This window comes from Arvicola amphibius, chromosome 4 (assembly GCF_903992535.2).
Source record: "Arvicola amphibius chromosome 4, mArvAmp1.2, whole genome shotgun sequence".
NCBI lineage: Eukaryota > Metazoa > Chordata > Mammalia > Rodentia > Cricetidae > Arvicola > Arvicola amphibius.
Genome location: NC_052050.1, coordinates 121,689,040 through 121,833,218, shown reverse-complemented (window position 1 = coordinate 121,833,218; position 144,179 = coordinate 121,689,040). Strand labels below are relative to the sequence as shown.

Below are 144,179 nucleotides of genomic sequence, written 5' to 3'. Positions count from 1 at the left end.
ACTGAAAGGGGAGGGGAGAAAAGGGGAGAGGAGCAAAGAAAAATGTAGCACTCAATAAAAATCATTTTTTAAAAAAGGATCATCAGTAGAGAACACTGTTAAAACCCTAGGCATGCTTTCTCTAAAAACCCATGGCACAGAACTTTTCCAGGGATGTGGTGCCAAGGTACAAATGATAACAATTCATGTCTTCATACTAATAAGCACCATCAGAACTTGACTTGTCAAAGCAAGACATGCTTCTATGAGCAGCCATGTTTTAGGAGAAGTTTGTTTATAAAACTAAATCATTAATGGTGGGATTGAAATAAAACTACTTGAAAGAAAAAAGGGGGATTGGAAATCTCTGCTACTAATATAGTCTGATATCCATTCTTTCAAGACACAGAGTATCAGAAGAGATCAGTTCTCCAGTCTGCAGAGGGTTTCCTTCTGTCATCTTGCAAATCTAAACGGCAGTTTTATCTTCCAATATGGAAGAATAAACACACACTTTTCAGGCCCCTCTCCCCAGATCATTTTCTAAATCACAAAGTTCGTGTCCAAGTTTGTTCTGGCCTCACTCAAAATCCCCTTTTGCTTTCTTCCTTCTTTTCCTACCTGTCCTTATAAATAAATTCTCAGTCCTTTCTCAATATTCATACCACACCATGAATATTTCTTTAGATTATATCATGTATGTTCTTAGGTAGACACACTGGCCAACATGAATATTTCTACATTATTATTAAAAGGATTTTTCAAACTTACATTAAACCTGAAGTTGATGGTGTAGGTAATATTCATGTCTTTGGGTCTAAACACTTATGAACTTATACTTAGCTATTCTTAGGCTTATAAAAATTATTTTGATGTTTAGGGTATATGTAAAAAACCTGCCAGGTTTAAGACTTTTTCTAGATTGATGCATTTGATCATGAGAATGAAACTAATTGTGTTACCTGTAAATAATACTGCAAGTCATACTATTTTGGATTTTGAACACATTACGTACTTTTATATATGTTTTCTTAGGTTTTATAATGGCCGTTTTCGGTGCTTTGCTCACTTGGATACTTTGGTAATTCTAGCACATCCGAGAGAGTTTGGATATCCCCCACACCTACTTGCATTCAGGCAAGTCCCAGCCAGTCATTAGTGGAGAGGGATTATCCCTCCACAGCTGCAGGAGACAGTTTCACCGGGCACTAAGACCAGAGAGCCTTGGGCTCCCAGTGCAGGTGCCTTCCTCATCCTTTGAGATTCTTGCCTGCTTTAAGATAGCTGCTTCAAGGGTCAGGGAGAGCTGAAAGAACTTTCATGGGGCACAATTTTTATACATGTCTTTTACCTGGAGATTTTCCATAAGCCAGCTCAGGACCTCTCTGCTTGGTATGCAATACAGAAATAACTGGGTAAGTCTCACAAATTGAATTGAGCTGACCATGGATTTGGAGTTACTGCCTTCCCCACTGAGTTAAAGCCAAATAGAGTTGCCTCCCTGGGCTAGGCTTTGATCAGTTGTAGGGTACTTCCCTCTCCCTGACTTAAAAATACATCCAGTCTCCAGCACTGGTTTTATTTAATGTTCTTGTTCACTTCACTGGAAATGCTTTTGCTCGGGCACCTGCTGGCTGTGAAAGTGATTAGGATTTCATGGGACCGGAGCATTTCATTTCTAGTAAGCCACACCACGGCCCATAAATTAATATAGGATTATGCTTCAGCATCTACTCCGCAGGCTTGTTTTGAACTGAGAAGAAAAGGCAATTGAAGGATGAAGAAGGAGGAAAGAAATGATGAGATGAAACGTGAACGCTGTTACAAACCTGACAGTATGTATTAGCATAAGCACATTCTCTCTGGAAGGAACTGAGCAACTTCTCCCATTGTATAGTTGTCCTTTGTAAGTACTGATAAGGGTCATTCTGTCCACTCAAAACGGGACTCATCTTCCACATGAAAAAATCTTACCCTTTGTCAGAATGTATACAGGTAACCTTAAGTGTCTCTGAAAGCCAGTTCAGCAACTGGAGTCACAATCCCAGCTGATCTCAGCATTATAGTCATTCTCACTAAGGTGTCAGAAGCATGAACAAAGGGGTCTCAGATCCTCCAAGTCCATGCTCCCAAAGCCAAGTGCTAGCAAGTGACCGTGGTCAATGTCAAGAAAAGTAAGAGATTCACACCCGATATTCATAGAGATATACTCTGCCTTAGTTCTAATACTTCCAAATAAAATAAATAATGTTGTAACTAGCAAACTATTGAGCCATGAGTCAATATAGCACACTGCCCGATTCTACACAGGCTGCAAGTTAAGACTAGATTCTTCAAAATTAAATTGTTGAAAAGGTAAAAGCAACAATATTTCCTATACAAGAAAATTATCTGAAATTCCTATTTTAACTTTATGTATATGCTGACAGCTGCTTTAGTTCGATGAAGGAAGAATGAAGCAGTTGAAACAAAGATCTCTAGTGGTGTGTGTGTGTGTGTCGTTTCTCAATTTCTGATTTTAGGCAAATGTTTGATCATTATACAACAGAAACATAGTAATAATGGATGTTAAAAGACAATTCTAAATTTGCTAGTGAAAAATGTAAGAATGCATTTAATATGGTAGTTACTTCTTATAGTTAAGAATCAAAATGAAACTAGCAACTGAAGAAATTTAGCTCTAAACCTACTGGGTTTTTTTGTTTTATTCATTCAAGCAAAATTATATTTCAGGTGATAGAAAAATGTAGATTTCTAGATAGATCAAGCACTGTATCAGGTAACTTTGCTAAATAAAACCAGATAAAGGTGCTAGTGTTTTGAAATTGGTAATCAATGGGGAAGATGGACAGTAATGAAGCAATCCCACAATGCAATTTGTGATGGGCATAAAATACCCATGATAAAAATTCATTTATTAATGCCAAAATGGTCTTACAACTAAGTAAGTGATTAGTTGGCAAGATGTGACATGTTGTGAATTAAACTGTAATAATTCGTGTCTTGGAGGTTTTCCACAAGCGTAATAGCAGGATGCCGCCTTGACAGTTGGCAGGATCCAGCCTATGAAACAGGGAATTTGAAATGTCCATGTAAAAATCTCTATCTAAATCTCTCACTAACTAAATAACATTTTAGTACCAAAGTAGAAAATAAATAAGAGAGAGAAAATTTAGCATTCTTTTTTATTTATCAACAGTTATGAATGAACTTTAATTCTATATCCCTTTTAACTTAGCAGGTATCAAGCGCTACATAATGTGATCAAGAAAAATGAGGGGCATTCCTGCTGCCTAGCAGCTGGTCACCAACTCGCACTTACCACATCACTGCAGTTCTGCCACCTTTGACCTTCCAGATAAATTTCGCCATAAAAGAGCCACCAACCTAATGGATATTTAGAGATTTTCCTCCCACGAAAAAACAATGCCACCCCCAACTTTTGGACTAGCATGTCAATGAGTTAGACAAGTTTATTAACTTAATACAAAGCTCTTGCTACAGAGAGAACAAAAGACAGTTTATTCTGAGTCAAATTCAAATGATAGTGGTGAAGGAATATGCATTCGGGTTACTCTGAATGACAACTTCTATTGTGGAAGAGTTTGCGTTGAACTTTCATAGTCACAGGACAAAAGAAATTCATAAATAATGCACTGATTAAGCATACTGATGGGGACTCTCGAGTGAGCAGGTTACAGCATGGTGGGGAAATCTCATCAGCAGAATTCTTTTCATAGCATCCTGGCTTTGGGTTTTTGGGTGCCTAGGGTTCTGCTCTGCCATGTATTATGTACTGACATCACAGTCACAAAGACAGTGTGATACAAGTTGGTAACAAATGACTATTGAGGGGACTAACAAAAGACCATGTAGTTTTGACTATCAGCCTACAACATTCCATTTTTTCATAATAATGAAGTTCTAGTCATTCAGTCAAAGGATGCTTCAGAAAAGGTGTGACTTTCCCAGAAAACGTAGGTTTATATGTCAGTGTTCTTTAGCCAGAAACAGCCTGACAAGAGAAATGGAGGAAGCGGGGACAGCAGAGGCCAAAAAGATAAAAACAACAAGAGACAGGGAAGGGAGAATGTAAGGGAGATAAGAAGCAGGAAGGGAGGGAGAGAGGAAGGAAGAGTTAACTTTGTGGGAATTATTTTTGAATGTCAAGACGCTATCTAAAGACATTTATTGACATTGAATAGATAGGAATAAGGCATTTATCATATTATAGATTGATACATAGATAGATAGATAGATAGATGATAGATAGATAGATAGATAGATAGATAGATAGATAGATAGATAGATAGATAGATTTTTCTCTTCCAACCAGGATAATCTGTTTATAGTCAGTATGGATGTTTTCATTCAGTATTTTAGAGTCATTGTTACAAGGTAAAAGAAAAATGAGGTTATTATTATGAATAACATTATGGTTGTGTTGAGTTACCTGGGTCTGTTTGCTTTCTTATTAATTTTGTGGGTAGGTGATACTCTCCAACTGTTACATGGAATCCCTGTATTTATTTGTACCTTGAATGACTTGCCCAGAAACTCTGTTAAGCAAAATGCTAGTTTTCTACTTTAACCCTTCTGCAGTATCTTTGCTTGTATTTGGGGGCAAAGAACTTCTCATTTTTTAAAGAAAATCTTAGAACTTCTATTCCAATTAACTCAGAGAGCACCCTAAGCTACTGAATACCGGATATGGCAACTTCTTACAGCTTTGTGAAGAGATTTGCCACCTTTTTGTTTGGGTTGCTGACTCAGGAATTTGACATTCTACTGTTGTGTTTTTAAAAGTATTTGCTGTGCCTTCATTTCTTCCCCCTCTCTGACAGTTGAAGCGGAAACGTATATTAACTTTCTTGATTCCAATTATCTTTCCTATAGTCTATTGCTGATACGCTCTTGTGTCAGGTAAGCTATGTGAAGAAAAAGAAAATGTCATCTGGCTAATGTGATGGCGTTTGAGGGAAGGTGTGCAAGGTATTTCTTGTCATTGGTAACTCTCCAAGAGTTTTTTAAGTTACCTTTAAAAGGCAAGTAGAATTCTTTTGAAATATTTGAATTGGATATTTATTTTTTTCTGCCAAATTTACTGAAAGATTACCATGCAAATGCCAACATTTGTTTTTAGAAAAGATGTCAATTGAAGAAGAAGGGTGTTTGCCTTGACTTCAGTTTATATTTGAGGGTTTTATCGAAAGTGTTCTGTATAGCATGATAGGTCTTCTCTTTTGTTTACTTGTCATTTCAGTTCTTAAGACAGTAAGTCCTGTCTCAGGAAGATAAGGTTCTGACTACTGCAGAAGAAAGAGAGGCAAGGCAATAGATGATAGGATGATATCTGGTAAACATGGAGACTATGTGTGTGTCACCTGTTTGATTTTGTGTTTCCAGATGTTAAAAGGTCTTTAGTGTGCCGAGCCACCACCTTTTAATTGAGCACAAGTGTTAGGGGTTTCTGGATAGCTTATGAAGTTGAATTTTCTTTTCTTAAATTTCATTCTTTTGTTTAATAAACATTCATTATTATTTTTAAGTGTTTGGCTCTTCCATGGCCCTATTCAATCATCTGCATGCTGTTGTTCAACATATTGAGCAAATTAGGTTACATTTAAAATGTTATCCTTTTTAGATTCTTGTTTGAAAATTGCATACATGCATTAGCCATTGATGATTTTGAGGAAATTCACATCCCCCAAGCTTTGTGGATGGGTGACCAAACTGCTTACGGGGGGGGGGGGGGGGCAATTAAAAAGGAAATTTGAAGATTTTTTTTTTAATCTAGACAGAAAGCAGCAGCTGGAAGTTAGGTTTGAGTTCTTTGTCTTGAACATTACATCACCATGTCTTTGGATGATGTTGCAATATAATGGGAAAAGAAAACTACTTAAGAAGTTCTGTTTTTAGAGGTTGGGCTTTCTCAATTGCTCCACAGGGAAACTAATGTCATTATTTCTGAAGTCTCACAGGGACCACAACTATGCTAGGGAGATTGAAGACTGTTTCTTAATGATTACAGTCAAAAATAAAAATTTTCAGCAGTAAACTGGTTAATTCTTTTTTCTCTTTATTTGGCAGAAGAATTCTTGTAAATTTAAATAATGCTTGATGCCAAGTCGCATTCAGCTGATGACCAGCATTTCAGTGTAAATGCCACACTCTCAGTGAGAGTTCCTGCCTTGCCTTCCTCTTAGAATTTATTTGGCCTATAACAATTAAATAGAGATGAATCAGCTCCTTTAGTTCTCAATTTCCTCTAGTTTAGTAATTGAGTGTTGCCAGAATAAGAAAGCTCCTCTAATCATTCTCAAGATGTCTTCCCATTCGCCAGCCAGTCTCCTCAGCCTAATGAGCAATCAACACAACACTTAGTGGCCATGCGGAGGCTACATAGCAATTTTATTGCTCTAGGTTTAGTGAACAAAAAAAAGGGAGATCATGTTGATTGAGTGGAAAGAGGAAAGAAAAAAAGAAAAAGAACGGACAGCAGAACTTCAAATTAAGAAAAAGAAATGAGAAGACATAGCATGAATGAAAGGAAAAGGAAAGGACTCTTGCAGAAAATACAAAAAGTTTCCATCAGCAAGGCTTTCGATAGGTGTTGTAGATATGGCCCCTATACACACTTCAGTCTACTTCACACGCTTTGAATAACTGAGTTTGATCTGCAAGGTGATTTTAGAGAACCCCATGAAATGGAAACAGGAAGTTATCTACAGGGAGATGAATGAAACCTCAAACTTGCAAATGCATAACTCCTTCCCAGGTCAACTCCTATGCTAACAGTACTTAACAAGTTCCTGTTTTTCCCTTCAGGAAATCTGAATATCCCCAAAATGTGAATTGAGCAAGATTAGAAATCATAGGAAGGAAGGCAAATGCAAATACAGTTCTCATTAAAAAATAATGTCTTTTTTTTTTTTTTTTTTTTTTTTTTTTTTTTTTTTTTTTTTTAATGGGAACAGCTGACAGAGTAACCCAAGCATTCAGTCTCCACAGAAATATTGAATGGAATGGTGTGGAGATTCAGAAGGACAGACTACAGACTGTTGATGTGACACAGTGGTCAACAGCAGTTACTACTTAATGAGTTACAGAGTCTGGATACCAGCATTCATGTCATGAGGCTCGCAAGCCCTAGAACTCCAGCCACGAGGGACCCCAGGATGTCTTCTGGCCTCAGCAGGCACCTCCACGCACATGTGCCCGTATGCTCGCAAAGGCACACACACACACACACACACACACACACACACACCACTTTTTTAGTAAAAGATTCTTGAAAATGCAAATGAATCCACCCACTGAGATGGTGGGGCTGATCTAATGGGAGCTCACCTAGGCCAGCTGGACTGGGACTGAAAAAGCATGGGATAAAACCGGACTCTCTGAACATGGCAGACAATGAGGGCTGCTGAGAAGCCAAGGACAATGGCACTGGGTTTTGATCCTACTGCATGTACCGGCTTTGGGGGGAGGGAGGGGCGCTAGTCTGTTTGGATGCTCACCTTCCTAGACCTGGATGGAGAGGGGAGGACCTTGGACTTCCCACAGGGCAGGGAACCCTTACTGCTCTTTGGACTGGAGAGGGAGGGGAAGAGAAATGGGAGACAGGAAGGAGACGGAAATTTTTAATAAAAAAAAAATAATAAAAGAGTCTGTAACTTAATGTGATCCAAATAATCTAGTACTTGATGTGACTAAAATTTTACAGAACCCAGTCCAATCATCAAATAGAAGTTTTGTTTCCTTTCTGAAACTGGCCTTTGTGAAATTCATATTTGCTTTTCAAAAGGGAGACTCATGGAGCTGGAGAGACGACTTTACTTCTCTTCTAGAGGACCTAGTTTCTAATCCCAGCATCCAAATGGTGGTTCACAAGTATCTGGAACTCCAGTTCCAGGGTATGCAATATCTTTTATTGGCCTCTGTGAGCACTAAGCACACACATAATACAGTTCCATACATGCAGGGAAAACACACACATACAATAAAAACTAAATTAAAATGTGAGACTCAGAAGGCCTTTATTCTCTCTGCAGATATCATTATTTCATGTGCAACTATTAAACCAAAATGAGAATGATATGTGTTATGTGCCATTTATAACCAGCCTACTTTATTCGTTACTTGTATGTTCCTCTTAATGCACTTTATTTAATAAGGAGCAAAATATTTTCAAGATTCATGGTTGCATTAAGGATTTATCAAAAATAAAAATAATAATACATTTGGAAATGTTACACAGTTTCTACATCCATATACTACACTGTCAATTAAAAATATTTGGTAAATAGGGTCTGAGGCAATAGGTCGGTAAGTGAAAGGGTTTGCTATGCATAAAGACCTGTTTACTACAGCATAACTATGAAATAGAGGAGCGTTAGGACCATGAGAGTCCAGGGCATCTGCTCTGGGTCCTATGTAATCTGTGACTCCATAAAAGGGTATATATTTCTCTGGTCAGAGAGGGACAACTTCCCAGCTTGAGTGGCCTTTCAGATGACCAAACATTATTCAAGGGACTCTCAAGCCTCCTCCTCCTTACACAGAAAAAGAAATAAAAATAAATGTGCATATATAGTTCCTCAAAAATACATTCTGAAGCATGCTCTTTTCATCTCTGAAGAAGCCTTAGTAAATATCAATGATTTAAAAGCACACTTCAATGCCACATAAAGGACCTTACTTGCTAGTAATAGCTCATTTACAACTTGAAGAAAACCATCTGAAATAAAACGTGCGAATATAGCTTTTAAGATATCTTAGCCACTGCAACTTGATAGTATTGATGTTACAAAGTTCTGGCATTAATGATATTTACCACAGTAGCCCAGCATGAAAGCATCAAGGTCACTTCCCCAATCTCCTTTCACTGTGTAGCTCTCCAAAAGCATAAATATGACTGTGTAGAAGCTGCTCACAGTGGTCTCATCATAAATCCAGAATGATGAACGCCTTTCAGACAGTCCTAAGCATCCACAATGGGCTCTAATAATATTGAGGGAAATTTTTTATTATGAATACAAATTACCCCTAAAACTCGCAATACATCATGCTGAGTAATATCACAATAAGAATGAGAAAGAATTGAAGCTTTAAATAGGCACATACTTTTATGTACTTTGACCAGAATTTTTTTTTTATTTCCACTCCTTCATTCAATCTAGCCATAAATATTGTCAGGGAAAATGAAAAAAAAATACCTGAAATATTTATTTGAAAACTTGATTTGTAAAAATAAAATAAAACAATATCTAATCTCTATTATAAGATGTTAATGGTAAATTTCTAATTTATATCTAGAATAATGATAATGTTCCACCTGGGCTGATTTGAAAAGAACTTTTGATGTGTACTCTTATCATGTTAACTTTATTAGCAACTTCCAATAATAAATATGTATACTTAGGCAGAGGAACCAAGATGTCAGAATGGCACTTTAGTTAGCAAAAATTTATGAATGGATAAAATCACAAGAACTTTGGCTGCTTGGAAATCATATGTTAGTCTTACCAACTCCTTAATATTTATCTAAATAAATCCTGGACCACTGTTCTTATTAGAAGTATGTTATAAAAATGTAAGCCGGGCGGTGGTGGCGCATGCCTTTAATCCCAGCACTCGGGAGGCAGAGGCAGGCGGATCTCTGTGAGTTCGAGGCCAGCCTGGTCTACAAGAGCTAGGTCCAGGACAGGCTCTAAAAAAGCTGCAGAGAAACCCTGTCTCGAAAAACCAAAAAAAAAAAAAAAAAATGTACCCTAAACTTAAAAGCTCTTGGTGTTATTTGATTCAAGCCTTTCCGGATTGAGATTATTAGGAGTTCACAGAGAGGTGATTCTTCCTGGGGTCTCTCATGCCATTGGTCCAGATGTTGAGAGGGCATGTACTTGTCTGGGGGTCAGCTGGGCTGGATGCACGCATGACAGCATCACTCATGGTTAAGTGAAAATGGTCTAGTGTTTCAGAACTCAGCTAGGCTCCACTCTGGGGGCCTTCCTACAAATGGCTTCCCAACTATGGTATCATAGGGCATCAAAGTATCAGAATTTTTATCTATATATTTATTTTAATAAGGTCTATTTCACCTTAAAGAGAATGTCTCAGGAGAGCACACTCTTTTAGAGTCGAGTTTATGTAATAGAATACAGTTTGTGTGTTGTTATTTCAGGGTATAAGCTAGTCAGGAGGCCGAAAGCAGGGCGGCGGGAATGCAGCCCACAGCACACTACAGAATGGCGCCCAACGTGGATAACTGAATCCACAGAAAGCCTGAGAAAGCTTGGGAAAGAATAGAGTAACGCATGATTTCTCGGTAGCAGCAATTTCTCGGGTTTGGCTTTGCTTGCTAGAGCAGAGCTCTCATCTAAGAGAGGCCTTCCTGACTCAGCTTTAGCTGCAAAACCCTGCAGCTCTTTTAAGAGGTCCTGCCACGAAACACTTAAAAGGTGTTGATGAAAATAATGCATGTTTTTCAGTTTTCAGCTGTAGCAGGAAAAAAGTTGTGGCTGTTTTAAAATGCCAGGCTTTTTGGGCTGTCCTGCCAGGGCAAACTCTGACTCTTTCAAGCAGGCGGTCCCTAACTAGGAGCTTTTGACTGTTGTTTAACACTGTTGCAGCTTGCTCGCTGGCAAGTACCTTGAAACGCCACAGAGTTGTGGTGATAAACATGGCTACAGCCTGTACCTCTGCCATGAGGCTGGATAGCTAAGGAATGGGCTGGATCTAGCTGTCAAAGTCACGGCTTTAGTCCTACCGATATTGTTTGGTAAATTAAAGACTCATGTGGTCACAAAAAGAGAGATATACAGTAAAAGAAAGAGTCAAAGTCGAAGAAAACATCTAAATGGTTTACAATGTGTTAAAAATATATGCAGGCTAAAGGTTAAAGTTCTTAAAGTAAAAAAGAAAAAGAAAAAAGGAAGTAGTTTGTTGTGGTGGTACACACCTTTAATCCCAACACTTGTGAGGCAGAGGTAGATTGACCTCTGTGACTTCAAGGTGTGGCAGGACACACCTTTAATCCGAATGCCTGGGAGGCAGAGACAGACAGATCTCTGTGAGTTCAAGGTATGGTAGCATAGACCTTTAATCCCAGCACTGGGGAGGCAGAGACAGACGGATTTCTGAGAGTTCAAGGACAGCCTGGTCTACAGAGTTATTCCAGGACAAAGATATACAGAGAACCTGTCTCAAAAAAATAAAAGTAAAAATAAACGAAATAGAGGTTAAAATAAAGCCGTACAAAGATGGAAAATACACAAAGAATCTTGATGCTGTATACTATTATGCTTTCTTTGAATTGTTTGAATGCTGAGGAAGGAGCAACAGCTGCTAAAAGATATTTATTTACAAATGCTGCTGAACTAATCCAAGAAAGATATCTTGAAAATACCTTGACTTTAGAATTTGGATCTAAGGATACGATACTTTGGAAAAGAGTTTCTTCTTTTGTTTTTACAGAAAATGAGACCCTATGGATTGCATCTATCCCAATATGGTATGATAGACCACGGCCTCCTGAAAGGTTGCTGTGAACAACTTCAGAAAATTACTTCGCTCAACTGATGACTGAGATGAACCTGGCACACAGGTTACACCATGAAAGATCTGATTAACAGCGTCCCCATTCAGCAGGAAGCAGTTTGGAGAGAAATAACTGCGCCCATGTTCCCAAATATTGTTTATAAGTGTTCTTTTACATTTAAAGGGGGATATGATATAGATATGAGTAATTTGCATTGGTATGGATTTTAAGGTCAATTTTGTTATATGTATATGTATTTCTGATATTGATTAAGGTATTTTGATTGTGTAGTTCATTTTAAAAACTAATGTATAGTTAGGAAATATAAGTTGTTACTGGATAATCATCAATAATAGTAAAGCTTATAGTTATGTTAGTTAGATTTTCTTGATATATAGAGATATATTTAAGTTATATAAGCATTCTTCATATCTTTCAAAGACTACAGGTTATCACATTTTAGATGTTTTAATAACTTAGGGCTTTTCATGACAATGAGACATGTCTGCTCTTGGCAGCACAAGCTACTTCAAGAGGATTATGGGCATCGAAGAGGCTACTTATGGAGTTTGATAGTCATTTTGGCAAGAAACTGCTCTTGCCTGGACTATTGGCATAAACTGGACACAAAGAACCCTCAGAGAGGACTGCTGAACTTGCCTAAAAGTGAGATGATCTTTCGGGGTTCCTGATTCATGAAAGAGTCTGTGAGACATTCTGCAGGACACAGCAGAAAGTGACTGAACTGCCTTTGAAATTTCCTGCTTCGTGGAAATGTCTGCTGGAAACTATGGACCTTAAGGCTGAAGATGGATGCCCCAATGGTACAAAAGAACTTTGGGTGACTGTCCAGGTAGCAAGATGTCTCTGTGATTTCTAGAGTTTTGGAAGTAGCTTACTTCTTGTTCACCTAGGTAATATTATATCCTTCTGGAGTCTTTGATGGAGTTGAAGAATAGATAGATAGTTATAGTTTTCCTTTGTTATGATAAAAGATAAAATGGATATAAATATTGTAACTGTAATTCTTACTTGATAACTGTTGTGTTATATGTAATTTTACTATGTTAAAGTGAAAGCTTTTCTTTTTTGTTTAAACAGAAAAAGGGGAAATGATGTAGGTGTGTCTTCTATCTATCTGATGATTTCATTGGATAATTAATAAAGAAACTGCCTGGCCCATCTGATAGACCGGCCCTTAGGTGGGTGGAGTAGACAGAACAGGAAGAAGGAAGTGAGGTAGATGGCTCAGTCAGATGCCACGCCTCTCTTAAGTTAGACAGACTGCTGTGCCTCTCCTCAGAGAGATGCCAGATGCAATGAAGCTCCAGCCCAAGATGGACGTACGCTAGAATCTACCTGGTAAGGCACCACTTTGTGGTGCTGCACAGATTATTAGATATGGGTTAATCAAGATGTGAGTAAGAGGCTGGAAATAATGGGCCAGGCAGTATTTAATAGAATACAGTTTGTGTGTTGTTATTTCAGGGTATAAGCTAGTCAGGAGGCCGAAAGCAGGGCGGCGGGAATGCAGCCCACAGCACACTACAAAGAAGAAGAAGAAGAAGAGAAGAAGAAGAAGAAGAAGAAGAAGAAGAAGAAGAAGAAGAAAGAAGAAGGAAAAGAAGAAGAAGAAGAAGAAGAAGAAGAAGAAAGAAAACAGAAGTGAAAAGATGATCGCTGCATTTACTGAGGAAAGTGAGTCCAGCACTTTTCTGTGAAGGGAACCTGTTCTCCTGTAAGTCACAAAAATAGTGGAATCAACTTCTGTGAACCCTATCAAGCTCGTCTTTCTGGCATGTCAGTAGCTCTTTCTCAAACTGAAATAGAGAAAGCATAATTTAACTGAACTTGAAATGTTTCCTCTACCAATCGGTACTGTAAAGTGAAGGAATTACTTGTCTTCTACATTCTGCAATCAGAATGCCGTGTGTATACAGTATGTCATTTCATGTATCAACCTTTTCTATTTATTTTTTTGATTGTGCATATTGCATTTGTGTGTCTGTCTTCTGTCTCTATGTGGTTATATGTACATGAATGCAGGTGCCACAGAGACCTTGTCATCAGATTCCCTGGAGCTGGAGTTACAGGCTATTTTGAACTCTTTGTCATAAGTGCTGGGAACCAGACTTGGGTCCTCTGAAAGGCAATACATTCCCTTAGGCCGTGAATAATCTCTCCAATCCCTCTGTTATCTCTGAAATGCATTCGGGATACTTAGACACAATCGACAGGAAAAGCTATGTTTACATTTAAGGTATGCAATTTGGTTCTATATGATAGTTTGCATTTGTATTTTGTGTTAAATTTTTGGAGGGTTTCACCAGTTGGCTTCTTTTGATTCCTACAACAACTCTGTAAGGTACACACACTCAGTATTTGTTACTCGTATTTCCTGATAATGCAATGAAATTTGTACAGGCAGCATGACTTGCCCACAAAACAGACAAAGGGAACCTGGGCCTTGCTCACGCAATGATCTTCGCATCTTGTTTTGAACCGAGGAAAGGCTAATAAAGCAACACAAAGTAGCAGTAGGTCCGGTGGTTTGGCAAGAGTAGGCTTGACCTCTTTAAAAATCCGGGTGATGTGAAGAATCAAAGGTGTTCTTCAAAAAGCATGTGCCAGTAAAAATGGAAAGGGAATGTATCGGAACAGGGTCTGAGGAGCACAGGAACTGGCTGCAGTGTGCTCTCCCTGACTCAGTAGTCCTTACTTTGTAGCCTATCATGGCCAGAGCAGGCTACACCTTGCTTTGCTTGCCTGTGAATCTGCTTCATAAACGTCTTTCCTTACTTCTCTTTATCTTCGTGCGTTTTGCTACATGAAGATTTCGAGACAGAAATAGGCTGATCCCCCAATATAGATGTAAATAGCTGTAAGGTACACAAGTGGAAGATAACAAATAAACAGAAATAGCTGTGACAGTTGGAGCATTGGGAGAGGTTTTCTTGTTTTCGTAATGCCAACATATTGTGTTTTCAGGTTTAAAATAAACCTGAATTTTCTCAAAGTGTAGCTATAGGGGCAATGATGTTATACTAACTTATGCTTCCCCTTACGGGACTCCTTGTCAGTTTTTCTCTGTTTTGCGGTAGTTCTCTCAATGTAATCATTTACAAACAGATGATGGGGAAATATATTTTGTGTTGCTCTAAATTAGATTTTTGTTGTCAGAGACCACACACTTGAATGTGCTAAGGAACCTTAGTTACTTAAAAATAAACTATGTTATACTCAAAGACCCATTCTCACTGTTTAGTGAGAAATTTAATCTTAGTCTGTTGAGGGTCCAATATTCTGGAGTCCTCAAAGTCCCTTGTCCTTGAAGAAGCCCTCCCAAAGCTGAACGTGTAAGGACAGTCACCCCTGTCACCAGTCTACCAGTATGTCTCAAATGTCTTGGGTTCCAGGTTTCCTTTATCCCCTGGCATTCAACTCTGTGCCTTCTGTGCCACTCATAGCTGTCGAGAAGACTGAGAGCTCCGTCTGTCAGTAATTTTTCTGTCAGTCAGTCACTGGGCAACCCATCCTTCTGGGCATTGTGGCCACAGACACCTGGCAGCCGCTAGTCTGTATCATCAAAAAGTTATGCATCTATATAAAGACATGGAAAATTTAAGAAACTTTGGTTGATCAAGTGCTGGTTAAGGCACTGGGTTCAAGAAACTTTGCAGCATCAAGAGTTAGCTGGAAACAGGAACCCTTGCAAAAGTGCAGACCAACTGTCCCTAGTATCTACCCCCCTGTCAACACCCAGCTTTGTGGTCTAGACAGGAGCAGAAATAACTGCCTGGGGAAAGGATAGGGGGGCATGCACGGAAGCAGAAGTAGTCCATACCCTGTACTCAGCAAAACCAACCTCCTTGACTCTAAGTAAACCTGGCTTGTGGTTTTTGCCTATATATGTCAACCCTGATGAGGAACGGGAGCTCTCCACACTGCACTGCGAAGCATGTAATGGGGAACTCCCAGCTAGCTGGCAAAAGAAATAAACCTTGCTTTTGCATTTTGGACTTGATTGGATTCCGGTGGTCTCTCTGGGGGTCTCAGCTTGGACACAACACTAGGATGTATTTCATGCCTCAGCTCTTCCAAAGCCTCAAGTATGAAACCCCCCAAATAGAATATTTAAATGATCTCAGAAGCATTATATCTAAATTCACTTGCTCGGATGAAGATCTTAACCAGATTAATGGCTCCTCTTATTATGGAGAAAAAGTTCTTAGAAGAAGAAAAGTGGTCTCAGACATAAACCCTGAGAAGCCAAAATGAAAGCTAGAGAGGGTACTATGTCGTTAATACTGACTGTCCACTCCAAAAGGTCTAGATCAGCAAACTCAAGGGAGTGTCTACAAGGAATTTTCATGGTTGGGTTAATTATCAAGGTTGGTAGAAAGAGGCACCTGTTGGAAGCAGCACTACAAGTGCTAAACAGGCTGGATTCCACAGGATGCTAGCTGACTACTAGCTTTCGTCTCTTTCTACTTTGTAGGGATGGAACCTGCTGCCGTGTGACCATGTCTGTGACCATCTGTGACCATGTCATCCCTAGTATGATGGACTGTATTTTTTAACTATGGGCCAAAATACACCATTCCCTCCTTCAGCTGCTTTTACTGAGTGTTCTGTTGCTGCAGTAAGAAAAGTACTGCATACGTGTAGAGACAGATGGCCTAGTAGTGGACAACGGGAAGGCTACAAATACTACCCAGCTAGACACAGATGTATGTACAGTTCTGATCTACAGGCTTTCTTTTAGACTGTCACGTTCTAAGTTTCTGTTTCTCTACAGTTTTCTTGTAACAGAGACCCTGAAGTATTTCTCTCTTTTGTGGGTCTTTCAACCAGCGACTGCCCCTAACTCCATCTCCTTGGTTTTATATTCACGATCCATTATCCCCTAGCCCATCATTGTACTACGGAGCATCTTGTTTCCCTTACGTTATAACCTCACCCCACTCAGAAGACTGACTGCATATAAACTCATACAATCCCTTCCCTGTATAGTTGCTTCCCTGTCACTTACTAAAGCAATGATATTGGCAATGCAGACCGTACACTACCTTTAGGTCTCACTAAAACTCCTAACTATTGTCTGAAAATTATTTGAATGATTCTAGCACATTCCAGTGCCTTCTTTTTATAAATCCATATAGTATTTCTGGGAAATTTGTACTTAATAATTATCTATGTTTTATTGAAGTTTCACTAAAAGAACTGATAATGTAATTTTTCATAATCCTTCCTAAGATTATTTCTATTTGTTTATATTTAGATAAAGTGAAAAGCTGTTTAGTTCAAATAGGTAATGTATTTCAATATATCTTTGAAACCATTTCAGACCGTTGTAGAGCAAGTTATCCAAACAGATCACAAGAGTGGCCTAAGAGCAAAGGGGAAACAAACTGAAAACATACCTGCTTGCTTGTGCTTCACCCCACGTCTGTAGGAAGCTCTATGTGGGTAGAGGTTTGGTGTAATTTTGTCTCCTAAACATTTTCAACTACCGCTTCACCATTCTCTCAGCCTCATTTTCAACAACCATGAGTGTTTATGGAAGGCACTTCCACGGTGACAATAGTCCACTGTTATAAAGACAAGTTTTATATATATTATGGTCTATGATCTCAAACTCAGAAAACATATGACCAACTTCTGATTATGGAATTTTTTACATGCATCTCACAATGAAATGGCATGCTTGTTTAGAATCTGTGACTGAAAGAATACAATAGAAGCCCATGCAATATTCATTCTAGGATTGAGGTGGACGATAAATAAAGCTCCCAGATGGGGAAGGAGAAAGCTGTTTTAATATACCCTACCTTCCAGCTAGTGAGTCCACATCAATAACAAAAGGAGTTGTGGAACAAAGCTATATATAATGGAAGGAGTGGAGGACTTACCAATGTGCAGATCTGTAATAACACAAATCGGAGCTATAAGTGTGCCACGGCACTATGGGAGAGATACAGAAAAGTATCCAATTCACTTAAAAAGAACTTTCACCACGGGGGAAAAACATCTAAAACCTCTAAAGCCTTCAGAGCTAGCAAGGGCAAAAACTGGGTGCTAGGCCTCATTTGTCTACATTCTGTTCTTCATAGCCTACTTTTCTGACCGGCAGCTCCCACTGCCTTTCACCCACGCATTACAAAAGCTCTGATACTTCCAGTTTTGTCTTCAGTGTTTAAATCATCCTTTCACCCAAGCCGAGCTTTCTGATCTGTAACAATGGCAGAATCTTCATTGCCTGTAGTTTCCACACAGTGTGTCAGAAGGGAAGGGTTTCGGGGAAGGACTAGTAGACAAGTCAGGAAAGGAGTGCTGAGAGCGTGACATGACACTCTCTGAAACAGAACTCTGAAGAAGTACAAGCTAAGAAGAGAGATGACAGAGCCAGTAATGACAGAAGAAATGGAAATGAATGAGGAACATGCCATGATCTTGAAAGAGATGATTCATGGGAAAATTTTAAAGGTCTGAGAGAAATGATAGTTTAATAGGGTGGATATAAAAACTAGAAAATCCCACAATGGGGTGGATATAAAACTAGAAAATCCTACTCTGTGAAATGGCAAGTGTAAAAACTATAAATTGGTGCAAGCTGGACTTGGATGTGCTTGCAGATTGTCTTATATATTACTATTTGGGGAAGTCTCTAGTATTTGAAACATACTTTAATTTTTTTGAGATTAATTGCTTGAGTACATTTATTTATTCTTTTATGAAAGTAGACTTGGAGATAGGATTAGAGACAATCAATTATAAATTATAAAAAAATTAAGAATTTCATTCCATGAAGAAAGATATCTCTTAAATCTATCTATGATTTGACTACTTACTAGTTTGGCCAATCATTTATTCTTTCTCAACCTGAAGTTGGTGTCTGTAAAATGGGAGAAGTGATAACTCAAAGTAGGATCTGAAAATGAGAAAGATGTATATGTATGCAATAGTGTTGGAATATGGTACTTGAGAAAATGTTACAAATATATGAATCTTCCCTATAACTTTGAAATAATTAAGAAATGCAAGAAAGCAGGAGCAGGGGAAAGGAAAGGGATCGGAAGAAACAGAAATATTATTCCAAAAGCAATACCCTTTAAGAGTCCTGGCTGACGGATGATTTGAGTCTGGTACAAACTGGCAGTAGACAAATTAAGAAGATGAAAGAAGGAGAAGGAAGAAGGAGGAGGAAGACATACACATTCATTAATGTTAAAGCACATGGAGTTATACAATGTGAAAATCCAAGGAAGGGTCAGAATCATTATAGCTCAACTGTTCTTTTTATAGGAGTGGCGATGCTGTAGGCAAGGTTGTTTAAGTGAAGTAAAAATGAGTTGTGGAGGCTGTGCATGGGTCAGAAGAACAGATGATGATAGCCTGAGACAATGTTCACCCGAGCTCTGAGCCTGCTGTTGACTATAGTCTTTCTATTTGCAAATCAATTTTCTAGATAGTTCAGTCTATAAAAACATATATAAAAGCCCATGTGATCCTTCACTGGGTGGGAAGAGTAGAGGACAGGACTAAGAACAGGAGTGAGGACCGAGGAGGTCTTACTTCCCCAGGTCTTAAAAGTCTCACATACTGATAAATAAAACAATGTGTTTGAATTAACAATAAGAACAACAAGAAGAACACAATGATAGCTCAAAAACTAATTAAGATATTACCAAAGCAATATGTTTGAATTAACAATAACAACAAGGAGAAGAACACAATGATATTTTAAAAAACAAATTCAGATATTACCAACAGCTAAATATCAGGCCTGACCCCTCATTCTGTGTCCAAAAGCATCTAGAGAATTAATTCAGCTCTGTTTAAGGGAAAAATTCAATGCTTCATGGTCAATAAGGCTACAAAGCTGTTCCCCGTGGCAACTTGAAAGACAGCTATGGATGGAAGGCCAGTAAAGCTTGAGACATTTATTTCCAGGCATTTCCTTTGCCTGCCTGAAATTTCCCCTCATGTCATCAATCTCTTGATATACTCTTAGAAAAATCATTATCCTCTTCTTCTCACCTGGAGGAATTCTCTTCTCTTTCAGACCTGAAGCAGCAGTTGATCTTTGGTGTTATAGCAGACAGTTTGACAGTAGCTTAGAAAGACAATGTCTATGAAAGGAGAGCAGTACCCCGACTCCTGTCTTGGGTTCTTTCGTTCAAATGTTATTTTCCCAATAGTTTTATCGTCGAGACTAGTTTTATCAAATAAGCTAGGGGCTAGAGCATTGTGGCCCATAACAAGAGACAAGACTTTTTAGTTTTTTTTTGTTTTGTTTTGTTCTTCAACTTGTCTAGTGTTATTACTAACCCGATATCCTTAGCTTTATTTCATTTTAAGGGAAAAAGAGTACCCCCATGTGAAAATGCTACTATAAAAAAATAGGCTATCCTTTAAAATTTTTAAAGATTTCCACAGAAAATAAGTCTTTATGTTTATAATAGTGTTAACCATTTTTTATGACCTAGTTTTTATTGGCAGCTTCTTATTTACAGAGAGCAGTGAAGTAGCATGTATCAAGAAGTTACGCTTTGTTCATGGGATGCCACGGTTTTCCAATAGTAAATCCAGAGCTTAGCAAATTGTATTATGATGAAATTTAAGAAATTGCAATCTTTAATCATTTCTTTATGCTCATTAGCAAATATATACAGGGTGTTTTCTTCCTGTATAGCAGGTTTGTGTAGTAATCAATAATAATTTTTAAAGACCAAATACAATAAATCCCCAATAAACCCAAATGGCTTAAAGGCAAAGTACTGATAAGTTTAGGAAACATTTTAAAATGTGTCCATTGTCAGTAAATAAGAAAAAAACTATGTAAATCAATATTTATAATCTTTTGATTTTTTTTCTTTCTTTTTCCTTTCCTTCTTTTATTTTTTCTTTCCTTTGGGGGCAGCTTGAAGCAGTATCAGACTGCCCACACTGGCCTTGAAGTCATTATGTAGCCAAAATGACTTTGATCTGCTGGTTTTCCTGCCTCGCATCCCAAATGCTGGGAACACAAGCAACAAAGTCATGTGCCACCATGCCTAACTTGATTGCTTTTCTAACAACAAAGGAATATAAAAACACATTTAAAAACCTAAGAATATATTGGTCTTTCAGTAGAAAACAGTGAAATTCCATTTCTGAGCTCCCCAGTTAATTGCACAATCTAGCTGACAGTTTATTGACCTTTTTCTTTTATCCCCTCTTCACTGAAAGGAAAAAATGATTCAAATAGTTGAAAAGGAATCATGGCTAAGAACTCTTCACATATCCAAAAACCTCAGAAAAGTTAGAACAAAACAAAGAGGTAGAGGATACAAGTCTGTAAACAGATTCAAATATATAAAAACCGGACCAGTTCCTGTCAACTTTGATGCTGATAATAATGCCAGAAACATCTGGAAAGCTTTGTACAAAATATTGATGCCTAGAGTAGTCTTTGATGACCCACATCTGTAATCCCAGCTCTCAGCACGCTAACAATGGAGAACCAAAGCTGGAGTCCAGTCCAACATATACAAAAAAAAAAAAAAAAAAAAAAAAAAAAAAAAAAAAAAATTGCCTTAAATGAACATCGCCATCCATAAAATTAATAATACCTGTTCCCTACTTTTAGTGGATCTGATTTAATTGATGCAGATTTAAGCATGGGTATCAAATGTTCTCGAGGCTCTTTTAATTTTAATACAATGTTAAGAATCCTCAGTGGCAGGCAGGCACTTTAAGTGTGAAATACTAGGCCTTGGGATAGATGTGGGGGTCCAGAAAGAGTGTCACATTGTCCGTGAATTCAAAATTCAGTTTATGATGAAAATAAGGTTCATTGGCTTCTTCCCTGTGTTGATATTGGTAATAATGGTATAAAAACAGCAACAGTTAAATTGCAGTGCATTAACACAAATCAAGACAGTGACATGAAATGAAGATGTCTACCATGTACTTTCTATAATAACAGATATACTTGAGGTTAAAACAAAAAAGAAGCAGGTTTCTCTAAAAGAAACAGTGAGGAAAGAGAAAACACTATTAATTTTGTTAAATATCAACTCTTGACTATATATCTTTTTAATATTCCATGACAAAATGGGAATTATACACAAAGTACATCTGCTGTGTACTGAAGTATAATGTCTTGAGGAAAAACATTTGTGGTGGTTGCAAGCTAAAATTAGCCTGTGTTTTCACAAAACAACAATTTAATTTAAAACAGTAACAACTGCAGTTATATAGATTTGTGTGCTCGGCAGACTTTTTATTGAAAATGATTGAAGTAAACCTAATACTTCAAGGAAAGCGTCAGTTGTATTCTAAATGGTATAATTTGAATTTTCATGTGATAATTAAATCTTTTGAAAACATAGCCTACAAAACTGTGAAATTTACTAGTTTCCTGTTACTTGAAGACTCTTCTTATAAAACTGATTATTGCAATAATAAATATGATTTTTTATAATGTACCACACATTTTCTTTGTGTGTGTTTCTTTGTGTGTTTGTGCGTGCATGCACGTGAGCACAATGCAAATGTTCCTGTTGGTGTATGTACAACTTGACCTTGAGTGTCTTCCTCATTGTTTTCCTTTATTTTGGGGGTATCGGATATCTCACTGTGACGAGACTTACTCGTCAAGACTCAAGGAATCCTGCTACCTCTTCCTTTTCCATTTCTGGGGCTACAGATGAGTGAGATCCATGACTTTAAATGTGTGCCAGGGATCCAAATCCAGATTTTCCTGCTTGCCAGGAAACACTTTGTCACCTGAGCCTTCACCCCAGCCTGCAATCATTGTTACTAAGATCTGCATATTATCACGGCTAACTAAACACTTAATGTGTGGTAATAGAATATTCTACATGCGTAAAATAGACACGATAGAGTCTAATGAATTTTAGTTTACTGCTGTTAAAGAGCTCATTGATGGACACTTGGTTCCCACATGGTATATAATCTTTAAGAAATGGCCACTTGTCAATGTTTCATTGTGATAGCAAATTAAAAATTCTGGATTGTCTGAAGAGTCGCTAGTAGAATATTCTATTTCTGTTGGAGATCATTTTTATTTAGGGACTTCCGAGGCAAGAGGCCATTGCCGCACAGAATTCAGAAGCATAAATAGGAATCCAGTATTCCTAGCTAACTTTTAAAGAGAGAAACAGAAGTTTTCAGCAATTTAATCTGCTTACTACATGTGTTTTCATTTTGAAAAACAAAATGTATTTTCCTCAAAAGTATTTTGCTGATTTTTATTAATGAGTTTATAAAGCTGTTTGAATACGTAAGCATACAAATACACACAAACACACACACAAATATTGCAGTTCTTACTAATTTCAAGAGTGTAACTCCCTCTCACACACACACAAATTTTAAAAATGAATGTTCTGAACTAAAGGAGTTGATAATAAAGACTACTAGGAGATTGTATAATCCAGCTAAGAATAAATAAAAGGAAGTTAGAGTCTTGAAATGAATTTAATACACAGTTCCAAAAGGAGTGTATGTATGTATACACATACATGTACACACACACACACATATATATATGGGGGCTAGAGAACAATCTCAAGTATCATTCTTGGAAATTCTATCCTCCCTATTTCAGATTGGATTCCTCATTGGCTTAGAGTTTACTAATTAGGCTAGAGTTACTAGCCAGTGAGCACCAGGGATTCTCCCATCCTTTCCCTCCCAGCTTGGGGGTTGCAAGCATTCATGACTACTTTGTACATGAGTTTTGGGGATTGAACGCAGATCCTGACATTTGCAAGTCACAGTTAAAAAGAACAGAGGATAAAAATCGCTGGTCTGCACAGCGGAGGGAACTACAATAGCCCAGATTGGGATTACAGTGATTTAAGCTTCCATCACTCCTCTGTGGAAAGGAAAATGCAAATAATATGACTGTTGTAAATTATCCTGATTTTGAAAGTGAATCGGAATTTGCCCCGAGCCTTTTGTCCTAGAGTAACTACTACCATTGATGTGTATGCAATGATCTTTAAGGTTTGTGGGGGTGGTGCCAAGTGGTGAGGAGGAGCATGGGAAAGTAAACCATGCTTACTAGTGTAGTGGTTGCTTTTCCCCAAATTCCTCACAGTTTAGCTGACTATTGTCAATGTAGTGTCTGAGGAGGTGACTGAGGGTCTCTGTGTGACCTCTTGGGTCTTGGATATGCCATGAAATACCCATTTCCAGTACAGATAATTTAGAAGAGTGCGATAAACCTGCTTATATAGAAAGTGAAGATGTGATTATTGACAAGCTCTCAAGGCACAGTCAGAACCTAGAAGAATACAGAAGCGAGGCCTTCTGGGAAGTGATTATGTCTTTAAAAGAGGCTGAAGGGAGCTCCCTTGCTTTCCTTCACTTTAAGACAGAGAAACACTGCGTGGCCTTGAAGCCGAGGTCAGCTATCTCTCCCAGATACTAAATCTACTGCTCACTCAATCTCAGACTTCACAGAGTGCAGAGCTGTAATCAGCATGTGTCTTCCCCTTTTTCATAAATTACTCTAGACGTGTTTTGTCATAGCAGCAGGAAGGTACCGAGCTGCTGCCCTGATTGGCTTTCATTCTCAATTCAACATGGTCTAAATTCGTCTGAGGGGAAAAGCCTGTTTTGAGCAGCTGCCCGCATCAGGCTGCTCTGTGAGCACATCTGTGATGGATGGTTTTCATTATTAACTGATGTAGGAGAGCTATGCCCGCTGTGGGCAGCAACATCCCCCAGGCGGGCGGTTTTAGTTTATCAAATAGCTTACAAAGCATGAGCCAAAGAAGTAGGTAAACCAGAGAGCAGCATTCCTCCCAAGTATCTACTTTGCATTCCTGCTCCGACTTCCTACAAAGGAATGTATGTACCTTGTCAGCTGAAATAAACCCAATCTTTGATAAGCTGCTTCTGGTCATGGTTTCTGCCATGGCAGCAGAAAGGAGACTAGAACAGAGGCCTACCATGAGTCTCTAAATCGTAACTTGAAACCTTGAAATAATTTTTCTCAGTGTGGTGTAAGGGTATGGATCATGCTCCAAAAAGACCGGTGATTTGAGGATAAAGGGTAAATAGTATAGAGAAGATCTTTTGTTCTTAATTGTACTTATTCCTTCTCTTTATGCGTCTCTGCACATATGTGTACACACTTGTCCTAGTGTACACGTGGAGATCAGAGAACAACTTGGGGGAATCGATTCTCTTCTCCCACCATGTGGGTCTTGAGGATCAAATTCTGACCTCCAGGCTCAGTGGCAAGTGCTTCTTCCCTCTGAATCTGCCACCCTGCAGAAGGCATTTTCAGTCTTTGGGATACAGTCAGTTTCTCAAAGAGTTAGGTCTGTTATTTTAGTCTCTGATACTTAAGTAGGTTAGATAGAATACATTTACAAGAGCTGACTGTGGCATGCTGCTCTTGCTTATCCACGCTTCCTATGAAGTGCCACTTGAAAATCAAATTGCCACATTGCATTTACATCACATGTTATGCCTGGAGTATTGTCCTTTGAAATAGATTGGTCAGGGTATGCTATTCACAGAAGAGCAATAACCTACCAGCTTGATATTACCACTGAATCTTAGCTCTCATGGAGAGAATGCCAAAGTAAGTTATCATATACTACACTTGAAAAATAAAGAGCCTATTTTGACCAAGTAGAATATGAAAAGAAGAAAAAAGTCTCTTTTTAACTAAATGTGTCTTCATTCCCCAGCACTGTTTTCTATTGCTAGGAAGGGTTGCAAAGTTCCATGACAGCTTCTCCTTCAGCATTCCCCTAACTACCCATTTTAACTTTAATTCCAATCCCTTTGCCCATCAAATATATACATAGTGGCTATGTATAGTCACAGGTCATTAACTATGCACACATTTCCACTCACGGCTACTCAGAAAAGGACAAGCACTCCACTTCATGAGAGGTGAACATGAAAAAAAAAAACAGTTTTAAAGAAACTTACTTATAAAACAGAGTTCTTAATATAAGATTAATTCTGTAATGCTGTTAGAGAAAAAAAATAATAGCATCCTTTAGCTATCTGCATCCCTAAAATCATGCTGGAAATATATGAGAATCAATTAGGTACTTGTAGTCATTGTATGCTTTTTAAGAAAGGAAATGCTGGCCGGGCAGTGGTGGCACATGCCTTTAATCCCAGCACTCAGGTGGCAGAGGCAGGCGGATCTCTGTGTGTTCAAGGCCAGCCTGGTCTACAAGTGCTAGTTCCAGGACAGGCACCAAAGCTACAGAGAAACCTCATCTCAGAAAAAAAAAACCAAGAAAGAAAGAAAGAAAGGAAGGAAGGAAGGAAGGAAGGAAGGAAGGAAGGAAGGAAATGCTGAAGCCAAAATAGACCCAAAAGCCACTAACATCTCAACTCTGCAATATGCTAATTAATATTTCCAGTGCTCTTGAAGATCTAATATAATCTCTAAATATCTAATATACTATTATATAATTTGATGATGCAATATTCTTAAAATATCTCTTATATTCTAAGAGACTGGAAATTTTCTGAACCTCGTACCTAAAATTAATAATACACCCTGATCACTTAAGACCTAAGACAGCTATCTACTGTGTACTCTTTAACCTGTCTTTTAGAGAAAAAGTAACAACCAGCTTCACTTGCTTTTGACTTCCATGCAATCATCTTTTACAATGTAAGGTAATGCTTAGCTATAATCTAAAATTATATACCCTTCTATGCCCCAGGCCGAAAGTAATGGATGCATATCATTTGCGGAAAGTCACAAATACAGATTTTGAAAGCAGCTTCCTAAACTCTATGATAAAAGTTGAAAGTAATCATTTATGTTTATTGGTTAAATCAGATGTTTGTTACTGGGTTGGCTGTGAATAGTTGGAGCCTTGTAAAACACTGATACCAAGGTTATAACTTGCTCTCCACAAACTGACCTCAAGACTCTATTATTGGACATGGGCTTCATCTTATGGAGTGAGCATTAAATCAAATCCGATATTGAGTGATTACTCCCATAAGTTTTGTGTCACCGGTGTCCTAGCATATCCTGCAGTTAAGACTCATTGCGGACAGAACGGTTTGTGGCAACACCTACACAATATTTTGGACATGGAGAAGAAGAGGTGGTACCTACCTAGAGCCTTCACCATAAGATGCTAGTGGTTTTGGAATCTGAAGATACCCTGCACTGCTACCAAAGGAAACAGCACCAACCCCGTCACAAAACCCTGAGTTTAGAGTGGTGTCCTGCTTGCAAGATGTGCCAGGGCAATGGTGGCACAAAGTTTCTGAGAATAGCCACACAATGTCAGATTTGACTTAAGGACAACCTCATAAGATGTGATCCTTGACAAACAAAGCTTGCGTGAACTAGAACCTGAGACTACATAACTCAGGGGCCTATGGGAAAAACCAAATACAACTAGAAAGGAATATACTAAAGGAATATAGCAAGATGACTCCTAAGGACATTCTCCTATAATCATAGATTAATGCCTTGCTCAGTCATCATCAGAGAAGCCTGCTCCTATAGCAGATGGGAACAAGCACAGAGATCCATGGCCAGACATTATACAGAGACAGAAAGACAGAGACACAGTAAGAGACAGAGAGACAGAGACACACCTTGGAACACTCAACTCCAAAAGGGATGTCATCATCAAATACTTCCTTCAGAGCTCAGGGAATTTCCATTGAAGAGGGGATGGAAGGAGTATAAAATCCAGAGGGGATCAAGACACCAAATAAACAAGAAAATAAGCTCTACTATATACTACAGGACTGATAAACATATAAGTTTACAGAGATTAAGATGAGGCAGAAGAGGAGCTGGCTGAGACAGAAGCAACTCCAAGGCTATGCTTCCAGTGACCCACTATATCTAGTTAGTCTGCTCCTCCTAAGGTTACCACCATTTCCTAAAATAGCCTGACCAATGAAGGACCAAGACTTCAGTATATGAACCTGAAGCCAACATTTCATATTCAAACCAGAAGACTAGATACACTATGTAGTTTAATCCATACTATTTTTGATTATTCATTACAATGAAAAAAATCTTTTTATTCCAGATTTTAAAATAACTAGACATATTGGTTTGATATTTTTATTTTCTGATATTTTAAAACTTTGACCCATTTTCACATTATTTTAGTATGAAGGGAGAATGGCTGTTGTACTTTTTTATGAATGAATAATTTCTCTTTAAGTGTTCCCATTTTCAATTCTAGGACTCCCATCTCTTATGACATTTGGATTCTTTTAGCTACATTATTAGAAGTTTTCACTCTCCAGAAATCTTTCATGATTTTGTATTGATGGGCATTTTGCAATATATCTATTGAGAAAGAACGGACACATTTAGAATTTGGAGAGTTCCTTTCTAAAAAGCTGGTATTTTTATGTGTTGATGTAACCAAGTTTATTTTAATATTTGGTTAAATGTCATATTTACAAGTACTTAAGGATAATACTTGCCAACTGAACTGTGTGCATAGACTAGATCTCTATTCTCTTTTTCTCAGCATATAATATTTGTAGTAGTTAGGATGCTTTAGAGAAAGGGAACTAATGGAATAGATATACATTACAAAGATTATCTATTAGGTTGACTTATACAATACAGGCTGGAAAGTTCACAAAATAATGTTCTGCATACTGGAGAGTCTGTGATTCCAGTAGCTGCTCAGCACACAAAGCTAGAAGTCTCAGTAGTCCCAACTTGGCACTGCAGGCCTAAAGGATTCCCGGAGAGCTGCTGGTCCTTAGTCCACAGTGGGAAGCAGAAGAATCAAGATTCTCAATCGGTACAGGATGGCCACAGCAATGGGATAGATACACTTACCAGCAAGAAGCAGTGGTGGACAAGGAAACAGCATTGCTTTATCTTGGACTTTCAAATCTCGGCTACCCTTAGAAGGGGCTGCCCACTCTGATGCAGGTCTTCCCATATTAGTTAATGCTTCCACTCACATCCTTATGTGATGTATGTCCAGATATGCCTCATACATGATTCCAGATCTCACAAGGTTAGCCATTACTTTACTCTTTTTAGATACACTCTCTCTTTTTTTCTTATTTTTTATTTTTTTTTATTTTTTGGTTTTTCGAGACAGGGTTTCCCTGTAGTTTCTAGAGCCTGTCCTGGAACTAGCTCTTGTAGACCAGGATGGCCTCGAACTCAGAGATCCGCCTGCCTCTGCCTCCTGAGTGCTGGGGTTAAAGCCGTGCACCACCACTGCCCGGCTATTCTTTTTATATTTTTATTGAGCTCTACATTTTTCTCTGCTCTACTCCTCCCCTCCCTGCCTTTCTCATCCCCTTCCACCCTCTCCCAAGGTCCCCATGCTCCCAATTTACTCAGGAGATCTTGTCTTTTTCTGCTACCCATGTAGATTAGATCTACATATGTCTCTCTTAGCATCCTCATTGTTGTCTAGGTTCTCTAGTGTTGTGATTTGTAGGCTGGTTTTCTTTGCTTTATCTTTAAAAACCACTTATGAGTGAGTACATGTGATAATAGTCTTTCTGGGTCTGGGTTACCTCACTCAAAATGATGTTTTCTAGCTCCATCCATTTTCCTGCAAAACTCAAGATATTGGGGTTATTTTTTTCCTGATATGTAGTACTCCATTGTATAAATATACCAGATTTTCCTTATCCATTTTTTGGTCAAGGGGCATTTAGGTTGTTTCCAGGTTCTAGCTACAACAAACAATGTTCCTAAGAACATAGTTAAGCACATGTCCTTGTGACACGATTAAGTATCCTTTGGATGTATACCCAAAAATGGTATTGCTGGGTCTTTTTTTTTTTTAGAAGTAGTATCAGTTTAATCAAATGGAGGCTTATTTTTCCCATTAAATAAACAGCACAGAGTTCAACAGTTGGCCTGGTTCTATAGCAGTGTCTTTACTGTCCTTGACTTAAGGTACCCTCTCAGAAGCAGTTCATGGTTTGTGACTTCTTTATTCCTACATACTTCATGATTATGTGGTGGTTGCCTCATATCTTGAGAAAGGTTGTTTCTAATTCTCTGAGAAATCGCCACACTGACATCCAAAGGGGCTGTACCAGCTTGCATTCCCACCAGCAATGCGAAGTGTTCCCTTCACCCCACAACCTCTCCAGCATAAGTTATCATCAGTGTTTTTGATCTTGGCCATTCTTTTTTTTTTTTTTTTTTTTTTTTGGTTTTTCGAGACAGGGTTTCTCTGCAGCTTTTTTAGAGCTTGTCCTGGAACTAGCTCTTGTAGACCAGGCTGGCCTCGAACTCACAGAGATCCACCTGCCTCTGCCTCCCGAGTGCTGGGATTAAAGGCGTGCGCCACCACCGCCCCGCGATCTTGGCCATTCTTACAGGTCTAAGATAGACATTCTGTCTAACTCCCAGAGTAGTACTTTATACCAACCTTTATTCAAGTCAGAGCACAACTTTTAATTTTTGTTTCCTAACAACACAGAGCTAGCTCACCTCCATTCCTTCCTTCCCTCCCTCCTGTCTGGATACTGGGAGGCTTGCTCAAGACCTCATGCTTATTAGGACACCATTGTATGGCATATTTGGTACCATTCATGAGCCAATATCAATAATATAATAACAGTGCTGTATTAATAACAATACTGTTATTAAATCCAGGTTTTATAACTGTTTGTTTTTCTCCCTTCAAATCTAGTAAGTGTTCCATTCCCCCAAACACACTTTAGTTGTTATGCCTCCTGAGGTGCCTCTGGGGTCCGACAACTGGTTCTCTGATTTCTTTTCTGAAGAACTTTTGATGATCTTCATATTTCTGAGATTCACTGGCCAATTATTTGGATGAATGTCCCTCAGCTGAGATCTAATGTTTTCCCTGTGAATGGCAAGGAATTCTGTGTGTTGGGAAAAGAGGGCCATAGCAGGAACCTGCCTGAAACCACATAATAACTGTGACTGTTAATCCTGACTGCCTGACAAAAGGTGTCCGGTGAGTTTCTTCAGTGTAAAGTCACCCCCACCCCTTCCAATTTGGAAACAAGCCATTAGGCACAGTCTAAATTTGACTCACTGCTTATGAGGAGGTACGTTTCCATTAGAAAAAAATTGTCTTTTTCAATTTAAAGTACCCTGGTTTTCATTGAATCTACAGATTCCTTAAATATTTCACATGAAATAATTCTTGTTTTCAGCTAATAGGAATGTCTCCAACATTATGTTGTTCTAATAAATTTATCATACTTAATTTCCACTGTGTTTTTAGGAAATTTATTTTAATAGTATCAATCCATCACTTGAACTCTAAAGGCTATATTTTAAAGTTCCAGGTGCTTGAATGTTTATCATAAAACAGCAAGCATAATAATTTCCACTTTTATAATTAATGAGAGGGTCTGGAACAGCAATTCTAACTGGTGAGGCACGAATGACTGTAATGCCTTCTTAAATTTTCATCTCAGTCCTTAAATATAATTCTTCCTCTTATGAACATATTTTAATTAGAACAGAGGAGGTACATTGACTAAAAGCTAAGTCATAGACATTTAAATGGTCAGAAGTGTCACAAGTAATAAAGTGATTCTCAGGCCACACTTGATATGCATTTTCCCAAGCACAGCTTTATTTCTGGAGGCATTTTTGTTTTATAATTTTTTAAAAATTATTTTTTAGATTTACCTCTTTGGTCCTTTCATGAGTGAAGCCTAGCCTGATTTTTATGGCTAATTGTAATTCTGATTGTCATCATCTAAAGATTCTAAGGTATCAAATATATCTGTTACCTTTATCACCCTTTTGTTCAAATTTGTTCTCCTCTTAAGCTTTGTATCAGTTTATTGGGCATTTTTTTTTTAAGAAAGTTGTCTACTCTCCAGTTAAACTAGATAATAATGTGGTTTGCTTATTTTCCCCTTCCATTGTTTTGATTTTCTGTTTTTCCCAAGGCCCCAAACAGTTATACTTGATATAGATTTCCCATTTCCTTCTTGCCCTTTTCATCTCAAGCATTTCTAACATATACCCTTACCAGAATCCTACCTGCACTGAGATTCTTATTTATATCTTAATCATTTCAATATCAAATCCTGCCTTCATCTCATTTATAGTCTTCTTAAATCTCGGCGTTTCAGAAGGTCTAGAATTCTGCTGCTGCCCTGCTAACTTTTCAGTTTTCCAAGTTTTGTATTCCTGGTCTTTTCTGTGGCGATTTATGGCTACATTAACCATTGCCCCACACTACCTTTTAACTCAACATCAACAACTTTCTTGGGTGACTCTTTATCTGATTTCTGCCACCTCACACCCTTACCTTGAAATCCTCTCATCTTAAAAATCACGATAAAGCTCTTAATTTCCTTATGTTTCTGTCAAAGACCCATACATTTTGATCTGGATATCAGCTGGTTTTTTTTTTTTTTATTTCCTGTATGTCTATTTTCTTTTTAAATTTGTTTTCCTGTCAGTATGGGTACCAGTGAGCAACTGTTGCTTTGTTCTTCCTTTCTTTGTGTGCATGTGTATGAACTGCATGAATATATGTTTACATGTGCGTGCCTGTCAGAGGTTAAGTTTGGGTGCCTTCTCCGTCTTAGTTTTTAAGACATGTTCTCTTACTGAACCTTAATCACCTGGGCTGTCTGGCTAGCAAGCTTAAAAGTACTCGCATTTCCCCCTCTCTGGCCGGAGAATTAAAGGTGCATGCCACCACATCTTGCAGGTTTTGCTTGGGCTCTGCGAATACAAACTCAAATCCTCAACCTTACAAAACAAACACTTCTCCAGCTGGGCCATGTTCCTAGCTTCCACTTCTGCTTTTACCTGCTGAAATCTGGTACACACAGTGTTGTCAAAATAGTCTACAGTCGGCAAGTTACCATAGACTCAGATCTTCATCTTTAGGGTCAGAGGTATTCATTTCAAAATAAGTAACAGAAATGCAAAGGATGTCTATATGATCTCATTGAATGCATGTTGCATTAGTGCTAAAGTCTTCCACTTCTGTCAGTTCATTGGATCCATGGATTAAAAGAAAATATGTGATTTTTAACATATTAGTGAAATATCTTAAGGTATATGAAAATTTCATTCAGTCTTTGAAGTGCATGTACCATGGCCATTCACTTAGGTGAATAAGACTTGACAACTTTCAGGAAGGATTATAGTATATATCAGAAAAGCTATTTTTGAAATAAAAAAGGAGAATTTTTTATAATTTTCTATTTTTGAATTTTATAAAAATATTTTTCTATTTTATAGCTTTCTATTTCTGTTTTCTATTCTGAAACTTCCATTTTCTATTCCTTGTAATTTTTTTTACTTTGTCAAGAAGTTTCATTTCCTATAGGTGAATAAATAAAATGAAGATGTGTTTAGTCTATGTGTTTACGTTTAGTATATGTGTTTATATATGTGTTTAGTCTATGTGTTTACGTTTAGTATATGTGTTTATATATGTGTTTAGTCTATGTGTTTACGTTTAGTATATGTGTTTATATATGTGTTTAGTATATGTGTTTACCTTTAGTATATGTGTTTACCTTTGTAAAAGACACCTATCCCGTGTTTTTCATTTCGAAAGCAAATAGACATAGTTCTAAAGATAGATCAAGGGAAACGGGAAAGACAGCAGTCCTGGCCTCCCATGTTTTCATATAATTTCAGAGTGTGCAGGGATGTGATGGTGGCACACTCATCATTCCGAGAATGTTTCAATTAGTGTGGAGTCTCCTGCACACACTTGAGTCTCTGGGGGAAAAAAGAAGAAATAAATCAAAGCCAAACAACTATTTTATATGATGCTTGCTGTAGAATGCTGGAGGGGCTAGTGGAACATCTGAAATTTGATTGCAATGAATACCAAGAAGAAACTTTTCACTGTTAATCCAAAGAGTCTCTGAACTGACACAAACAAGCAAATGCCTTTACCCTTTCCCACTTTTCTGCCGACCGGAAACAGTACACACAATGAGCCCCAATGACCCCAGTCTTCTCAAAGTCTCCCCGTCTCTGCACCCTTGGAGCTGTGTTCGGGAAGGGGGGGGGGGGAGTGAGATGTAGAGCTGCTACCTGACACCAATTCACCTGGGAGAAAGCTGCTTAGAAACTAAGTCCTGTTTGTTTCTAATGTGTGATACTGAGCAGCCATTTTTTTTTCATTAGTTTTGCCTCTGCTTCTGCTTACTCCGCTTTTCTGATATGTTGCAGACATTGTCATAAGCTCACATTCCAGGCCTCTGATGAAAAATTCACCAAAAGCCCTCTTAGTCTTTGTTAGGGGTTATATGTGAATCACTTTTTACCAATGCTCCCGAGATGAGGAATAGACAGTCGGAAAGGCAGAGAACTGATAGAATTAGTTCTTCCTACACGGACAACTAGTTACTTGCCAGGCCTGATTAGTATAAGGTAGGGAAGAAATGTCACCCCGGGAGGTTGAGATAAAGTCACCCTCCCAAAATAAAGTCAAGAAAATTCAAATGGAATGGATGAGATTAGCTATCTGTAGAAACACCTTTCCCCCACGGAATAGCCAAAAGCATTATGTGGAGAAATTTAGAAAGACCCCAAGGAATCCGACAATAGCAGAAGCTTGATTGTATCCCTATATTTCCAGCAACAATCTAATCATGGTAAATGGATGAAGCTGTAACACAATCAAGCAGTAACTTAATCAGTTATAGTGAATAGATTAAGTGCTCTAATCACAGCCAATTTAGATGTAACCCAACTAAAGAAAGACTGTTCTAACAGAAGGGGGTGTCTGCAAGGAAGTGGGGATACCAAGAAGCCAGGCTTTGTCTGTGACTCCAGCTCCCTCCAGTGTAAGTTGTACAGCTACAAACTGCTCAAAGAGGCAGGAAGAACCAGCGATTGTTTCTATAGTAATTTGGATTTCAAAAACTTGTCAACTAAGCAACAGTTCTTATCAGCTCCAAAGTCAAAGGACTGCATTTCCAGAATCAGAAAGAAAAAAAAATCCACAACGAAACCACAGTTAATAAAGGTAATAAAAGAAGAGGTTTCATATTCACCCAACAGCCATTCATATAATGGCTTCAGTAATACTTTAGAAACTAGCCTAGAAGCTGAAGGCTCAGTATTAAATAAAAACATCTTTGTAGGTTCTCATGGAATATTCTTTCTGAAAAAGAAGACAGATGCTACGCCTTATCTGCTACATTATTTTATTTTCATAGTGATTATTTCTAGGAAAAAGTGTATAGGAACTGAAAAACATCACAGGGACCCTAAAATGATCTAAGACTTAGAGAAAGATCCTTTTGCTTGACCTACTTACACCTTATCAAAACAAAGAGACTGAGAACAGGAATGAATATAAGTTGAACTAAAATTAGGCTAATACTGTGAATTAAGTAAGTGACAATAAGTTCCTCAAAATGATCTGTAACAAACACAATAATTTGCATAGAGACTATTTAGATATACAGTTGCTAACTTGCCTTTAAGAATAGCACAGAGAGAGGCTTATGCATTAATCCCCATTCTATACATGTACTATTTAGAGAATTACTTCTAATACTTTTAGAATAAAAGCTTCAAAGATTTTATACCTATGGACTTGACCATGGACCAAAATGTGTGCTCCTAAAACAATATGAGGATGCTGAAAATGTGTTACGGTTCCAACCCCATTGTAACGTACTATCCAATCAACTACAGCAGATAACACCAATTGGAACATGCAAGATAGAAGGCCTAAAAGTGCAATGATTGCAAAGTGAAGCTCAAATAGAGCATTCTTCTATAATTTCCTATCCAAGACAGACAAGTGTTACTGAGAAGTTTTACAGCAACCAGGCACATGCTCTAAGTGGGTCTCAAGGGCTCTCAGGCAGAAACTGCATTGCCCAAGAATATGTTAGAAGTTGGCATGCCTGGACATAAAATATGGAGTGCTAAAACACCACACCGTGTAAGATACAAAGAAAGTATGGGCATGTGTTAGCTCCCTAGTCACAGGTCATAACAGCAAAGAGCAGGATCCCATGAAGTAGCCACTAGGCCCCTTGCAAAAGCATACCTCCTGGCAAAAACACAGAGAAAAAGTTCCAATGATTGAAATGAGCTTCCACTAATTGACAATATCCAGGATTATAAATTACCATGTTCTTTGTCTTGACATTTATTTCTTAAGCTGTTGTTGAGCAGTTGTTTAGAGCATTATGGTAATTGTATTGAGGGTGAATAACTCGTGTCTTTTGAAGGTTTGTAGTTTACATGTGTAAGATCGGGCGAGATATCAATTCAGCAGAAACTGTGCAAAAGCAAATGATAAAAAGAAAGGAGAGGAGAGAACAGAAAAGTCTAATGCCCTGTGTCGAGATAGAAGGATCTTTTTCCATGTCGTTGTCTTCTCTAATCTTTACTCCCCAGCTTCATGTCAGTGAAACAATTCCCATTTTATTACCTCTCAGGTTCTACGAATTGTTCAATCAATATTCAAGACAAGGTACTTCATACACGAAGATGCTCTATTTTATTCTGGGTTCTTCTAAAAGTCTCTCGGAGGTGGAAGGATTTAATCGTGAGCTCTTCATGACAGTTAATATTCATGAAAATAAGAACCTCTCATTCTAAACAACCACATTTGATCCCAATTGGGAATGGAGAACTGATGGAGGAGAGTTATCTGTCTATGTTACTTTTATTGGTTAATTAATAAAGAAAACTGTCTTGGCCCCTTAAGAGAACAAAAAATTAGGTAGGCGGAATAGACAAAACAAAATTTTGGGAGAGTTGGGGAGACGCTTTAGGCAGTCGCCATAGTGAGTCTCCATGTTTTTCCTCTCCGAGATGGACACAGGCTAAGATCTCTCCTGGTAAGCCACACCTCGTGGTGCTACACAGATTACTAAATATGGGTTAAAGAAAGATGTAAAAATTAACCAATAAGAGGCTAAAACTATGGGCCAGACAGTGTTTTAAAAAAATACAGTTTCCGTGTAATTATTTTGGACAAAGCTAGCCGGGTGGCGGGACACAGCCCGCCCGTTTCCTTCTACAGATTGGCGCTCCAACGTGGTGACTAAATCCACTTAAAAACCTGAGAGGGCTTTAAATAATTTGCAATGGTATGGATTTTAAGGTCAATTTGTTATATGTATATGTATTTCTGATCTTGATTAAGCTATTTTGATTGTGTAGTTCATTTTAAAAACTGTAATGTATAATTAGGAAATATAGGTTGTTAATGGATAATCATCGATAATAGTCAAGCTTGTAGTCATGTTAGTTAGATTTTCTAGATATATAGAGATATACTTTAGTTAAATAGACATTCTTCATATCTTTCAATAGTCAAACTTGTAGTCATGTTAGTTAGATTTTCTAGATGTGCATAGATATATTTCAGATAGGCATTCTTCATATCTTTCAAAGACTGCAGAATATGGCATTTAATGTTTTAATAACTTAGGGTTTTCATGACAATGAGACACATCTGCTCCTGGCAATACCAATCTACTTCGAGAGAAAGATGGGCATCGAAGAGGCTACTTATGGAGTTTGTTAGCCATTTGGGCAAGAAACTGCTCTTACCTGGACTGTTGCATAAACTGGACATAAAGAACCCGCAGAGAGAGGACTGCTGAACTTGCCTAAAGGTGAGATGGCCTTTCGGGGTTCCTGATTCATTAAAGAGTCTGCGAGACGTTCTGCAGGACACAGCTAAAAGTGACTAAACTGCCTTTGGAATTTCCTGCTTCATGGAAATGTCTGCTGGATACTTATGGGCCTGTAGGCTAAAGATGGATGCCCCAATGGTACAGAGGAACTTTGGGTGACTGTCCAGGCAGCGAGTTGTCTCTGTCATTTCTAGAGTTTGAAAGCTACATATTTCTTGTTTACTTAGGTAATATTATATCCTTCTGGAGTCTTTGATGGAGTTAAAAAATAAGGTAGTTATAGTTTTCCTTAGTTATGATAAAAAATAGATATAAATATTGTAACTATAATTCTTGCTTGATAACTCTTGTTATATGTAATTTTACTATGTTAAAGTTAAAGCCTTTCTTTTTTGTTTAAACAGAAAAAGGGGAAATGATGGAGGAGAGTTATCTGTCTATGTTACTTTCATTGGTTAATTAATAAAGAAAACTGCCTTGGCCCCTTAAGAGAACAAAAAATTAGGTAGGCGGAATAGACAAAACAAAATTCTGGGAGAGTTGGGGAGACGCTTCAGGCAGTCGCCATAGTGAGTCTCCATGCTTCTCCTCTCCGAGATGGACACAGGCTAAGATCTCTCCTGGTAAGCCACACCTCGTGGTGCTACACAGATTACTAAATATGGGTTAAAGAAAGATGTAAAAATTAACCAATAAGAGGCTAAAACTATGGGCCAGACAGTGTTTTAAAAATTACAGTTTCCGTGTAATTATTTTGGACAAAGCTAGCCGGGTGGCGGGACACAGCCCGCCCGTTTCCTTCTACAGAGAACGGAACTCTGTTTTAACTTCAACAGATAAGAACAATATAAAGCACAACCTGCTCTAAAGAGATAGATACAAAGGACTAATGACCAAGGTAATCCAAAACAAAACTGTGAACCATGCATTGCTTAATTCTGCAAGTGATTATCATTTGAAAAAAAAAATCTATGGAGACACTGGGAGGGGTATTAGAGGATTCTAATCAAACATCCAGTGTTATGGCTAAGGACTCTTAAGTCGGAGAAGTTCAGTGTCTTTACAGAGTTTTTCCTTAGTAAGGACAGTTATCTCAGCCTTAGTACTTGGTGACAGATCTGCAGCCAGGCATCAGATCACCTGACAACCATCCAGCCACTGTTCCTACTTAACCTCACATTCATATTTCCCTTCTGACAAATTCCATCTAAGTACTACAATAATATTTCATCTGATTAGTTCACTATATCCGGAAGTGTTCTATAAACACTCTACCATGCTGTATTAAAATGCTGTCCAATAAAAGTGCAAGTGTTTTGCCGAAGAAGTGTCAAACAAGCGTCAGCTCAGACAAGCGTCTTTATGGGTCAGTTGATGAGCTTGTTGAAGGAGATATTCCCGGTCCTTAATGGTAGAGAATCTAGGAAGTTCTAACTGTTGATTTTGCTGGCCCCCCCTGTTTTATTAATACTCAGCAAGACCCTAGGAAACAGGCAACAGTTATTGTAAGTCCACACAATGTCTACTGGTACACTGGGCAATATCAATGAATTTGCAATGAATGAACATCATGTACCAAATTACCACATTCAGGGTTAGTTGATTTTGGCTTTAGTTATCTGTTAGAAATTATTTCTCCTTCCTATAGTATCCTTCTAAACTCCAACTGCCCAGTGTTACCACTTTGGGTGCCCAGAAACCTCCAGGTTGCAATGAGCTTCTTTTTGCAGTTGACCTTCTTTCCCCATGCCTTCTCTCCGTAGCTCTTGCCTTTTTAACCTATACCTGCTGCTTTGCGTGCTCATTTACTTCAAAGACATTAAAATCCTTAAGGCTCTCTGCTTAAACTGTTATAGTATCTAGCAAGGCCCCGACACAAGAAAATGTATTCCTTGTATTCTCTTAATAAGGAAGATAAGGGGTATGGGTGCTGGTGGCCCACTCCTTTAATCCCAGCATTTGGGACTCAGAGTTAGGCAGATAGATCTCTGAGTTTGAGGCCAGCCTGATCTACAGACAGAGTTCCAGGACAGGTTACAGAGCTATACAGATACACCTTGTCTCAAAAAAACCACAATAAATAGATAAATAAATCAAATAAAAAAATAACTGAAGAGAAAACAAATATAAAATACTTTTAATAATACTATCTATGAGTAAAATTTAGGATTCTTAATTATATAACCATGATCTATTTAATATGATATAGATATATCATCATCTATTATATCAATTTATATATATAAAATTATCCATATCTATCCTACATTATTTTTAATAAAATTATATAAAAAGATGACTAATATCCTATGAGGGAAAATAAAAAACAGAAGTTAAGTAGATATTCTTTATTGAAAACTTTCCATGCAACTATTGCAAACTTACCTCCCCAAAGTCCAATACCATCAAAGGTCATTACATTCCTTCGTTGCTGAGACATTCTCATGAGTTTTACTTCACAGAATCTTAAAATGTGAAGAAATGTTGATGGAAACCAGTATCCCTTCTAAGTATATCCACCTTCGAATGAGGTTTGTATAGAACCCTCTGATGATACCACACTGTACCAATTTTAGTTTTTTTTTTTAGATTTTTTTTCCAGTTTATTTATTTTTTATTAAAAATTGCCATCTCCTCCCCTCCTCCTCCCCCTTCCCTCCCCTCCCCTCCACCCACACCCCCACTCCCTCCCTCTTGAGGCCAAACAGCCATCAGGGTTCTCTACACTATGTTGAGTCCAAGATCCTCCCAACTCCCCCCAGGTCCAGGAAGGTGAGCAACCAAACTGACAAGGCTCACACAGAGCCCGTCCATGTCGTAGAGACCAAGCCCATCGCCATTGTCCTTGGCTCCTCGGTCAGCCTCCACCATCAGCCACCCTCAGAGAGTTCGATTTGGTCGCATGTTCCATCAGTCCCATTCCAAGTGGACTTGGTGGTCTCCCATTAGTTCTGTCCTGCCGTCTCAGTGGGTGAACGCATCCCTCATGGTTCTGACTTTCTTTCTCATGATCTCTCTCCATCCGCTCCTCATCAGAACTTTGGGAGCTCAGTCCGGTGCTCCAGTGTGGGGCTCTGTCTCTATCTCCATCCATCGCCAGGTGAAGGTTAAGGCTCACAGTGAGCCCGTCCATGCTGTAGAGTTCACATTCATTGCCGTTGTCCTTGGTTTCTCAGTCCTCCTCCACCGTCAGCCACATTCAGAGAGCCCGGTTTGGTCCCCTGTTCCATCAGTTCCATTCCAACTGGACTTGGTGGTCTCCCGTTAGATCTGGAATTACATATCTTACTTAAGGGAGCCATTCTAGGGTTGGCAGAGGCTTGACTCTAGAGGGGTTCCCAGGTGTCCAGGAAGACGCCCCCAGCTAGGTCCTTGGGCAGCTGAGGAGAGGGTGCCAGAAATGGCCAGATCCTATTGCCATACTCATGAATATCTTGCATATCACCATAGAACCTTCAACTGGCATTGGATGGAGAAAATGACAGAGCCCCACATAGGAGCACCGGACTGAGCTCCCAAGGTCCCGATGAGGAGCGAAAGGAGGGAGATCATGAGCAAGGAAGTCAGGACCGTGAGGAGTGCGTTTACCCAATTTTAGTTTTAAGGGTGGTAATTTACTTGGGCCTGCTCGTACAATTCCAACCATTCAACTTGCTACAGATGGCAAAGCAAGATGAGTGCAAGCTGAAGACCACCTTGGGCAACTGAGGGAGAATTTGTCTGAAAAGGCAAAATAATGGGAGCATAGCCAAGTGGTAGAGTGCTTGCCTCACACGCACGGGCCCTTAGCTAGGTTCAGTCTTCAACAATTATAGAAAAATACGTTTGTTTCTTTTTGTTCTGCTTTTCTGGAGAAATACTGAGTAAGTATAATCCTTTCTTTTTCCATATTTGTATTTCAACTCTTCCAAAAAGTTGCAATGCTTTTCTTAGAACATTTTCATTAGTAAAAATAGAACAGAAAAAGAGAAAGCCACATTTTTAAGTGAAATATGTTTCTCTCTCTCTCTCTCTCTTTCTGTCTGTCTGTCTGCCTCTCTCTGTCTGTCTGTCTGTCTGCCTCTCTCTGTCTGTCTGTCTGCCTCTCTCTGTCTCTGTCTCTCTCTCTCTCTCACACACATACATCTTGGTGCTATTAATCAGATCATTAAGAGAGATTGCCAGAGAATTCACAAACAAAGTGTGAACTTAAAATAAAAAATATGACAGAAACACACATACGAAGAAGACATTACTACTTGATCCCTGCTCATTGTCTTGTTTTAAATTTCCTATGTTATGAGTTATTTGTAGGCATTGATAATGTTGTTTCAATAATTGCAGTTGCAAATCTGTAGTTATGCAAACACGTATCCTCATAAGGAAGTTTCAAATGGCCATGTACAATCAAATGTTAGACTCTTTCCCTAATTTTGTTTTGTAGTGACACTCCCACCAAGTTCAAGACACGGCTAATGACTCTCCTTCCTACTTGAAGCCTCCATGTCTGATAAAAAATGGAATAGTTGAGTTTATGCAGCTGTTCACAGGCTAATTATCTGCAATCATTTCTGATTACTTAATAGGCCATGGTAGGATGTGTGTTTGCTGCTATGTGGAGTTTACACATTAGGCTTTAATGTGCTGATATGGTTAATTGTTGTGCTCAGTGCTGCCTGCTAATAGACCATTCCTGAAAATGAGACCATATCTCAATGGAATTTGCTTGTTTATTTTAAATAAGTAATAACTACAAACCCAGGTCCAAGATCCAGTGTTTACCATTTTAAGAATGCACTTTCTAAACACTGTATCATTTCTAGTGCATTTGAATTATTCAAGTTTGCAAAACCAAGTTGCTAAACTAATGAGTCAATAACCTACTCAAATACATAGATTTAACGTTTTTTCCTACTCTGATCAGCTTTCTAAATTGTTTAATTTTTGCCATGGATGGGAAATAAATTCTTTCAAATGGCACCAAACAAGCTAAATGGGATAACATAACGAGGAGAAAAGTAGAGGCTTATCAAATGCAGACAAGCATCTATTAATACACAGTCACGATGAGCACATTACCATTTGGGAGCAATACAAACCTGTTAATATAGAGGTTAGATACGGTATTGTTGTCATGAGACTATTGATTTCTTTTGTAGTTTTGCCTCCTGTAATAACATTTAGTTGGAAAGGCTTGAATATCGTGGAAGAAATTAGAAGGCTAGGACTTTGTTATTGATGATGTCACGTCTGATTTCTGTTATTAACATGGATGTAAGAAATACATGTGATGTTTCAGGGGTTTCCCTTCACCCGTTTTTGCTCACAAGGTCTATTCCTTGTCCTGTTATCAACCTTTCCCTGTTTCATCTATGTTAAACATCGAATGTTTCCTTCTTCAGTGTTCTTTTATTAGAGAAGTTAGTAGGTGCTAGATAATAAATAGATATATCAATCCAAATACCTAGTTTTTGTCCCTGCAACTTCTAAGAAAAATCAGTCTCTTCCATTCCCTGCCATTCCCTGTTCTGTCTCCTGAAGCACTGGATTCATCCCATTTTAGTAGATTTCAGTGAGCAGGACCCTTTGCCACTTGGTTCATGCCCATCTTCCTGGTTCTATGAGATGCTGTCTTCTGATCATACAAACCGGCTCTTGCAGAAGCTTTATATACTATATTTCCTGAACTTAAGGCCACAACATAAAGAAATGGGGAAAACAATAGAAATAAAACAATTTTAATCAAGTGTCAAGACTCATTATCCTGATAGAGAATTTCTCTGTTAAAATCTATGGGTGCATGTGTGTATGGTGAGTGCACACGATGTGTTTCTGAGTTCTGGTACATGCACAGCAGAATGCTCATGTGGCAGTCAGACTGGGGCACTGATTCTTGCCATAAACGTATTGAGATTGGATCTCTCTTGCTTCAGTTAGCTCTGTACTCCAAGGTAAGTTAGGTGGCTTGTGATCTTTCTGTCTTTGTCTCACATCCTGCTGTAGTTAGTAGTGCTGGGGAAACAGGCTTGGGTCACCATAAACTTTTTACAGGGTTCTAATACTCTGACCCATGTTGGTAAGGTTTTGTGGTTAAAACGTCTACAAGCTGAGCCATCTGCCTGGATGTTATTTCTATTAAGCATAGTAAATATGGTAAACAGTAGAGTCTCAGCTTTTTATGAACTGAAACGTTTATTCATTTTCATCTTTAAATTTTGATGTATCATTGACATCACAAAGCTCACCCCAGCACCTATCATCTCTTTACTAAAATGTTCTGACACTAAAATGTTCTGTTCCTCAAACATGTTATGCTTTTTCTCATCTTCTAGTGGTTTTCTTTTTCTGTTCAAGCATTCATTTCTTCTCTGTCCAATTAAATTCACGTACTGTAAAGTTCTTATGATTGCTATTTCTTCTCTGAAACATTTGGTAAAAATAGTTTGGGCAGATAATAGTGGGTGTGCTATTAATAATTATAATGAAATTTAATCCAGACACTCAATTGTTAGTCTGTGCTGAACCCCTTCCATTGATATTTATATTTTATCCTCTCAGCAGTCCTCTAAGAATCATAACGTTATGACCATCTAGCTAATGAGGCAACTAAAACTCAAAACACAGTAGCCCAAACTTTGTAAAATACTGAGTTCAAGGTCCTATGGTCAAGGTCAAAGATGTAACCTGCACATAACACACTTTTCTACACAATTCTGCTGTGTGTAGTCTGTTCCCATAGAACTTTGTTTACTCTAGGAGGAATGCCTTGGGCTGTGTGCAAGACAACAAGCTCTTCCACCTCAGCAATGCTGCTCAGCCAGCTCGAGGGTATTATGCAAACAGACCCCATTTGACCATGAGACCTTCTATATCCTGAGCTGATGTGGGAGGGTCTTCTGTTTGTGTTGATTTCATTGGTTAATAAAGAAACTGCCTTGGCCGATTTGATAGGCCAGCCCTTAGGTGGGTGGAGTAGACAGAACAGAATGCTGGGAAGAAGGGAAGTGAGCCAGATGCTATGGAGCTAGCTGCCAGGTCATACATGCTGAATCTTTCCTGGTAAGCCACTACCTTGTGGTGCTACACACATTACTAAATATGGATTAAAGCAAGATGTGAGAATTAGTTAATAAGATGCTGAAACTAATGGGCCAGGCAGTGTTTAAATGAATACAGTTTGTGTGTTGTTATTTTTGGGGCATAAGCTAGCCAGGTGGCCAGGAGCTGGGCAGGTCGAAAAGCAGGCCTGCTCGTCTCATCACTACACTGAACATATCTGGTAGTAGGGATGAGGAATTCTCCGTATGTTTTTCATTGTTTCTATGTCCCTGTTTTGAACTCTGAGCTATCCAGAACAAAAATGTCACAGAATGCCAGAAAAGGACTCTTGATCAGCATAGCTTTGAGTCTCCAGTTTCTGTTGAACCTTAAATTTGACTTCAGTTCCTTGGGAACAGTCACTAGCATAGAAAGGGTTGGTGCAAGTATTTGAAATGACAATCTGACTCCAGAACTCACTCTTGTCTCAGATGGAGTGACTATAAGGTGTAGCTCATTTCCCTCATCGGTAGCTGAAGAGATCCCTTCTTACCTGTCCAAGCACTAAGCATCCCAGTATACCTGGGCATACTTATTTGCCAACCGTCTCCTGACATGGAAAGAGAGACTTATTCCGTAGACTCTGATCATAAAACTAGCCCAGCTTAAGACCTCCACTTACAGCCATGAACAGGGAGTTGATGTGTCTTTACATTTACCCTCGTATTTTCCTCCAGGTATGCCACGATTATCCAGCTAAGAACAGCTGATTGACTGGTTTGCTGTTCCACCTAACTCTTCCATGCCTGCTCCCACAGGTCTCATGCTGTGCCCACGTCCTGAGATGTTCCAGAGAGGCTAAATCTTCACTATGGTCAAATTCTAACTGCTCTTTCCCGAAGCTCTTCTGATTGACAAATAAGGTATGAGCTTTGCCTCCTTAACTTATGTTTATTGAGCTATTATCTCTTATAATATCAACTTCATTTATGTATTAACATGATCTTTACCTAAAAGTTCCCCATCACTGGCTTTACCACATAGTAAATGTTCAATAGCAATTACGTGAATTTGAAGCCAAATTATTTAAACTGCTTAGCTTGTTGTTTTAGACAAAATGAAGAAGTTCAAACTCATGACAATGTAAGAAACAGTGACATATGTTTAGCTCTGTGTGTCATTAAAAACGGCATAGACGTAAGTTAACATTGTTCTCATCTCTTTTTCCCTACCATGACTACAGACCTTTTAATCCAATTAATTCTGACTTGTAAGCAGATTTCTGAAAATTGTCAAAAGGGAGTTTCTTTTCACTTATTTATACAAAGGTTTAATAGCTTTTAAATACTGAGGAATTTCTTTTAAAACAAAGCAGCAAGTCTCATTTTCAATGACATTTAGGTATAATCATACTTGAATAGTGGCAACAAGGTTTAAAATGTTTATGAGACTGAATGCATATTAAAGCTTGTCTACTACTAAATTCAATAAATGTCCATCATGTTTCTACTGTGTGTGAATGAAAATACTAAGTATATTTCTATGGAGTAAAGGTTTATGTATGACCTGAAATTTCCTGAAAATGTGACACCTATATGGGAGATTCTACAAACTAATTAGAACTTTTTGATTGTGGGAAGTCAGAATGTTTTATCTTGGGCTGTCTTTAGTTCCCTTAAGAGCCATTTATCACCAACCTCTGCCTCTAACCTAACAACCTTTTCATTCCCAAGCCTCTGAGATACATTGGTATGTCAGCTGACCCCTGGCTTCCACAAACCTGAAAGTTAAGAATGTTATTAGAAGGCACCTGAGACTGTAGTAGAGGTTTTCCCAATTTGCTGTAACTACCTACCAACAGCCTTACTAAACTGTCTGGTAAATACACTGATTTATGTTCATCTTTTGTTACATAATTTCAAGAGTTTATAATTACCTCTACAACAGATGAGATCAAATGAAATAACCCAAATTGTTCTGAGACCATGGTTGCTTCTATGTGGCTTAGAGCAAACTATTTTTTTTTGTTTGTTTTGTTTTTTTCAAGACAGGGTTTCTCTGTAGCTTTGGAGCCTGTCCTGGAACTAGCTCTTGTAGACCAGGCTGGTCTCGAACTCACAGAGATCCGCCTGCCTCTGCCTCCCGAGTGCTGGGATTAAAGGCGTGCGCCACCACCGCCCGGCTAGAGCAAACTAATTTTATTTTCATTGCAGCAGGGACTGTTTTATATATATAGTTTATATATATATGTTATATATATATATATATATATATCAACGTGTACAATCTCTTATGGAAATAAATGTTAAGAAATGTGAAGGGTTCAAGCCTTACTATAGTTGTAGAACTCTACAGACAGAAGAAGGATAAAGAGTCAGCTATTGCAATACCCCCTTAAAAATATGAGATGCTACAATATATACAAAGAAAAAAGATCTTGTTTCGTAAAATATATTACCATTTCTACACAAACCTTGCAAATATTGGTAAGATATGACAAAGACATCTTACTGGGCCAGACATGAGCCAGGAATCTGAATCTGCTATGTTCATCTATGCATTTCCTTATAAAATTTTGTTTTAGAAAATATTCCATTAAATTAGTCAGAATTGCCTCATGTTCCATATTTGGACAGGTTCCTCATCATCTACCAAATCCCAGATGTTGTTTGATCACCCTGGCTTGTCTTCATTAAGAATCCTGTTAGATTGATTGAGCCGGACTCCTTTATTATGGGTGTTTCTTCTAAGTAATTCTGTATTCATTGCTCCCTACACTTCTCTGAAGCTATAAATTTCCAGTTGCCATGATGAATTCAGAGCCCAATCTGTTATAGTATTTACACTGTTTATTTTTAAGTTCTTTTTATTTACCTTTATTTTGTGGGGGTGTGTGGGAAGTGTCTCATCATGTGGCCTTGACTGACCTGGCGCTGATATATCTATATCAGACTAGCTTCAAACTAATAAAGACCCACGTGCCTCTGCCTCGCAAGTGCTGAAATCAGAGGCATGCACCACCACGCCCTGCTTCTATGGTTATTTTGAAGGTCCTGAATAAAATGTTCCTCAATCATGCCTTAGTGTTACTGAATACCTTTAGCATATATAAATTGTCATAACTTAATAAAAGGCTTTAGAAAAGTATATGAAAACAATTATTTTTCTCAAGAAAATAGAAATTAAAGTAACAGAAAAAAATTAAATTACAAAAAGTAACACATTTTTATAAATTTTAAGAAAACCCACTGTATCCCATCCTTTTACTTGCAATTATTATCATATGTATGCTTCTTTCCTTTTATTTTCCTGACTTTTATGATTGTTAGCTGAAATAAACATGCATTTCTGGGCACTGTTATTTTTGTTTAACTGGGGAAAAAAGAATACATTACTTGGATAATGGGATTTTACAAATTGTAAAGTTCATTTAAACCATGACTTAATGAAAGATACTTTTTGACTTAATTTATGCAAGGCTTTATTTCATAGACTTGGAAAATTAATGGCAATTTCGAAAGCAACAAAAGATATACTTATTTTAAAGGGAGGGCAAGAGGATTAAGTGAAGTAATCTTTAGAAAGTATTCAAGAAAGCAACTGTTCTCAGTAAGAATTCAATATTTTATGTTTTTCTTTTCATATTTCTTCATCTGACATTGTAATACCTTGTGTTTGGGATGATACTGTCTTGAAATATCAGGCAGCAGCAGCCAAGCCCAAGGAGGTGAATACCAGAAGACTACACAGCTTTTTCCATAAGTTAAACTGTGATGGAGGAGTGTCTATGTGTTACTTTCATTATTAATAAAGAAAACTGCCTTGGCCCTTTAAGAGACAGAAAATTAGGTAGGCGGAATAGACAGAACAGAATTGTGGGAAAAAGGAAGCAGTGTTGGGGAGACGCTTCAGGCAGTCGCCATAGTGAGTCGCCATGATTCTCCTCTCTGAGATGGATGCAGGTTAAGATCTCTCCTGGTAAGCCACACCTCGTGGTGCTACACAGATTACTAAATATGGGTTAAAGGAAGATGTGAGAATTAGCCAATAAGAGGCTACAGATAATGGGCCAGGCAGTGTTTAAAAGAATACAGTTTCCGTGTAATTATTTTGGGTAAAGCTAGCCGGGTGGCGGGACACAGCCCGCCGCTTCCTTCAACAAAACTGAAAGATTATCACACACAGGCTCTGGAATCCTGCAGCTCAGCTCTTGAGTCTGCTTTGCAGGAATCATTGTCTAAATTACTTCAAGATTTGAGGTTCCCTCTTGTATATTTCCTCCTTAAAATTGGCAACCATAGTTACAATAATATGTTTCATGGCCCTTTTAGAAACATCTAATATCTGGATCATATTGGATCTGGGTCCTGATTGGTTTTTCTCTGAAGTGGATGCTGATGTTGGCTTTCCATTTGATAGCCTACTGTGCATCACACCATCAGTATTGTGAACGTGATGGTGGATGCTCCAGATTCGCTCTCTCAACAGAGTTGATATTTTCATCTCAGCAGGGAGTCATCTGGTGAGATTTAACTGCAAACTGTCTTGGATAGTGGTTCAGATTTTTAAAAATTATATATGTAGTTTAATTTATTCTTTGAGAATTTCATATATGTATGCAATATATTTTAATCATATCTGCTCCCAATCTCCCTCTCCAACTATCCCCAGACTTCATCAACATGTCAACCTCCTAACTTCATGCTTGTTTGGTTCTTTTAATACCCCAATGAGTCCAGTTATTGTCACACATATGTGTATGAATGTGGGACCATACACTACAGCATAGTCAATCTACCAGTGTGAATATCACCAAAGAAAATTGACCCTCCCCAGCAACCATCAGCTTCCAAATCTCTTCAGCTAGGAGTGGAGACTCATGAGATTCTCTGTCCCTCATCTATGATGGAGTTTCGACTCATTTGATTTGGGGCAGGTCTTGAACAGACAACCACAGCTGATAGATTATGGGTGTTCAGAGGGTAGCAGCTCTCTTAAATTCTTCCTGTTTTCTCTTCCATGTGTTCTTGAGCATTAATGGCATGGGGAGTTGACACAGAAGTCCTATTAATCATGACTTCTCAGTATTTTGACCAGTTATGAACTTCTGCATTAACTACTGCCCATTACAAAATTAAGCTTCTCTTACCAAGGCAAAAAGAAGCACTTGTCTATCAGTATGATCACAAAGATTTAAAAGACAGTTTGACAACATGACTATTTAGCAAAACAATAGTAGGTTTTTACCAGAGCCTATGAAATCTGCAGTGATGGACTTTTGACCAGGTTTATAGGACCAGGCATGAGTTATCTCCTGTAGAACATACCTTAAATCCAGTCAGAAAGTTACTGGTGATGCCTATAACCTCATGTCAATATTGGGCACATCTTATCTGGCAGGTCACAGAACTCGATAAAAACCACTGAAGACACTTTTTCCCCACTGCAGAAACCTACATAGGACCTCCCATCACCGTGCAAGCTGGTCAATAGGGAAGGAGTACCCTGGTCAGTTCCGAATGATTTCTTGAAGTCCTGCAACTGAAGTGTCTTAAGTGATAGCACCTTACCATCTAGTAGTGGTGGGCAACCAAGAACAATGGCAATATTTGTATTGTTTCAGGAGCTTCTGGGACCTCCTGGAGCAATAACTCAAAAAGAGGAATCCCATATCTTGTACTAAAATTTACAGTTGAAAACCCATGTCTTTTGAGAGCAGCATTGTTCATCCATGAAGAGTACCTCTGTACATGCTTCTTAATTTTTTTTTAATTATTATTTTTTTTTTTTTTTGCCAGGAAATAGTTTATTGACAACCAAGGATATAGCCGTAAGAGAGGGAAGCACACAGGACTGCAAACTAAAACCCAACAGCCAGTAATGGTCATTTGGGCCAGGAGCACTGCACCCTGGGGTCCTCACATTCTCCCACCAGTAGACACACAAGACTGGGCATCCAAGGGAGGGGGCAGAAGTTCTGGTGTCCCAGAGCGTGAGAGGACATGTGGTGCTTCATTATGAGCGACAGGGCAAGGAGGTAAAGTGGAACCGAGGCTCATCATTGCCCAAGACCACCTCCTCCTCTAAGAGCCAACACCAGGTGGAGGACTGAACCGCCTAGGATCTTGTAATCAGCTGCTGTCTTCTCATCATTCATTTGTTTGCCACTGTAGATGAGCCTCTGCTGTTGTGGGGGGATGCCCTCTTTCTCTTCCACACGCTCCTTGATTCGCTCCACCTTGTCTGTGGGTTCAATGTCGATCTCAATCTCCTTTCCAGTCAGCGTCTTCACTTTAATTAGCATCTTCCTCCCAGGTTGGGGCTGCAGGCGGCTGTAGTGCTGCTTCTAAGGTAGTGGGTTCTCAAAAAAGCTAACAATCTTACGTTAGGCTAATCCGTCATGTTTCACGCCTCTATCCCCACTTATGTCTTTAACCTTTAACCTTTAACGTCTATTACCTTTTGCGTCATTTCCTTGATCATTATGAACCCTAAGGTTTATCTGCCCCATAGAATGGTAGTGTGATGTGATGATTTAGGTAGAATTTAATGACAGAACTTGGGGCTCTCCCTCTCTGAGTATCTCCTTTCAGCAACTGCTTTTACTTTCTGGTGGCTCTGGTAGCCAAATGGAATGAACTGGGATTCCTACACCCATCCTATGATTTAGTTCTGCTCTCGGAGTGGGGGGGACTGTAAGAAATGGGAAATCACTTCCAATGGTTTCTTGCTACAAAGAATTCCTTTAAAGGAATCTGTCTCCTCCATTACACCATTGAGTGTCATGAATTTATCCAGGATAGATACTCAGAGGTTATTGGTAAAAATGGAGGGACAAGCTCTCTTCTTATTGGAGAGTTTTGTTAAAATTCAAAATTAGAGAGGAATAATAATGGTATATTTTAAATATTTAACCTTGCTAAGTAAGAGTGAGCTTTGTTCATCCAACTGAATCTTTGGTGTTCCTCAACAAAATTCACTTCATATAGATCCTACACACTTCCTACTGGATAAAGGTCTAAGTTTATCATGTGCTTCTGTTCTCATTGTGCTTCCTTATTTTCAGCTGCACGTTTTAGGACTGGGCCATTATGGAAGTCTTTCAGTTGTGGCCCTTTTCTCTCTGCTGCACACCATTTGCTTTTTCCTTCATTCCTGGCACATACTCTCTACTTAATGTCAAGTCAGAGGAGACTATCAGTTGTCCAGTTCAGTTCCTGGTTTGTCACACAGATTTGTTGCCTCATTGAGCTCTGGGGGTAATGACCATTGATCTTAGGTTGCTTCTAACTTTGCCTTTTCAGTACAGAGTTAACACATTAAAGACTATGAATGTGATGTGTTGTTGGCTATCATTTCATGTGTTATTAACTTCTATAGCTCTGCATGGACAATTTAATGGTAGAAGAGAAAGGGTTTGCTGCCTATTTCAAAAATACATTGACCCTTCTCTGAAAGGATTTTTCTACAAACATGCAAAAATACCTTAAGATTGATCGTTATTTTCCCCTTGAGAAACATAGGTAGTTGATCTAACTTTGAAGGAAAAGGCAAAAATGAGTGCTAATGCAAAACTAAAAATAAAATAATAACATAGGTGTGAAGGTCTATATTAGAATCCATGAGCAAGGACCTGGGTTTTATCACACATACACACACACACACACACACACACACACACACACACACACAGACACTACAAATACATAAAAAAAGTTAAGGTTTTTGGATAACATTTCAGGTCATCATTAGACTAATGCATTAAGATTCAGAGGTGTACTTACTTACCTTTTTACATTAGTCTCAAGATTAGGAAAACATCAACCCTCTTCTCTTTATACACGTGCCTTCTGTCCTGTCATGTTAGTTTGGATCCCCACAATTTTCTATGAAAACACTGAAAATCATCGAAGTTTTCAGTATATCTCTACCATCTAATAGAAGCTTAATATTCATAACAATGATTATCTTATAATGCAATACATTCCATAATCTCCTAAAAACAAATAAATTACTGCTCACCAAAGAAGTTAGGGGAGACCAAAACCATACTAAGTATGCTTTATTGTCATTAATAGTAAATGTGTTAAATATACAGTTTAAAGGGAATGTACTGTCCACCTGGTGAAATATAGCATGTCCACTTTGACAAAATGAGTGGGAAGGTGATGAATGCATTTAAACAAAGAATACTTCTCAAATACTCCAGTATCTTAATTTCTATGTGCCTCAGGTATTCTGTAAGCTCTCTACTAAACAAAGAATACTTCTCAAATACTCCAGTATCTTAATTTCTATGTGCCTCAGGTATTCTGTAAGCTCTCTACTAAACAAAGAATACTTCTCAAATACTCCAGTATCTTAATTTCTATGTGCCTCAGGTATTCTGTAAGCTCTCTACTAAACAAAGAATACTTCTCAAATACTCCAGTATCTTAATTTCTATGTGCCTCAGGTATTCTGTAAGCTCTCTACTAAACAAAGAATACTTCTCAAATACTCCAGTATCTTAATTTCTATGTGCCTCAGGTATTCTGTAAGCTCTCTACTAAACAAAGAATACTTCTCAAATACTCCAGTATCTTAATTTCTATGTGCCTCAGGTATTCTGTAAGCTCTCTACTAAACAAAGAATACTTCTCAAATACTCCAGTATCTTAATTTCTATGTGCCTCAGGTATTCTGTAAGCTCTCTACTAAACAAAGAATACTTCTCAAATACTCCAGTATCTTAATTTCTATGTGCCTCAGGTATTCTGTAAGCTCTCTACTAAACAAAGAATACTTCTCAAATACTCCAGTATCTTAATTTCTATGTACCTCAGGTATTCTATAAGCTCTCTACTAAACAAAGGGGATTCAACATTGTGAGTCTGAGAAGTTCATATGCCAGACATTTTTTAAAAAGAGAAAATATTAGCATCCTGAAATCATTTCCATTCCTGGTCCACTTTCTGCCCACTGAAAAAAGTTACACTGCTTTCCTTTCTCCAAAGGACATACAAAAAACTTCTTCCCATTATTAGGTCCAATCTTCAGCACAGTTCTCATAATGGAGCGTTTGCCATGTCTGCAGAGTGGGAAGGATAAGTCTGCCCACTAAAGGAGGAAAAGACACGGTATTAGGAATGCATGAAGTTCCAATGTGAACAGACACCACCAGCCTCATTTGACGTGATACTGATTTCACTGCTGTGACTACCAAAGTGAATAATTTACCAGAGTAAATTATTAGGTGCTGCCTAGTGAAAAGCCATATGCTATAAGAAGTATTTTACTAGTAAACTTGCTTGAATCACACATTAATTGCCCTAATTGCAAACTTCAATTTATCTAAAAACATATAAAAAGTTCCTCCCGTTATTCAAAGTAACTGAGAACTCTCAGAATCGTGATAAGAAGCTATCACCAGGATCCAAGCTTTATGTTTGTTCTAGTTAAAATATTATCAAATATTGATTATAACTATAATAGTACATTCCATCAGTCTCCCAGAAAAAGTAAGAGCCCAGCAGGTACTTGCCCAGACTAAATTAAGCAAAGCCATTCCTAGTATTTGGTCTCAAGAGAGGAATGAAGGAGGCTGTGCTAGTATTAGCGATATAAAATTCCTAACATCATTTTCCATTATATTTAAAATGGTTCTTGAGGAAATCTCTGAACCTATCGTGATAGAAGCATATCTTAGGTGTAGGCCCTAAAATCATCAAATTTAACCTGGGAATGTCTTTAAGAAAGTTTCCACAATGGGCAGAGAGACCTTTTATTTCTCAGTAAGAGAAACAAGAAATGCTTCTGCTTCAGCACTTAAAGAGATCAACATTTGCCTTTTTCCGTTAGATGCCATAAGGCGTTTAACTATGGGAAATGAGTGTCTTTGAACATCAGACTAACATTCAGCATGGTGAGAAGGTGTACTCTGAGGAAAACAGGAGACTGACGGACGGGACACACATTTCTGTCCCCTATACCAGATACAAAGAATCACCTAGGGCTGGATTACCATAGGCTGTCGTCCCCGGCTCCTCCACACCCCTCAACCAGGTTACACTTATAGTAGAATTCAGTAAGGTTATTGTAAATCCAAGGCAATTATCAGCACGTATGCTGACTTTTCTCATGTACTCCACCTAATGCATAAGTCATGGGTTTTAAAGAATTCTTATTCAGTATTTCTTAGTAACTTAATGCCTTTCTGCCTGCTTTCCTTCTTCTCTCCCTTCCTTCTTTTTTGCTATAGGGTTTCATAGTCCAGGCTGGTCTGGAATTCATTATATCTCAAACTAAAGACCTTCTTGTTTCAACTTGCCCAGTACTTGGAATCCAGATGTGAATCCCTACATCTGACCTCAGTATCTTTCTACCTATCATTATGAACCAAGAACAACATTAATACACTTGTGGTTACAAATATGAAATGTTTTATTAATCCAATAGCTATTCTATCATTAATATTATAAATATTAATATTATCTGCTGAGCAATGTAAGACCATGCTTTACTCTGAACACTAGTATGATCATTTAAAATGGTGTGTAACTGTAATCCCAGAACTTGGGAGGTTCCTGCCACAAATAAATGATAGACAGATAGATAGATAGATAGATGGATGGATAATGTATGAGTAAAAATGCAAGCACTGATATTTGCCACATTACAATAACTAAAATTCACTTGACACATAGCAAGCATGGGAAATATTACACATACTTCAAAAAACCCGCACTGTGCTTCTCTGGGCAGAGGGCAGGCATAAAACTGCCTCCCCTTGTTCTCTCCATCCTTCCGTACCACACGGAGAACACAAAGGCGGTTGTGCTTCTTGCACCGCGGAGTGCCAGCATTTATAGAGCGAGGAGCATCCACTGTATTGGGTTGGAGTCCACTGTAATGACAGGTCACACAATAATGGTCACCTAGCAAGCAGCACTAAAAGGGTAACTCATACGCCTTGCCCCATGCACTTAGTTTTCCTCCTATAAAAAGCAACTTTAGGTTATCATGCTGTTAATTTTTTGTTGTTTAGGGCAATTCTAATTGATTTCTAAACTCACTATGTGTCAAAGGCACAAAATTTCTGAAAAAAAGGAAAAAGTGAATTCATATGTGGTATATAGGACTTTTTCAAGCTTTCATTTCTGATGTTCAGTTTTTCCCTTACCATATAATACACCATATTCACTCACTTCTATTTCCTCTGAGATATTCTCAAGTCTACCTGGACCAGCCACATCTCACAAAGCAAGCTGGGTGGGTTACAATCATATCTAATTATTTTCTCATCTGCACAAACACTAAGTGCACTGAGGAGGCTATCTTGTGAGCATCTATCGTCCACTTTAAAACAATTTTCTGGGCCTTTCTTTGATCAGGGTTATTATTTTACTCACAATAACATTTTAGTAAGAAACAGGCAGCTGGGAAGAGAAACAATATGCATTTTATGAGGCTTAGCAGAGGGGGCTTTCATCTCTTTACAATTAAAACCCAGGGTGTTTGGAGATCATCCCTGCACCTAGCGAACACAGACCAGGAGGGGATCTTGTCCTTCAACTATATATGCAATTTTTTCGTTGGAAAAAGAATAGAGTTTCATTATAATTTTAAATTTTCTGTATCTTATATATTATATGCAACACATATATAGTGACCAGTTCAGAATAAAAGTGTTCACAGCAATGAAAAGAGAGGACAGGAATTCACCCTGGTTGTAGATGACCGACTTAGCATGTGCAAAATGGGTTTCACCCCCAGTACCAAAACAAGACCAGAACCTCTTCATGACATCCCAATTTTTGAAAATTCTTTTAACAGTAAAATAGACTGCTTTTCACATTGTGAGAAATTTCTAACAATGACAACAATGATAATTGTCTTAAATCCCTAGACATCAAGAGTATTTTCCTTTTCTCAATGCCTCCAAGGCTAAATTTTGTAATATGTGTTTCAATAAGGATGCTTCAAGCAGCATATCTAATTGAAATGCTCAGAATATGATCGTTCGTTTGTGGTGAAACTGATTTAAACTTTATGAAAGATATGATTAAACATATTAGTTTAAAAATATCTGTTGGCAGAGACCTTAACCAATCTAAGCACAGTTCTGGGGCTGTTCACATAGCAGCTACGTGGAACACAAAAGGTAGCTCCATAGCTACAGTCATTACTATGGACAGCATTATCATTAAATATTATTATCATTACATATTTCATCAGTAGTACATATCATTAAGTTGTATTATCGTTAAATATTTCACCAGCAACTATTTTGTTGCTTCTCTCTTCAGAGCTGCCAGTAGGTGATATTAATATCTTAGAATGATGGCTCACATCAAATCTGGAATAGAAAAACTGAGAGGGCTTTTATTCTCCACACCCTTCCTTGCACCAACAGTCCCTAGAGGCAATCTCAAACCATAACTTCAAGAGAAGCTAACTATCTGCATGGCTACAGAGAAGTCAATAGATGTCGGAACAGAAGTGGTTTCATAAATAGTAATAAATTTAAGGGAGAAAGAAGATGAGGGTAAGGGTATTGGTAGACATAGTGGCAAGGGGCTTTCCATGTCTGCACACATAAACACAGTTTTAATGTACATTTGAGAGCCCTGGTGGTTCAGGCTTGTAACTCCAGCTTCTCAGGAGAATGAGCCAAGAGGTTTGTTTGTTCAAGGCCAGCCAGGTCAGTTTAGCAAAAGCCTGTCTTAAGGAAATATGGAAGGGTTAAGCATGGAGCTTGGTATTGCACACACCCACCGTGAGAGGGGCCTTAGCTACAGCACCCACACCAGAAGAACAAGGAAACAGTTTTATGCATGATTTCTAAAGTGCTGCCTTTGGTAGTAGTTAGTTCAACCTTTCCTAATTCACTTGCCTTATATGTTAATTGAAATTTCACAGGCCTAACTAAGGAGAGCTTTCAATTTTATCCTATGAAGCTTTTCTGGGGTACAAAAGTGGGGGATGGGATTCGAGAGGCTGCAGGCCTAGCCTCTTCTTCATTTTGTCTTCCATGAGGTCTTCTCTGGCATAAAGCTGGTTGTACGTTGTTCTAGTTGTCCTGTCCTTGGTAGCCAGTATGTGTCCCACTAACTAGAGCTGTTAGGATCACCCAGAAGCTTCTCAGACACAGGGAGCTACCCACTCCTCCTCCAAGTCCCCTTGGGATCAGCATCTGCTTGCTAACAAGAGTCCCAGGTGATTCATAAGCACATTAAATTGTGAAGTGGGGAGCTAATGGAACCAAGCTTCTCCTGCCACCTGCGATCACATCAGCTCTAAATATGCATAAGCTATGCTGTTTTATGATAGAAAACATTATCCGAGCTAATTAAGTATTCAGCTTAATCGAGGATATCTTGGTTCCTCTTTGTTTCTATCATTATTTAAAAACTTTCCAAACAGAGCAGAGCATTTTCCTAGGTAAATTTGGCATAACGGACAGCCGAAGTTATTGTGGTGATTAGGCTCATCTTTTGAATATCGATTTATAATTGGCAGAGTGATATTTAGACCAGTTTGGCAAACCCTTTTCAGACATGTGTGCTAAGCTTGTGAGTCTCTGTGGCAACTACTCAATTATGTGTTTTTTTTTTTTAACACAAAAATAAGTAAACAGGTGTTTGTTGAATCTGGCCTTTCTAACTGTAGTGTGCTGGAGAGGGCATCAATAGGATCATGGCCAATGCTTGAGGCATAACAAGTTCTCCAAAAATAATAGAAATGCCCCAAACACAAGGGTTCCATCCTAATAGTTTAAAAATAAAGAAATCAGAGATCGAAGAAACTATCCCTGGGATGGAAAACTGTTATATATATTAGCAATCATTAATTTAAATTACTGATTTTTATAGATTGGATGGTTTACTATAACAAAAATACTTCTTGGAAATAAGTTGTTGATTAGTCAGTCCAACTGGATGTAGATTTGACAATCCAAGATTATTTCAAAGATTAAAGTAAGCAGAAATTAAATGAATGCGGCAACTAGGAGCTCGAAGACGTGAGACAGAAACAAGCGCAGGACTTCCAACTGCTGATGGGAACAGACATGGGAAAACAGGGAGGATTTCAATGGGGCCCTTTACTCTCCCATGAAAGCCTTTGCGTGATATCCCAGGGAGAACACATGCTCTTTTTGAAAAATGTATCACTATGTTTTCTCTGTGTTTACAGTAATTGGAGCAAAGATTTAAAACTGGTTTTAGAAGCTATTGTTAACTGCTTAAAAATTCGTTCAAGTATCTGATTTATCATCTGGTAACTGGATAACATTCAAGTATATTTAGAGATCAATCCAAAAATAAGCCTTATCAGCATAGCATGCAATGTAATGGCAAAGAGATTGCTAATTAAGGGAACAAAAGTCAAATTAATTACCCTATGATTATTAAAGAAAATAGACTGGCTATAAATTCTGAGTGGACCACCTGTTTTTAACAGTGCTTTGTGATGAGCCTCCGCTAGGCATCTTGTCCATGAGAGGAACACTCTAGCTGCCAGACAAGGAGAAAAATGAAATAAATGACAGTAATTTGCAATTTATTCCTTGTAAAGTAGCTGGGTGCAGAAGGGCTGCTGGGAGAATTCATTTCATCACTTGACATTTATTCTGCTAGTTGATCATGATTGATCGTAAAGTTTCTTCCTGATTTATTCTCTTCAACACACACAGACACACACACACACACACACACTGTAGTTTCTTCCTGATGTTCTATTCAGTACACACACACACACACACACACACACACACAACACACACACACACACACACACACACCACACACACACACACACACTGTAGAGTTTCTTCCTGATGTTCTTCTATTCAGTACACACACACACACACACACACACACACACACACAGTTATAACATTTCTAGGCAATGCTGTGCACTGTGATTAATCATATGATTCTACTGTTAATACCTTATGAAGAAATCATTTAAATTTAAGTTATCATTAATTTTTAATCCTTAATTCATGAATTAAATCAGTGGTTTTTGTTTGCTTTCATGAAAAAAAAAATAAAAATATGCCAGGATATTTCTGGGTACAATCAATGGCACAATATTTTAAAGGAATCACCTCCACTTCCTTCCAGTTATACCACTGAAAAGAAAAACTGCCTAAAAGCTATTTTCTTCTCCAGGACCACCTCCCAAATCATACTGTAGCTCCTTCCTGATTTTCATCGTGAGGCATCAATTAGGGTTACACACACACAAAAAAAGAGATGCATTTAGCTACTCAGTTAAAAGTTCAGGCCTCCATAGCTTAATTCTAATATAACAGGAGCAACAGATAAATGATTATGGACAAACTATTTTGAAATAATCAGCTTAGGGTCAATCATCAGGATTACTCATGATAGAAGATACTGAGGTAGGATAAGAAGGTGGAGACAAATGCATATACTGGGCAAAAACTGTCTGAGAATTGTTATGAAATAAGCCTTAAGGATCCCCAGAGTTTGGACTAGGACTTTCCAACAGGCGGTCCATCATGCCACCCCCAGAGGTAGAACCCCCCCCCCATCAATAAAGCACAGATAAAGGACCAGCGACAAATGCAAATTCCCCAGAGATCACTTCAGGTTCCACTGGCAACTGTCTTCCATTGTAAGAGAAAACATGCACGGGGAGAAAAGACATCATTGGCTTTGTTTACTCTTCCTTTAAAATGTTACCAAGAGTCAGTGAGATGGGTTAGTGGACGAAAGAGCTCGATGCCAGCCTAAAGACCCGAGCATGCTTCCTGGAACCTACAGGGTGGAAGGAGAGAACAGACTCTGGCAAACTGTCTTCTCACTTCCACACATCACGCTGCCCCAAATACATTAATAATGTTTTAAAAATTAAAATGCTATGTATAAGTATAGCAACTGATTCTTGAAGAATCAATTTCAAAAAAAAATTGTGGACAGATAGTTTTCTGATAGCTGCTTATCTGGCTGTCGTTGGGGCATATTATTTTAAGGTGCGTGCCTTTTGTTTGAGCTGCATTTTTTTTTTTAACTCAGTGAAGCTGTGATTCTTTGCCTGTCTAAAATACCCGATGGTCTAATAAAGAGCAGAACAGCCAATAATGAGGCAGGAACAAGGATAGGTGGGGCTAGCAGGTAGAGAGATAAGTAGAAGGAGAAAGCTGGAGAAGAGCAAGAGAACAAGGGGAGGAGGATGCCTGGGAGCAGCCACCCAGCCACCCAGCCACCCTGCCACCCAGCCACCCTGCCACCCAGCCACCCTGCCACCCATCCACCCAGCCACCCATCCACCCAGCCACCCTGCCACCCAGCCACCCAGCCACCCAGCCACCCAGCCACCCAGCCACAGAATAAGAATGAAAGCAAAACACACAGAAGGAAGAAAAGGAAAAAGCCCAGAGGAGAAAGGTAGTGAGATAATTTAAGAAAAGCTTTCTAAAAATAAGCCAAGCTAAGGCCAGGCGATTTTAAGTAAGAATAAGCTTCCTTGTGATTTATTTGGGAGCTAAGTGGCACCCCCTAACCCCTCCCTCCCCCCCGCGCCAAAGAGCAAACAAAGGCCAACCATAGGCTGTGATAGAAAGGAGAGGGAATGAAGTCAGTAAGGGTGGTCTACAGCTCAGCTAACAATCTCCTTCTGGCCGTGTTGCTGGTAGTTTCAGGAAACACATCTGGTATGTGTAGAACTTAAGAGGAAACGTAATTTCATTTCAGATACAAAAACAAGCATGGAGGCTCTCGGGGAAATTTTGGTTAAAATAGGAGAAAAAATTCCACATGGCTAAAGATATAGCTACTTTCTTTAACAAAAATGCAACCGTGGGTATCTCAGCTTCCCTATTTTAAAACAGAGGATACACACTAAACTTTTATATATACTGGTTCCCTTCAGAGCTTTGCTTTATCAGGAAGAAAGGCTTGGGCCCCACAGATACACTGTTACCCACAATGCTCTGAGTTTTCCATAATGAAGAAGTGACATGTATACAGTAGAAACGAGGGCTCAAATTTCGGTTTCTCCTCAGGCTGGTGGCATGAAGGCTAATAATCTCTCCCAATGATTGACAAGCTCTAACTCCCAATCAGGCAAATAGCATGAGGGAGAGAACTGGGACCGTACAGGGTCGTGTATGGTTAGACTAACGGTAATGTTGGGGGAAAGGAATGCATTTTCAACTTATGACAAGTTTACCGGGATACAACTACCTTGGAAACTAAGGAATATCTATATGTCAGATATCAGCAGACACCTGGTACTATCATGGGTATTTTAAATAGTTTTCTATATTTTCTGATATTTTCCAAATATGTCATATTGAACATATGGTTATAATCTGGAAATGATGAAAAAAATACTTGGAGTTGCAGGAAAATCTGTTCCCTTTCTTCGCTTTTCTAACATCAATTAGCTAGAGAAAGAAAAGCAGGCAAATTACTATAATGATTTTTCAGTGCTTATGTTATGAAGAGCAATTTAACTTTCTTAGCAATGCATGGATTTTCTGCCGTCCTAGAACTTGATGCAATACAAATGCCTTACTGATCTTAAAAATGCTTATAACAATAACAACAAAAACTTAATGTCAGTACTGTAAAGACCCAAGTTAGAAATATCATACCTGTTAGAAAGTCCAGGGCTGTAACGTGTGAGGTCTGCTTCTGAAGAGTGAGCGGTTTTCAATTTTTTATGTGCTGAACTAAATAATTTAGAGTGGGCACAAACTATAGGTGATATGTTTACCTTGTTGGCTGGCTGAATGATAGAGTTTGTTCCTTCTGTGGAGGGGTGCTGTAGATCACTAAAACATATGTCTGCAGGAGGATAGTTTTGAAATTCCCCACCTATTATCTGGTTTGGGCTTTTCTTTCTGACCGAAGTCCTGGATTTATTACTGAAATCAGTCAGGACAAGGGTTGTACTACCAAATACACTTTTCCTGTTGATCTTCACTTCTTTGTGTGTATTCTCAAAGTTATTACAAGGGTACTTCACTAAGTTGCTAAAGTCAACGGAATTCTCTCCATTCTTGAGCACCGAATCTGGAAAAAAGAGATAAGGAATTCTGCAGTATTCCTAGAAATACAATATACTGGCTATTTGAAATAGAGCTGATTTAAACTTTTAGTTCATTACACTAAGCAAATATGCACAACCATGTTGCCAAGCTCACTTGAACATGTTACAGCGGATTATCTTCTGCTTAGGTACTATATTATCAACAATAATATATAGAAACCAAAAGATGGAGTTAGCAAAGATTGGTATTTGCTTTTGTATGTTTAAATATGCAACAATTATTCAGCTATCAATTCTGTTAATATTAGTAGAAGTAATAAGCATTGGTAATTAAGAATGATGTCCCATAGGGGTTCAGTTCTGCAGCTAGAGACTAATGTATAGGCAGGAATATTTATATGATTGACAGGACCAAATGAAGTTTACTTATGATTAGTAAAGAAGAATTATATACACTTGATGTTGATAAGAATATGTTTCAGTACCCTAGAATTTTAGAATCAACATCATAATGTGGTCTATATATATTATGCTTAAGATATACATCTTCATATTAACAAGAAATAGTTGATGAGACAATATGAAGGCATTTCAGAATGTAGAAAACTAAGACTGGTTTTCCCAGCTTCTCTCTTGGGTGACTGATACTGAAGGAGGTGCAGTCCCTCCTGAGATTTAGCCAAGCTGTCTGAGGGGAGATGCCTGCCTCACAGGCCCAGGGAACAAAACACAATACAGCCGCTACCACAATGCAGGGGTCCTGAAGTCAAGAACGAACTTTCTCATCTCTAATTGGGGAAAGAAATAACACTTTGGGAACACAATGGGAGCCGCATCAGCGAGATGGCTCTTAATCACAGGTTTCCTCCGAGGTTTTACATTCTCTGAACGCTTGAGATTGGGAGTTCTAAAGAGTTATTTTGAAGGATTTCAATGAAATCAGTACAATTGTCTGGGTAAAGATTTTAATAACAAGGGGTAGGAAGGAGAAAGAAGGGAAAAAATTCAGCATTTTTCAATTCCACCTGCAAAGATATTCTTACAGAATTCCTCCCTTTCAATTTATGAAACACTTGGACTGAATAACAAACTGGAAAGTTGCTGAAATCTGCATAAAACAAAGCTTTATTGAATAATTCATTAGAAACAGTAGAGAACAGATGTGATCATCTCTGTGCTTGAGATACAAAGGCACATACTGTTTTAGGAAAAGCATGTTTCCCCTCCTTATCTTTTTTTTTTTTTTTAATATTTTCCACAGACTATGAGCTCAGTTTACATAAAAAGGCTGGCAATTTCCCTAACTGTCTGAGAAAGAAAGCACTATAGTTGGCTATGGAATTGAAGGTGAAGCAAAACATATACCTGACTATACGGTAAATGCTCTTACACATCTTAAAAACTCAAACTCAAATGTCACTCTTACCAGCAGGCCTTGCGGTCAAGCAAGCATCACAGGACTTAGCAGAGGGTTTGTTTACCAGGGTGCAGACAGCACAGGACCACTCCTCTTCGCATTTCCGAGCCACTGAGTCCACCAGGCAATCGTTTCTCCTGCAAGTCCAGCTGGTTACAGCTTTGCTCGTTGGCAGTTTGCTGGAAGATAATTATTTAAATCAATCATTGATATTCTTGATGCTTTATTGTACATTCTGGAGATTGTAGAAACCATTGTAGAAACACTGATACCCCAATTCCATTTATTATTATTTAGAAGTCATTAGCCATAGATACAAAAAGTGTATTCTGAGTCTTATTGAATGCTGCTAAATTCAGAAATAAACCTTTTATAGAGAATAAAAGTACTGTGTTAAAAAACAAACCAAAAGCATTTGCTCTAACCAGCAGGAAGTATTTTTGCAAATAGTTTAAATACTACTTTCCAAAAGCAAATATTATTTATTCAATTAAGTCAGAAAAACAAAAGGTTACGCTAAAAATAGAACATTGAAAAAATGAAATAGAGGACAGACACTTGAAAGAGGAAGGAGAAGTATAGAGGAGGGTTAGGAGGTAGAAAAGGGAAGGGAGAAATGACATAATTACACTATAATCCCCAAAACAATGAAAAATGCAATTACACTAAAATCTCAAAAAAATAACCAAAAAATGAAAAAAGAGGAAATGAGAAAACTTTACATGATTTCAGGTTTTCAGAAAAGAAAATTCTAGAAATTCTAGATTTTTCAATAGTATTTGCTAAGCAATAAATTGATTGCTTAATCCATGATGCTGAAAAAAAATTATGTGTTAGTTCTCACAAAACCTTTTTACATCTACTAAGGCATCTCTCTTAGATTTGTAGCTATTAGGTTAAGAAACAAACAGCCAAGATTAGCCTGAGTTTTAGTGAGGAAAGTAAATCACGATCTCTGCCTGGAATCCACTGGCCATTACTGACAAGAAAGCGCCCTTCTAAAGCTTTATTGCAGTTCCTGTCCTGGGTCCCCTGCAGTTAAGCAGAGCCATGGCAGTGCCCCTGATCCCAAGAACAGCTCTTGCAGAAAAGCCTATGCAGCTTCATTTCCTTCAGAGCACAGGTTCTCTGACTCTCAAATGTAGCCTTGACTTTTGTAAAGTCTTGCTCCTTATACACAAACACACCAGCCCTTGCATCCAGGCTTGTTTGTTAAGATGATGAATAGCACAAGGAAACCTGAAAGGAAGACACATCTCATTACGATTCCTTTATCTTTACCTTGACTTCTAACACTTAGCATCTCATATGCGTATGGAACGCTAAACCTACAGAATTTGTTCCTCTGACCTAACTCCTGGTCATGACTTACTCTGAAAGGCAGCAGGCTGCATTTATTCCTAGTTGAACAATATTTAAGGGACCTTCAGATTCTCAGTGTGCCTCAAAGCCTAAATGGCTGTCATCTCCTCTTGTAATCATAAGAGGATGTACACAATTTCACCTAGAGGCTTTTGGATCCCTCTATGCTGTTGTTGTTCTTCCATTTCTTAGTCACCTGGTAATAAATTTTCCCCAGTCGTTGCATGGCTATATAATAAGAGTTCACACTTAATGTGCTGTAGTTAGTTAAGGCTGAAGAAGGGCCCTACGAAGACACCAGGCTATATCAGGGAACTGAAACTGTTGATTTATAAGGAGTCTTTGCAGGTGAAATTAAGGATACTGACCTAGGAAAAACTGTCCTTAGGAGAGGGGAAAGGCAGACTTCATACACAGAGAAAAGAGAAGATACTGTTACAGCAGAGGCAAAGACTACATAGGGTGAAACAAGCATTTGCCAAGGGGTGCTGGCAGTCAATAGAGGCTCAGGGAAGCAAGGAGTGGATCATCCTCGAGGACCTCCCAATGGAACACACCTCTGTCAGCACTTTATTTTGGTCTGATGAAATTATTCAAAACTTTGGCTGCCCAACTTGAGTGGATACATTTCTCCTGCTTTTATGCTGAAAGTGTGGTAATTTGTCATAAAACCCCTAGCCTGTAACTCCCCTATATTGTTTCATAAGGGTATCAGCACTTTCTCAGCGTAACAAGACAAAACTCTAGACTTCATCTGAACACGTCCTAACATCTTATACCCAGTCCATCAGCAAATTCTATGCTTGATGCTCTGCAGCTTGATATGTCCCCCTGACAGTGGAAGGCGGAGAAGGCGGGGAATGGAAGCATTAAGACGAATTGCCTGCTGGAGGCACCCTGACCAGCACTAGCTATCTGGGTCAACCTGCACTTCCAGTCCTCAGGATCTGGTTCCTACAGCTTTTCAGTTAATCCTACAAACTACCCCAATATTCATTTGACCATATGACCCCTTTCGCCTATATTTTGTCATGGCAACTCCAATCAAACTCTCTTCCCCAAAGAAGCTTATCGTATCAAGACTAAGTCACCATAGGGTTTCTTTGTGTTTTCCAAATGTCCTCAAGTTGTTCCATGCTCCTGGCAGGTGAGGCCCACAGGAGAACTTGCTTGTAAATCGTACTAAGTTCTCAGTAACCTGCAGCCAATTACAAGTAATTTCTATCCTACATGGTTAGAGCTATGGATATATCCAAAACACCCAACACCAGTGTGGTGGGTCTCCAAATAAACTAGACATTTCCTCCCTGTCTTCCCCACATTCTGGTTCCCTTCTAGGACATTCTAGACATCTTGTTTGTGATGAATCCCTACTTCCATCCACACTAAGCTTAGGAAAATGACCTTGTCCTCACTTATAAGTGGCTATTGGCTGTAAAAGAAAGGATAACCATGCTACAATTCATTACCCAGAGAAGGTAAGTAACAAGGAGAACCCAAGAGGGAAATGCTTGGATCTCCCTGAGAAGGGAAAATAGAATAGATTTCGGGGGTAGACTGGGAGCAGGTGGGGATGGGAACAGGGGCATCAGGTGGGGGTAATGGAGGGGGAGAACATTGGAGAAAGGGGGCATTTTAGAATGAGCTAGTAACCCAGTGCAATGTAAACTCCCGGGAATCTATGAGAGTGACTGTAGCAAAGACTCCTAGCAATAGGGAATACAGAGCCTGAACTCCTATAACTTGGCCGGACTTCCAGTGGAGGGATTGTGACAGTGACCTAGCCACATAACCCTTTGACCTACAATTTGTACTGCCTACAAGATGTGCTAGGGTAAAGGTGGCACAGAAATTGTGGTGATGGCCAATCAATGACTGGTCCAATCTGAGACCCATGCCATAAAATAAGCCCATTCTTGACACTGCCATGATCACCAGAACCCAGAGACTTAGGATAGAAACTACCACGACTGGGGAAAAAAAGGTCAATGTAATGATGCCCAATGATACTTTGCTATACTCCAATTATCACCAGAGAGGCTTCATCCAGCAACTGGTGAAACAGATGTAAAGAACCTCAGCCAAATTTTAGGCAGAAGTTGGGGAATCCTGCTGAAGAGAGGAAAGAAGGATTGGAGAAGGCAGAGGGCTCAAGGACACCACAAGAAGCCCTACAGCATCAACTACCCTGGGCTCATAGGGGCTATCAGAGACGGAACCGATATCCAGAGAGGCAGCATTAGACTGACCTAGGCACACTGCATATTTGTTACAGCTGTAAAGTTTGATCTTGTGGAACTCCTAGCAGTGGGAGCACAGGGGCTGTCTCTGACTCTTTGCTGGCTTTGGGGAGCCTACTCCTCATACTGGGTTGCCTTGTGCAGCCTAGGAGGGGAGGTGCCTAGTCTTACTACAACTTGATGTGCCATGTTTGGTTGATACCCATGGGAGGCCTGCCCTTTTCTAAGCAGAAACTGAGAAGGTGCAGGGGGGCGGGGGAATTACACAGCCCATGATACTTCTAATACAGCCGCACCCACAAGAAAATCTAAATCCCTTCCAGGAACTCTATGAGTCTTTAAATCTCATCTCCAAGCGCTTTGGAATTGACAAATATCTTGCTTATATGATTATTATTTATTGACTACTTACAAGAACAAAGGAAAACTTTCAGATTCTAGACAGACACAGAACATTAATCCTTTATCCAACAGACAAATACAGGGAAGGTCTTCTATACTAGATACTGTGTTAAATGTATGGAGTCAAATAAATATATAAGTATATCATGAAAAGCGAAATCAGAAACCCATACAACACATACAATTAGCTGTCTGAAGATATTTTCTATCTGTGACAATAAAATAGGCCAACAGGAGGGGGGATATAATACTTGGGAGGCAGAGTGGGAGTTCTATAGAAATAGAACACAAAGAGGGGGAAAGCAAGTGGATGTGGATGTATTTATGAAAACAAGTCGTGCCTCTATGCTCGTCATAAAGAAAAGGCTCACCCTCCTCCTTGGGTGTGGCAGAGCTCAGTAAAGCCAGCTTTCTTCCTACTCCCAATTACATCATTTTGTTTGCCCCCTCTCAAAAGCAATAGGTCACCAGAGCTAGGTCTCAGTTCATTTCTGCATCTATTCTCAGGGAGCTGAGCATTTTTGGCTTCACCTAACAATACGATGTTGGTAACCCTCGGCCATTACCCATCTTGTCAAGTGGCTCATGAAATGGCCTTGGACAGTCTACTGCCACTTCACTCAAAAATTTTCCTCATTCCATCCCAGCTCTCCCAAAGTCAAAGCTTCTAATAGTTGGTTTTGAGTTTTTTGCATCGTTCTCCATATTAGAGCTATTACAATTCATATTAACTTTTAAAACAAACGTGGATTCTGGCCCGACGAGCATTTTCCGCCCTTTTCTCTGCAATGGTTTTTCATGTGTTTTCAAGCTCTTTGTTCTGTGATAACTACAAGCTACAGTAGCCTGGCACTCCTTCACTTACATGTTCAGAAAGATAATCTAAATCAGATATCTTACCATAGTTGAATGTGCTGAGGGTTTTCTTTCTGACAGTGAGGACAGAAATATGTCATCCTGCTGTTCTCCCCTAAGCGACACACAGTAATTTTGCAGTGGCACTGACCACAGGTAGGGCGTTTATAAACCCTGTAGTGGTTAGAAATGGCAGATCCTGCTTTACGGCACTAAAAAAGAAAATAAATAAAATTATCATGTTATGCTCAAGACTGTTGTTATGGGGGACAAAGATATATTCAGGAAATTATGTCATCTTTGCAAATGTCAAAAATTTGTACGCAGTTCCACATAATAGTTTTTCATCAAAGTAAAAGGTATTGACAAAATTTAGTAATGTCTATCAAATAAGATTTGTATGAAATAATTGAGTCATTATGTTTTAACTTATTAGTATTCCAAACTGGTCTCGGCTTTATCCTCTTATCTAAATGATATATAAAAGTTCTATATTTTAAAATGTCTTTTATGCTTTTAAGGCTTTCTTAATTAAACATAATTACATGGTTGTAAGAAAAGGGCTAGATTAGCTTCAAATCTGATTGCTTTTAGAACAACGAAGCTACTCACTCAGTTTCAACGGCAAAAACGTTATTTTTAGGGGATAAAATTTAACGAGAGCATTTTCTTTGTTGGCCTGATAAAGGACATTTTTTTTTTAACTCTAAAGATTTGCTAGAAAAGAAAATAAAAACTCAAATACTATCCTACCAGAGAATATGTTCTATTTTGGTATAAGTTTTATTTCAAAAGACATTTTGAGTTTTCTGCCATAGTTTTATTCTATACACATGTGTTTAAAGTACCTACAAAGAGAATATTTTCTGTTTCTACCAGCAGTATAAAAATGGAAAAATTCAGAAACATTACTATATATGGACTGAAACTACACAAAGAACTTACATTAATTTAGCAAGGTACGGAAATGCCCAATTTGCTGTGGGCAAAATGGACTGTTTTCTATAGTCATTTTTCTCTGGAAGAATAAGTGGGCCTAGGTCACTATAAAATTGCCATTGTTACAGAAGGTAGCCATGTACTGTAAGAGGTTCATTAACACTTTATGTCAGTTCATAAAGACCATTATATTACCTTAATCATGAGCATAGTAAAAACACACATATTATCATCCATTGTTTAAAAGATAAAGCATTTTTACTGAGGTCTTTGTGAACATTATATAACTTGCTAACATGTCAATTGAGCACTTATAGCATCCTTAGAATAGCTTTTGTTGTACATACACAAATAAAATCTCAAATTACAGATTTCAAAACCCGAAATACTAAATATTACCTAAATAACCTAAACTCTGCATAATCATTGGCAAAACTTGAACAAACCCAAGTCTATTGATTAAGTATTAAGTCTGCCTAAATGCTTTGTGTTTATATGCCCTATTATAACAAGAATTCAAGTATAATACTAGCATAACTTAATATAAATATAACTAAATACATTCATAATGAGGTGAGTTGAGATTGACTTCTGACCTAAAATTTTAAGGCACTAATTGCCACTCTTGCTCCCTGAATCTCTGCACTCTTACCACTAGAGGGCTACCTGTGGTCTTAACACACTGGTAGCATCAAGAGAGAAAACTATTGGCATTAAGATGTGGTTGAAAATATTCTTTCTCACCTTATAAAAGAGAATGCTGAACTCACGGACCATCTTCACAAGGTGATGGAGCTGTTCCTCTGACAACTGACACACCTTAATGGGAAAGCATCATTTCATAATTCCTTCACAACTGTAACTTTAACATTCAGGCACATCATTCTCTTTATCATTCTCTCTTACGCACTCCCATGTTGGGGATCAAAACTAGGGTCTCTACACGTTAGACAAGCCATCTCCCATGCCCTTGGCTGGTCCTTTTCTAGAAAACATCTCCTTAGAAACCTAGGTGATTTTTCAAAGGCTCGTTTTTGTCGAGACCCTATCTGTTCTAAGTGTGAAAAAGCCTAGCCTAACTTCAAATCCTCATTAACTGGCTTGCTTTACATTTTAATTACCAATGATTTGGATTTTACAAAAACAGCGGGAATCTATAGGCACAAAACAAATACGGACTAATGTAAAAAACAATTTACGTCACAAGCTTGCTCTACTTAGCAGAAATAGTTGATAAAGTTAGAATTTAGTTAATAGTGACAAACGTGGGAAAGAGCCCTAAGTGCCAACTCCCCCCACCCAAAACAAACCCTACTTAGTTAATCACTATCCTCAGTACCGCTCTCTCTACCCATTCTGTCTCCTAGAAAAATGAGACTTCCGGTCTCTCCAGTTGCAGAACAAACAACAAACCAAATGCATTCCGTGTTCTGGCATCCCACTCTAGAAGTCCAACGAGTTTCCCGTCATGCCTATCTAAGCTAAATGCACAAGGGCTGGGAATTTTGTTTCTTTTGCTCTCTGCTCCTTCATTCTTTAGTCCCCGCTACCTGAGTTTCATCTTTATCGTTCACCAAAAGTTTTTTTTTTCTAGTGCTCACAGCTACGAATGTGAATTCATGCATGTGTTGTAGAAAATATATTTAATATGCCAGATAGAAAAAATAAATAGTACATCTAACTCATCTATTCATGCATTCCGCAAATATCTTTCTAAAGCTAGACACTGTGCTATTTCAGTATTTCAGAGAAACATCACTGCAGAGAAGACACTTGCCCTCCTCATAGGTGACATTCCAGCTGGAGGAGACACTATTTAAAAAAAAAACCAGTAAGTGTAATGAATAAAATATACGTGAAAGTAAAACTAATCCAAGGTATGGGAAAATCAAAACAAAGCAAGCTAAGGACTACTGAGGGTAGCAACTGAGACCTGCCGTTCTCACAGGAAGTCAGAGATGGCCACACCGAGAAGCTGACCCTTAAAGCCAAGACCTAAAAGATGCCTGGAGTATGTAGAGAATATGTTGCTACAGCACAGATTTCTCTCTCTCATTGGGTCCTTATGGCATTTAAAGACAGACTCGAGACGAATTTGATAATACTTATACTTTAACAGCTGGATGGAGACCGCTGTCAAAGAGAGCTTCGTTTTTGATGATGTTCCCCACACCAGGCAGCACTCTCTGATCCAGGACCACATCACACAGCATCCGATCTCTCTGCTTTTCCACTTCACTTTCTGCTCTTGAGAAACTGAATTTTGGCGAGCACACATCCAGTTCTTCCATCGTTCTCACTCTTTGTTGGCTTTCCATTGAATTTCTATAGAACGAAGTATATAACACATTAAGCATAGGTCTGCTTTGTAAGTTTAGGGTGGGCTTAGATATAAATACAAGCACTTATATAAACTATGGCATGTGAGTTTTTTGGATGAACATCTTGGAATATATTGCTGGTTGGTTAGAGGTCACAGACACCATAAGCTTAGCAGTTTTTTCTCTATGCTCGGTGATGTGGAAGTCCCTCTGTCTCCAGCAAAGCTTCCTGCTCTTTACCTACCCTTATCTGGAGAATGTCCCTGAGCCTATAGGACAAACCTTATCTGAAAATTGTCTCTAAATCAGACGCCTGTGTCTAAACTAGATGCATGATTCATCTTTAGCCTGACCCTTGGCACAGATCCCTGCTAAAAAGACTTGCGCTAAGGTGCTCTGCTATTATTATAGTACCCTACTGCCACAGACTAAGCCTTGTGATAGGAGCGGGCCACTTAATGCAAATTAGGGTTTGTCCCCAGGTTCCCCAATCTATATATTATACTCTGGAACAACTTTGAGCTGATTCACTGAAAGTCTGTCTCCTGGAGGGCTATCTGTGTTAATGCTCATGGGATGTGTATAAAACTTTCTGCCATCCCTTCTTCCTCTTTCCCCTCTAGACCTGGTGGCCAACACGCAAGAGGGCAAGAGGGCAAGAGGGCCCCGACAAACAGTGATGACCCTAATAATTATATTTAATGCTTCCTTTACAATGACATTTTATTGATTATAAAGTTTTTTTATTAAGTAACACGTGTGATGTTGAAACCAAGCTACAGATACCAGCTATGCTGTTATGCAGCTAAAGTACTAAGTACCCTTCTCAGAATCTTCCTCTATTAATATTCATCCTCTGTGCAATGATTTTAGCATCTCTGTAAGTTCTTCTCTCATCTAACCAAAAAAAAAAAAAAAGTATCTTCATCCTCTGTGCAATAATTTTAGCATCTCCGTTAGCTCTTCTCTCATCTAACTAAAAAAAAAAAAAAAAGTGTAGGGGCATGGCAAGTTCAGATGAGAAACAAAAAACAAAAACAACTCCTTGTCCTGGTATCTCAGTTTTAGTTTCTATTAGTTAATTTTTTTTGTTTTTATTTACCTGAGTTCTACTGAAGAGTCAAAGAAACAGATCAAGTCCCTGGTGAGCTGCACTTGCAAAGCCGGAGAAGCCCCACCTCTATTTTCACACTCACGTGGGTTAATCAAGACAGAGCCATTCATCCCGAAATGAATCCTGAAACAGAGTCAGCCTGTTTTTGAGTAACAGAAGCATATCATGTGTCGCGTTGTTTACTTTTTAAAGTTATAAGCAAACTAATGTCACGCAGGGTAGTTACTGTTAAAGAGGAGGAAGAAGAGACGGCTACAACGCTAAAATCGCTTCCTGAAGAAACCGGGAGGCCCTAACACTTAGCCCTCGAGTCAGATAAAATATCTTTGTTCAAACAGTCTAGCATCATTCCATAGTTACTTATTCAAAAGCAGAAGCCTAAAAAATTGGTTATGGCTTGTTTATCTATTCTACAAAGCCACTAACATTCAGATTCCTTAGTTTAGTCACAGTGAAGTGGAAGATTGTAAAATCAGGTCTACAGTTTAATACATGTGTCTCTTCACCATTGTTTGAGCTAAGCATTTTACACACACACACACACACACACACACACACACACACACACACACACACACAGAGAGAGAGAGAGAGAGAGAGAGAGAGAGAGAGAGAGAGAGAGAGAGAGAGAGAGAGAGAGCGAGCGCGCTGTGATAGACAAAGATAGAGAGAGGACAAGTCAAAACTTGTCCAATTCTTTTCATTTTCATTTACTTTTATAGATATTGGGAAGATGGGATTTATAAATATTTACAGTTAACTTCAAAGCTACAATGGACTGATGAAAAATTCATAACCTTTCAGATTTTGTAGAATTGATTAGCATGTCCGGTTAAAGAGAAGTGATTTTGTGAGACCTCCAATGAAGATCAGAAATTATTCTCAAGATGAAATACTGCGCCCTGCCTTTCAGATCGGTTTCCTTATAGCTTTGTTGAGTTAATAAATATGGTTCCCCTAGCAGCAAACGTTACTGCTCTGTGCGTCTAATTCCAAAGCACCGCGTTACAGTATTGGACAAGGTTAACAAGTCTAACTTTTAAAATGTGGGTTTTAAACTCTGTGTGCCCTACTATCAATCATAAATGAATTTTACATGCCCCATAGTTCTTGACAGGAAAAATGTATGCCTGTAAGTACTTCATAATTTAGCTTATGGAGGTTCAGCCTCAGTGAAAGGTGCACAACTGTCATGCCCAGGGGCCGTCATATCTAAAATCTTTTCAGCTGCATGGCTCATAAAGTGGATTCTAAATCACTTTCAGTAATGAAACCACATCCACATCCAAAACCTCAAAGGTTAAGACCCCGTCAAAAGCAGAGTAGCCCCAGTAAGAGCTACAAACAAAGCAAGTACACTTTTGTCTTGCAAACACCTTCAATTTAGGGGCAAGATGCACATAAAGTGCTTTATCATGTATTAATTTGCATTTAAATCATTAAATAGCTAACTAGTGTGATGACTGGGCGCCAATCAAAGAATAAATGCCTCTGTATTCTTACTTACCTTTTAGAAGAGGAATAAATCCGCATCATGAAAATCTTTGAGGCACAGCAAGCACCCATGTTGTTAAAGCAACCGACACTGAGGTTTTATGCTCTATCTATCAGCTCATGCGGCCATCATACATTCAGAAAAGAGGTTTTAAGAGGAAGCCACCATTAACAAAATAGGTAAGTAGAAAAGCTAAATTTCGTAGGAAAGTTTTAAATGTCACGTGTGGAGTATTGTGACGGTTTATAATCCCTGCCTGATGGAGGAGCTGGGTATGAAAAGGGATGCACCAGGCCAGGAGACTGAAAAGGGCTGCCTTTTAAATCGTTGAAGCATCCTAATGAAACCCTGTCTGCTTCAGGAACACTTTTCTGTCAGGAAGCAGAAGAACTGAGTGGTGTAGTTGAGGGAATGGAAGAAAAGACTGCCTCTGTCTGCAGAGAGGAAACCTCCGCAGCCCAAGCAGCATGTTTGGCTCTAGATTACAAGATTGAAAAGCCTTAATGGGATAAGATAGGAAACCCTTTGCTGCTGGGGAGGCTATAAGTGCACTTGCTGTTAAGGAAGAAGGGTGAGGTGGAAACAAAAACGAACATAGTTCCTCTGAAATGAACCAGCAAGCTAATGCTGGCACAGAATCCAGAAGAGATTCTCCTTTGGGAAGAGAAAGGGGCAAATCTGGGCCCCAAGAACACCCACAGAAGCCATGAGAGAGACTGCCTGCCAAGGCCAGGAGAAAGGCTGTGTGACTGCAAAGCTGCCACCCTGTGGTTCGCACAAAGCCCTGTTGTGAAGAAACCTCACCTCCATCGTTCTTAGAAGACTTCCATAGGGTAACTTCAACAGCGGTCTACTGCTAGGGAAGGGAGAGTGGGATCCTGTGGCATGAATTTGCAGGGCGGGCTGAAAGCGGGAAATGGGGCAGAAACAAGGAGAAACCATCACCATCACCCATGCAGCAATGATAAGAGCTGGATCGTTTCCTTTCCTTTTTTTATGTTCAAAATTAATTATTAATGTTTAAAATATTTGCAGTATGGGAGAGAAGTTTGCAAGACATGTAAAGCCCCAGAAAACAAAACTGGAATGAAGAATGGCAGGGCCCGGTGTGGTGGCACAGGCCTTTAACCCTAGCATTTGGGAGGCAGACACAGGCGGATCTCTAGGAGTGTGAGGCTAGCCTGGTCTACACAGTGAGTTCCAGGACAGCTACGGCTACACAATGAGACTAGGGGAGGAAAAGTATGAAACAACTCACATACCTTCACAAAAACAGGAAGAAGGGTGTGCAGAAGTCACTCCACAGACAGGCAGGAACAGCCAGAAAGCAGTCTTATAGGTATGGAAGCTCCGTGATGTAAAAAATCCCCCCCCCACACACACACCACACACACACAACCTTAGCCCACTGTCTGAGTGTGCACTATAGAAACAGACCTCAAGAGACCCCCCTGAGTGACTGACTGTCCATCCCCGGAAGTGACCAGAATCTAAATGGTCTCTGGTCCTGCCAGAGTGTATGGAAGTGCTGGAATGCATAAAATAAACAAAGTTCATTGCTGTTGTATATAGCAGGTAGTTGTGCTATTCAGGTCTGAAGTTTAAGCTCAAACCCTGGCATATTCTGGTTTTATCCCTGAGCTACAAACCAGCCATTCTTTTTTCTTTTTCTTTTCTTTTTTTTTTTTTTTTTTTTTTTGAGACCTCACTTGTTCAGACTATCTTAGAGCTTTTGATTCCCCCTGCCTCAGCCTCCTGAGTGGCTGGGATCACAGGCATAAGCCAGAAGGTCCAGTTATGGGATTGTTTTTGTTTCTAGAATACTGCTGATCACTTTTTAGCATTTGATAGGACCTCATAGGCCTCCGACAGTAGCCTGAAGGTTTCAGCCTCTTTGTTTGGCAGGTTCTTGTTGGGGTGCCAGCTTGCAATACACCTCATTAATTTCCTTGAAGTAAGCATTTGACCTCACACCTTGCAAATGGTAAAAATTTACCAGTGTAGTGGAGGGGACTAGGTGGATTGGTGATGTAATCTGCAGCTCGGTGTGATGAATCCTGGCAGCCCGAAGTCACTATGGCCCAGGACAGAAGCTGACTGTTGCAGGTATTCTGTGGGGTGGAGCCTGATGGGCAACGATCTGTAGGAGCAGGGCTAACACTGATGTCACAAAGAACCCTTTCAGGGGTAGAGCCCATTTCACAGCCTGCAGCTACTGCTTAGCCCAGAGTAGCACCCCTCAAAAGGACAGGAGGTAGGAACAGGGGAGGACTACGTTTTCCCAGGGTTCCCTGGGAAGTCCAAGTGGGCACAGAAGGACAGATGGGCTGGGTCAGCAAATGGCAGGGGCCTTCACCCTCTCCTGGTCTGTCCTCTAAGAACAGAACTGCCCCCTTTTTCCCATCGGACTCAGTTTCCCTAGATTTGTGAACTCAATCAAAGTTAGGGGAGCAGGGGTGGGAGTAGGAGGATGAGGATGTGCTTATGGCCTGCCCAGGCCCATTTATCTCAGCGCATCTCACGAGCAGCCTTTAGTCCTACAGGAAAAGCACTTGCCCAGAGCCCTGAGATGGGTATTAGAAGGAAGGACCCCTCATTACTAGATGGGCTCTCAGAGCACGCTGGACCTGCCTCATGTTGTTCTTCCAGCAGATCTGTAAAGAGCTGGAGTTCTGAAGTCACTAAAGCAGTAAAAGCAACCACAAACTACCAAACCCAATGAACACTTAACTACTTACTAGATTCACTCTAAAGACTCAAGAGAAAACTCATTTCCATTTCTAAGCTTAAATATTTATATAAGGCTCTTCTAGCCATTTTATCTAAGATTTTATACATATGTGTATATTCATATATACAACATAATACAATGAATATTGATATGGGATTCCCCTCTGTATGCTATGAATACATTTTATTATCAATGGTTAATAAAAAAGCTTCTTTGGCTTGTGGCACGGCAGAATAGATCTAGGTGGGAAAACTAAACTGAATGCTGGGAGAAAGAAGATGGAGTCAGAGACACCATGTACTCACTGCAGGAGATGGATGCCAGAACCTTACCAGGTCATGGTAAAATATAAAATAATAGAAATGGGGTAATTTAAATGTAAGCGCTAGCTAGGAATATGCCTAAGCTACTGGCCATGCAGTGCTGTAATTAATACTGTTTCTATGTGATTATTTTGGGTCTGAGCAGCTGGGAACAAACAGCAGCCTCCATCTACAGAATATATATACTTATACATGTTTATGCGATACACAGAAATTAAAATATTGAATATCAACAATGATATAGGTATCAAAAAGTAATTTTATTAAAAATAATAATCAAAACACTAATAGTTATTTTGTTATATAATTACACATTGACATATTAAAGACACCTGAATAAATGAGAAATTTTAAGATATTTAACTAAAAAACATCAGAGATAAGGAGTCTCCTCAATGAGCAGATCGAGAAACTGCACTTGTAAATGAACGTAAACATTGAGTAACAGAGACAAAACAAAAGGGAAAGGCAATTATTTAGACATACTTTAAGACAAAAAAAATTATTTACTGCTATATTTTCTGTGTTTACTTTTCTTTCTTCCTGCAGATTCAAATTTCTACCAGCTATTTATCCCATATGTGAGACAGACAGACCTTTCAACATTGCATGTCTGCTGTTGTTGGATTCTCAGGGCTTTTGTTCATTTTCTTTATCGTCCCTTCATTTTCAATACATATTTTTAGTGACTTTAGAATTCTCAGTTGAGAGGTTTATTGTTCTGGCAATTTAGAGGCCTCCCTGCTGTCTTCTGTCTTGCAGAGTTTCTGATGAAAAGCCCCGTGTATTTTTCGACTTTGTTTCTTCATATGTCTCCTTTAATCTAGTTGTTGCCAGGATTTCGCTTCATTCTTGGCTTTTAGCACCATGAGTAGGTATGTGTGAGGGAGATCTGTTTTTATTTGAGGTTCTTTGAGTTTTCTGCTACATAAAGTTTGCCAAGGAAAACTCCTATATAACTCTATTAAAATGTCTCTTTGTTCATTGGCTTGCAATTACAAGTAGTTGTTTTAGAACCTCTGATTTATCCTAAATCCTCATTCATGCTGTCCAACACTTCTGTCTTTGCTAATTTTTGTGTTGTTGTGCTGAGACACCCTGACAAAGATAATCTAAGAAGGAAAGAAGTGTTGGTGTTGACTCAAACATCAAAGGTATATACATATATATTCCTATCATGGCAGTATATACCCCTATCACGGCAGTATATACCCCATCAAAGCACTATATACACCTATCATAGCCATATATATCCCTATCAAGGCAGTAAACACCCCCATCAAAGCAGTATATACTTCTATCAAGGCAGTATATAACCCTATGGAGGCAATGTATATCCCTATAGAGGCTGTCTGAGCTTGAAAAATCTGGTTACATTGTCTCTGTCATAAGGAAGAAGAAGGGCATTTGTGTTCTCCTCAACTATGTTCCACCACCACCACACCCCCTTTTTTTTTTATGCAGCCCAATACCCTAGCTGTTTTGGGGTTGAGTTTTCATGGTTCAAACAACTTTATCAAGATACTCCTTTACAGGCATGGCTAGAGGCTAATCTAATCTAGATAATTCTTCACAGCTATGCCCAGAGGCTTATCTTCTAGATGATTCTAGATCCTGTCAAGTTGACAGTCAATATTAAGTATCACATTAGTTGTTACATTCTTTTAAGTCATCTGCTTTGCTTACTCTTTTCTTCTAAGGCCTCCAAACACAATAAGCAAGTTAGTGCATCAGTACAAACTTACATAAAAATCAGAAAGGGCAGAGAAATTAAGTTCGTTGTAAGACAATATTATCCTAATGTCACAAATAAACAGTAAAGTATATAAGAACATACAACTTTGGGACAACATCTTGCACGAAAACAAAAGCATTCTCAGAAAAAAAAAACTTATCTAGACAGATGCAGAAAGGCTAACACATCATAACAAAGTAGAGGGTATCGTAAGAATACAAGAATCACTCAAAATTCAATCTAAATAATTCACCATGTATATGAACTGCAAGAGATAAGAGCATCAGCACTGAGTGTATCCTTATGTTATGTACCCCTAAAAACACTCTCTTCTATTCCCACCTCAAGGGGGCAATGAAAGATCTGAACACAGATAAGGTCTCTCTAGAGGACCAAAGGACCAAAACAAACTAGAATCATCTCGAACAAACAAAACAGTGTTATTTAGAACAGACTTGTTTCCTGTATGATGAGTTGATTATTCCTTGAAATACTGGGCATACAAGGACAAGGAAGTTGAGCTAATGTTACATATAGAAATTTAATACAGAGCTACCATATCATAGGGGAGACAATACTCAAACTATACATCATATGCTACCAAATAAAACCACCAGTAGCAGGAATTGATTACATCTTTTTGACTCACTGGGAAAACTGGTCCCATAGGCCCCTCCTCCAAACATAACTGTTTATCACCAAATTTGAAACTAAGACCCTGTTGCTATACCACTTAGGGCATAGAACATGGAAAGAACCAGCTGGTAGTCAACTAGAAGCTTCATCCCTATTGGCTAGAGTTCTTAGGACTGGAAACTTTAATGTACATCACTGGAGAAGAAAAGTGAATCTCACCCTGCTATGAACCTTGTGAGCTACAAAAATGATCAGCACAATAGATATGTTCTCTGGTGCAATGGTGGCAGAAATATTATGGGAGCAAACAGACACTTTTTCAAAAAACGTATTTAAGTCCCACTCTATGAGACAGAACTCATACCTGACATTGTTAAAGAAGCCAAGAACTGGAGACTAAATAGGTCATGGGCTCTAGAAGAAACCTACTACTACTATTTTTTCAATGAACATAGCAATAAAATGTCTCCTGATGACATATTGTTATACCTATACATGAGTGTGTCATTCAACCCTAATCAGAGAAGCTTCTTCTTGTAGATGGTTATTAATACAGAGACCAACAATTGGAAAACAGCAGAAACTAAGAGACTTTAGAGTACTTAGCCCTATAAAGGATGCCTTCATCACACCTTGGCTCAGGGACCGATGTGAGGGTATGGTAGGGTCAGGGGGCAGGGAGCAGAAAGAAAGACTGTAAGAACCAGAAGTGATTAATGACTTTCCAGGAAAGAGTGTTTTCCATACACAACAGGGCAGGTGCACATACGAACTCACAGAGACTGTGAGAGCATGCAGAAGACCTGCACAAGCTCAGAGCAGACAAAATTCCAGCATTAAGAGGAGAAAGTCCTACCCCTAGGGAAGAAACTATTCATAGTTCATAACTTCTCAGAGAGTTCTTCAATGAAATATCACTGGACATACCAACCAGACTTTAGGGCAGGCCCTATGAGCAGGAGCAGTTGGGTAGCACAAATCAAACTCCATTTTTGTTTGTTTAAAGAGAAAAAGAATGTGAAGTTTGCTGGGTAGAGGATGGGAAGGTCTGGAAGGAGTTAGGGAAAGAGAATACAATAAAAATATATTGAAATTCTTAAAGAGCAAATAAAGACATTAAAAAAACAAATAAAGAAAGATAACTCATTTATCATATTTAAACTTATTTTAAAAATCTGTGTTATTAATTAAAATGGATGCCTGGATCCATTAAAGAACATGGTGATCTCAGAAATACAGATGAGGTCAACTGTTTCTCAATAACTTTGCAAAGAAATTTACTAGAAAAAAGGTAATTGCCACAATAAAACTGTCAGGATAATTGGATAAAAACCAGGAGACAAATATTATAAATAACCCCAAATGCTCATGTGGACACACTCCATAGTCACATGCATGTGTTTCAAACACACACATGCATACACACTTAGAAAGAAGTATAATTCAAGAGCTGGAGAGATAGCTCAGCTTTTAAGAGGACCTGGGTTCAGCTCCCAGCATATGGTAACTCGCAGTTATCTATAACTTCCATCCCAGGAAACTTGAATGTCCTTTACTGTTCCCACAGGGAATGCATGCACATGGTAAGTATACATGCATGCAGGCAGAACACCCATTTATGTGTGTGAACATGATTCTGATATATATGGTTTAATTTAGAATTCTTATCATACTTAAATTTTACCCTTCATGTTTTGTGATGGAATACAAAAATTATCTGAAGATGTAACCCTTTTATAACTAGTTTATAGATCCCACAAAGACAGATTAGGAAACTAGAAAGAATGGTTACATTATCTAATGTATACCAATGGAAGGTTCATAGCACTTAAACTACAAAACTTATTATGAAAGTCCAATGGCAAAAATCTATCAAATATTATAAATGTACTTTCTAGTCTCTGAATAGGTTTACAAATCACAGTCAGTAAGAGTCATATAAATCAGAAATTAGAAAGAGCCAAGTGCTTAGAAATGGAACAGTTGCATCCATTTTGATGGTTAAAGTTAGTCTGTATGGTATATCTGACTAATTGCATAGACACAATGATGTACGTCCATCCTGTGCTAGCCACATATGCATCTAGAGTAAATAAAAAATTAGATCTGGTGGTGGGCTTATTATACGCTTTTGTATTTCTTAGTTTGTGGTCATATTAGTTGCATTTAAAGCAAAATTTATATTAGGGTGATGTGGGATGTCCTTCTGAATATGTGTTGCTTTTTTGGTTGATGAATAAAGCTGTTTTGGCCAATGGCTTTGCAGAGGAAAGTCAGGTGGATGGCTTAGCAGAGTAAAGTCAGGTGGATGGCTTAGCAGAGGAAAGTCAGGTGGGAATTCCAAGCAGAGATAGAGGAGGAAAGAAGGCGAGATGCCATATAGTTGCCACCAAGAGAGACAGATGCCAGAATCTTACTGGCACACCCATATGGTGCTACACTGATTAATAGAAATGGGTTAATTTAAAGATGCAGGTGTTCGTCAATCAGAAGCTAATAGGCCAATCAGTGTTGCTATTAGCATAGTTTGTATGTGACTATTTGGGTCTGGGTGGCCTGGAAAGAAAGCACAGGCTCCACTTATATTAGGGCTAACAAGATGACTTTGTGGGTAAAAGCACTTACCCACATGCAAGCACGGTGACCTGAGTTTGATGTCACCAACATAAAATGGGAAAAACATAGACTCCACAATTTGTCCTCTCACCTCCACATGTGTGCTGTGGCATGCACGCCCACATACAAACACATGCACATACCAGACAGCAATAAAGGCAAAAATTATTTTGCCTTGTTTTGGTTGAAGAGAGTGCTGATACAGGTATTAAATCTCACAATGCTGCAACCATGTCTATAAAAAAAGTGCGTATGAAATTCTGTTTAGTATTCCACAGTATGATTAAGATCCCTTGGATAAAGCATTTACTAACAGAAATATTCCCCTCTCTAATTTGAATTTTTCTTAAGTGGAGCTCTTTACACAGCTAGCTCTGTGAGAGTGGACCGTAGAATTACTCTCTTATAGTATATTCTACTTTCATAAACAAATGAATCCTTGACGATTCATAATTTCCCTGTGAATGAACATGCATTCTGACTAAAATTCAAAGGGAATTTTGACTATGCCAACCTTGGTGTTTGGAGAACTGAAGGAAATCTTCTAAGCATGTTTCCTGCTGTACACTCTCTGAGACACAGACAAGAACTGTGGTTAGAAAGGAAGTCAAAACTGAAGACTACATCTCTATCTATGGTGCACAGACCTGCCGTTCCATACAAGTGTGTCTCTCTTTGTTGGATCCATTTATTCCTTAAGAAGCATAAGTTAGAAATGCATTTTAAAAAATTAAAGTCATATTGTAATATGGGATGCAGTTGAGTTTTGATTGCTAAGTTCAGATTCCAACATCTGCCAGTGACCTTGAATTGTTACATAGAACAGTCATTAGGGCCGCAGGAAATTCAATGTAAGCAAGCCAGTGAATTTTTTTCCCACCCATATATTGAGAGAGGTACTCTCCAGGGATGATACTTATTCACGTAGCTTGAAGATGTGAGTGCCCTTGTTTAGAACTTCATGGAACACTTATTGACAGCTCTTCACTGAGAAATGATTCCCTCCTTATCAGTCTGGTGGGGAACATCTGATAAAAGCCTCCCTTTCATCCCACTAAAATAAATCTCCACCTAAAACCAAGAATCAATAACATATCAATGTTTTCGACGATCATCCATGGATTCCCTTGCGTATGGCCCTGTCCAGAGCTGAGTGTTTTCTGTCACACCAATCTACTGAAGTAATAATGGAGCCGGCAATATATCATTACTGCATGAACCAGCAGACATATGCTGATGTTATCAATTCCAGACTAAGGAAAGCCATGACGTGACAATGTTGCCCAAGGACAGAAGCTGCTGACAACTAAGAGAACACCTCACAGGGGAAGCAATTACAGAAACCCGAAGTACTCCAACTATGCAGTAGATGAGACACAATAAATAACAATCAGAGAGCCATGTCTCTCGGCCTCTCTGAGTGTTATTCACCTTCTGTTAGAAGCATGGGATCCAGGAATAGCTCTTTTGCTTTTCAGGTGGTAGCTGGTCAATGTCTAAACACCGAAAAAAAAAAAAAAAAAAAAAAAAGAGTTCCAGGAAGCAAACCCATATTCACAGTTTGTCAAACCTGAGGCTAACCTCTAAAACCACACTACAGTATGACAGACTTGCCAACTCACAAGCCTGTTTCATTTAACTGCATGCCAAATAGGTGGTCATGCGAGTCTAATTGTCAGCAAGTCAATCAAGGCCTTTTTTTGCTAATATACTATCCATATATTCCCACAAGAACTTCAGTCTGTCTGTGGGAAAGTTTATGAATTCTTTCAATTCCCAAATTTCCTTCAGAGCTTAGGAGAAAGAAAGAAGACAGGGAAAAAAAAATCGAGCAATGCACTTAAACCAAACTAGAGTCTGTCACAAATACAAAGTAACCCATGTCACCAAACGTAATTAACATGCGCTGAAAATCAAAACAGAGGCGTGGCTCTGGTGTACTAGAGAAGCCCACCTAGCCCATCCATGTTTTTTCCTAAGAAAAGACAAATTACTGAACTCCAAGTAATGATGACATCACAACACATTCTTCTTGCGCTTCTTTCTTTCCACCATAGAATTCCGGCCTCTCATATTGGAGCTCTCTTATATCTGGAACACTTTCTACAGGACGAAATGTAAAACCTGGCAAGCTACAAGCAAAGGCTTCCCCATACATTTATACACGGAGCATCATGATGTATTGTACAGGTTTGTCTTACCGTAAGGCTATTGGGCCAAAGTACATAAACAGCTCCTTCCCCAAGGTTTCCACACCACTGTAAACATGTCCATTAAACAGTCTCAAGAATTTCCAGCCAGAATCTTGAGTATTCGTTGTGGCAGCCTAGTAGAAAATATTTACACATGTAACACACACACATGCAAACTCTAAATACAATTATAACGCAATTCTTAAATCCACTCCTATTATTCCATGACCAGGTTCATTCCTAAAAGAAAATCAACCTCTGTGAAGCCAAATAATGGAATTATCTATACACTTGTATTTTGTCCAATTACTATGCAGTGACTCGAAAAGACAACAGCCAATTTTTTAATTGAAAATAAAAGTCAGTGTAAACAATTAAGATGACCTTTTCCCAAGACCATAGTGTGTATGTGTGTGTTTGTGTGTGTGTGCATGTGCACGCACATGAAATTACAGCAAAAGTTATGAGAATATTGTAGAATTAACAACGTTTTTTGCTTTTAAAACTATATACAATCAAGATCCTCGAAGGGATATTCTAATTGGACTGCTAAAAGTAATGAATGAAATATGAAAATGTAGATTTTAACTGTACTGGTGAAATTTTAGAAAAATAGAGTTAAGTCAAAAATCTACACCAAAAATCTAAGCAAAGATCCACATGGAGAGAACCAGCGAAACCCTGAGCTAGCCTGTAGCATAAGGACCCTTAAGAGAGCTAAGGAATGAGACTTCCCCTTCCCATGGACCATGGATGTTACAAATTAAAGCCTGGCATCCAGAGTGGGAAATCTAATGTGTGATATGCTCCACTATATGTCAACCATAATGTCAACCCAAAGAAGAGGAAATTCATTTTCCCATCAGCCTTCCAAAACCAAACAATATAGTTAGGATTACAATTTGTGTAATCATGAATATAAACTAATGCAAAACAGCCGGGCGGTGGTGGCGCACGCCTTTAATCCCAGCACTCGGGAGGCAGAGGCAGGCAGATCTCTGTGAGTTCGAGGCCAGCCTGGTCTACAAGAGCTAGGTCCAGGACAGGCTCTAAAAAAGCTGCAGAGAAACCCTGTCTTAAAAAACCAAAAAAAAAAAGAAAAAAAAAACTAATGCAAAACATAAACATGAATTATAGGTTCTTTCGTGGGGGAAGATAAGGAATGGGATTTAGTTTAGATATGGTAACGTTTGTTTTCTTCAGCTCAGCAGTATGTATGCTAGTATTCCTTATATCATATTTTATCATCTAGGTATGTTTCATAGGCATCATCTAATGAACACACAAAATTTAATAAAACTATTAAACATATATTCATAACTCAGTTCAATTCTAGAAGACTCTATGCTTTTTCTCTGGTCTCTACAAGCGTTAGGCGTACATGTGGTGCACATGCATAATGCAAGTAAGACACTCATACATATAAAATAAAAATAAATGCAACTTTACATAATATAAAATAGGCACAAATGATAACCACATATTTTAAAGGATTTTAAAAATTACCTTTAGTGTGTTTTAATGTGTGTGCAGAGGTGCAGGGTAAGGACAGACGAGGTTGTCGATCCCTCAGAGCTAGAATTACACAGATTTATGGGGTACCCAGTGTGGATGCTAGGAACCACACTTTGGTCTCTCTAAGAGCAGCAAGTGCTCTTTAGTGTGAGGACTTCTTTTTAGCCCCAATCTACACACAACAATTTTTAAAATTCTATTTATGTTCATCGAAGTGAGTTTAGACTCGTGTGTTTCAGATTTGCATATACACCCACTGGGGTCAGAAGGGGACCTTGGGTCTCCTCCTCACTCTGTCTTTTACCATTTGGGGTCCTGTTTTCTCAGGGAGGCAGAAATCTAGCAAACCCCAGTGGACTGTCCTGTCTTTAAACCCTCACAGCTGGATTACAGGCACTTGATGGGATGCTCAGTATGTGAGGTGAGTGCTGAGATCTGTTCCTCATAATTCTGCACCAAATGCTCTAAACAGCTGAGGTATTAGTTACAGGCTCAGAACAAGTGATAAACACATACAAATAATAGTTAAAATTATGAAAGCCTTCTAGTTCTGCAAAAAACACAGGAAGAACCTGGGAGATTCTGGCATCAGAATTACCGGTCCAGATGTCACCATGTCCTTAGAACTTCGGCTTCTGATTTCTCTCCTAACCCACAAATGAACTCAAAGACCTCTGTATGATTAACAAGTACTAACAAGGCAGGCTAGAGTACTCAGTGAGAGGAAAACACGCATTCAAATCTGCTTTGTTTTTGTAAATGAATATGTGACTGTCCTGGATTGACTGACAGCAAGAGTCTTGCTTTTCTGTCCCCTGCAGTCTCTAAGCCACTTATATACACTTCAAGCCAAGGATAGACTACAACAGCAGATTTCAAGGTAGGTTTCCATGGCAACCAATTATTATGTACAATGGCCTTTAAACTAGCCAGGACACTTTTAAGATGATGAAATACAGAGCAGACATAGATCTTTTATGCGTAACTTTTGTCTAAGTAAGGTTAGGTCACACTTTTGGGATCCGAGATTTAAAGTCTTAGTGTCATTTTAAATTCTTTTTTTTTGGTTTTTCGAGACAGACACTTGTGAATTAATGCCTCAGAACCTTGTTTCTTTCTTCACCATTCCAATGACAAGTGTCTCTTCTTCAGCCCTGTAAATTCTTCATTAGTATCTAGTTTTAACCATACATACTCTCTGCTGTGTTCTACTCAGGTTTCTAGCAGAATGCCAGTGATCAGTTTTATCCCGTTTAACAGCACACACACATGCTCGCACGCACACACATGCACACACATGCACACACACACACACACACACTTGGTCCTACCATGTTTCCCAGGTTCTTGGTTCAAAGGGAAATAGCTCATTTGACCCAATGTTTTTACAAGTTAAAGAACAAACTTAACATCTACCCAACACCTGGTTAATGACATACACTTTTGTTAGTTGCCACATTGATGTTTTTCCCCTTAGAGTCCTACACCATGTCCCTTCCCTTTATGAGAGCTCATATATTTAGATGGTTCTTTCTACCCACTATTCCGGATATTTTTCTTTCTTTCCTTCACCCAGTTCTGACTTCACCATGCGTTATAATGGCTCTTGGCAAGGGCTCGTATGCTGTCACAATACGAATAAAGTAGTAAATGAGTTTTAATTGTCTCATGTGAAGCTTTCTCAAACTGCTAAATTAACAGCTTTGACAAGAACTTACATCATTTACGTAAAAACTGTAGATGCCAACAGCTATGACAGTTCATGTTATTCTCTTCGCTTTGTCTACCGCTGACATCCAAAGTGGCACACGACATCTAGAAAGACAACTCTTTCCATTACATATGGCTGATTTGTGACTGTTTAATTGGATTCGTTCGTTTCAGAAAAGTTTATTGACTTCCCTGTATATTTCAGACTGTGTTCCAGAAGTTGGGCAGGTATCAATAAGTAGAGCAAACTAAATTCCTCCATCACTGTGGCATGCATCATCTAGTAGGGGAAGGACAGGGTGAGGAGTATGAGCATAATGGTTTCTTAGGATATTTCAAAAAGAAATAGAGATGAGGAGATCAAGGTTGCCAGGAGGGTGCAGCCAGTTGCAATTTTAAATAATTTTAAAAGGGAACTGGCATTTGACCAAGTTGTAAATGATGTAAGGGAGTGAGCCATGGCTTTGGTAAAAGGAATAAGAGTGCCATGCCTCTCTTGTGTCACAGGCCAGGGTGGCCACTGCAGAGAAAACTAGTGAGATAACATAAGTGAGATTTGACATATACAAGGAATCTGATTGTGTGGTCCAAGGTTCAATTTATGGAGTGGCTTTTTCTTCTTAATGGAGTGAAGCAAAAATATGGTCTACGTTAGTATTTGAATTGAAATCAGTGGCTGCTGGATTTGGCTGAAGGAGTTGAAGGTTAGAATCTGAATATTCCTTGAGACAACTGCAAAGAACCAGCTCAGGAGCACAGGGATCTGGATCAGTGAGGTCCAGCATCCTGAAAATGGTCACATTCTTAACCATGTTTTGAAAGTCAAACGAAGTATTTGCAGATGAACTGAATGAAGAGCAGGAGAGATGGAGAGCTGAGATGATTAGTTTGGGGCATGCACAATAAGAGAGACGTCACAGAGAGACCTGAGGAAAATACATAGGATAGAAAAAGTGAGTTTGTTGGGAGACATGTGAAAGTTGAGGTGTCTGGTGATGGGCAGTGGAAGCTCATGTCTTCAACCCAAGCACTTTGGAGGCAGAGACATGCACGTGGAAAACGTTTCAAGGAAGAGGACACATTAGCGGCTGCTGGCAAACCAAGGAAGACAAAGTCTGAGCTTGGCCCCTAAACTCAGCCGTATTGGAGTAATTCATAGAAAGAGACTTAGAGATGGAAGAATGGGAAACACCTGATAAAAGCACCAGGCCTGAGATATAGAGAGCAGGAATCACAGCAGGGAGGCAGAATGAATTCACAAAGTGTACAGAATACACAAAGGCGGGAGATGAGAGGAAGTGGAGAAAAGCAAATTTTGTTCATTTGGAGATGATCCACTTTTGTGTATCAATGGGAAAGAATCAGGCGCTGAAAGCAACCACACAACACAGCACCTGCAGCACCATCCTTAGGAAGCAAGAAGAGACGGCGAAAGCACACACAATGTGCTGGTCTTGATGGAGACACAGAATTTAATATCAGGACGGAGGGCAGACAACACAGGTATAAAGGGGAATCGGTATGGAGTCATACCTGTGGTATTTATCTACTGATTGATAAGTTTTCTGAATAAATCAGGAAACTAAGAGCCATATAGCCCTAGGGACCTGGATCCTCAAACATTGTGTGTAGCACATAAAAACATTAATTTATCATTCTCAGGTTGAAGCCAATGTCCAAACACAAATGGTATCGCCAGTTCCATCCTCTCACTTGAAATCTGTCAGACATCTATGAAAAAAGATGGTCTTGAAATCGCATTTGATAGCACAAAACTAGGCACACCAGTTATCCCAACTACATCTCATTAATAGTCCTCATCTTACTGAAAGAAAATGCTCTTGATCGTTTACCTAGTTAATCCTGGGTTTACCCACATCATAACTCTCCTGGTATTTTTTAATCATATATATTCTAAAAACCTGGCCTATATATGACAAATAATTTTGTACTCTATTAGGACAACTGTCCCACTGTCAGAACACTGAAGTTTAATTCAGCAGCAAATGTACTGCTATTTATTGTTATAATTGGAGAACTGAAATATTTACAAGTAAAATTCACATCTAATTTTTAGTACCTTTCAAAGATAAACCACTATACTCAGACATATATCTCAGAAGCATTCTATAGAAAAGAAAAGAAAACAGAAAATATGAGTTTTAGTGGAATTCTAAACTTTTGGCTATTAAAACACCCAATAATAGCTGTTAGGGAGAGATCCAAAACATCTTCTAGATTTTTCTCAGGTAATTTCTAACTATATCCTTACTGACTATATAGAACATACAAGGTGGAGAATATGGTTTCATGTAGAGTCTATGAAGAGCACCTAAAACACCACACTCGGGTTCATTTCAACAAGTTTTTATTGTCCTACATGCCCATACATATACATATAAACACACACACACACACACACACACACACACACACACACAAAGAGTGTAATCAAGGCAGCAAGGGTGGTCATAAGCATCCATTAGGACATTTACTGCTAACTATCAGAAACTGTACAGAGATCTAAATGTGAAAATTTTATCCTTCTAGTATTATAAAACAAAACCTTCATGGATTGTCCTTCAAACCTTTATGATTCCTGGACCACTTGCTTATTAACAACTCAGAGGAGACCATATGCCCTTGCAAATCAATTCCGTTGTGCCTAGGAGGAGGAATCCAAAAATATAAAGGCCAATATGCTTAAAATGCATGAGACCATTAAATATCTTCACACAGCTGTCAGGGAAAAGTGAAATATGTTGTCGTGGCTGAGAGCGCCTCCGAGAGCCTCAAACAACATTCTTAAAGGTGTAAAATGTGTCTCACTTGCGCTGCTGGTATTTTCGCCTATTCTTCATAGCTAAAAACAATATACATTATGACACCGAGGAAAACTTGGAGATAGTTACAAAATTAAACATGTCGAAAAAATGTTTATGGCCCAATGAATGTCAAAAGTATAATGTAGGTGGTAGAAGAAGGGCAGGCAGAGGAATGAACAAAGATGGGGAAAATACTTCTTTATGGAAAAACAATGACCTGAAACGATCAAATGACTTCAGCATGGCAGAAAGTCATCCAGCCACAGATACTGTGCGACCTTAGCTTGAATATGTTTTAAAGAATTGACTCTTTTTGTTTTTTTAACCTAATGAGGTATTTAGGAATTAAAGAGAAACATTGACATAATCCCTACCATATATATATATATATATATATATATATATATGTACATATGTACATGTCTATGTGTGTATGTATATGTGTAGATAGATAGATAGATAGATAGATAGATAGATAGATATAGATACAGATATAGATAAGGTTATATAGATATAGATATGTAGTTTCTAAACCTCTCTGGCTCCCACATTTCCCTGTTGCCTACCTGGGGAGTTGGAAGAATCGTGAGGCTTTCTGCTGGCCACACTTAGCTTATTGTTTGCATCTCCACTGCCATGGTACTTATTCCTCTGAACTATTATGTGGCTGTGACTTGTATTCCTCCCCTATCTATAGAAGTTCCCTGGGTACAGTGACTCTGTTTAGCTAATATCCCCAAGGGCTATCTACAGTGTCTGGGGAAATTTGTAACATTCATGGAATTAAACAGACCCTTTGCCTCTTCTCTCCTAAAATCAGGACTGTATTTAAAATATAGGACTATGTTTCTACCACTATGCCTTTTTTATAATTATCATTACCAAAATTTCTTGACAAAAAATTAAAGAGAAGAAACTTTACTGTTTCTGTTACTTTCTAATTATCTGCAGTGGAAGAAACATAATTCACAAGATTATCGAAGGCTACACAGAAATTAAAGTTCTGAAATGACTCCTTCAAATTTCCCTTAGAGTAGAGAACTTTATTCTCTATTCGTTCTTTTCCAATCAGATTGACTCATGTTTAGCCACCAAGAAGAACCCCATCCTGCTGTATCTCCCCCTGTTTCACAGGTTCATTTGGCATTCAAACACGGCTTTAAAAATGTACTCCAATATTTCATCTTTGGAGGAAAATGACATGTAAAGATCATTTTTAAATTTGGGTTATCCATTATGCAGGGGCTTTGCCCAAGACATCTGATTCCCAAAGACACTGTCACTTTTAAAGAATCAACTATACGGAGCACTTGGGGCAAAATAAAATTTTCAACTCTACTTGACTATCTCCCACAAGCCTCTTCATATATTTTCCACTGCTTCTTCTTCGGCACCATCTCATTTTGTGAGTTTCTGCGTAAAGACTGGGCAAGGCTTTTGCAATAAACCTAAGATATTTACAAGATACTCAGTTGTCCTGCTGTGGAATCTAAGGTTATCACCTCTTTCTACAAGCTTCTGTTGCCCAGACAAACTCAAAAATTAATTTCCAGAAAGCTATTATCTTTGCTATAACTACACACAATAGCCCAATACGTATTTGACTTTCTCATGTTGACCCTTATAATCCTGTTACTGTGTTATCTGAACATTTGATCCTTTCCTTTCTTTGTCTGAAATAGAGATGAAAATCTCCTTTGCCACAATTTTAAGTATGATTGAGTAGGGTTCACCTTCCCATTTTCAAGTGGCTTAATAATATGAAATCTTCAAAGCAACATATATTTTCAAAGACAGCACATGATTTATTGTGCTGATTACCATTTATCTTGCCTATCCATGGGTGAACCAGGAAGATGAACTTTTCAGAGAAAAATGAGACTTTCCTAGACAAATGTTTTGACTCTCATTCAGTTGTATATTGTTGTCGCAGAGAATGTCCTATCCACCCTCATAGTCGCAGTAATATACTTTTTAAAATTATAGGTCACTTATCTATCAATCTAAACCCTCAAAAACCCTAATTTCAAAATGATTCCCAAGATCTAACCTAATGTCTTTAGGTCCATAGATGAAAACGTGTTCTACACCCTTGAGAACATTTGCAAAGGCTAAACACACTGTACGCCACTGAATAATATCAACGGATCACACCCTTTCATAAAAGAAGAGGGTGTTCTCAAATACTCTACAATAAGTGGGTCTGTTGGGAAAGCAGTACTCCAGGAAAAAGAGGAGCAATCACAAAAATGTTTATTTTGCCAACTACTAAAAGCTAAGAGCTTTTAGGTCCTCTGGTTTGCCCTTGATCAAATAGAGTCAGATGCGAGGACAAGCACCTCCAGATGGGGATGTAGCGAAAGTAAAGATGACCAGATGTTCTTTGCAGCATCTGAAATAATGTTGGATCAAAGCTACAATGGCCATAGACAACTTGCCACTATCATCTATAGAATAAATAGAATCTAAGTCGTTACCCTTCCCTTCCTGAGTCTGTGAAATGCTGGGTGCTACTAATAATGACCTTGAGTCTCCAGAGAAGTCATTATCAGTATCCATTTAAAAGGCAAGAAGTATATAATACACATCCTATAAAATATATAGGAAACCCTTTGGGATATTTGATTAGCTTATCCTTTCAAATAAAAGGAAAGAAAAACATCTTTGGTTTTTTGTACTTTGAACGTGGGAAGGCTTTTACTCTGGGGCTTCTGTACTTCGATGTACTAATACATGTCTCCAAATGACACAGACAACTAAAGGTCCATATGGTCATAAGAAACTCCAGACAGACTCCTAAAAACATACTTAGCCTCTTTACATTATTCAAAGCTTGGCTTTCCTCCATCCATTCAACTCATATTTAAATGCCTAGCCTGTTCATGAGGCTTTAAAGCATCATACAGATGATTCCATGTAGGTAACATATTAAAGACTCTATGACATTTTAAGAAATCATCAGAATAACCAGTGCATGTTTCTAATCGGTAAATACTTATGCCCAGACAGTTTTATTCTCGTGAAAGGAAGTTAACAACACATGCAGATCACACACTGATTTCACTAAAATACCATATCCACCCAACAATTAAAATTGGAGGATTGATGCTTCAAAGCTCATTAGCTGGACGTGTTCATTTACATTCCGATAGTGTGTCCTACCATAAGGTCCCTCAAGCTCCAGCAGAGTTTCATGCAATGTGCTTACACGGTTGCCTGAATTTAAGCTGACAAGACAGTGGGCCACAACTTAGAAGAGTAATACAGCGTGTGGATGACTGGCAGATGCCAAGATCTTCTACAGGGAAGATTCTTAAAAATAAGGATGGGTTGCCACAGCGGGAGGGGAATTAGTGGGTTTTCTATGGACTGTAACCAGAACAAAGAGAAATGCCATATGATAAACAGAGTAAGTGGTTCACCCTGGCAGTAGCTCCTGAGGTAAGATGCTTTATGTTTGGTTTTTGAAATGATTATCTGAAGTTCGAATCTTTTACGCTAAATGGCCACTTAATATTTCCTTAGCTCTCCTTTGTTATTTTTTCATATTTATAGTACTGTAAAGAATACAGTATGCAATTATTTTTAAATGCTGCTTTGAGAAAACTAATCATTTCAAGCCAGCAGTAGAAACATTAAATAGCTTTTGCTACTTGGCATATATGCCGAAGAAACGGGGTCATCTGTTACAATAATGATCGTGCCAGAAGTTTGTGACAATGGTCCATATTTTAATGAAATTTAGTGTAGATCCAACATCCTTCTCAAACGCAAAAGACTGTTGATATTTGCAAAGGTTATTACTATGCTTTTATAGATCAAAGGCCCAGAAAATGAAGCCACAAGGGAGTATTTAGAATTTTACTGAAAGCCACATTATTAATTTCACATTGATTTTCAATCCAATGTCGATAGAAGCAGATCCTTCATCCTAATCACAAGGCTCTATTCCAATAATTAGTTCTCCTTTCTATTAAGGCATTTTCCGTAATAGCTTTAAATGCAGGGCTATTTATTTTCGGACTATAGCTTAGTGAGTACTGTTGCCAAGGGACTCTAATCATTGCTCAAACATTAATAAAGCACTTCTATTAGGTTATCAAGATGTACTCTTTGGTGCCATCTGAACACAGCAATGAAGAGAATTATCAGAGCAGGTAATTGACTGAGGTGAACAAAATTCAAATGGTGGTGGAGGACACCGCCAAAACCCAAGGTCATACTTCTTCAGTTAATAAGAAATCACTCTCACGTACAGGCCTTAAGGTGTACCACTGCATTAGCCACTCCATTACCGAAACTTTTATGCTGTAACATACATAAAAGTATTTGTTTTGAAGTCTGAAGGGAGAGCAAATCTTGGCCCAACACTTTACTACATGTGAGAGTGTTTAACTGATTTAAGTTCACCTTGAGGCCCCATATTCCTTTTCTGTACCAACGGGTTTATCTTTATTCTTTATTATTCTTTCTCATGCCTAACTATACCCCATGTTTTGTTGCAGTTAATCAAGATAATCCTAAAAAAATGTTAACACTATTTTGTTTAAATACCAATGAGATGATTATTTAAGACATAATCTTGATTTCTTGCAACAGGACTCTTATTTGGTTTTATTTTCCCAGTAACAAGCACAGAGTACATCACAAAACACTACTGTTGGATGATATAGAGCATGGTATCACTGAGGATGTTCATATCTGAAGCACTGCTAAGTCCTACAGTCTCTGCTTCTAAAATAGCGACTGGCTTTCTTCCCTTAATTTCTGCCATCAACAGCTGAGCCCAAGCTCCTCACCTGGATCGTTGCAATGCCTACTTGGGATTTCTTCCATTTTTTTTCTCTTCTTCAATATACAGGGTTCCATTCAAACTGTAAATAAATCTTAACTACCACTCAGGGTTTCTCATGATGCCTAAGGAAGAAAAATCCCTAATGTGAAGCATCTGAAATGGCTCAGCAGGTAAGTGGTTCAGCACCTAAGACTGAAGATGTCAGTTTGGTTTGGTCCCTGGAACCCACACTAGGTAGAAAAAGAGCTAACCCTGCCAGCTGTCCCATCTTACTCTCTGACACACATGCAACCACATATACAAGCACACACACACACACACACACACACACACACACCCACAAAAATAAACTTAAAAAATCCATGTCCCACATGGTATATGGAGGTCTTTATAATCTGCCAATCAGCTTTAATATAAAGCCACCTTATATGGGAGGTCCTTTTGTCTATGTGTTGCTTTTTTGGATAATGAATAAAGAAACTGGCTAGGCCAGATAGGGAATACTAGAAATCTAAACAGAATGCTGGGAGAAAGAAGGCAGGGTCAGAGAGAAGCCGTGTAGCACAGCCAGAGACAGATAATGGAACGTTACCTGGTAAGCCACAGCCTCATGGTGATACACAGATTAATAAAAATGGGTTAAATTAAGATATATGAGTTAGCCAGAAATATACTTAAGTTATTGGCCAAACAGTATCACAAATAATATGGTTTCTGTGTGATTATTTCAGGGCTGAACAGCTGGGAACAAACAAGGAACCTCCTACTACACACCCATTTACACACACACACACACACACACACACTCTCAGAGAGAGAGAGAGAGAGAGAGAGAGAGAGAGAGAGAGAGAGAGAGAGAGAGAGAGAGAGAAAACTTTTCTTTCCAGTCCTTGAATGGTATTTTTCTGTATATTGGCCCACCTTCATCCCAAGAACTCTATATCTCCTATTCCCCTTTCATATATCAGATGTGTTGCCTCCCCAGGGGAGACTTCTCTTGTCTCCCAATGTCCTAGCAGAGAACCACAGCCTTCCTCTGTGGTTCCATCCATTTGTAGATGTTAATTTGTAAGTGTAAATTTTTATGCTATCCTTTATTGACTGCATCTCCCCAACTATAGTATAAAAGCAAACTTACTTTCGCCTCCGCATACTCTGGTACTTTAAGGATATTCAAATTTTTGCTGAATGAGTGATCTTCATCAACATTAATATTTTAGAAAGACCATGAACATAGATCTCCATAGCACTCTGAAATGACTTTGAAAAACATTATAATTTTTTTTTTAAAAAAAAAGTTCAGAGCACTCGCTGACATATCAAGTCAAAGTAAACAGAAACACAACTGTTAGAAAGATCGAAAACATTTTTTTCTCAGCTTGAAAATATGTTTTCCTCATTTCTTTCAAGTTGGGAACATAGGCCAATTTCATAGCAGAAAACTTCTTTTCCTAGACCAAAGGTGAGAAGGCTTTGCAAGAGAAATTGAAACACAGCACAATACTCCAAGTACCCATGAAACACAATCAACCACACATTGAAAGGGCTTTAAAGGCACGATAGTTTCATCAGAATATTGTTAGTATAGTTCTTAGCTCTTACGAAATGACTATCTAGCCATCTGCAATGTACGCCTGAGTGGCAAGAAGCTGTGCTACAATTTACTTTAAAAAGACCTAAATTCACTTAAGGAAACCAGAAGTAGCTTTTACTGCCCCTTCATTAGATGGCAATATTCAACTGAGTATTTAGTGCGAAATTTTCCATGTGCAATTTTAGAATTATATATTACTTTTCAACTGCAGATTTTTAGGCACGCAAAGGGGATAGAATTTTATATTAAAGGTTCCATCTTGCAATGGGAAGAAAAGCCCCAGGCGTTGCACAAATCTGATGATATTGTCAGTGAAAGTAGGAGGTAAACATCAGAAGACACCTTTGGAGGACTGACTTACAGAAGTGGCTTGTAACAAATAAAATGCCTTCCATGGATCTAGCATTGGCATTGTCAGTCAGCTTCTGGCTAGGACTCACTCACTTTCCGGGTAACGATAAATGTTGGGAAACACAGGCCCTAGCACACCGGGACCAGGGTAGATGCCGAGACCATGAGGCCCAGAAACAGGCTGTTTCTACTGTCACTCCAACTTCGGGCTGCAAACTCCAAGCGGGACATAGGACTGACTCACCTGGGGAGAGACCTCAGCTGGAGAGGCTCCGGGGAGCACAGCAGCGCCCACCAGGCTCTGCAGAGCGCGTCCCCGCACGCCGGTCACCGCTTGGCCTGGTCGCACTCGCGCCCGAATCTTCTCTCCATTCAGAGTACAGCCTGGACCTTCCACCATCTCTGCAGAGCGCCCTGAGCTCCAGATAATTACAGGACCCGACTGAAAAACAACCAAGCAACTTCACTTCCTGGATCACAGACTAGGCGGCAGGAAAGTTCAAATCTCCCGCGTGTCCTGCCCCGCCTAGAGCACTAAGCCACGCCCACAGGAAACCAAGCCCCGCCTACCTGCGTCCATGCCCCTCCCAGGAATGCCGACTCCGCCCGGAAACCTTGCAGGCCACAGCACTACCCGCCCAGCTGGTTAAACACCTCCTCCAGTGCGTGGTGAAAGGAGCCCAAAGACCAAGGTTAATGAAAGAACGCGGGGAATTGGGATGAAAACTTAGAAACTCTGATCCAGCTACTCAGCCCATGCACTTTTCCTAAACCAGCCTCTAAAGCAGCCCTAAAATGCGAAGTTATTGAAGACAGTCTGGAGACCTATGCTTGATAAGCCTTATTCTAACCTGAGAGGCAGGACAAAAGCTGAGAAGCAGTTTTAGGAAACTAACAATATTGTCTGTATTAAAGACTACGTCACTTTCAGATAACTAAGTATGCTGAGCCCCAAACCATACATCCATTTTGTTTTGACTTGTACTGAGTGAATGTTAATTTGGCCTTTTCCCCTTTTTATGAAGAAGGACTCTATATAAATTTGAGGGGAATACACGATTTTTCAAAGCACCCACAACGCTGAGCAAAAAACAAATCTGCACATACGGTTCTAGTCGCTCCACAAAGTCTGTAGGTTACAAAGAACTATCTCCTTTTTGCACTGAAATACAGCACACTAAAACATCAGTTTATGGTTTCATACAAGCCCAGCACTGTACCGCAGTTAAAGGGGAAACAGAAATGCCAAGACCTGAGGTGGCTTCCTAGTGCCGACTGACGGGAGCGGTTGCAATTGTCTATATAGGACTCAGGACTGTCTCAACCGTGGTTAACTCAAATTCAGTTCTGATCTCTGTGGATGGGGAGAAGTCTGAAATAGCCTTTTTCACTTTTCACCTTTGTATTGTTTACTGTTAGCTAATGAATGACATCATTTCTTATTTAAAAGTTTCTGTGAGTCATAAGTTGGCAAGGTCTAGCTGGATGGTTCTGGCTCCACAGTTCTCTAAAGGTTGCAAGGTAAGATTGATTGATTGTAGCTCGGAGATCTTCTTCCAACAGGGTTCATTTATGTGGAGACACTTTGCTATAAACATTCCTTATTATTTCCAGTTCTGGGAAAAGTTAAGGAATTCAGTTCTGCTTTCTGTTCCCAGAATACACTTTGTACTTTCTGTGTCTTCTTTTCTGGAGCAATTCTAACTTTTTATCCATCTAATTCTATTTATTTATTTAATCAGAGGATTAGAACCAATAATACGACTATATAAAAAAGGGGATAATTAGATTGGCTTACACATGCAGACTAGGAAATCCAACAATGGCTGTCTTTACACTGAAGCTTTTCACATCATGATGAAGCTTAGCAGTCCCAGTCTGGTGCTGAAGACCTAGGGGAGTCCTAGAGAGTCACTGATCTGTGGTTCCTGGAAGCTCAAAGAAACGGGGTTCTGATGTCAGTGAAGTCTGGCAGCAGCAGTGGCAATGACAGCAACCGAGCAGATGACTGGCCAACAAGCCACGAAGTGAAACTGTCAGAAAGCAAAAGCATGTGTCTTGTATTTTCTTACATGTGGGCCACTGGAAGGCGTTGTAGACATTTATGGTTAATCTTCCCATTTCAAATAACCTAAACAAAAGAAGAAAATCTTTCATAGGTAGTTAGAGAGGATTATCTCATGGGTGATTCTAGATTTTGTCCAGTTGGCGATCAATATTAACCATTTATTTATCTGGAATGAAGTCCTGCTGTGTAGCCCAGATTGGCCTCCATCTGTTGATGATCCTTATTTAAGGCCTCCTGAGAGCTACAGTCATGCTCCACAAATGCATGGATAGTCCAGTGAGTATTATTTTCTAACATGTTTTGGATTATGAAACTTCTCAAACTCTTTGAAGAAACTTCTAATTAGAATGACAACAATGTAGCAGGCGAAAAGTTGTCTTTTATGTAATTTACTTGAGTATATTTACAAGTATATAGCATCCATTCTCCCTCAGAGACCTCTAAGTTTGATCTTTGAATCAAGGAACTTGTCAGCAGTGAGCATTATATATAAATGTTTTCAGTGGTATTTACTGAAACAGCTCCACAGTAACAGAAAACATTTAGACACTTTCCTTGTTTGACACAAACCCCCCAGTGTTGTGGAAGAGCCAATGAGTTGAGATATTTTTATCTAAAGGAGACCAGAGGTGTGTAAGTGCTAGTTGTCAGCTTGGAAAGACAGTATCAAAATGGTCAGTTCAACCTTGTGCTCCCTCTACATACAACTCCTCTGATACAGTATTATGTCATCTGTGGTTCTGATACTTTCATTCTAGTTGGGGCTGCCCAATTCTTCCAAGAGGAATTTTTTCTTTCAGATTCAAGTTGAAATATTTTAAATAAAAGAATTTTGTTTCGTTTCCCCCAAAGAAGTAGTAAACTTGTTGTTACCATGTCTCCATCAAGAGGGACAGAAATTACAGTGTGTTGCCATCACAGGCCATTGGATAAACTTTATTAAATTGGAAGTGCATTCTTTTATCTGATCACAGATTTGTGATCTGAGATTCTGAGAAATAATATTTATTGTCAAAAACGAGAGACTAAGCCAGGCGGTGGTGGCGCACGCCTTTAATCCCAGCACTCGGGAGGCAGAGGCAGGTGGATCTCTGTGAGTTCGAGACCAGCCTGGTCTACAAGAGCAAGCTGCAGAGAAACCCTGTCTCGAAAAACCAAAAAAAAAAAAAAAAAAAAAAAAAAAACCACTGAGACTATAGGATGGGTTGGTTGTTAGTGCAGCATAATCTAGGAAGATATGATCTACATGGTTATGTCTACAGTTAGACTTTTTGTCTATGATGACACATATATAGAAATATAGGGATAGGGATATAGAGAGATGTATCATAGATAAAAGGTCTATGATGTATTCAGTTGGTTTCTTTTGTTTCATTAGATCTACATGCCCCTGCTGTAACAGGAACGGGGCCTGCTTGTTGGGGTTTCTGTCCTGCCTAATACCCCACAGCTGGCAAGCCCCAAAGAAAATCACACAGAGATCTCTATAAGTTATAAAGCTGATTGGCCCATTAGCTCAGGCTTCTTGTTAACTCTTGTAGCTTATATTAACCCATTGTTCTTATCTGCATTAGCCACATGGTTGGTACCTTTTTTCAGCTGGCAGGGCATCTCACACCTTGCTTCTTTGGTGGTCTATGCAGGAATGGGAGGAATCAACTTCCTCCTTCCCAGAATTCTCCTGTTCTCATTGCATCATTTCTACTTCCTGTCTGGTTTTCCCACCTATACTGCCTGCCTGGTCAATCAGCATTTATTTAAAACATGATTTACAGAATACAGAAAATTCTCCTGCACCACCCTGCTCCAGTTCTATGCTACTTATTTAGTTATTTGTCTCATTTGAGTGAAGAAGGATGCCTAAAAGAAATCCCACATAAGCTCAGAATAGAGAATAATAGAGGGTTATTTATTTAGTGGTAGACTCACAAAGCACAATCCTCTGCTGGGACGAAGAACAGTAACTGAATCCCGCAGCCGGAAAAGAGGCCAGACAAGCACTTCACATTGGCATAAATAGTATAGGAGGCCACACCCAAGTGGGCAGATGACTTAAAGGCTACTGGCTTTAGGAATTCCTACAGCATTTGAGCTGGGGTCAGGTGGGGAGTACCTGACCCCAGGTTGTCTTGAACTTTGGATACAGGTGATCTTGTAACCACCAACCTCCCAAGTAGTTAGCTCTATAAGCATGCTATCCCACCCACAGCTTAATCTGTGATAATTTTTTTCTTACTGAAGTCTTATAACAGGTTTTGGTATCTTTTAAAGTGAGCTTCCACTTTTACTCTTTCTTCTTGAACTTGGTTAGCTTTCCACAACTACTCAAACTTTCAAGTTATATTTAGAATCACTTCAAGTTCCTACTGAATTCTGATGAGAATTTAATTATAAATACATTAAATTTATAGACAAATTTGGGGAAATTAATAGCTTTATCACATTAATGTGTCTCTTTTTATTAAGTTTCATTTGATTAACTTCAAAAATTTATGTTTCTCTGTGAATACAGTATGCTTTTTTATTGGCTTAGTTCCTACTTACTTGGTGATTTAGACTGACATTTTCTGTAGCATGTTATTTTCTATTAGAAATTGAGCTGGTTTTAACTACATTAGGCTCTGAACTCCATTGTGAAATGTATACACATAATTGAGGAAAATAAGAAAATATTAGCACTCCCATATATACTTATTTATAAAGATATATTTGTTTTTGTTTTATTTGTATGGTGTAGGTGCATATTTCTACATGCACCAGAGTCCCAGGCCATAGTTTACACCTGCCACACAGGAGGTGGTTGGTCACCTAGCCTGTCGCCATCCCTAACAAGGAGTCAGGATGTTGTTTTGCTCTTTCTTAGTAATTTGGAGGATGCCTGAAAAGAGATGTTAATTCAGCCATGACCTGGCTGGCATACAGAGTAGGAAGACATGTGACAGAGCAGGCACTGGTAGATATGGACGTGAACACAAACATTCACCTGGTTACCTAGGAAACAGAATGCTAATGAATTTCCCACTCAATATATATTTTGGTATTTAAGGCTGTTTGGAGAATACACGGAGGAATTTTAAGGATGTGAACTCAGGATTTCATGAGGAATCACTGAGAATCTCCCTCCTGATAAAGCCATGTGTGTCGTGTCTTTAATCCCATGCCTTCCCTCTGGTCCGGAGAAATAATTTAGGGTCCTGCTGTCCTCAGACCCAGACAGTATGGGTGTTTTGCCTACATATATGGCTGGGTATCACATGTGTGTGGTACCCACAGAGGCCAGAAGAGGGAATTGGATTCCCTGGAACTGGAGTTACAGCTGGATGTTTACACCATGTACATTCTGGGAATGAAAGCCAGTCCTCTGAAAGAACAGCAGCCTGCACTCTTAACGAGCATCTTTCCATTCCCTGTGTGTATGCTTATTCTTGATGAGAACTGGCAAGAGAAAGAGGGGCTAGAGTCACAGCCTTCCTTCTAAGTCATAAACCTTAATGTTTTAAGGACCCCCTTTAGGCCCTGCTTTTTAAAGTTACCACTATCTTCCAATTGTACCAACTTAGGGATTAAGCCTTTAATTTGCTCTTGGTGGGGACATAGTAGTTCAAACCAGTGTAGTAGGATAAAAGAATTACATCTTACTGTGTAGTGACTGTATTAAATATATGTTGAGTATAACTTGTATATTAATTCACATAATATTAAGAGGCACTCTCAAGACTTCATCTCCGGCACTCCTACTCTTAACTTCTATATTGTGAGTTGTTGTTCATAAATATAGAATTTATAATATTTCTACACTATAAATTTAGCTTAATTTTAAAGATAGAGACTAAGGTTTTATTTGTCAACTTTTAGAAGAACTAATATTTTAAGACTAGTATTGTAAAATTTTCTGTTTTCCTCCAATAACCATGATTTTGCTATCACTAAATAGTTAGCTATGTTTCTAGTACCAGGCAATGTTGTCCCTTTTGTTGAGCAGATCTTAAGCTGAATTAGAGAGCTGTTGGTTACCTCTAGTGTTATTGTGCCATGCTGGTCATTGATGTTCACAGGTGTTATAGCTGGGTAGAAGTCTTGATTGATTAATTCCTTTGTAAGTTTGCATGGTATCTTCTGGAACTGTGATATTTTTAAAATTTATCTTATGTCCAGTAACTTAATTTACCCCATTTTTGTGCTATATTAATTTGGTTATTCTCTTGGTTTTTCATTGAAGATTATTTTATTATATATGAATGGCAATAGTTTTATCTTTTCCTTCCCAGTTCCTATCATTGGTAATTATTTCCTGTCATGTTTTATTGACTACTACCTTCTTCACTGTATTTAACAACAAGATTGTTAAAAAGATATCCTTATCTTGTTAAGTTTAAAATTTTTAGAATGCCCCATCTAGCCAACTCCTAAAGGAAACATTTTTTGGGGGGGGTATAGTAAAAATAAAATGTGATTTTGGATCTTCTAAAAACTGCAATTTCTTGAGTAATAGGGTGCCAGTTGTTGTTTATAGTGACCTGCTTTCACACTTGCCTGAGTTTATATTACTATGGTGGATTAGAATAGGGACGCTTTAGATAGGGTCGCATGGAGATGGTCATTAATAAGACCAAATAATTAGAAGAAGAAAACACTTAACTCCACTCATGAACCTATAGGGGAGAGAAATAAATAAGACTAATGTTTGGGCTCAACAAAGCCAATGAACAGATATTTGGGAACATCTTCGTTGGTGAAAACGTCTATGTGATCACAATGATGCTAAGAAAGGCAAGGAACCTGTGTGCCTTTTCTTTTGGACGTGGCCCTATGTCACCGCATCAGCTGTTCCTTAACTCTCTCTTTTGTAATCAGCCAAGATGTGTGAAGAGACTGTCTCGCAAAGTTCCAAGAGCATTTCTAGCCTACATCAAATATTAGCTCATGGCTAATATTTCTCATCTATTTCTCATTAGAGCTGTCAAAATTACAGGTGGCTTGGGACTTGCGGCATCTGTCTGGACTGGAGGGCAGGCTTTAGGGATAAAACCTTGAAATGGTGTTGACTGCATTGACTTGAGATTAGGTTACGAACTGATCTGAATTTCTGAGCACTTAGTAGGCGTCCTGAGACTTAGACAATAGGTGTGTCTGTGGGCGGGGAACAAAACGCAAACATCTGGCGTCACATGGAGACAGCGGCAAAGACTGTCATAAGATCATAAGACGAATGTATCTTGTTTGCTTCTAGATTTCTTCACATTTCTTTTGTTTGCCAATTAAGTGAAACTTTTATTAAATGATTTTTGGTTTACATCTGTTGAAATTATTTTTTCTCAGTTAGCTTGCTCTTATGATAAATTACGTTGATTGTGCTTTGGCCAGTAAGCCATCCCTTGTTAAGATTTACTTATTCTAATTGTACTAGTCCTAACAAACTTTGCCTTCTGTATTGAACGATGGCCTAAAACTATGTTGTTTTTTTTTTTCTTTTATAGTGTCCTTATCCAAATTTAATAGCAAGCTATCAGGCTTCTGAGATGACTAGTGTAGTCTCTGAGTCTCCTTTCCTCCCTCCCTCCTTCCCTTCTTTCCTTCCTTTCTTCCTCTCTCCCTCCCTCCTTCCTTTCCATCTCCCCTTCATCTTTTGGACAGCATTCACAAAAATCTACATATTAAAGTTTCACTTAGCAACCTTCAAAAGGACTATTTCAGCTCAGCAGCAGGTATTTAATTAGTAAGAGGCAATTTCTAAAGGAAGCCGATTTAGTCAGTTATTCTCTATAATTAATCATAAACATAGGCGAGTTTTGAAGTTTCACAGCAGAACATAAAAATTCATAGGACTCTGCAATATCAGAAAGGGTTGAAGATGTCCATACTCTTGTGTATATGCCTCCTTTGCCATTCTCATATCTCTGACAACCGTTCTACAAGCTGGTTTTTCCCACAATCCTACCAGACTACAAATGCAAACAATTAATACAGCAGTGTCACTATAAGCTATGTTGGATGGAGTCGAGGGTTGTAAGACAAAAAGGGCTAGGTCTCAGAAAGCAGGAATCACTATAGAAATTAGATTTCTGATGAGGACTGCATTTGTTCCAGTCAGAAGATACATGAGTAATTGCCCTTTGAAGCCAGAATTCCCACTGGAGGTGAAGGAGCAACTCTTATGTGCCCTGACTGAATTAGAATATGAAGGGAAGTAAAAGTGGAAGGACTAAGATCTAAATATTTTCAGCCAACATTTCAGACAGAGAATTATTTATGTCACTTTTGACCAAGGACTGAAGTATAAGATGTTTGAAATCTTTTTTTGCAGACAGATCCATCGCCATTTTGAAGACTTGTGTCTTCCCGGTAATGAATTGCTGAAAAATTTTGAAACTAGAAACCAACTTTAGTTTTTAAAGGGAGAAAGTTATTTGGAGAAGTGGAAGCAAGGGCTAGAGGAAGAGGTGACACCTTAGAGAAACTAAAGATAAGCTGAAGTCCTTCTGGATGCTACAAAGAAGAAAAAGAAAATACAGGCTTAGAAATGAACCTGGAGTTTTTATAAACAGAATGCTTGAACCGTGTCATTAGGTGAAATTATCTGGTCTGCGGACATTTCAAGCTCAGCTTGATCATACTGAAGCATGATTTGAAGCAAGATAACAATGAGGTTGATAGCTATGAAATGACAGCAACAGATGGCCCTTGCTAGCATGAAGCACTCAAAGAGGTGCAGAGTTTAGGCAGAAATACCATCCTGAGCTTGACAGACCATACAGAAGCAAGTTATATCATTAACTAAAGATCACACACAAATATAGTGAGTTTATTTAATAATTGGGAATGTTCTAGCTTTCTCAATCACGTTTATATACCTGGGAGATAGCTTTCAGCTATACATATAACCATCTCTACGTATGTAGTATATCCTATGTAGGCATATCTGAAGAGGGAATTTTGTCCATTCTCTTGTTTATAATGTCTTAAAGGGAATACAATCGGTATAATGTAGTAAAATGGGCTGATAATCTTTTTGGAAAAGAATAGTCAGTTTCAGCAGCCAAATAAAAGATCACTTATTGCTCATTTACTAGACCTGCAATTTTAATCAGCTGCCAAAGTCAACAGAACAATTCAGTCATATGTGATTTGTAGATTACCTTGACATCCATTACAAAGGAAAAAGAGTATTTGGAAATGTTTCATCGTATGCAGCGTGGGCTAAGTTCACAGGCTCTGCGTTCACATCCTCAACAGACTTCCTTGGCATCTCTGATCAAATTTGGCTTAAACACCAGTTGAACGAGTGACCAAACCACAAGAGGCTGCATTTTCCATTATTAACATCTTGGCTTTAATGGTTTATTAGAATCGACCCCCTTTATTACTTTAAAATTCCAGATATGTTCCTTCCTCATTTAAAACTAACATCTGCTTTTTTTCATCTTCTGTTCCAGTGATTTCACTGAAAAATACTAATATGTATGTGGGTATGCTTGTGTGTGTGTATGCACATTTGTGTGCTCGCACACACACACAATTGTGCACAGTATGCAGGTAAATAGTACATGCATTAGGCTCCTTCAGGGACAAGCACGTATCTCTGCAAAATATTCTAATTAATGTTGGTAAAGCTGAAAAATACTGCATCCACTTCATCTTCTTCCAACTGGAGCATCCAGAGCCATATCCTAGAATGCTGACTGGGATGATAGTCTGTTTGATATGGGGAAGTTTGCCGTAGTAGGCATTTATCTGACAGGTTGATTATAAATAGATGAGTAATGTCTCAGCACGTGCATGTTAGGCTTTACTTCTGAGAAGGTGCTGATGTGAAAAAGGGTTAGCACTGTGTGATGGGGATTCAAAGCTGCTTGGGAGGAAAGGGTTAAGCATAGCATCAACTCAGAAAGGCCATGCAGTTACAGAAACACATTTGGGAGGATTCCAGATATGAAAATAATTTCATACAAATTTTACTTTGGAAATGTCTTTGAAATTCTCTAGGAAGTTAAATTGTCTTACAGAAGGGCAGTCAACAATCTTCCTTTGTATAGCCTGGACTTAATGTTTCATCTTTAAAAAAAATCGTGATATTTCAAAGAGAGAAAAATGCTACTTGGAGGAAGGATTTCTGATTACCAAAATGACGCATAATGGAGAAAAGTCCACACCAACTTCTCTGCGTGATAGAAACTTTTGAAGTTTGTTCTTTATGGAAATTAGAGCAGAAACTGTGAAAGCACAGCTTTCCAGCAGAAATGTGGATTTGGCTTCTAGGCCACTCAGGAATTTTCCTAGGATTTTCTCTTTTAAAGGTGTCAGGGTTATGTTCAACTGAATCTATTAGAAACACCACAGTGGTGGCTCTTTCTTATGTATTAATATAGGGCATAAATAGGTAAGAGTGATATAGTGGCTTTGTGTTATCGGCATCACAGGCTGAAGTGCCTTTTTGTATTGTTTTCATCCAAATTATTGCTGAAGAGTTGTGAGATAATTGTCTCCCTTCTCAGTTCCAAGAAGGAATGGCTGATCCTGGGTCAGCAATGCAGAAAAATTGAGGCACCCTAGAAGGGGTCAGCTAATCTCCTGGATTAAAATGAAGCTTGTAGGTTACTTTTGCTTTAAGAAAATCAGAGAACCCTGCATATATGTTACAATTATGTAGCTTAGTTTTCTTGTGGACTCCCAACAGCAGGAGCAGGAGTTGTCTCTGACTCTTTTACTGGCTTTTTGGGACCCTATTCCTCATATTGGGTTGCCTTCTCCGGCCTTAATACAGGGAATGTTCTTAGCCTTACTGACATTTGATATGCTATGTGTTGTTGATATCCGTGGGAGACATGTCCTTTTCTGAATAGAAATAAAGGAGAAGTAGACAGGAGGAGGAGACAATGCAGAGAAGAAGGGAGGGACTGGGAGGAGAGGATGGAGGGGGCAATGTGGCTGTGATGTAAAATAAAAAAATATTTTTTGTTTATTTAAAAGGGAGAAAAGAAAGCTGAGAAGTGGTGTTGATATTAGTTGCTTTGCTACTATAAAAAATGGGAGGTGTTTGAAGAAAAGAATGGACTAGACATTGAACAGGCAGTTACATGTTCTTCAAAAGATTTACCAGTGTCCATTCTGAATTGGTGGCATCTTCCTGTGACATTAGATTGCTAATTACATTCTAAGTCACAAATTCTTATCCATATTTTACTTGATTAGAAATAGACTGTGTTCAAAGCAGCCTTAATGCAGAGTCGGAGTTCTCAGGGAATAAATGACATCCTGAGAGCTTGTGCTGAATGGTTCATTCCTGTAGAGTGCCCTGAAACAATAACAAAGGTCCAATTACTCACACATCCAGCAAGGCTAAGGAGGTTATGTTGTATTAGTAATGCAGGGTAAGAAATCAAGACCAAATTCTACATTAGTCTTTCTATGGCCTTGAGAGCTGAAGCCTAAAAGACAGAATATGTTTGCACTGAAAATATCCAAATCAAAACCTGGTAGAAATAATGGAAAAGGAACAGATAACTCCAACGGTGATTTTAACCTCTTTTATCAAGTGCATATAGCAGAATCCTCAAGATTAATCATCTGTCGTAAAATACTCAATACATTTACTTGGCTTCATATTGTAAATCGCTAACTGGTAGCAACGGGAATAAATTAGAAATCAATAGCAGCTAGGAAAGCCTAAACATTTAAAAATTAAAGAGTTCCCTTCTAAATATCTATGGGATCATTGGGGAAAAAAATGAAGACAATCGGAACTAAGCTCTCATGAAAGTACATTTTATAAAAACGGGAGGGATATTGCTAAGTCAAGACAAGCTGTGTACATAAGGTAGGGTTTAGGTTAATTCTAGTGTGGATTAGGCACTGCAAACAGTATATCCTCCTAGAGAATGGGGGTCTCAGAATTCTACCATATGAGGATCTGCGTCTGACTATCCTAGAACCTGAAACATATATGTGTTTTTCTTTCTTTTTTTTGGTTAGACCCATGCAGGCAGAACTGCTTTTTCTTGTTACATATTTTTTTTCCTTTTCCCTTTTTTCTTTTTCTTTTCTCTTTTTTTCTTTTTTCTCGAGACAGGATTTCTCTGAAGCTTTGTAGCCCGTCCTGGAGCACACTCTGTAGACCACCCTGGCCTTGAACTCAGGGAAACCCTACTAAGTGCTGGGATTAAAAGCTACCACTGCCTGGCTCCGTTTTTTCTTTAGAAGGTAAGACAATCACTTGAGAGGCTGAGAACAGGGAAGACAGCCATGGTCACAAGGCCAGCTTGGGTTGCATGGTCAGTTGCAGACCAGCTTGGGGCTACAAGTAAACCAACAAATGTTTTCAGGGCCATTGGTACGGTTGTGTAGCACTATGTCCCTTAGGTAGATTTTGGTCATCAGGTGATTTGTTAAATGATTAAAGATGTGTTTCTGGAGCCCTCAGACTTCTCCTTATCTGTTTTTCCCTGGGCAGTCTCCTTTTACCTGAATTGTGACAAAGTAAAAGTCTCCGTGTGTGCCTGTTCAATCTCTGGCAGGTTTTCAATCTCTTATTTTATACTTTATTTTTTATTTCAAAGCAAACCCAGTAGCATATTCATAGATTATCAGGAAAATGGCTTTGTGAAGAGCTTGAAATAGCTAAGGACAGCTGCTGGCTCTTTGCTGCCATACGATGCCCTCTCCCATGTTCCCCGGGGTATGATACAACAAGAAGCCCTCACCACTTGCTTCTGGGTTGCCAGCTTCTAGCACTACTGGCTAAATAACACCACACCAGCTGAAACATCACACCAATAGTATTTAATATTTCCTGGAGGTCTACTGCATCATATTTCCTCTGAGCTGCAAAATGCCTGTCAAACAGTGGTTTAAACATGAACAATGATTAATTTTCTATGGATACCATGGGTGGAGATAGGCAGTCACGAATGTGGCCTTTGCTAATTTGAATATCCCCTCACACCCCTTCTTGTGTAGAAACTCAGTTACCAGCGTACTCTTATCAATGTATTGTTTTCACAGATAAAACCTTTGGAGATGATGGTACTCAGGCTTAGGACTATCACCCCTGTAAATAAGGCCCCAGAGAGTTTGGTTCCTCTGCCCTGTGGTCACAAAGAAGCTGTCACCTCTGAAGAACCAAGTCTTGCCAGATATAAAGTCTATTATTGATCCTTAACCTCACACTGCACATGCTCCAGATGCATGTGCAATAAATTCATAAATCACCCAGACGAAGGCATTTGTTGCAGCTGACCAAATGGACGAAGACGATGTCCATATTTGCAGGATGGACGCTTCCTGTCTTGGTGTTTCATTCCCTTACGAGACAGGAGGAAAGGGAGATGTGTCTGTTTGTCTTTTCCTGGGAAAGGAGGCTGTTCTCTGGCATGTCTGTTTATATGGTGCCGGCTGGACTGGGTGGCATAGCTGCTCTTAGTAGTTACAGCATCGGAGAAGTGAATATATTTTGAGTCTTTGCCTGGAAACATGTATGCTCACCCTTAATAAAAAAGGAGCTCATCTAGTGACAAGTGGCTTCTGCCATAGGCTTGCTGTAGAAAAATAATACAGAGAAAAACCTCTCAGTTCTTTTTATTCCACTCAGTGATTTATGTATCATGACCACACCCTTTTTCTGGTCCAGATTTGAAAACAGAGCTTCTCCTGGCTTTACCTTGTTAGCCAAAGCGACTTCTTTCAAGCTTTCGGGTACAAATAACTTGCAGAAAACACCCCATCCCTTTGGAAAACTTAGAATCCCTAAAGTGGAGCTTCTAAGAAAAAGATAATGTAAATAAAGGTTCAGGGCAGCGATTGAAAATGGCTTCATGACAGACAGTCAGAATTTTATTTGCGTCACAAAACAGGCTATTTCCTGTCTTCTCAAAGCTCTGTTCTCCTCAAGTTTCTGCCCTGTAACCCCTTGTGTGAACATGTCCTCTGCTCGTGTCACAGAGGCAAGATCCTCCCTCTCCCCAAGGGTATGGCTTTTCCTTAATGGGCACTAGACACTGATTGCAGGGCCTGGTCCTGCTCATCACTGTCACAATCACTGTGGATTATATTCTTGCGTGCCCACAGGGGGCACAGCACTGTGTTCTGCATAATGTTTACTGTCCTATTTCTGCTTCCCAATCATTAGATGTTTTGTTCCCACCGAGCTTATCTCTGATTGCAAGCAATACTGTCCGCCGCTGTCAGCCAGCTCAAGTTAAAGCATTTCATACTGTGGACATTCCCTGAAGGGATCCTGACGGAAAAGGGATGCTACCACTTTTAACTGGAGTTTTTTTTTTTTTTTTTTTTTTTTTTTTTAACATGAATGCATTTACTCGACTCTTCCTAAGTACTGTATTTTCCATGGTGTAGCTCAGTGATGGCATTGCTGCAGTAAAATTTGCCAGAAACTTCAGGATTTGGAAGAAAAAGCAAGCACTATTATTTATCAGTTCTGAGAATGCTACTAAATGTTTTCTATCTCAACTTTCAGTTATTCCTCTGAAAGAATAATTAGTGCATACATTCTGTAGTCAAAGCTGTTGAAGCAGCAGATGAGACAGGAAGAGTGTGGAAGGGATGAAGGAGGGAAGAGAGGAGTAAGAAAGAAAGAGAGAGAGATTGCAAGTCACACAGCTAGTAGAAGCTCAAAACTGTACAGGAACATGGGTCCTAAATTAATAGTCACTCAACTACTGTATATGTTCCTTCACAAATAATGTTTTAATATTCCACCATGAGATCACAAAACTTAATTCTTTTTTTTTTTTTTTTTTTTTTTTTTTTGGTTTTTCGAGACAGGGTTTCCCTGTAGTTTCTAGAGCCTGTCCTGGAACTAGCTCTTATAGACCAGGCTGGCCTTGAACTCAGATCCGCCTGCCTCTGCCTCCTGAGTGCTGGGATTAAAGGCGTGCACCACCACCGCCTGGCTACAAAACTTAATTCTTATAATTGAACTCAGTTCAACCTGACGCTGTCTCAAAGAATTCATATTTTCTACAGACAATGGTTATTTAAGAAAAATAGTTTCTTTCTTAGATAATGAAAGAATTTTTTTTTAAAAAATCAGAGACTTTAAGAATAAAGTATATTGTTTACTTCAGAGTATATTATGTACTGTGTTCTTTTAATATAGTGAAAGTAAGCTCATATTATCATCTGGTTCAATATGGTTTGTTCCCCTGAACATGTTTACATCTTTGTTCAGCTTGCTTACATTATAAGTGAATCCTCCATCAAAACAATAGTTTTGCTAATGGTTTTTTCTTGCTCTTAACACTGCTTTGTTTCAGTGGCAGATTTTAATGGGAGGCTGTAGTTGACACATGCTTTCTTTCTCTTGCTCAAAGGCCTTCATGAGTTCATACAGATGCTCACAGCTTCACTCTCTTCCGGCATTATGTATGAGCGTTGATAGCTGTGCATTTCTTAACTGAATATGTTTGAGAGTTCTGTCTCCCATACTGTTTTACAGTCTGAGTTAGCTTTTATGTTGCATGCTTATTTTGTCTGTGCTTGATTGAACTTGGTGGTCCTGCTCACTGACATGACAATTCACTAAAAACATTGTGATCACTGATGCATATTTGTAGTTTCTATTTCATAGGTGCTATCCTTTTTATTTATCGGATAATTCCATATTTAAAAATCTTCACATTTATTATAACCTTAAAGAGGAATCAAGATATCTTTTCTCTGTGTTGTCTTTCTTTACAGAATTTAATGGGAAGGAGCTGGCTACTGTTTTCTCTTACTGTTCTCAGGAATGGAAGTATTTACACTGAAAACTAAAGTTTAAATCTGTTTCATCAAGCTCTGTGGTTTTGTATCACACATTCTCTAACCTTTCACCTACATTTTCCACCTGGTGACTTGAGCTACACTCTGTGTTTATAGATATTCCTGGTTTTATTCATTAGCCATGTATTGTCTGGACACCTAGACACTGACTTTGGCAAGGAGAAACATTTGTTTTTGGCACATGTAGTTTCCTATGATCATATTGTTAGTGGAAAAGGGTGCCAGCTGTATAGCATAATATGATGGAGACTAAAACAAAACAGAAAGGCTGATCTAAAAGTGCTTCTCAAACAAATATATCAGTGAAAGAAAATGGGCTTGCTTTCTAATAGAAAACAAAGTATAAAATGGTAAGATTATGCTATTCACATTATGTGTGTAGAGTAAATTCTCTCTCTCTCTCTCTCTCTCTCTCTCTCTCTCTCTGTGTGTGTGTGTGTGTGTGTGTGTGTGTGTGTGTGTGTGTGTGTGTGTGGTGTTTTACTAGGGATTGAACTCAAGTCTTCCTCTGTGCTAAGCTATAAACTCCATTCTACCTTTGGATATTGTTAAAACACATAATAACAATATTGTTTTCCCCAATTTCCATAAAAAATAAAGAGCAGGGTTGGAGGGATGATTCAGTATTCATTTCTCTTGCAGAGGACCTGGGTTTGGTTCAGGACCCCACACAGTGGTGTTGTGGGGTATTTGTACACTGTGTGAAGATGTGCTGCTGTGATTGGTGGAATAAAAACTGAATGACCGATAGCTAGGCAGGAGAGATAGACGGTGCTTTGGGCAGAGAAAGATCCCTGGGAATAGGAAGGGCAGAGTTGCCAGCCAGATTCAAAAATAAGCAGGATAGTCAGTAATGAGAAGAGGTAAAGAGCCAAGTTCCAGAGTGTAGATTTTAAATTATGGGTTAATTTAAGTTATAAGAGTTAGTTAGGAACAAGCCCATGCTAAGGTCAAGCATTCACAATTAAGAATAAGTCTCAGGAGCTCAGTTCAGTGCTCCAATGTGGGGCTCTGTCATTTTCTCCATCCAACGCCAGGTGAAGGTACTATGGTGATATGCAAGATATTCATGAGTATGGCAATAGGATCTGGACATTTCTGACTCCCTCTTCTCAGCTGCCCAAGGAACTAGCTGGGGGCATCTTCCTGGACACCTGGAAACCCCTCTAGAGTCAAGTCTCTGCCAACCCTAGAATGGCTCCCTTAATTAAGATATATAATTCCTTGTTCCCATATCCACCCTTCCTATATCCCAACCATCCTATTCCCCCAAGCTCTCCCCATCCTCCATTTCACACTTTTCTGATGAGGAGCAAAAGGAAGGAGATCATGAGCAAGGAAGTCAGGGCCGTGAGGGGTGTGTTCACCCATGGAGACGGTGGGACAGAACTAACGGGAGACCACCAAGTCCAGTTGGAATGGGACTGATGGAACAGGCGACCAAACCAGACTCTCTGAATGTGGCTGACGGTGGAGGAGGACTGAGAAACCAAGGACAACGGCGATGGGCTTGGACTCTTCAGCATGGACGGGCTCACTGTGAGCCTTGTCAGTTTGGTTGCTCACCTTCCTGGACTTAGGAGGAGTTGGGAGGACCTTGGACTTAACATAGTGAAGGGAACCCTGATGGCTCTGTGGCCTGGAGAGGGAGGGAGTGGGGGTATGGGTGGAAGGGAGGGGAGGGAAGGGGGAGGAGGAGGGGAGGAGATGGAAATTTTTAATAAAAAAATGAGGAAAAAAAAAGACTAAGTCTCAGTGTCATTGCTTGTGAGCTGAGGACCCAATGAGTATTTACTGCTACAGTGGCTCATAGCCATCTGGAACTCCAGCTGTAGGGCATCTGATGCTCTTTTTTTGGCCCCAGTGGGCACCAGGAATTCATGTACTATACACACGCATGTGTACATGCGCATGTGCGTGCATGTGCGCATGCACACACAAACACAGAGGCCACACATTTATAATCATAAAATAAATACCCCCCAAAAAAGAAATGAAAAAAGTAAACAGAGGCCATCAGAACTATAAGCAGCAAAGGAGTGAGAGGAGACTGAGAAAATATCCAATCCCACCAGTCTCATCCTAATAGGCAGGATAAGGAAAAGGGCCTAAAAGCTGTAACCGACAACTGCAAATCTACTTGCCCAGCTGTGTCAAGGCATCTCCGCAAGTAAGGCCCAGGCTCAAATTCTGTAGAGGAAGTTCCCATTGCTGTCAAAGAACTCACGTCCCCTCTGTACGACTTTGCTGGTGAAGTTCTGATCACGTGGCTCCCCAGCCTTCAGCTCCCCCGGCTTCTCTACACTTGGCACTCTATCACCATCAGCTCCTCTGGTGGCTTCTGAATCGCTGGTGGTGTGCTTCTCACGCTTTCTCTGATGGCCCGTGGCTGCAGTGGCAGGCACCAAGCTTTCTCTTTTAGTTCTTTCTTTCTGGCTCTTTTGTGCACCTGGTGTGCTGTGAGTCTGACTTTTAGAAGAAAAATTAAGGCTAGGATGTGGGTGGAGGAGCTACTTGGCTAGAGTAGGTCTTTTGGAGTAAGCCCTATTGGACCCTGTGGATCTAAATACTCATTCATCCTTACTGCTTGATCTCTCTGTTAAGAACGAGTATTACATGTCATGAATGTCTGTGTTACTGTGTTGGGAGGAAATGGAAAGCCTGCCTCCTGACCTCATTTCCTTCTTGATCACTGGACACTAACTGTTCTTGAACAGTTTAATCAGTTAGTTTCCTTATGTGGGAAATAAAGTAAAGTGTAGCAGTTCGGTGCTTGAAAAAAAAGCTGTAACTGAGTGGCTGTGTTTAGAAATGATATAGGCTTATTTAGCCTGTAGTGCTGGAAGCTGGCAACCCAGAAGCAAGTGGTGAGGGCTTCTTGTTGCATCATACCCCGGGGAACATGGGAGAGGGTATCATATGGCAGCAAAGAGCCAGCACCTGTCCTTAGCTATTTCAAGCTCATCACAAAACCATTTTCCTGATAATCTATGAATATGCTACTGGATTTGCTTTGAAATAGAAAATAAAGTATAAAATAAAAACATTAAGTTATTTTGAGTTATACAGTTTGAGCTATTAAACTAGACTGAATAATAATTAGTTATGATGTAACATATTTTTAATATAGCTCAATTCTTTCATTAGTAAGTGAACAATGTTCTTTTATTTTTGGTAGACATATTTTTAAAATATTTGGTGTTTGATTAATAAATTTGGTCAGACTGTTTCTTTGAATATGTTTTGGTCTGGCTTATCTGTAATCTAATTTTAAGCATTGAATTGCTGCAACCAACTTTGTAACCATATCCAGATTTCACTGCCACTAAGAACAGTGTCCCAACTGTTTATGCACTGATATAGGCAATAATTGGCTGAAACAGAAAAAGGATTGATTGGTGTATGGCAGGAGGAATAATTAGTTTTGATATGGGAATACTGAAGTTTTAAAGAAGGGCTGTGCACATAATTTTGTGTATATGTTTTTGACTGCATATATGTATGTGTACAGCATGTATGCTTGGTACCAAGGAAGCAAGAAGAGAGCACACAGGATTCCCTAGAACTGAGTGACAGATGGCTGTGAGTCACCTAGTAGGTGCTCAGAACTGCACCTGAATCCTCTCTCTGCAAGAATGCAAGCGCTCTTAACCACTCAGACCTCTCTCTAGTCTCGGTTAGGGGTCTTTCAGAGTGATGGTGATTTTCTTTTTTTTTTTTTGAGAGGATTGGAGACATCCTTGGCTCTTGGGGAACCTAGCTTGAAAATCTAGGATCTCCGAAAACTTTATGGTTTAAAAAAACCCTCCCACCCTTTCAGGTTCTTGTCTTGTAAATTCAAAGCATAAAATCTATGGACTACAGAGGATGATTCTTAAAGAGAAGTTTATAATAGATAGATGAGCGAGAGAGGGGTAGTGGTGGTGGCACTCCTGAAGAAGAGGAAGGGTCCCAAGGAGTCCCAGGAAATAAAGTACCAACATTCTAGGAGTTTGAAAAAGATGTGTTGGCAGATACTTGAGTGATGGTGGGGCAGGGGCGGGGTTGGTGTTCTCAAGAGTCCAGATGATCCGACTACAAGATGTACAGGTTCTTCCTTTCAGTTTGAGACACACTCTCTCAGATATGAGGACAGACAGAGATGCTCATTTAGAAGACATAGCAAGGAAAATGGGTACCAGAGCTCTTCCCTTTTTCCTGTCTCCAGCAAGGACATCCTCAGAACTTAAAATTTGGGATCCTGGCTTTACTGGATCAGTTTCTGTCTTTTGTTTTTATCACTTTATCTGTTGCTTGCTAGAATTTTGCTCTATATGAGGAACCTTGTGTATTAGGAAAGCTTGTAAATTGATGTGAATATGCATTTTTACTCTAATCACACTGATGCTGAATAACAGTTGTTATTCATTATTTACTACAGAAAATCCTCTAGCATATCTTTGCCACACACCTCAAGCATAGGCATCTTTCTCCTTTTATTTTATTACAAGTTTTCCTCCAATGTATTTTGATTATGTTCTTTATCCACCCCAAGTCTCTCACATCCTCTGCACCCCCCTATCCACTCAGCTTTATGTTCTTTCTGTCTCTCCACAAAAACAAACAAGTAGATAACATCTTTCTTCTATCACAGTTGCTACTCTGTGTCTTCTATTTCATAGGTATCCCACATATGTATACTTTATAAAACAATTTTTTGATGTCTTCTTCCAACTGTGCTTTCACTGTTTAGTTTGGAGTCTGACTCAAAAAATACTAACTAAATCTAAGAATGACTGCAAACATTGTTGTATTTGATGCTCGCAACCTTAATCTCGTTAGACAAAGAGAGAGCCAGATGAATTTATTAAAGGTCTTTTAGAAAGCAATAGAATTAATAAGAAAGAACCCTGAGAGAGTCCAACCAGGTTTCCTGAGTTGAGAGGCTTTGTCTTTACAACAGTTCCATGCTATGCCTGTTATTAAAGTCTATGCCAGTGTTTAGAACTGTCCTATGAAAGCACTCCCCCTGCCCCAGAAAATTTTGCTATGGATACTTTATACTTATCTTTGGCACTTGTATGATATTTCAAACCTCCAAATAGCCCTAAACTCCCTAAGCACAAAAGCTGAAGAAAGGGCAATTGAGAAATCTACCACAAAAATTACTGGGCATCTTCAGAGTATTATAACCCCATAAAATCCTCGGTGCTCCCCAGGGAGTGTGGTGGGATACTGTTTCCTAAAGGTTTTCAGAAGTTACACAGTTAGCACATTTCTGTGCTGCCAGGCAAGTGTGTTGGCTGTAAACGAATTTCTAAAGTCCAAGGAAACGAAATACCGGTGATGGAAGCGCTCTGAGACCTTTGTCTGCACAACGAAGGCTCACTTATCACAAACAAACAATTTCCAAGAAAGGAACAATTTTGTCGACTGCATTTAAAGATGGAAACACTCAGTTCCCAAATGTGATTTCAGTTTTCTAAAGGACAGTTTTATTCTTTTGTGGCAGTGCCTTAGTGATTATGTTTCTGTGGTTCTGTTTTGTTTAGAAGGGCTTCTTGGTGTGCTTTTTTAGTGACCATGAAGAAGAAAAGAACAAGCAGCCCAAACACCCTCTGATGGCCCCAGGAAACAAACAGACTGAGGACATCTCTAGGGAACAAGCAGGGAGTGCTTAAAACTAGAAGAGACTTTCAGATACAGCTTCAAACAATTAAGCGCCGACCCCAGTCAGACTGATCTATTCTTTCTTTTTGCTAGAGAGTATCTATTTTCCATACTGATTCTTAATATTTCATTGGAAAGGCCTGAAATGTCACCAATAACAATGATAATCTCTGGTATTAAGAATGAGATTTAATCTCTTTATAAAAGATAGTCTTGAACTCTATTATTTAACATATGCATGCCTTCTCTTTGACGGGAACTTTGTTAACTATGCATCCAAAGGTCATGTTAGGGTGGAGTTGTTGAGGTGTATCTGTCTGTTTCATTGAGATGAGGAATCTTGCTGTCTTGCCTAGGTTGAAGTCTCAAGTTCAAGCAATCTTGTATCTCAGTCTTCTGAATAGCTGAAGCTACAGCTACATCATACTCCTGCACCCGACTTTTATTGAGATTTTTAGCTAGTGTAACATGATGGCCAGGCTCGTTGGGGTTTCTGTCCTGCCCTGTTTCCACAGCCAGCAAATTCCAAAGAAAATCACATGAAGAGTCTACATTAGGTTATAAACTGGCCCATTAGCTCAGGCTTTGTATTAGCTTTATAACTATGTTAGCCACATGGCTTGGTACCTTTCTCACACAGGTAGGTTACACCTTGCTTCTCAGTGGTCTGGGCAGGAGTGCTGGAAGAGTTTCCTTCTTCACAGAATACTCGTGTTCTCATCACCCCACCTCTACTTCCTGTCTGGTTTACCTGCTTATACTTCCTTCCTGGCCAATCAGCATTTATTCAAAACATGATTGACAGAATACAGACAATTCTCCCACACCAAATTAGTTTGTTTTTTGATGAAGGATCTTCACCAAAATTTCAGAATTTGTTACTCAAGACTAGCAATTACTTCAGAATCTTAGGACATTCGTACAGATGTTTCTTAACAATGGTTCTCTATGAAAGTTTTCTTCATCATGATGATATGAAGCAGTATGTGCTCACAGTGCTCTGAATTTTGTATTTTGATCATGTTCTGAATTAGCTATTGAATATCACAGTCTGATATTCTGGGATAGTGAGCAGAGACTAACCACAGAAAACTGCTTATCAGCCATGCTGCTAGAAGGGTAAATGCATTTTGCAGTCTACTGTGTTTCTGGGCTCTGATGCTCAGTACGTTAGATGTATTAAGTTACTGAAAAATATTGTTTTGAGACAAGGTCTCACTATGTAGCTCTGGTGGTCTGGAACTCCCTATGTAGAATAGGCTGGCCTCAGACTCACAAAGACCAACCTGTCTCAGGTTTCTGATTGCTGAGATTAAAGATGTGTGTCCCCATCCCTGGCAATTTTCTAATATTTTCAACTTGTTTTGACTCTATTGGTGGATAATATCACTGAGAGTTGTGCGGCACTGACACATTGTTTTGTTTACTGTGCTGGCTAATTTTATGTCAGCTTGACACAAATACAATCATCTGAAAGGAGAAAACTTCAACTAAGAAAGTTTTCTTTCTTATGACTTGCTCAGCCTACATTTTTTCATAGACCCCAGGACTGTCTTCTTGGGGATAGTACCATTCATGATGGGCTGGGCTCTCCCCCATCAACCACTAGTTAAGAAAATGTCCTACAGACTTGTCTGCTTACAGCCTGATCTTAGGAGGAACCACTGTTAAGAAACATCTGTACGAGTGTCCTAAGATTCTGAAGTAATTGCTAGTCTTGAGTAACAAATTCTGAAATTCTGGTGAAGATCCTTCATCAAAAAACTAACTAACTTGGTGTGGGAGAATTGTCTGTATTCTGTCAATCATGTTTTGAATAAATGCTGATTGTCCAGGAAGGAAGTATAAGCAGGTCAACCAGACAGGAAGTAGAGGTGGGGTGATGAGAACACGAGTATTCTGGGAAGAAGGAAACTTAGGGCACCTCCCTAAGATCAGGCTGTAAGCAGACAAGTCTGTAGGACATTTTCTTAACTAGTGGTTGATGGGGGAGAGCCCAGCCCATATTGAGTGGTACTATCCCCAAGAAGACGGTCTTGGGTTCTATGAAAAAAGTCATAAAGAGCAAGCCAGTAAGCAGCACCTTGCTTCCACTATCAGGAAGCAAACAGAGATGCGTTCTGGTGTTCAGTTAAATTTCTACTTTCGTGGAGCCTGGGACCCAAACTCAGTAACTGGCAGCTTTTCTCACCTCAGTTAATCTAATCAAAATTATCTCCTTCCTTAGGCCTTGAGGTGGGTCTCTAGACAACTGCAGATCTTGTTGCTCATCAACACTGTCACCAATTTTTACACTAAAGCTTTCGAACATAAAACATTTTGGAATACTCACTGTGTGAAACTGAAGGCAGTCACATATTTAGAGATTGCTTTTGAGGGTCACACCCCTATCTTATATTTTATCTGAGGACTCTCTTCTGTCATCGACCTGAGTACTAACTCTATGAAACTTATTAAACCTCCTGCCCACTCACACAAAGATTAGTTTGACCTAGACCCAGCTTTTGTATGCCCTGCAATTGAAAAATAACCACACGTTTGAATGGTTGTAAAATTAACATGGAAAAATATATGACAATGTTACAATGAAATTTATCTATAACATGACTAAACATTTATAATATGACTCCAATTTATATTTATAAACTATTTGTGTATTATAACATGACTCTTCATGGAAAAAGTTCTTCAAATCTACTTTTATTTATTTTTTTTTAATTTTTTTAAAGATTTATTTTTTATGTGTATAGTGTTCTGTCTGAAGAGGGTGCCAGATCTCTTTACAGATGGTAGTGAGCCACCATGTGGTTGCTGGGAATTGAACTCGGGACCTCTGGAAGAGCAGGCAGTGCTCTTAACCACTGAGCCATCTCTCCAGCCCAGATCTACTTTTATTTTTAAATACAATTTTTTGACTCTGATGCCAGTCCCATTTGAGAGGCAAATTTATCTAGTCAGGGGGATCCTGTGACTTGTGGGGATTTGAATAGAATTGGCCCCCACAAGCTCAAAGAGAGTATCACTATTTGAGGAGCTGTGGCTTTGTTGGAGTAGATATGGCCTTGTTGGAGGAAGTGTGTCACTATGGAGGCAGACTTTGAAGTCTCATATATGCTCAAGCCACAGCCAGTGTTTCAGTTTACTTCCTGTTGCCTGCTGATCAGGATATAGGACTCTCAGCTCTAGCACTATGTCTGTCTGCACACTGCCTTGTCCCATCATGATGATAATAGGCTAAACTTCTGAGGATGTCAGTCATCTCATAAATGTTTTTCTTTATAAGCATTGCCATAATCATGGTGTCTCTTCACAGCAATAGAAACCCTAAGACTCTTGCCTATACTTTCTCTCCTATCAGAAGAAATGCTGTTATGTTTGGTTGACAATGCATTGTCTATTGGGTGTAACATGGACAGGTACAACCAGTTTAGATGTCTGCTTCCTGCTTCTGTAGTGTTTTATCTCGAGTAGGAGTGTGACTCACTCCTAGAATATAAAGCAAAGGGGAAAATAAGAGAGACTTCCAAGACACAGTTTATTCTTTTAAATGCAAACAGAAAGAAATACACACCTTTGTTCCCAGTATATTCCTTCTTGATTGGCACTTTTATGTGAGAATGTGTTCTGTATGTTTCTATTCAGCTTATAAGCATCTATGTAAGGAAAAGTTCAGCATGTTGCTGACACAACATTGGCCACTGTGGCATAATCAGACTGATCCCACCAGAACAGTGCAGTGCCTTTAGCCTTCTTCTATACAGTAAAACAGCAAACCTCCTCGGTTTAGGTCACTGTTAATTTTGTATTCTGACATTTGCTGCCAAAACTTCCGACATGATTGATTCATTATTTTAAGCTTTCCCTAACAATGAGCTCGATTAAGTTTCTGAAATTTTGTTTGGAGTGCATTCTCTCAAACGACTGAAGTCCTGAGTGAAGTGGTAGCGCTATCCAGATGGGGATTAATGTGACATGGCAGTGCATAATCTTGGAAATAGCCAACTGAGCTTTAATTTGTGGAAGAAAGGAGAACAGGGCGGTTTCAAGAATAGAAAATGAATTTTCATATCTGAGATGTGTGGATGTTTATGCATTGGTGTACCCGGTCTGTACAAATGTGGATTTCATGCAGTTAACTAGATATTGTTCAGGATATGTTACACTAGCAATTAAGGGAGATGATTATTTTTTTTGGCCTCTCAGAAATAATATTTCCAGTCTATAATCTGAAACTTAATGTTCATGATTTTCACTAGGAACCTCCATTTTCTTTCCTTGGCGCATGCTTCAGAACAGAAAGAGGTGCACAGTTGTTGCGATATTGTTTTACCTGCTTCTTTAAGTTCCTAGTATGACAAGTGACATTTCCCCCCTTTCCAGTGAGAAACCTCCCAGGACTCATATTTTGAAAGATATCCTCCTTATATTGCTGTTGGCTCTAGTTTGTGCCATGCTACCTTTTAAATGTCTGCCACAGGTGAGCATTCATTTAGTTTGGTTGGATGTTTCCTGGTACCTTCAAATGACTACCTAACATTGAGATTGGACTTCTCTTGGTAGTGTGCTTGTCCTGACTATCTGAGTATGTATGGCACAGAGAATCTTGCCATCGACTCAACTGTCTCTGAAATACATTATTTTTTTTGGTATTGGTTAGTGTGTCTGTAGCATTTCTTGCAATATTCTTCTTTTGGATATGATTGCAAATTTTTGACTCCTTAGCAGAGACTTTGTAAGTCCTGCATCTGTGAAGATCTTTGTATTTTTACAAAACTGACCTCATATTTTAAATAATAGAAGGTATCTTTACCTCAATAAATAAAAAATTACATTTAGTGAAATTATAGAATATACCCAGTGCTTTTCATTATAGATGTTATTCACTTAATGGAGTTGTCTTTATGCAAACACTATAGCATCAATAAGTTATTATTTCTTATATCCATTTCATACTTGAAAGCAAGAACTTTGAAAGTTCAGGAGGCTAGCCCAGGTTATGTTCCTTTGAATATATAGATTCTGGTTCCAAACTCAGGTTTCCTGATCCTAATTCCTTCCCAGAGGTAGAACATTCGATTTTTCTTAAGTATTGTCATTACCTTTTCAAATGACTTTTTTAGAATAATGAATTCTCAATATAGAATCCGTCAAATCTATCATGCTAACCTGGCTGAAACTGGCCATCTCATGGAAGCCAGTTAACCAGGCTATCATTGGGCATCTCATGGAAGTCAGGGAGCTTGTGAAGTCAGTTATCCCAGCTAGCATTTAATGCTTTTCATCAACAATGAAGTCTGTGAGCTTATTTCAAAACCTTTTGCATTATGGTTTTTTTTTTTTCAAAAAACGTAGAAAAAAATATCCTTTGCATTAGAACTCATAGAAATCATTTGGAAGATGTGTGGATGCTGTGAGCGGAACAGTGTGTATACAACTAGAGAGTCTATTGACATAATGGGACTGGCTTTCTTCACCTGTGTTCTCTGCAGATGGCAGGGTTCTGCACACCTGACTGTCAGACGTTCTCGGTGGTCCACACATGCATAGCCTTCATTCCATTTTAATTAACCTCAAGACTCTGGTTTACAAAGCAGAGCAGGCTCCCTAATTATTTTCATAAAACCAGTGATCTTGCAAGCCGTCAGAAGCCATGGCTAAGTCTCAAATAAGTGTGTATACTGGAAAATTTAGCAAAGTAGTATTTTTTTTTAATGAGGGCTTTCTTTTATATTCTTTAATTTTATTGAATGGTGTTGCAGTTAGCTCTAGAAACTACTCAGGGGCTAATTTGTTTTTCTTTTTGTGCTGCTATTAATCTACCAATATGTTCCTTAGAGTACATTAAAGAAATCATGCCCCAAGGTGACGTTTTTCATCTCTGTAATGTATGTGAAAAGTTATTCTTGTTTTATCCTCTAAGGAGAGTTAAGACTTGGAATTGAATTCAGTGTTACTCACAGGCTGGCCTTGGCAGAGAAGGCCCAGGATTAGCCTCCAAATCAAAGCTTCATTATGGAGATAAAATGAAAGAGACTTTGCCACTCTTTATGCAATTAAATGCAATCATTATTAAGAAAAAATTCCTGCATAGCTGTCAGGTTGAAGAAAATCTTTCATTATCAGTAATCCCTTTATATCTTTAACATGATTCATGGCTCCAGTCTGAAAATGACAGAATTTTAAACCTTCCAAGGTAAATAGTGCTTCTTGGTGGTTTTACTCTCAAGATGTCAAGTTCCTTTTCCACTGAAGTACCCATTCATGTTGCTGAAGTGCCATGTCTTGGTAATTTCTTTGCTCAGTGGCTCACAAACAGAAGTACAGATGGCCAAGCAGGACATAGAATGTTCAATTTACATTTAGAATTTTATACAAATGAAGTAATAGCTTTAAATGAAGATGTGATTAAGGCATTCTCATATAATATGCATATTGGAGTGTAGATGAAGCTGTGTTTCAAATATTTCTATAGTGACTATGGAAGAATGAGTGGCACCTAACCTACTTGACAATATGTAACATTTTTCCAATTATATTGATTGGACTTAAAATGTACTTTTAATCTGAGGATATTGAAATTTGTCTAAATACCAACTGACCCTGAATTCCAGGTCAGATAGACAAGCACTCTTTGGGAGTCCTTCAAACTTTATGGATTGGGTAGAACTCAGTAATTTCCTAAAGATCTGGGGATTTCTTTTCAGTCCTATGATCCATAGTTATTTCTCCTCTGAAGATAGACAAGAGATAATGGGTGATTTCATAAGGTCCTTCTCTTGGGAAAACTGGTTTATTCTTTCGTTGAGGGTATCTCACTCTACAGGACATGACTTTTGACTAAGAAGTAGATTAGTTGTCTTGTCCTTCCGTGTGGTAGCCAAATCTGCCTTCTACATAGCACACAGGTCTTTGTTTATTCAGATCAAGTAGGACCCTAGTCCTCAGTCTAACAGGAGTCATCATCATTAATTAGCAATATGTAAGGATCCTCATGGGACCACTCATTCTGATTATCTCTGTGTTCCTGCTGACTGTCGTTGTGATGATGAGCACCTTGTGTTAATGGTGAAGGGTGCCATTTAGCCCTTCCCACTCTGGAATTTATCATCCTCAATAACTCTAGACTCCATAGAGGTGGCATATTTTAGCTTCTTGGTGTAAAAGCAGTGCCTTGCAAGGTGCTGGATGAACATTTATATTAACATCTCTATATTTTCTTTCAGTTAGAAATAATTTAGACCTTACAGCACAGACACAAAATAAAAACAGAACACTGCAATGCCTTTTTCAGAATTTTTTCTTAATATTCATAAACTTTGTCATTTTATCTCACTGAACATCTAAAAATAAATTGTGTAACCTCCTGGATGTGTACCATTAAATAACTATTTTCCAAGAAATTGATATGTCCTTAACTGTGCAGTTAGCATCTCCTGTAAATTTAACATGAATTTACTATGTTATATAATCCACATTCTGTTTCATCATTTAACCCAGCTTTGTCGTTAATTGAGTTTGATTGTCCAGTCTTACAATTAGTTGTCCCGTGTTCTTATTTCATTTGTGCTATGGTATTTTATTAGTACTTATATCAAGTATAATCCCTCTCATATAAGAAAAAGAATAAGAAACAGAATAGAGTGTTTATTATTTTAAGTTCATTTATTCATGGCTGGGTATAGATGTGTCATCCTTCTCTGAATATTACATGAGGAATTCTGTGACTCAAAATTATTCTGAAGGTATCAAATCAAAACTCTCATGGTATCCATCTCTAATTTGTTTTAATTAATTAATGATGTATATGTTTGTGTAGGGGTGTTCACATGTACATATGAAAGCTACAGACTGATAATCAAGTGTTGTCTGCTGTGAAATAATCCTCTTGTACACTGTAAAGATTTGTCACTCAAATTGGTTTAATAAAATGATGATTGGCCAGTAGTTAGGCAAGCAGTATGAGTGGGGAAACAAAATTAAGGATGATGGGAAGGAGAAGAGTGGAGTCAAGAGACCCAAGCAGTCAAACAAGCAGGACATGTAGAAAATGAAATAACAAGCCAGGATCCATGTGGCTAAATATAGATAACAATTATGGGTTAATTTAAGTGTAAGTGTTAGCTAGTAACAAGCCTGAGCTATTGGCTGAACGTTTACAGTTAATATTAAGTTTCTGTGTCAATTATTTGAGAAGTGACTGCCAGGTATCTGGGAACAGGCAAATGGAACAAAATGCACAAAAGTCCTTTACTTTTGGAAACACCTTATTTTTTTTTTTGAGACAGTTTCTGACTGAATCTGAATGTCACTAAAATTAGCTAAACTGCTGGGCCAATGATCTCCAGAGATCCTCTTGTCTCCATCTCCCTAATGCTGGGTTTGCAGATCTATACTACCACATCCAACTTTTATATAGGGTGTAGGGAACTGAACTCATGTCTGCTGACTTGTTATTTGCTGGTAAGGGACTGGAAAGTGATATAACTTATCAATTGCTGAGAGAATCCCAATGACAAAGCATAAAGAATGACATATTAGGAGCTAATTCTGAGGATTAGATAGATGCCTCAGTAGTTATGGAGTTGTTCCATAGATCCACAAATATTACAGAATAATGTAATGCTGTTGCTTTTTTTCCCCCAGAAATTGATGATTAAGACCCTATTGCTGAAGGCACTACATACTTGAATTACAGAACATGGAGATCTCAAGCTGAGACTGACCTATAAACTTCATCAGACTCACTCTCTTCATGAGGGAAGGTGCTGTGCATAGTACTGGTGAAGAAAGGTAATCATCAACCTTTTCTAGTTTTGAACCATGCAAACTACATCAATGACTGACCTGGCAAGACATGCTCACTGGTGAAATGGAGGCATACAATGTCATGGGAATAATCAAATGCTTCCTGATTGGGTTTGTGCCCCTGTTCACAATGCAAGACTCATCATTGACAATATTGTCATAGACAGGTCGTAGATACTATCAGAAACCCTACTTTTATTATTCTGCTAAATGAACATAGGATTAGCTTGTCTTCCAGTGACTTAGAATTAGATCCATAGATTAGTGCATCTCTCAAGCCTCACCAGAGAAGCTTCTATGTGTAGTGGTGGCAGTTAATATTTGACCACAACTGGTCAAGGAGCAGAAAATAAGATAATGTGGAATACTCATCTGCAAATGGGGCATCTGTACCATACCCTTTCCTCCCAAGGCTCAGGGATAATTTTGGAGGAGGGCATGGAAAGAGTATAAGAGCTAAAGATGGAAAAAATGTGGATGAATATAAGGAAACAGTATTTTCTAAACATAGCAGGCTAGGCACACATATGAACTCACAACACTTGGTGACAACATGTACAAGATTATGTAAGCTCAAGCCAGACCAAAACCGAGCACACAGGGGGTAGAGATGGGCATTAAGTTCCTACCCTAGCCAACGAGGTAATGACATCTCTTAGCTGTGGGGACATGACTCAGTTTTCTTTAAAACTGTATATTCTGGGAAGTCTTTCATGCTCCGATGGAAGGCTAATTCAAGAATGCATGAACAGCAGAAATTGGACTAGATGGGTAGAAAAAAGGACACAAAGTTGTGTAGGTAAGGAAGTGGGGGCTAGATCTAGGAGGAATTGGGGATAGGGATGTTTATGATCTAAACGGACTATACAAAATCTTCAAATAACTATAAATTTTTAAAAGTTCAGAGTAGGTGTATAGCAGTATAATTGCTTACTTTTGTTTCAGACACTTACCAACTGAGCCGTCTCCTCAGTCCCTGCATTTGTTTCTATGAACCAGTCATTGATGCTTACATTCTTATTAATTAGTTCCTTGATTTCACTGTAGTACAAAATCTTATGATTTTTTTATTACAAAAGTAAATCCTGATCCCAAGATCAGTGTCTTGGTTTTCTGGTAGTGAGCACGGACACCAGGACAAACATATTGGACACACAGTGACATCCTTGTCTCTCTGAAAATCAAATTTCTTTTTATTGTTTCCTTTGAATAATGTTAGGACTCTCGCCTTCATTTCTGGCAAGAGTCCAGACTCCAGTTACTTCACCAAGCCCATATTTCATTCCATAATGGAGGCATGGGTTAGCACCTTGAGGATAGAATTTCTGCTGGATATACACATATTGGTATATTTGGCCTGATACATCAAATTTTTTCCTGTGCATCCAGCTATACCAGAACTTGTTGCTCCATAAAGATTTCAACCTTCTGTTAATATCTATTTTAGCCAAGTTATTAATTTATTTGATATAAAATGTAGCCTATGTTAGACCCAGCATCTGTTTCCTTAGAAGAGCTGGCTTTTTGTCACAGGTGTAGAGACTATGAGGTACAGGAGTTGTACTGTCTTCTCTTTGGAAGGAGAAGTTACAGGGTTTCCAGGTAAATTAGGGCTTATTTTGTAGTGAGAACTGTTTTCTCCAGGCTTGAGAGCTGTTGAATGCTCAGATTCATATGGATTCCACCAAAATGTCCTCAGTCAGCTTTCTACTTTCTCTTGGGAAATGTTCCAGCTTTGACACACGAGGTATGGCAAGGTTTGTCTGCAATTTCTGTTGTCATTAAAAAAAACCTAGGAACTGGCTGTGTCTGCTTTCTGTGTGCCAGTTTTGTGGCTGCAGGAGACAGTAACAGATGCTCTGTAATCTTCTCTCCATGCCTTGAGCTGAGAATTTCAACCTCGGAGCTGGGCCTTTCTTCCCCTCCTCCTGCCTTTCTTCTTTCTTTTCAAACTCTCTAGTATAATGAGAAATAGCCGGAGTTCTGTATTCTTCATTCCATCCATAATGGTCTATCACAGGAGTCATTTCATCTGTCAAAACCTTTCCTCCGACAGGCAGTTTATTTCAAGTGACTGAAGGTGATAATATGAGTAACTGTGTGCTATGGGCTACGTGGTTTCCATTTTTAATGGCATTGGGATCATCCTTGTTTCAAAAAGTGGGTTTTACAATCACTCTACAATTCCCGCCTGAGAAGATTTTTTTCTGCAACTACTGCTCCTCTTAATACAGGTCAGAACTCCATGTAAAAGTAAAGTTTCGTATAAATATTTTTAAAGGAAGAGATTAAGTAGAAATTTTAGCCCCTTATTAAAGGATAATGACTAGTTGAGCCCCTGGAGATGACTTCTTCGAGCACTGACAGATCATTAGGAGGGGCTATTCCTATAAAATAAATACTGGACTTGCATTCTGGATAACAGGGTAATTCCACTACTGTCGGTGACAGTTCCTGATGAAAATGAAAGAAGCAGTGAAAATGATAGCTCACAAATAAAGGAATTAATCAACAAATTTTCATGTGATCATTAGAAAAATGATAACAAAAGAGACAAGAAAATGGTTTGGGTCTCACATTTACTTTCTAAATCAAACTCAAGTGTAATTAAGCTGAGGAATCTCATTTGCATCCTGCATCCCTGGACTGATAGGTGAATAATGTCAACAATCTTCTTGACTCAAAACTCAATTGACATTGGAAGTCAGGTTGATCAAGACAGTTGACAATGTTTCATAAGGTCCAACAGTAAGAAGTGACACACACAAACACAGGCACGCACCAACCATAGAATATCTTTGTAATGATAACTGTAAGCAGTAAATATTTGACTCAAATTTTATAGTGTGTATTTATAAATCATATCTCTGACAACTCTTAAATGCATGATGCCAATTTCCCCCAGAACTATTTATGACATTTATTCCCTTTTTATTAATATTCTTAAATCATTAAAATATATAGTATTGAGCTCATAGTTAAAGTGATTTTTGACATTCAGTCTTATATTTAATGATAATGCAATTTTCTTTTCTAATGAAATCTTTATTATATTAATATCCATGAGTCAGTAATTATATATTACTCATTAATATATTTGCAATTCAGGCAGCAGGAAGCCGGGAAAGGGCACTAGGGATGTAGCTTAGATGTGAAGTATTTGCCTAAGATGTGCAAAGCCCTGGGATCAATTCCCAATACAAGAAGAGGGGGAGGGGAGAGGGAGAGATGGAGAAAGAGAGGAGATAAGAGAGAATGAGAATATAAATGAGAGAACACATCTGTGACTTTTGACCGGGAGGTCAGAACAGCCTGATCTTTAATAGTATGCTTTGGAACATCCTAGTCACCTGAGCCAGGAGAGTCTTACTTTGAAACTGGGCCAAACAGTTAGACCAGGTCCCTGCAGTGGCTTTGGCATTCCTCTGTCACATGGATTGCTGCTTTTCTCCTACTTGCTGCTCTTAAAATGGGCGGTTTGAGCCAGTCTGTTGACCTATGGCTTAATTGTTAAAGTTCCCAGTGTGAACTTCATTGGCTTTTGAACATTTTTAATGTGTTAATTTCCCAAGTACATCTGATAGAAATCAATTTCTGGAATAAAGTCCTTCTTGGTATAATCAGGACACATATAATATACTTAAGAACACAATTAGCCTTTACTAAGTACTTGCTGTGTGCCAAATACTATAGCCAACAATTTGCAGGTATTGATTTACTTCGTTCTCAATCATTTCCTGAGTAAAAAGCTGTTATTATCCCCATTTTCCAGGTAAGGAAACAAAAACAGAAAAGGGTTTAGTAACTTGAGCAAGTACGCACAGTAGGGAAAGGCTGATTTGCTATTTAAACAACTATGTTAATGAGAGAGTATTGGATTAACATAAAAATGAAACAGAGGAAAGCAACAAAAGCCACTATAACAGTAACAAAAAAATGCTTTTAGAATCATTGTTCTTTGTGCACAGTTGTTCATAAAATGTGCATTTTGAGTAGTACATATTACAACAGCATGCACTGGGGATGCTTTGTTGATTTAGTTAGTTTCTCCGTGACTATACTTGTAGATTACCAGTCACCTCTAAAGGTCCAGAGTCCCTTAGTAATCTTTAGAAAATAAGTCTGGAATTTTTTCAGAGAGGATTTTCAAGATACCCCACTACATTTACTCAGGAAATTTCCAGAATTGGGAACAAGCCAAATGTGTCTATTTAGTTCTCACTATTGTTGCTATTATTGAATGCATATATGCATATATGTATGTATGTTTATAAACACACACACACACACATATATATAGAGAGAAATATTAGATCAATAGATAAGTAGGTAGATAGATAGATAGATGATAGATAGATAGATATTGCTTTGTTCCATCCAAATACCTGATCATTAGTACAATGTCTAGAAAGTAGTGAATGCACAAAAATATTAACGAATAAAGTGAATTAAATTCCTTATACCATCATGGGCAATATATTATACTTGATTTGTTCTGAGTCTTGAGCTACAGGATATTGGAATGGCAAAGTATAATGGAAAGTGATTTCAGACTTCTGTCCTTTTAATTACCCATCCCTCCTTTTTCCTTAGCATCATTCTTCTTCTGGAATGCTTAGTAAGATAAGACCCAAGCCTGTGTGGACTAGAAGCATTCTTTCATTCGTATCTGGTTTTCTATGAATACACGGGAAAGCTTCTCATTCATTCATGCATTCAGGTAATGAACACTTTTTAATGATCTACAGTATTTTGGCATAGACAATACAAATGATAAGTGTCTTCTTAGATGACATCTTTTGGTGTGTGTAAATATCATAGAGTATTCTTACATTAATCTACATGTCTATTTGTGCCACATAATCTCTTAATACAAACAAGAGGCATGGTGATGTGTAGTCAAGCTCTTTCTCTATCCCACCAGCCCTCTCCCAAATAATGACACAGATATTTCTAATTAATTATGAAAGCTCAGCCTTTAGTGTAGGCTTGTCCCACGGGTTCTTATTACTTAATTCAACCTGTTTCTGTTCATCAACATTTTTGTCTCATGACATTTTACCTTTTTTTTTGTTCTATATATCCTTAATTTCTGCTTCTTCCATATCTAGGTGCTGGCTCCTTGAATATCCTTGGCATCTCCCTTGCCACCTCTTTTTCTTTCTTCCCCCCTGTCTCCCTTGAGTATAGAATTTTTTCCTCCTATTTACTCTCCCTAATTAAAAATCCTGCCTATGCCTCCTCCCTTGCTATTGGCCATTTAACATTTTATTAGATCAATCAGGTTCCTTAGTTAGGCAAGGTTAAAAAAAAACAGTAACATATCTTTACATAGTTAAACATAATTCATCAACAGTAAGAGGCAGGAGAGATGGCTCAGTGGTCAAGACAGAATACTGTTTTTGCTGTGGATCCAAGCTTGTTTCCCCACATCGATGTTGGGCAGCTCATAAAATTTTGTAACTCTCACTGCAAGAAATATAGCACAAACACACACTCTCTCACACACACATACTAAAACATTTTAATAATGGAGAGAGACATGGGAAGTTAGGTATGATGGTACATGCCTGTAGCCCAAGAAATCATTTGGCCTAGGAATATGAGGGCAATATAGCCAACACAGATGATACCTTTCCAAATGAGAGAGAGAGAGAGAGAGAGAGAGAGAGAGAGGTTGAACATGATATAATAATATATTTTTTAGGAAACATTTTCTAGGGACTATATTCTAGAATACAAGAAAATTTAGCATGTTAGTAATTGTTTTATTTTATCATTGTCAAATATTCTTTACTCTATAGAATGATATGTTCAATACTTGTACAGAACCAGTTGTTCAGTGGGCTTGTGACCACCAGAATCATCCCTGTGCTGTGATGGTGCAGTGACTATGGTGTCAGTAAACAATTTACATTTTTTTTAGTTCTAGCTGTGTTGTAGTCATAGTCATATATGTAATCTGCTATTTACTTATTTATCAATATGTATCAGAATAATAGCAAAATACCATACATGCTCCCACATGTTAATTACTTAAATTGTTCATAAGTGATATATATATCATATATATATGTAATATATAGTGACAGACACTTTAAATGCATCTCAGTTACTAAAAGCAACTTTTACAAAGTTTTATTATATATATATATGTATGTATATATATAACCATTTTACATCTACCCCATTTTATATATGAGAAAGAGCATAAATTGCCTTTGCCAAAGCTGGGACTATGAGCATAATTAGCCAGTTTTTAGAAGTCAGTTTTAATAAACTCTGGTCTATGTTAGAACTCCAGTAAAAATGAAGGGCACTCATTCACACAAGTGCCTGCCAAAAGCTGCAGTTGTTGCCAGAGCCATGGAAGCAGCGCAGACGCAGTTAGAGGATGTCCCAGTTAGTGAAGACTCCGAGACAGTGACCTTGAAGCTGATACTCTAAAGCAGGTTGCAGGAGAGAAAGCATTTTTAGAGACCACAGATTGTACGCTAGGGCAAAGAAGAGCTAGCATATTAAGGGCCAGAATTGCATGGAGATGGGTTCCTACCACCAGGTAAGAGCACAGGAAAGCCAGTCACTGGAAGCTGAGGCTGGAAGGAAGGGGCACTGTGTGTTGACTATGTAAATGATAAACTGTGTAGTCCATTCTTACTTCAGTGGGACATCACTGGAAGATTTTAGTGGCAGTGTGATGTGACCCTATTTATGTTTTATGGACTCCTCTTTGACGTCCGTGTTTTCATAGCAAAGGATCATGATGCTAAACAGAACATTTCTGGAAAATGTATTTCTATTCCTGGGAGTTTTCTTCGCTACTTTAACTAATTCACTTCTACCAGAAATACCACATGAAGATAGTTATGAATGCAGAACCCACATACATTACATACATGTTATTATAAATAAATGTGATAAATATAAGTTAAGTTTATGAAATCTTTACATTTTACGCAGAAATAAATTGAAAGATGTGTGACCGAGATACTATTAAGTTCCTAAAAGTGTTATTTACAAAATCAGGATCATTGACTTTTAGTAGTTTTTCCCAAACTACCTAGCATGTAGCTGTTAAATAACATTAACACATTTAAGCATGTCAACATTATTTACTCTAAGTATGTATGAATACAAAACACAAACAGCGTTACTAGTCCATAAATCTGTGGCAGAATTAATAAACTGATTCCAGTTCATCCATATTTTAAATCTTACAAACCAAGAGGCAAAGAGTAGTCGTCATCATTTTAATGAAATCAGAAAAGAAAGGACACTTACATGATCTCATATAATCAAAGACTAAAAATAGCCGATTCTTGGATACTAGTTTTTTGGCTCTCTTTAGGGTGGTCGTTGTTCGTACCTTATTGACATAAACAAGTTCTCTTTGGAATCAGAAGTAAACAAAGAAAGAAAGAAAAGAAAAAAAAAGAAATCCGTGGCCTATAGCTCCGGTTAAAGAGCATGCATCATTGCTTTAACAAAGAATTTTTCTCTTTTCGGGCCAGCTGGAAATAGGCAGGATGCAGCGCAAAACAGCGAGAGCCGGCTCATGGTCCAGCAGCGCTCCCAGGAGGGCGATAGCAGAAATAGCAGGCTCACATATTGCCTGAGCATCGCGAAGAGCCATGTACCCAGAGAAGGTTCAGAGAAGCAGGTAAGGCAAGACAAGGGTGCGGGAGACAGGCTAGACAGCAAGAGATGCATAATCTGGAGGCATCTAGTGACCTAAGTAGCTTTTGACCACTGAGAATATTACAAGGAACTAGAGAAGGAAGCACAAAGAAGCAAGTGTGATTTAGCATAATAGGAAAACCCTTAGATTTGAATATCCAGGGCACACTCTTAATATTTAGATTCCATGGTAACCATTCACTAATGCCGGTTTCAGGAAGCCATGCTACTGAATCTGCCACCTGTCTGGTTTGAGAATGAGAACAAAAAGTCATTGTGACTCTGAATGCCTGTCCTGCTGGTCAGTTTATCACTGGTAAATTAGGGATACAGTCAAAATTATCACTGGGATCTCAATGAAGTGTACGGATTGTTTAATTTATATTTTAAGATAAACTAGAATAAGTAAAAATGAAAATATAAGTGGCAAACATTATCAGTATCTTCTTTTAATTATACACTTACAGTTAATGTGTTACATGGAGCTAGGTAAGAGATGTCACCGAGGGACCGGGAACCTCCTGGCTGTAAAGGCAGGAGCAGGGACGATTTTTTTCTTTATTGACAGCAGTTTTCAGTAGTAGGTATGATAAAAATTCTCAGGTCAGGACAAGGAAATGCAAAAAGGGCTGCCAAATTCTTCCTTCTCGGCCTGTTCAGATTTCCTGTCCTTGGCTCTTTTTGGGCCACTTAATTAGAGCACCTTGATAGCCACAGAGCATGTTTGACCACATTAGCCCAAGGCCAGTTGTAGAAGTGTGAGTGGGTACTAATCATATTATGATTAATGCCAAAGCTGTTACAGTTTCAGAAGCTTGTCTTTTTTCACTCACAAGCTACATGAACATTTGAAATCATAGCCCCAAGACGAGTTATTTTCACGTATTATAAGTAGCTAACAGCTCTTAAGAAGGTTTTATAAAGCACATGCCTTTATGCCAGGCATCCGGCTCTACTTTATTAAAAAAAGAGACCCAGTCTTTCCCCTCCATAGAACTTAAAGAATAAATTTTTAATGCTGCAACAGTAATTCATTGTGGTTAATTTTCAGCTTGTGTTAGGATAAAGAGGAAAGTGGTCTAGGATGTTTAAAACTTTGGCTGGAAATTTAGGCGGCTGCTCTTTGAGCCACACAGCCTCAGAGTAAGGGATCTGTGGCAATAGCTGGAATGGGATGTGGTATATATTTGCCTTATGGAAATAGTAATAGAAACTAGTAATAGTAAGAACTGTGATGGAACTCAGGAATTGTGATCCTCGCCCCTCTTTGTGCTTTGCTCCCTTGTTGTGAACCAGCAGCCTTTGCTCAGAATGCTGCCTTGATTAGATCTGAACCTGAAAGGTTAAGTTGTGTCAGAGACAATCTCGTACAAAGTCTTCAGAAAGAAGGGCATGTGTGCACATGTTCGTGCGTGCATGTGTGTGCGGGTGTGTATGTGTGTGTCTGTTATAAGCTGTTTGGATTCAAGTCATCCAGCTAAGAGCAAGATAACAGAAATTCTTAGCAGGGGACAAATGGGAGGTCAGAGCATCAGCATGTGATTGCAGTCAGTGGGTACTCGAAGGAAGTCTGTCTTGGGGGCAGGAAGGATTTTGCCTCCTTTTGTTCATGATAAAATGCTGACATGATTTGAATTACAGTTTTATAAACAGTGCAGCCGGACCACTGCTTCACCATATGGGACTGGGAGTGAGGAATATTGTAGATATTTTTTTTAAGAAAGGCAAATGTAAATGTAGAATATACTCTTTGTAGGAATCATATTTTTATGAGGCCGCCGAAGAGAAGCTGAGTGCTGAATCAAATCACGAATTCTCAAGGCCATCGTAATCAAAGTAAGAAAAGTATATATTTGCTCGGGGAAACATCTGTTAAGGAATTTCTCCTGAGTCTCATCAGGAGTTGGCAAGCTTTACAGTTTTTGCTACGTATTCATTATTGGCTTGTATGCAGAATAGTTTACATTAGCTGTCCTCCTCTCGTTAATTCACTAGTAAAGAAATAACCCTTCCAATGGCCCGCCTTTGTTAATAATGCCCCCTATGAAATTCAAATAAGCAAATCACTTGCAGGTTCATATTTTATTCAGTTGTTTTCTATGTGCTCGTGTAGACTTCTAGAAAGGACAGAAATAGGAAGTGGGGAAATGAGCATGAACCTACCATGATACCTCCGGAAATTCAAAGAGCTGTGTGCTTTTCTCTTAATGTTTGGTTCATAATCACCACATCACTTTTAACATATCACTGAAATTATTGAAATGAGATGCATTACAATTCTTTTTTTAATCCAAATAGAGGCGACCTCTGGAAAAACACACGCTTTTATGAAACTATGAAATTGATAATAGAAAACTGTGGTTTTGAATCTGAAATGTCTCCCACAGGCTATTGTTTTGGAAGGTTGAAGGCATAGAAGGTGGGAAGCAGTTTACGAGCCATGGGACTTTGCCTCTTACGCCTGCCCTTGGCTCACACTCTAACCCTCTGCTTCCTGCCTCCCTTTATGTGACCATGCTGCCTGATGTCCTTTATCACAGGCTCTCGCTGTCATGGTCTGCACACATCCATTCTGCCATGCAGCTCTCAATTAATTGCTTTTCTGGTATTAAGACAAAATACTCAGCAAAAGAAGGAAGGGCTTATTTAGACCCCCAGTAGAATGTTGCAGTCTATCTTGTCAGGGAAGGCGTGGCAGCAGGGGCATGAGATAGGTGGCCATATTGCATCTGGTGTCTGGAAGCGAGAGAGATGAGTGCTTATACTCAGCTCACTTTCTCCTTTTTCTTCTGCCTACCTAGAGCCTCGGGCACTGGAATGGTGTCCCCCATATTTAGTGAAATTCTTCCCTCCTCAGTTAACCTCATCTGGAAACTTGTCTTTCTTACACGTGTGTAGAGGTTTGTCTTCAAGGTGATTTTTAGCCTGTAAAGTTGAAAATCAATATAAACAATACAAACCATATTGCTTCCCCATTATGATACTGAATCCCTCCAAGAACCCGAGCCGAAAGACATCCCCTCCCGCCTGTTGTTTTTGCCAGATGTTTTGCTACAGTAGCAGAAATATAAGTAATGAAGGAATTTAAGTGTTTGCTGGAAGGAGAAGGCAGAAAAATCTCTGTTATGTGAAAGATACATCACAAGTGGCATACATTAAATGTGTCATGAACTTTTTGGCCATATTTGACATTAAACACACTGACCAGCATTTCCTGTATTTTCAGCTAGGTCTCCATTTGGTGCTTCCCATGTGTCTCACAGCCAACACAATCCTGTATTTAAATCCCTTTCTATGACTGTGGCTTGTAAATATATTGGAGCTTTGCAAGTAAGTTATTCCTAATGCAACACTTGCTAACAAAGTAGTCTCTAAGACTCATGTGATTGGTAATGTGAAATAATAATGCAGGATCTTTCTTTAACATTTTATGTACTCAAACTGTTGCTATAACTCAATTCACTACTTTTCAAGAACAAAAGTTATATCCTTGGCATTCAGCTCAGTGTAGAGTGCTTGCCTAACATACCTCAAACCTTGGGATGGATCTCAACAACAGAAAAAAAAACATAGTATTCGGTTGTGTAAAATATTAACCTGCAGTTTTTGATGCTATTATTAGGTGTCTGTAATTGTCTAGGTCATCAATCTCTGGCAAGGAGCTTTCAGAATGCTTGATGATATTGCAAGCATCAAGCTGTGTTGCATTAAGCAATGATGAATCTCTTTCCAGGTAAAGCTTTGGCCTTTGGCTATCATAATGTATCACCATTTTGTTTACAAATGGGTATCCACTCTATTAAATGGCAATGGGGTCCATGAGATCCAGCTAACAGGGAATGTTGGTACTAGCTAGGATCAGAACAGACAGCATGGAGAAAACAGCCAAAATTACTTGTAAAAGAAATTATTTTGGTATATTGAAATCACTGTGGCATAGGCATTTCAATTATTAAAAAAATGTTATCCCAAATAAAATGCTGAAAACTAACATGCTTTGCATATTGTACACTGATTTTTTTTTGTGGCATGGGAAAATAAAAACCAGTGCTTTATGCACACTCAACACATGTTCTGTACAGAGTAACACCAACAGACAAATACTTCATTTAAATGTCAATTTTAACTCCAAAAAAGGTTTTCAGTGTCTACCTGAAATTTCACATTATATATACACCTGACAATTTACAGATTCACATGAGTCTCTTTTAAACCTTTGTGTTTGATTTATTGAACCATTAGCTATTTATTGCCCAGGTTATTATAGTTTTGAATGAAAATGTCATTTTTTTGGCTAGGAAATACAAATACATAATGAAAATGACTCAATTTCCTCTTTTTCTGATTGGAAAAAGACAAATTTATGATCCTCCTATGTGTCTTTAAAAGTGACCAAAGATGCCATTTTACTCTTATGGAGGAAACGGACTACCATGTCTGCTGTCACTTTTGATATATATTTATTAAAATATTTTGCCTTGCATTTGTTTTTTTCAATAATAGAAACACTGTCTTCAATTCGTGTGATAAGCATGCTAATAACCTCTCTTTCACCGTAAAAAAATTTAAAAATATAGAAGTCTATAGAAACAATACTATGACCATAGTAGAAAATGTTACCAAATCTTTAACAATTTGCCTGTATTCCAAAGAAAGACTACTGACAGAAGGTGCTACAAAATCTTGATTATCTTTCCTGTCTGCCTTACTTTCATTAATTTTTCTTAATTAGACTATTTAATAATTTCATTTCCTTCATATTTTCATATTGATATATGATTTACCCTTAATTATATTGTGCTTTTTATATTTTAGTGTTTATAAATACATGCATGTGTAATATAGACCACTTTACAACTTACCTTATTTGTTCACTAGTCTACTTAGTTTTTACTCTATATTACATACCTATGTTATGTGCAATATGTGCATATAATTACATATTTAAATTATTTTGTCTTGAAGGTCAGCCTTCATATTTTGAACATTTTGAATCAACCCACCTGGTTGTCAGAAAGACATTCTATACATTTTGTAAAGAGGAGTAAGGATCAAGTCTTTCATCCACCTAAAGTTGATTATAAGGTATATTTCTAAGTTTGCTTTTGTAAGTAAAGTCAAACCTGTTCTTTCAGTAACATTTATTGAATATGCTGTTTTCTTATTTTCCATGAAACGTTTGTTGTCATGTATGTGGGTTCTAAATAAGTACACATGTGTCTCTGTCTGCTCAATTCTTCTGCAATGGTATAGCTTCCACCTGCGTAGGAAGGCTTGGTATCCATTAGGACAAGACCTACAGAGTAAGTCGTGGAGCAAGCTCAAGTGACACCAACTTCATAAAAAGAATCATTGAAATGTCCCTTAACCTGTTCTTTCTTATTTAAAAAAATATTGTGTTCCATTGTTTACCTCTGTTAAATACAGGATTAATTTGTAAAATTAATTAATTAAAAGCATTCATTTAAATTCTGACTGGAATCACCATGAAATTATTAATTCCTGTCTAAGTGCCACCATAATGATAATGAACTAAACCTCTGAAACTACAAGCAAGTTCCATTTAAAGGCTTTCTTTTGTCAGAGTTGCGGTGGTCATGGCATCTCTTCACAGCTATAGGACAATGAGCAGACAGCATGTTTGTGCATTGGGGGTAGGTTTGTGCATGTGGATACAGAAGCCAGAGACATCAGATCTTCTGGAGCTCAGTTTAGTTGTAATCCACTCTGAGTAGGTTTTGCAAAAACCATCTCTAAAGACCCCCAAACTTAGGTTTTGGAAAGGAAAATAGTTTTCATTTTCAGTAAAATTCTCTCTGTGTCTTTCTGTCTCTGTCTCTCTGTCTCTCTCTCTCTCTCTCTCTCTCACACACACACACACACACGCGCGCGCACACACACAGAAAACAAGTTTTTTGAAACAGTATTTCTCTGTGTAGCCCTGGCTGTCTTAAAACTAGCTCTGTTGACTGGTCTCCAAAGATCAGCCTACCTCTGCCTCCTGAATGCTGGGATTAAAGGCATGCATGATCACCACCCAGTTTCTTCTTCTTTTTTTTTTCTTGCTTTGGAGCCTGTCTTGGAACTAGCTCTTGTAGACCAGGCTGGCCTTGAACTCACAAAGATCCACCTGCCTCTGCCTCCCAAGTGCTGGGATTAAAGGCCTGCACCACCACCACCTGGCCGCCACCCAGTTTCAATATATTTCTTGACATCTTTGAACTTGAATATCATCAATAGATCTATAATTTCAAAAGTTTATCTTAAAGAGAATCAAAGTTACAGTATTATAATGTAAAAAGACACTATTTAGATTTATTTTAAATGTCTGGATATTCACACTTAAATGTGTTTACAGCAGAAAATCTTATGTAATAATTCTTTGGGATATATGAGCATATGTCCCATTTTGTAAATTCTTCAATATTAGAATTAGAAGTAGATGTGAAATGCAAATTTAAAATAAATATTCAAAATCTCTAAGGTTTTCTTAGAGAGGTGGCTGGCCCTAGAGTGGAAAAAGAAAAATAAGTGGAGCTTGGAGCACTGTCAGAAATGGAGAATTGATATGGTTTACAGTTTGAGTTCTCTGCTCCAAACACAGCTGTCATAGGATGGTTGTATTGGCTCCAACTCCTCACCTCCCCTTAGCCATTCATTATTATATGACTTTATTCTCAGGCATCAGAGGATGGTTAGTGTCTATGGAAACTGCCTCATTGAGTGACAGATTGCAGCAGAAGAATGAAAAACATCAAATGTTCTTCTTATTCTTACTTTTTGCCATGGAAGCTCATTCAAGACAGCTCAAAGAAGGGACAGAAGCATTCTTAAAGCACAGATGGCCCATTTCAGCTGAGAACCGACTCATATTCAGGTGAGTAAATTCCAGTTTATGATCAGCTGCCTCCACACATAATCCACCTCACCTCAAGTTCCTTTGTTGGACACGTGCAGGTCCCTCTGAGCCCTAAGCTGTTGAGGCTTCTTAGGCATAAAATTGTAGCAACTCGTGTAATACAATTCTGTACTCTTCCTTAATTTGAGTTTTCTTAATTTTTCTCAGTAATGCTGTATTATAGAATATCTTCATACGTGCCTCATTTGTAATTCTTAAGAGTTTGATTTTAATTAATATTCAAGTGTTCTTTAAAAATGAGCTTTTCTATTCTTGTTTCAGAGGAATATATTTGATTGTTGTGCTTTAGCTTTGTTCCTACTGTGTTATGAATTTGAGGTCTTATGTTTTTTTCATGCAACACTGAATTATTATCAAGTTCTTTGCTATTATGTCTAATGTTTTTCTGAAAGTGTAGTTAGATACATTGTATTTCTTTATAATCCGTCTTTTGTGTTTCTTAATTGTTCTAATGTTTTTAATCCTTTCTTCCTGTGCTTAAGTCTATGTGAATTTATGATGCATCAATTCATAAAAATCTCTATTTATGTGGTAGTTTGTCGGGCATCTTCAGATATAAAGATTTTATTGCTTATTTTCCTATTTTTAGGATTTTTCCCTATACTTGTTTTAGTTGTACCAGTGTCTGATAATTTTCTCAATCAGGTTTTTCATTTTCACCTATTTTGAAAGAGTTATACAGTATGTTAAACAACAAATCATTTTATTTTAAATATATCGTCTTCATTTACTTAAGCATTTTAATCAAACAAGCTCAGTTTAATGTTTTCATTAGGTTCCAGATGGCTGTCCCCTGATTGCTCTTTTGTGCTTATATCGACTGACTAGCATATTTCCTGCCCATTGCTTCCTGGATAGTTCCAGGCTAGCAGCAAGAGGTCAGAGCATGGGAAATGAAGCTAACTAATTCCCTGATTGTCTGTAATATACCTCTGTCATTTGGTTGAACAATAACTACAAAAATCCATGGTTTCATAGATGATGCTATCTACCTCCTGCTCATACAGTGACCAGTAAATGCACCTAGCTGGAAGCCCAACAAACACTTTTAGCAAAGGTAGCAAGGAAGTGATCCAGTCATAACTAAACTGCACTCTTTAATAAGAGTCATTTTTTCTCTCCTTTTACAACCTTCTCTCAAAACATACCTTACATTGCATGTCATTCAGCAATTATCCTTCTTATGAAGTCATGAAGATTAAGTATGTTTGTCTAAAATCACCTAATTTAGTCTTTTGATAGACCGTGAAATACAGTAAATGGTTAACTCAGGATTTCTAAATGTAATTATTTTCATGTGGTATTTCCTATTCAGTCTTGGTTTTTTGACTTTTAACAGTATATAAACATTTTTATATCATGATACTATATTGCATGTTACTTGAAAAAACCCTTGATTAGGGATTAGAAATTGTGTGTGTGTGTGTTATATGGCATTTGTAATATTTTTATAGCATGCTACTTTATTAATCTAAAAGGAAGTCCTAAATGTACCATATTTTGGTATGTCTAGTAATGTCATCCTTCATTTGAGAATATCAATGCTAATAAATCCTATGTACCTGAATTAAAAGTGCTTTGCTTCCATATATAACATACTGTTTCATTCAACTTCAGAGGAATAACTTAGGCAAAAATATTGCAATTAATAAGACAGTTTCTTATTTCATTAATAGTCCCACTAAAATAATGAGTTATATTGCACAATCTGTAAGAAGACTGAAATAACTAAGTAATTAGCATTTTGGCAGAGGCTGGATTAAAAGTTTATATCTAAGAATCTTCAAATGCTGACAAAGACTTTTTGCCATTGGGTTATTTTGTGTTTGTGAGAGAAAGAAGTGCTATGCGGTAATTTTATGTTTTAAACCAAAAATAAGTTGTAAAGGTTTTAAATATTTAAACCTTATCGGACCAGAATAGAAATTCAGAGCTCAAAAAGATTTTAGAAATAATCCAGTCCGATCT

General features: G+C 38.6%; 2 protein-coding genes across 3 annotated transcripts; both read right to left on the bottom strand.

Moving 5' to 3' along the window:
- Positions 1-49,931: 49,931 nt before the first annotated feature.
- On the bottom strand, positions 49,932-50,485 carry LOC119813376 (NEDD8). The gene has a single exon (XM_038328669.1). It carries the CDS (start codon positions 50,445-50,447, stop codon positions 50,202-50,204), a length of 246 nt encoding a protein of 81 aa, XP_038184597.1. The 5' UTR covers positions 50,448-50,485; the 3' UTR covers positions 49,932-50,201.
- Positions 50,486-52,234: 1,749 nt separating this feature from the next.
- Positions 52,235-98,669, bottom strand: Neil3 (nei like DNA glycosylase 3). 2 transcript variants are annotated; one of them, XM_038327576.1, is made up of 11 exons: positions 98,570-98,669; positions 97,562-97,759; positions 84,537-84,661; positions 72,788-72,922; positions 71,476-71,689; positions 70,109-70,183; positions 68,471-68,637; positions 63,576-63,745; positions 61,752-62,172; positions 54,854-55,028; positions 52,235-53,242 (listed from the first exon to the last, which is right to left on the bottom strand). In XM_038327576.1, the coding sequence occupies exons 2-11, from the start codon at positions 97,715-97,717 to the stop codon at positions 53,060-53,062; spliced, it is 1,821 nt and encodes a 606-aa protein (XP_038183504.1). In that variant the 5' UTR covers positions 97,718-97,759; positions 98,570-98,669; the 3' UTR covers positions 52,235-53,059. The 2 variants fall into 2 exon arrangements, with proteins under 2 accessions (XP_038183504.1, XP_038183503.1); XM_038327575.1 differs by lacking the exon at positions 98,570-98,669 and adding an exon at positions 97,888-98,024 and having other exon boundaries at positions 97,562-97,731.
- Between the last annotated feature and the right edge of the window lie 45,510 nt (positions 98,670-144,179).

Excerpts from the sequence above, each read along its gene's own strand:
- LOC119813376 (XM_038328669.1), bottom strand. The coding sequence starts at position 50,447 with ATGCTAATTAAAGTGAAGACGCTGACTGGAAAGGAGATTGAGATCGAC.
- Neil3 (XM_038327575.1), bottom strand. Across the intron at positions 72,923-84,536 it reads TTTGGCCCAATAGCCTTACG|GATTCATTTCGGGATGAATG; the intron begins GTAAGACAAACC and ends ACTCTGTTTCAG. Across the intron at positions 55,029-61,751 it reads AGCCCTGGACTTTCTAACAG|TGGACTCCAACCCAATACAG; the intron begins GTATGATATTTC and ends CTGTCATTACAG.